Source organism: Poecilia mexicana, unplaced genomic scaffold (genome assembly GCF_051168715.1).
Source record: "Poecilia mexicana isolate PSO_F unplaced genomic scaffold, ASM5116871v1 scaffold_16, whole genome shotgun sequence".
Lineage (NCBI taxonomy): Eukaryota > Metazoa > Chordata > Actinopteri > Cyprinodontiformes > Poeciliidae > Poecilia > Poecilia mexicana.
In genome coordinates this window covers 21,783,098-21,927,276 of record NW_028263385.1, presented here as the reverse complement: position 1 = coordinate 21,927,276, position 144,179 = coordinate 21,783,098, and the positions used below count along the sequence as shown (strand labels likewise).

At 38.0% G+C, this 144,179-nt stretch overlaps 2 long non-coding RNA genes across 5 annotated transcripts; one reads left to right on the top strand and one right to left on the bottom strand.

Annotated features, from left to right (window-relative positions):
- Nucleotides 1-23,479: 23,479 nt before the first annotated feature.
- Nucleotides 23,480-143,816, bottom strand: LOC106925896 (uncharacterized). Of its 4 annotated transcripts, none has more exons than XR_015765565.1 (7): nt 143,657-143,816; nt 141,420-141,799; nt 82,011-82,147; nt 57,558-57,659; nt 51,105-51,167; nt 36,285-36,331; nt 23,480-26,115 (listed from the first exon to the last, which is right to left on the bottom strand). It is a non-coding gene; the product is annotated as an uncharacterized LOC106925896 (long non-coding RNA). The 4 variants fall into 4 exon arrangements; XR_015765566.1 differs by lacking the exon at nt 143,657-143,816 and adding an exon at nt 143,330-143,624; XR_015765564.1 differs by lacking the exons at nt 141,420-141,799; nt 143,657-143,816 and adding an exon at nt 123,253-123,632.
- LOC148155080 (uncharacterized) lies at nt 83,006-84,144 on the top strand. The gene is made up of 2 exons (XR_015765680.1): nt 83,006-83,375; nt 83,613-84,144. It is a non-coding gene; the product is annotated as an uncharacterized LOC148155080 (long non-coding RNA).
- Nucleotides 143,817-144,179: the final 363 nt, after the last annotated feature.

Genomic DNA, 144,179 nt, shown 5'->3' with positions numbered 1-144,179 from the left:
ACCACACCCTTGAGACAATTATGACGCAAAGCCACCCATTGTAGGGTGTGGAGAAGACTCACAAGCTGGAATGGGGTTGGACAGCATCCTTTAAGAACCTTGACTCATAAATGTTTCCAGGACATGGAGTACAACTGTGTTTTTTATTTGTGTGTTTGTTGTTTTTTTGTTGTTTATTGTTTGTTTCTTTGTTTGTTTGTTTCTTTGTTTGTTTGTTTGTTTGTTTTTTTGCATTAATCATCCCCTAAACCAGTGAGAATGTGAGAGTTGCCTGGAGAACAAGTCTGGTGTGGAGAGGCTCATAATCCAAGGAAAATTGTTCTTAATTACTCAGAAGCAAAAAAAAAAAAATCTCTATTTAACTAGCCTATATAGAATTTAGTTTGAACTCAACCTGTTGCTCTAACTTTTCAAACAGATCTGTCTTCTGGCACTCAAAAAAAAGTTGTTTCCAGAAAGAAATCTGGGTACTGCTTTCATGGCACTGCATAAAACAAACAAACAAAAAAAAATCATTATGTTATGAGGTGACGTACAGACATGAAGCAACACAGAGAAGAAAGGAAATGTGTTAGTCAGCCTGGACATTTGGTGAGATCTAAAGAGCTGCATGAGTTATAACACCCAACTTATAGTTTAAGATTCTGCAAAGTCTTGTTCAGACTCGCAAGCTTGGACTTGAATCATACAGCTCTGATGCAGCTTTTAACTTTCTTTTTTTTTTAACTAAAGGCTTTGATATACTGTAGATAAAAGCTTAAGCGTCTCTTTAAAATTTCTGACACCTCAAGTGCAGTTTTGTGAGCTTTATTCTGCCTTTCAATCAAGAAGTAAACTGAGTGATTTAGTGAAAACAGAAGGCAGAAGGTGGGAAAATGTCTTGAAAGGAAGAGGGAAAAAATGCCTAGAGTATTGTTTTAACCTTTCTGCAGCTGAGGTCGTACCTGATGAAGCCCACTAATTCTTGACTACTCTTTCACCTTCCACTTTCAATAAAAAAGAGACTAAACTATGCATTTGAGACATCCACATGTTTAATCATATTACCTAAGATATGCTCTTTAATCATAAACAGAAAAAAACTTTTGAAAATAATATTCTGTGGCGATTCAAACTATTTGCAATTAGTGAAGCACTCAGATTCAGCAATGTAGAAAAAAGTCAAAATGAAAGGAATAGTTGGCATTAAAGAAAAACTCTCTTCAAATTGTGAAAAGTATTTAATCAAAAACATGTTTTAATTATAAAATACTATAAATTGTTCAAGCATTTATATATTTTTGCTTCATTTTTATGCCGTGAGAAGTAAGTAGAGGTTAAGCACAAAGTTACTTCTTCTGGGTATGAATTGCACTATGGATTTGAGACTCAATTTGAGGCTGTCTAGAGAAATTCAAATGTAACACAACATTTCAAGGCTGACATCCCATAAATTCTTCTTCGTGACTGAGTGTTGCTTGATCAAAACAGTTATGCACTGTTTTGTGTCGAGTGTAGATCTACAGACCGCATACGCAGACAGTCGTAGAGGAAAATGCTTGTGAAATCACATCGCAAATGTATATGTCCAGCATGCACATCTGTGGTGCTTGTTTTCCATGTAAAAACCTATTTAATCAGCAGGTACCAAACTGCTGCAAATGCATCGACACCTAAGCTCCAGCGTGGGTCAGAGTCCACACACAGCAGAAACTCATTTTGCTGTCTGTCAGCACAGGAATTTATAAGCCAACAAGCAAATGTGAGATTACTGCCATCACCACATATTAGAAAGCTGAACTATGGCTGCATTATACAGCGAGGGAATCTATCACAAGTCTCGCAGTCATCTGTCAACAGGTGGTGCTGTTGCACACGAGATGAACCTCAGACAGTCAGGGAGCAGGACCCGCTGCGTGGTGCTGGCAGGAGTTTGAGATTTGACTTCCAGTTGGACTTATCTTGTATGAGAGGTGATATCACTGTAAGCATTGCAGTCCATGTTTTCATTCATTTTGCTTACAGTAGCAGCTGAAAAGCAACATTTTTGAGATCGAAGTGTCCAAAGCAGTTTCTTTTTTTTTTTTTTTTTCATGCACATATGATCAGGTGTGACTATTTGCTTTCTGAAAAAAACTGACAAGTTTGGAGGACAAGCCTGTGGCGGGGAAAGTTTGTCAGGATGAACTCCTGACGAAATTATTCTCATTTCAGGTGGACAAACAGAATTCATTTTAAAATAAGAAAGGGGCAAAAAAGGGATTTGGGTGACTTTGAACATGACTGGTGTCAGAATGGGTGGTCTAAGTATGTCTAAAGCCGTTGGACTACTTGAATTTTCATGTGCAACCATCTCCCGGGTTTACTGAAGAGAGCCTGAAAAACAGAAAATATCCAGTGAGTGGCAGTTCTATGGGTGAATATATGCCTTATTTATGTCAGAGGTCAGGGGAGAATAGGCAGACTACTTCTGGGTGACTGAAAAGTAAGAGTTTTTCAGTCAAGAGTCTTACGGAAAGTAAAACAAGTTATGCAGAAGACACAGCAAGTTAAATCTTAAAGCAGATGGGCGGCAGCAGAAGATCACATGTTCCTGACACTCGTGTCAGCTGAAAACAGGAAAGTGAGGCTACAATTTATACTGTCTCACCGAAATTTGACAACGACAGCTTAGAAAATCATTGTGGATGAGTTTCTTTCTGAGCTGCTAAATTCAGAGCACAGGGTGATAACTTGATGTAAACAACCTAAAAACATGTATCCATTGTATCCCCTGTTCAGACACAACGTAGTGGTGGAAAATAGTTCATGTTTAGTGTACCACTGCTTCAATGGCTACTATATACACTATCTGCAGAAATGCGCTGTTCCCAGTTAAAAACAACCAATCAGAGCCAGGAGGGAGGTCTTGGTGCTCTCAATCATGCTTGTGTATGCACTACCGAATGTGCTAATGGTTGATAAACAACTCACCTTTACAGGGAAACTGATTTTTTGCTGACATCTGTGGCCGTGCTTACTAGCCTGAGCACTCATAGCTTGCTCTGCTGAGAAGAAGAAGCTGTAGCTTAGCAGCGCATGCACAGGGGTGATTGACAGCGCTCTAGACCCTTCTCCTGGTTCTGATTTGTTGTTTCTGACCGATTGGTGTGTTTCTGTTGATGACAGTAGAACCGCTGAGAAAAGGCAGAAGATCTTGAGTTTTTCACAGATTGTCTGTCTTATATTATAATGTCATAACATTGTGACAGTTTTTAACAAACATGTAAAAAAAAAAACATATATATCTTTTTTCAATAAAAGTTACCAACTGCAGCTTTAACACATTCTAATTTATTCAACATGACTCACACCCAAAATAAGATGTGTGTGTGTGTGTGTGTGTGTGTGTGTCTATGCCTGCAAAACCTTGGAATCAGTGTATCCTCCCTCAAGTCTATGAATAATGTCTTCTCTTCTCCTTGTCTGTCAGTAAACACTTTTTTTAAGCAAAATTCTTTGAAGGACATTGCCTGTAGTTACATCTTGTTTCCAAGATTCCTCCTCTCCTCTGCTTGTGTGTACCTCTATCGTTTTAATGCTAAAATTGCCAGTGTATTGCTGAAGAATACAGCTTCATAGTTCGCATGATTTAAGTCCAATTCTCACTGGGATATTGTGTGTGCGTTTGTGTATTCAAGCTTCTACGCTGGCCACAACAAGCTTGAGTTTAAACCAAAAATCCTACAAAGAAGTTTGAAATCTTGCTTGGCTCCCCCTGTTCAGCTGTGGCTGCTGCTATCTCACACGCCTAAGAGTTGGTGGTGGGAATGCTATCAAAGAGAGAAATGCCTGGAAGGCACAGCAGCCCCAAGTCCAAAATTGATTTACACATTGAAAGAGAGAGAAAAAAAAAGAAGCAGAAGGGGAGAAAAAACAGAACATGTTAGATTTCTGGTGCAGGAAACAGAGAGATACTGAGATGGAGCAGATGTACCACAGGATAAAGGCCACTTTGCCTAGCCAAACTGAAAGCTTGTTAAAATAATATGGCCCTTGTTAAATCATATTTTTTCCTTCTTGAGGGTTTTAAGGATTTAAGGATTAACAAGTCTTGCTGCTTCATCCCTTTGATGCTTCAGTTGTGCTAATTTCAACCTTGAATTCCAAAAACTTAATTCCACAGCAGGGCAGTGGTGCTTACAACGTTATCAGCTCATATCTGTATTGATCCAAGGTAAGTCAGTTCAGGAACGGCATACAGATTAGAAAGTTGGAAACTTGCAGCTGAATGCTTAGTTCCGGATTTGGATCCTAACTTTTTTTTTTCTCCTTTTTTTGATATTTTGGAAGTGCAGGTGTTGAGCTCCCACATGAGACAAATACCTCAGACCTAAGTTTCAGGGTGAGGGAACACAGTCTCTGCCTGACTCCGTGTACGGCAAAGGGCTCATCATGAAGTGAAGAGGCTCATCCAGTCTTAATTAAAATGTTTTTTTTTTGTAAGTCATCAATTATTTCCTACCAAAACTAAGCAACTAGCTAAACTCCTTCAAATTTCTTTATTTATTTTTTTCTAATACAACAAGTTAGGTGGTTGTATTATTAAAACAACCACACTCAAAAAGGCTCGATTCTTGGTGTCCTTCAGAGCTATCTAAAAAACATTCTTTTAATTTTTATTTAATTAGGAGGGAACATGAATTAGTGAACTCTTCCTCAAGTGAAGACCCAAACAATGTTAGTCCTCCATCCATCCATCAAAAATAAGGATACACCTTACTTTTTCCATCCATCCATCTATCCATCCATCCATCCATCCATCCATCCATCCATCCATCCATCCATCCATCCATCCATCCATCCATCCATCCATCCATCCATCCATCCATCCATCCATCCATCCATCCATCTTCTTCTGCTTATCTCGTAGGGGTAGCAGCCTAAGTAGGGAGGCCCAGACTTCCCTCTCCCCAGCTACTTCTTCCAGCTCCTCTGGGGGAATCCCAAGGAGTTCCTAGGCCAGCCAAGAAACATCGGCCCTCCAGCTTGTCCTGGATCTTTCCGGGGACCTCCTCCCAGTGGGACATGTCTGGAAGACCTCACCAAGGTGGCATCCTGGAGGCATCCTCAACTAGCTCAAGAGGAGCCATTTGAGGTGGCTTGAGAGTGAAGGAGCAGCGGCTCTCCTCTGAGTCCCTCCCAGATGACCGAGCTTCTCACCCTATCTCTAAGGGAGAGCCCTGACACCCAGAAAACTCATTTTGTCCGCTTGTCTCCGTTATCTAGTTGTTTGAGTCATGACCCAAAGCTCATGACCATAGATGAGGGTAGGAACGTAGATCTACCAGTGAATCAAGAGCCTCGCTTTTTGACTCAGCTCTCTCTTCACCACGACAGACCGGGACAGTTCCCGCTTCTCTGCAAATGCTGCAAAATGACAGTGTCATGTCAGTCTTATGCACACCCCGTCAAATAAAGTGTTACCAAAACTTTTTTTTTTTTTTTTTGTGAAATGAAAGTTATTTTGAATTTGGTCATTTTCATCAACTTTTTTTCAATGCAAATCTTCAAAATGCACATAAGAAAGAAAACATTGATGAAAACACAGCTCAGGTAAATCCATACAAAAAGTGAGAGTACGAGGAAACTCATGTTGGAGGGCTCTTTTAGTGAAATATTCACAAAAAGTGGCCTTACGTTTTACATTCAGGAGATGTGGTAAGAATATTGTTGGTGTGTTTAAATTTAGAAACTAGAGAATCTGTCTGTAGAAGCAATGATAGAAGTTTTCCAGATTAAGAAAAAGTTAAGTCTTGACTGTCTCTCAGCATTAGTTACTCAGGTACCCATTGGCTGAGTGGACTGTGGGCTTTGTGATCGCAGAAAGACAAACTGTGGTATTGGTCCAAAACCACTAAAATTATTCATTTGACATAAAAAATGCCCTTAAGCTCTCAAGTACTTATAAAGAGATACACTCCAGGTTATATGCTCAAATCTACAGGCAATATAGAAGCACTTGTTAAACCAACGTACCTATTCTGAAAGAAACAAGTCCAACACAAAAATTAACACTGGCAAAATAGAGAGTAGAACTCAAACTGCACATGAATGTCTTGACTCATCAGTAGGCAACAACATGCATAGGCTTTTATTGCCCTCTCAAAAGGTTAATTACTCATCATCCTTTCTATTTTTATAGAATTTCTTTTCTTCATGTTTTTGGAGATTCATATATATATATATATATATATATATATTTTTTTTTTTTTTTCATCCTACAGTGAGATTCTAGCACTGGAGTAAATAAATGAGGTCTCCCTAAATGCTATGAGTAAAATGATGTTGCCTCAATTAGATGTTCCTAAAAATTTATGAGCTTCCACAGAGAAGCCCAAACACACACACACACACACACACCCCCACACACCCCCACACACACACACACACACAAAAAAAACAATAGTTTCTTTTAAGTTCCTTCATTTATATTAGAGAAAAAAAATACCCCAGAAATAATAATAATAATAATAATAATAATAATAATAATAATAATAATAATAATAATAATAATAATAATAATAATAAAGGAGACATTTTGAAAAATAAGTTTTGATTTCATGTAAAGGGTCTTTTTCATGGTTTTTCAGCTTTCCGTTCCATATTGTGTGTAGTGCTCTTGAAAAAAAAAATCTAGCTTTAAAGTGCTTCTAAAACAGCCTGATGTGTCGGGCTAATGACATCAAAATGCAGATTGGAAGCTCTGGCACAAAAACACCTCTCGTTTTGGAGACAACCTCACGCTGTATATAACACACACAGACTCACATGGGGTAAGCCCACATATTCAGACACACAAGCACAACTCTAGAGGCAGCCACTCCTCTACTCACACAGTTTGCACAGTTAAATCAAACTGATTTGCTACCATTGTGGGAGAAAATTAGCATAACAAGGATGGGATCAAATGAGGTAGTTACAGCTTGAATCATAAATTGCAGACTGAGCAAACGTGCGGCTGCAGATGAATTGTAGTTCACATCAGTATTCATGAAAAGAGAGAAAAGTATGCTTGAGAATGGGTTGTTTTTTTTTTTTTTTTTTTTTTTTTTTACAATCAGTCAGTTAGATTTGGAAATAATGTATTTCACTTTTTTTGCCGTATATTTAAATGACTGGTGCCAACTTCTAATTAAGTTTTGTAACAATGAGAAAATGAGCAGAATAATTCAGCAGCTTTTTGAAATGTTTAAATTTTAATACATTAGAGTTCACTAATTCTATCAACAAGCACACAAAGTTCCACACTGCATTGTTACAGATGCTAGAAGAGACATCAGTAGTTCTATCTGTGTAATTGACCCTAATGTGGATGTTACAAGGACGTACAGATGGTCACAAAGAGAAAAGGTTATACTGTGAAGACGTTTTTCTTTGGCAGAGTTCATTTATTAATACACAAACTCATTGGTAATAAAAACTGTTTACGAACCAGTCATCCGTATTCAGAAATGGTGCATGGTAAAAATAATTACACATATTCACACAGACAGGAATTTATCAATCAATCTGCATTAGGTGCCTTTTGTATTGGGGGTTATCGTTAAATTTGTGTTGTCCTACAAATGTATTCATACCCATTCAAGTTTTCAAATTACAGCAAATGTTAATGTATTTTAATTGGTTTCCTTTCAATTCAAAAATAAACACAAAGTAGAGGGAGGATCATTGTGAAGTGGAAGGATATTTTTCAAAAGAAACTCAAAAAGTGTGCCACGCATTTGTATTCATCCCTTTTTATTTTGATGTCTCTTTATAGGAAATATAATGCAGCTAATAGTCTTACGAAAACCAGTTCTTAATTATCTAACAGTGTGCCTTAACCCCATGTATTGTCTGTAAATCAGTGTTTAGTATAAACCAAATCAGTAAAATATTACTGATGATGATGAGCATGATTGATGCTCCATGGCATTGATCATGCAATTTTTTAATATTGATTGAGAAACTGACAAGTGACAGGAAAACATGTTTTCTCTTTTAAATAATTGCCATTAAATCTTTACAATATACATCCCGAAGGAGACATTTTAATAACAAAGTAAGTATCTCTTGGGGGGGAGGGAGTGAGTGTAATACTGTAACTACCAGCAAAACATGTACAGTTCAAGGTTCACACAAGAACCAAGAAGCACATTGTGTGTTAAAATACTCAATCTAGGATGTGTTTTGTCTTCAATGAGGTGAGAACACACTGGAGGTTGACAGCGGTTTCAGCTCTAAGTAGAGAGTTTCAAGTGGGCCTCAAAAAGACACCTCAGCTAAATTAAGTATGGGAAAGAAGAGATGTGATGCTTCCTAATCACACAAAATGTCAATGAGCAATTGAGTGTAAAGCTTTCTAGCACTTTTAGAAAAACATTATTACATTATGTGAAGTGAAACCACCTAGTAGTAACTTTGTCTTTATAAGGTAAAAAGGGCCCTAGCGAAGCCCATTTGTTTACCTACACGCAGTGCTACATAGTCCTAAACGCATACACACATAGGATGCTGGGGGCAAAAAAAGTTAATGTTGGCAACGTGCATAATATGTGAATCAATGTCAAAAAACTGTATGGAATATTTCCGTGTGACATTTTACTCAATAAATATTCACCGTCCCAGATTTGGGGAGCTTAACCTTCCATATGAATACGAGTTATTGAAAAATACCTTACAGCCTCCATCCATGACTTGTTCCGCAAGGAATCCAGATATTAACTAATAAAAACTGCAACCTAAAACAGAAACTTTGGTCTTAATCAGAAAAGCCTTGGTTACTTATTCTGCTCCATGGCTGGTAGTGACGTTTCCCTGAAAGTAATTAAACTTGAGCCTGTAAGGATAAAATGTAAGCTTGTTAATAAGTTCTGAGTGCAGTGGAAGGGAAAAAATACATTAAATAATGACAAAGAATAAAACACACACAAGTACTGAATCCCATTTATTGCTCTGGAAATTATATTGGATCTAATAACCCTGAGCTGTGAGACTACATTGCAGAATATCATTACTGGAGAAAAAAAAATAGAAAAAAAAAAAAAAAACACCTGGCAGGAGATGAAGAGAGGAGGAAAACAGACAGGGGTGAAGAGTAGGACAGAGAGGGATAGAGAGGTGGAGCAGAAAGACAAGGTGAGTGGAGTAGTAGAGTAGAAAAACAGGCAGTGCCAGTTTTTGATATGGTGGTGATGTGGTTTTTGGCCCGGGGTAGCAAAACCTAGAGAGGCCAAAAATAACGATAAAAAAACCTAACTATTTGAGAGAGTTGTGACACAAGTGTCTATGCAACATTAATAGATGCCTTTGTGTTGATATGTCATCTTTAGGAACCTGGGATCCGTTATAAAAGACAGATCTCTAATGAGATTGAGTCATGTTAATTCTCTCTACAGTACTGAACGTACTAATTGGGTTGAATAAACTGAATTTGGACCAATTTGGACTGGATGTAACTGGATATTAGTTGGAACAGTATGTCTTGTAACACGCCTTGAGATGACATTTGTCAAAATTTGGTGTGCAACAAAAAATGTTTGGCCTTCTTCGCAAGATTTAAAAGAGTAGAAATGGTATAAATCAATGTGTCAGAGTAGGCATCTAACTGATATATATATATATATATATATATATATATATATATATATATATATATATATATATATATATATATATAAATTTTATCATTACTTTATTTTTTAATCACAGCTGTATGAGCGAGGTCCACAAGGATAAACTTGACCTACTAATTATAAAATCAAGGCAGTTATTCTGTTTTCTTAGAAATGACCCTTCAAAAGTCTGAGTTCATTCAGTTCTTTCAAATGATAAGTCTGACTTCAATCAAACAACCCAAATCTTTTGGCAGACAACACTTAAATCCATTCATATATTCAGCTTCACCCAGTCTCATAACTTTCATAATTATAAGACAGATGCATACAATCACATTACCACCCAGAAGCATGCAACGGTACGCAGAAATACCTCTATAAATCTCCATATCAGTGATAGATGAAGTCAGATCTCACCACACAACCATCTATGCTGCTTAGCAAACATCCACAAGCACATAAACTTGCACTATACAGCTCTTTTGCAAACATATGTTTCAACAACAACAACACAAACCAGTGTGTGTGTGTAAGGGAATCTTCGGCAACCCAGAGTCTTTCAGTAAGTCAAAGTGAAGTCGGCTATAGAGACGTGGAATAGCCTACTGAGCATGGATCAAGGTAATTGCCTCTATGTCTGATACCGGGTTGAAAGGAAGAAAAAGAAAAATTACACATGAGCATGTGAGTTTGTGGGTGTTGCCCAGATCACCTCCAGGCTGAACTGATGAGCTCATTATTTTTGCTCCCAGAACCCCCTCCGGTGTCGGCAAACAGCAACACGCAAGCAGAGTTCCCCGAGAGGGTGTGTGTCTCTGTGAGTGTGTAGGCTTATGGCCTTTTCCTTGGAGCTGTGAACTATTTGTAAAAGTGAACGGGATAAAGAGCGACTGGAGACTCAGAGGCAACAACAGCGCGGAAGCAAGGAAGTGTAAAAGAGAGAAGTGAGGAGAATCAGATGTCCAATTAGAGTGCACTCTGATCCCGTGTTTGGCTGTGAGGGAGTTAACTGAGTGGACATTCAAGACTGAGGAAATGATAAAACATTAACACATATTCAACACTGTAATCGATGATGTAGGCAAGGTGAGTTTATTTGTGTAGATAATCTCATGCATACACAATGAGATAGTGAAACATCTGTTCTTCAGTTCTAATGTTATTTTCCCACCAATATTCAGACCATTTGCTATGATAGTAAAAATAATCTTCTGAATTTCAGATATTCACTGATCATACTTGAAATGCCTCAGGAACTTGATCAGAGTCCAACTCCGTTAAACTCGGTTATAGTTTTGACTCGTCAGCAGAATTAAACTTCCTGAAAACCACTAGGGTCTTCAGTACATGAACCAAAATTGTCATGCCTAATGAAACCGATATAGAACTTTTTCTAGATGGCTGTGGCAGCTTCATGCTCTGGGAAATGGTTTTCACTGGCTAGCACTGGGTAACTAGTCTCCAGAGAGTTTAAAATTAGAAGAGCCAAATTTAGAAAGAAGTTTTGAGGGACATCTTGTGGCAAAAATGCACCCTGCTAAGTAAGATGGTACCAAAAATTGTATACAGCTGTTTTTGGAGTTAGGGATCTGCCAAGTCTAAGGAAACAAAATAACAGTCTTTCTTGTATTTTCTATTTCAGTTCTAAGCTGGTACATGAGATCTGCCTATACATGTTTGTGTGAGTCTGTGGAATGTAGAGAGGACGGAACAAGGATGGAGAAAAAGAAAAGACACACATGCCGGAAACAATTTTCTCTCGCTCAGCTGTAAAACACAGAATTATACACTTATTTTAGTAAACAGTGCAGCCAAGTAACAATCACAAGTTTCAAAGCGTATTCCAGATAAAGGCCTTACAGAACGTTGAGCTGTGACAAGTACCCTGCAGGAGGATATCAAGCAAACTCATGTATGGAATCATATCCAAATGATGACAGCCGTTGTATAATTAGCATTTCTGCCTTCTTACTAAGCAAGATTAAGGAGGCACGCACACACAAATACACACAGGGGAGAAGATCCCTATCATTTTCATAATTAATGCCAATGTAATAAGAGGCAGGATCCTGAAATTTAAGACTCTGGTCAGGACAGACATCTCATGGCAAACTTAAGCTCGGCGATCCAAAACAGACACACACGCCCAGCCGTTCTCTCATGTGGTTGAGTTTGAAATCGATGCAGTTGGTGTTTGCGCGAGTGTTCGGTAAATTATGTCGTAAATAAACATAAATATTCAGAAATGTTTTACGTTTGGCTATGTAGCTTTTTTGTCTCGTATTACTTAAATCTTTCTTCATGTCGACTTCAATTTAAGAAGCTCATATTAGCCCATCTGCAGGCTTTGAATCGGAATCCATCTTTCAAACGTCTAAATGTGCGACTGTTCCCTAAACTTCTACATAACTAAAAGTCTGAGAATCCCGACTATGTAATTAACACCACAGTCACGTCTCTCAAACTTGGCTCTGTGGTGATTGTTTCGGTTTACAATTCGTTATGATTGTAAGTGAGAATCTACTTCTTGCATTAAGGGTGTCAGTTTTCCATGAAAAAAAGTATTTAGTGTTCGAGCCTTTGATTTATTTTATATGCCATCACCTCCTTCCTTTGATCTCTTGTAAAACCTCATAGAAGTGGGTTAAATACATTTTGAACACATCACATTTTTTCATAGCAAACATATTTCTAAAGGTGCTATTGACTACTGATTTTTCACCAGTAATCCATACATAAGTTCAGGAATTAAGTTATGAGTAATGATGCAAAATAACAGAGGTAAAAAATATTGAACACACTGATATTTATTTCAAACTTTGTACAAAAGCCTTTGCTGGTAATGACAAGGTTGAAAAGCCTCATGTATGGAGGAGTTACACGCCTGAATTGCTCAGGTGTGATTCTGGCCTATTCTTCCACAAACTCTTTAAATCTGGAAGGTTCTGTGGGCCTCTTGTATGAACTCTGATTTTTAGTTCTTTCCACCGATCCCACAGGTCAGGTGATAAGATGAGCCACACTCGCAGCTGTATTTTCTTTTTCTGAAGCCACTTGAGATTTTCCTTGACTCTGTGTTAGGGATCATTGCCTTGCTGAAATGTCCACCCTTGTTTTATTGTCATCATTCTGTCAAATGGTAGCTAACTTTTCTCACGGATGTCTTGGAACATTTTTCTATTCATCCTCTCTTCAGTTATGTAAAGTTTGCTAGCACAATATGCAAAAAAAAAAAAAAAAAAAAAAAACAGCCCCATACCACAATGTTCCCACCTCAAAACTTCACTGGCGGTGTGGTGTTTTAGGGGTGATTTGCAGTGCAAATATAGTGTGTGTTAGGACATCCAAAGAGTTCAGCTTTGCTCCCATCAGACCAGATTATCTTCATCCAGTATTTCCCAGCCTTGTCCAAATGTTTAAATGATCTTCAACATGAGTTTCTGTACCAAAAACTCAATTCATTTGATGGAAGAATAACAGACATTACAGCTACAACAGGTCTTTGCAGCGTTGTTGCTGCTCAAACCTAACTAAGAAAACCAAAGCAAATTTATAAATCAATGATTCATTAATACCAGTTTTAATGAAACATGCTTTAAAGCTAAATTAGTCATATATTGTCAGCTTCATGCAGGGAAACTGAGTTGAAAGGCAGTGACTGTTAATCTGTGGGTTGCATGAGGCAAATAATTGAGTTGAATTATTCAGCATTTGAAATAATTATGTGTCCAACTGTCCAGGCTTTGCTTTCCTCTGGCTGCGGCACCAGACTTTGGTACGTGTCTGACCTCGTCAGCAGCTGGAGTTACAGGCCTCATTTACCAGATTCACATCAGTTATGTTGCACCACAGTTTAGCTGCTGTGAGGTACAGGAAAATAAAGACAGATAGCATCTGAACTAAAAACAAACCCTTAAGAATTTCCTCCGAGCATGGCCATTATAATGTTGTATAAGGCTTGGAAAAAAAAGCCAAAGGTAGGGAAGAATTAAGCATTGTTGCCAGGTCAAAAGTTGCTTATAAGGCAATTTTCAGAGATTACTGAGAGCTTTTTTATTTCAGTCCCATATGAAGTAAGAGCAGATAGGAAGGAGATGAGGTAACGTATGGAAGAAGATAAGAACAGACTTCAGGGACTCTATCAGGGCAGAAAATGATACATTAGCAGCATTTAAGCAAATCCAGATGGGTGAAACTCTTTTCTGCTTAAAAAAATAAAGAAAAGACGTGGAAAATGAACAGCTGTGAAACTGATTATATATATGAAATTAAAAAAAAGTTTTTATATTATGCAACATAATTTTAACCAAGGTCCTCTAACTGGACAAGGGAAAGGGAAAGAGACGGCATCCAGTTCCTAGGTCTGCTGCAGCTGCATTGTGAGAAAGTTGAGGTAAGCTGGCTGTGGGTCCAGCCGTTCCTAAACTGACATGCATGGGGGCTGTAAATAAAGATCTGCTTCCCATGACATAGAAGATTGGCTCTTCTCCTCTCAAGCAGCTTGTAAAGCTGTAAAGCAGCTTTACAAGCCAAAACAGCCGGATTGTGCCATTCAGAGTTTCTACTTTTACAATTTATAGCACTTTACAGCACAATAACCACTAAATATAAACTAATAAATAGACACAAAAATAACAACTGTACTTTAAAAATAACTAGTAGCATTCATGACTCTCATTTCTGCATTATGAAGTTACAAATTGTTTATTAAAAACTTTTTTTCAGCTTTTTCAGTAACATTGTTCTAACTAAAATGCAATTTACATTTATTGGCACTCATGAAAATGAACCCTAGAACAGTAGGTATTTTAAAATTCATGATCAAAATATGCAATAATTATTTTGTCAGTTTAATTATTTGATTATATTTTTAATTACTGTATAAAACTTTTTTTGTTCAGTGTTATTCATTGCTGATTAATCTACATACAGGAGGGATGCTCAGTGGGGCAGAAGCTTGGTTGGGGAGTGCAGCGCCAAGCAGAAGCTTCGTAGAAATATGAGCAAGCGTACTGTATGAGAGATTCCAGGATTTCTCAGACACTCCAGGTATGTTTTGTTTTTGTTATGTCTTTATAGCATGATATAACACCTTAAAAAAACTTGATTTTACACAATACCATCTATTTAAACAGAGGTACATAACCAGCCGAGTCTAAAGTACTTCCTGCATGTAGTGAGACTACCCTGCATAAAGCCAGGTTTCCACTTTTTATGATGTATTCATTAAATCTCATCTAATGTTCGGTTGTTAAGATAGCGGGTGCATTTCCTACAAGTAGTTTACTAATCCTTTACATAAGTCAGTGCAATGAGGTCAGAGTTTCCTATCGATGCAATTTCCAACTCAGTTCAGGTTTTAAAATGAATGTAGCTTTGTTTCAAAGGAGCAAGGTGAGTAGGTCAGCTGGGACAGGAGGCAGTATCGAGCTGCAGTATGTAAGAATGTTTTTCCATTCTTGCATATTGCAGCTTTTTTTTTAAGATTCAGTGTTTTTTGAGTGCAACTTTTCTTTTACTTCATTACTAGTAGTATTTTTTATTTTTATTTTTTTCACTTTTTTGAATCAGTGTCAGGTCTTAATCTAAATACAACAAATCAGCAGTCATTGAGTGTATCAGAGATAGTCAAACTGACAGAGATCTGGTTTGCCCCTTTGGGGCATGGTGTGGAAACAATTATTTTATCTTGCATGTGAACAAAACAAACGAGATAGAGATAGAGTTGATTTTACAACAGGAGGAAGCTTAGGTCATTCATTGTTTACAGCAAGATGCTGCATATCTTCTATAAATCTGGTGTAGCGAGTGCAATTTCTTCCACCGTCATCTGCCATGGTAGCAGCATCAGAGCCAGTGATTTCAAATAGCCAAACAAGCTGATAAAGAAGCCTGGTTCTGTTCTGGGGACTGCTGTAAAACTTCTGGAGACTATTGTGCAAGCAAGGACTCTTCATAAAATGAAGATCATAAAAGACAACGTCAAGTATTTTCTTCATGCGACTGTTTTATCTTCAGTCAGAGGCTTGTTCAGAATTACTGAAATACAGGAGAGCCTTCCTGCCCACAGCCATCAGCATCTACAACAACTCTTGCAAGAATGTTGAACAACATGACTTTCCACAATATTTAATTTCCCTTTACGAACAATAAAGCATTTTAGAATTAAATTCAGGCTGGAAGAAAACTGTACTGCCTCAGGATCTCATCCGAGTGACTGGAAACCTTCAAAAGAGAAATACTTTGAACAGAAGCCTGAACCACTTCAGATGACTCCTTTCGATGCATAGAAGCAGTAACTCTACTCCGACCTCAGCAGGGATTAGAAAGCTTTGGCTTTGAGCTACTAGGATTTGGGATCTTGTTTTTTTTTTTTTTTTTTCAGTTCTGATATTTTTATTTACATAGACAGATCAGTAAACTGAAAGCTATAACTATTTTCTACCTTTCTCTCTTCCCTTGACCTCATTCTCACTACATCCAGACAACATGTATTAATTCATTAATTAACTAATTAATTAATTAATTAATTACTCAAAGACTGAAATGTTTCAAGTCATTGTTTCCTCAGTAGCTGGATGTTTTAAATGTTGTGGCACTGTCACACGGTTGTGCAGTATTTACTTGCTCTGAAATGGCAGGCTTATAGGAACTGGATTGAAAGGATGCTTTAGCTAAATGTTGCTAGATTATTGCAATCAAATTAAATAATTTATTTTATTAAGCTGATAATGTGTTCATGTTTTTTCTCCCCATTTAATATGAATAAGTGTTGCATTATTTTTCATTTGTAGCAGTAGTTTTGCCCCAAGTCTTGTTTTTACAATTTCAATTAATTTGTGTTGCAGCCATCTGTCATACAGTACATCTCAGAAACTTTTTCCTTTAAATGAACTAGCTCATACTTCATTGGGTAGTGAAGATAAAAGTCAACAATTTTGTTTTTGTTTGCTTTATGCAGTTGTTTAAGAAGTCTAAACTTAATTGAACACTTCCAGTTCAAAATCTAAAATACCCTCAATAATTAATACTAAACTGGATAACAACACAGTGAACAGACTTTTTTTTTTAAATAAACAACTTCAGATTCATAAAATATTTTTCTGTGAGAAAATATGTTTTAACTGGCATCATGAGCACCTTAGCATTTTCCAGGCATAAAGAAATTAAAGATGTTGACAAGTAAACACATTTTACACAGATTACCAATTTATTAATATACATGTGTGGTGATCATTTCCTCACATACCCCCTACTAAATGCACAACTGCTCTGAGTATCTTTCCTAATGTGGTTTGCGTAAAATGGAATCAACATTTAGCGACCACAGGGGAACATTTTATTACGTGGTGAATAAAGAATTTGCAACAGCATATGAAGAAGAAAAACAAACAAACAAACAAAAAAACCTGGAAAATGATAAAAGAAAAAAAAAAATCTAATCTTCTGAAAAACAATGGCTTGGTTAGCCTGAAAATCAAATGACACAAATGAAAAAGAGAGAGACTTAGTCCCCTGAAACACAAACAATATCTTATACATTACTTTATTAACAGTTTTATTCTTCAAACATTTTACCCTGGTAAGTAATTCCACACCATATGCTTCCTGCATTCACTTGCATCTTCAAATGCAAGCAGAGCAGTTACTATAATTTAGCAATTATTCGTTCCTGCTGCTTCATATTGCTGCATCTTATTGCTAACCATATGGCCAAGCCGCATGGTATTCAGTTTACATTCAGAATGGTTCTTTCTTCAACATCTCCATCAGATAACATCCTGTGCAATCACACTCGATATTGAACTGGCTATTCTCCATGCAATGTTTTTTTTTCTTTCTTTTTTTTTTTTTTCTGTTTCCCATAAGAAGCGATATGAGGCACCCCAATTCACTTGCAAATGTTGCATGTATAAAATCGCATTATGCTTTTATTGGCGGGTGAAAACATTTCCAATATAAGAAAAGATACAGAAGGGAGTAAAAAGAAGGCACCGTGCTGGGTGCAGCCTTTAATAATGCAATTTTATGTTCTCGAGCAACACAAGGCTTCCTCCTTGAAATTCTAATATATATATATATATATATATATATATATATATATATATATATATATATATATATATATATATATATATATATTATAAAACAGGCTTCTATTATGAGAAACAGACAAGGGAGAAAGAGAGCAGGAAGCCACCGTTTCTTCAGCAAAAATATGTGCGATGGTGTCATATTTCACTTCTTGTTTTGCTAGATTGCAAACATATGCAAATATGAAGTCAGAGTAAAAAGGTACTTTTGGCTTCATATTTGCCTCCGTCACCTTTACACAGACTGTAAATAGTTGGAGTCAACAGCAGTGATATTGTAAGCTGAAAGTTAAAACCTGTCACCCAGACTTTGCTCATAAAAATCTGATGCTGAGCAAGTTAACTGTCAATTTCACATTTATTTTATTATTTTTTTACATTTCTCTCTGACAATAACAGTGCTATAACTGCATTGCATTTTGTTTAAATGTTCAGTTAATATTAATTTATATGCGCAAGTCATTGGCTTTCAACTAAGGAAAAGAAAATGAACTGCATACATCTCAAACCTCTTGACCAAATCACCACAAAGAGGAACTGCTGAAATAGTTTGAGAGTTCCGCATCTATTGCGTGGTTTACATCAAGCTGAGTGAAAGTTCAACCAATCCCAGAGAAATGGTTTTACAGAAAGGTAAGACAGCTTTGAACAACAGAAGATAACACCAAAGAGCACAAACAGAAAGCAGTACAAACCTCCGCTCCTTTGCGGTGTTGACACAGGCATCCTTCTCCTTAGATACACTATGCGAGTCATTATAGGGGATACGGAGGTGTTGCGAGGACAGCAGGGGTATGTATTCTTTTAAGTGGGGTCTGGGTCCTACCTGGTGTCTGCTCCCAGTGGGTCATATCCACTAAGCCCTCAACAAACAGTGCCCAGGAAGCATCCTGATCAGATACTTATACCACTTTATCTGTGCATATTTTGAGACCAATTCAAGTTCATCTATCACATCATCACGCTTAAATAGTAATGTCTAGCCTCTGTGACCAAACATTTTCCTACTACATAGGTGAGCGACGGATTGCTTAGAATTCATTTTACAACATTCACGAACCAGTAAAGTATTTAAAGTGGAACTTTGTGCTTTCTTAAGTTGTCCATCTCTTCCTCCATCCACCAACAAGAAACCAAGTTATAAAAACCTCCTTCACTAGGCTCCTAATCTAGTCACCCAAAACCAAATTGTGCTGCCATCTGGCTTGCACAGCGACCGACGACGATGTTCTTCCATGCAGGCGGCAGGCCTACATGGAAAAGTTTCGCTAATACTTTTTTGGGGCCAAACCTAACCGAGAGCCTGAAGCCAAGGCTCAACCACCATGTGCCCGCTTGCAAACTTTCCTCCAAGGCACCAGATCCGAGTCACTCTAGCCTGGGTGAAGTTTGAATGTAATGGTGGTCTGCCATTTATTCAGATTGTAGAGTTGCTCTTAGACCCCCTCCTTAATGACAATTTGACATGGGGGTTCTTTTTAAGAAGCAGAAGCCCCACACCATGTAGCTGTTAGCTCTTAAGGGCACTCAAGCATCTATTGCATCCTGAACACACAACTGAATTAGAACATGTTAGAATGCCAGTGAACTGCAGCCAAAAAAACAAAAAAATCCAGATGATGAGAGCTGTTTTATTAGTTTTCCAACTCATTTAAATTCTCCGCAGTCTCGGGGAAACTACAAGGCAATTTAGCACCAATCATCTCTCACACCAATACTGCAAATCTTTACACAAAAGAACAATCATCCATCACCAGTCAGGCTTTTACACTTTCAATTGTGACAATTGTGCCACTGCAGGGCCACTATGCCTACTGCACGGGTGGATTATGGACTTGAGTTTGAATCACATGGCAAAGTGGAATGATTTTTTTTTCGGGTTTTTAACTCCCATAGCAAAGAGAGTTAGCATGATGACAGAAACAAGCCATGGATACCTGGCACTAAACAAAAAGTAGTGATGAAAAGTGCCTTTAGGCTGAGCTGCTGTTGGGAGAAATGAACAGAGGAGGCATCTATTATCTGCGTCAGTGACAGGTGCACACACACACACGCACACACCCCCCCACACACACACACACACACACACACACACACACATCTTCAGTACACATAATACCCACAAACACACACGCACACACACGAGCATGCACATACTCACAGCTCAATAGGTGGTCTGACAGAAGTGGTTCATTGTCCATGAATGCACCTAAAATTTCAGAGTGTTGCATCAGCCAGTCGACTGTTTTTGCTAAATTAGTTTGTCCTTGTTTCCTGGAGCCAATGAAACGGCAGAGCATGTGGGACAAATGGCACTTTGGCTGCTCCTATAAAGTGATTTTACATGACATTGCTTTTAAAGATTTGCTCATTGTGTATTTGTCTTTAAAATGAATTAACAGTTGCATATATCTCTCCTGTAAACACACGTTGATAAAGTGCATCACAAAAGGGGGGAAAGAAGTGAATAATGAATAGCAATGTGGTTGCATCTGTTGAAGAACACTTTCTGCAAAGGTGAGATTATGCAAATATGGTAATGATCTCTTTTTGGCATTGTTAATGCTCGACACTTGCTTGGTTTGTTTAACTAATTAAATAATTAATCAGTACATTACTTATTCATTTATTTGTTCATTTCATCAGTTATTCACTGAATCACGTAATATGATATAAAGGCTTGAATATCATCATGCATTAATTATAGTTTGAGGGGAGCTCAAAAGTCATTTCATGTCACTCAGTGCGTCGTGTTATCTTAACACTCAACACTTTGCTCATTTTAAGAAAGATATTGTCTTCTCCCTGTGTGTTCTCTTATCTTTATTTTAAAAAAATAGTCACATCTGCACATTTGGATTAATGTTCTGTCAATCTTTTATCTGCAAATACCCTAAAGCTTGTAAAGCCTTCTCTCAATTTAAGTAAACAAGGGAAAGCCATGCATGCACACCTGCTTTATATCTTTAAAAAAATGTAATAGCATATCAAACGATGCACAGCTACAAACACAAAAGTGTCACCAAGTTGTTTAGCAACCTGATCATTCAGCCGTTAAAGTGAACAAGCAAGCAAGGTTGGTGGGGTGCAAATAGATAGCAATCTGAGTAAATGTGACATGTACCATTTTTTGAGCAGCATCATTGTTATTTGGCACAGGTCCATCATTTGCTTTAGATTTGATCTTTAAAATGTTTTTGTTTTTTTTGTTTTGTTTTTTTGTTTTTTTCAGTAACTGAAATTAAAAAGGGAAATTGGCTGTTCAGACTGCTGTGTCCAAGCTAATGAAAATCTAAGTAGAACTAAAAACTGTGGTCAAAGAGATGCTCAAGCAACAGGGACAATGTAAACATCTTCCCTGACTTACTGGCTTATCCATCGTGCTCAGAAGCTGCTTGTCGTTTGGAATCAAGGTTCCAGGGTTTATTGCTGCAGCATCCAAGTTGTTTCAGGTCTACTTTGAAGTTTCCATTGAAAACCTGTTGGTGTTGGTCCACTGTGTTTTATCAAGTCTAATGTTACTGCAGCCACCTACCAGAAAACGTCTTCTTGACTTCCTCTTCTGAGTAGCTTCATTGAGACGCTGGATTTCATTTTCCAGCAGGACCTGGTAATTGCCAAAAGTACTAAAAGCTTGTTTAACGACAGTTTTGTTATTGTGCTTGATTGGCCAACAAACAGCCCCGATCTAAACTCCACAGAGAGTCTATGGAGTATTGCCAGGAGGAAGATGACAAGTGACAACGCTGAAAAGCCCGAGGCCACTCTTAGAGCAGCCTGGCCTCCACTGTTCAGCAGAGTTATGGGCTGATTGCAGCAAAACATGCAGCATCTCATCCAAGAGGTGCCACAACTAATTATTGAATGCATTCAGAGCCCTTACATGTTTATCAAGTCGAGTTTATTTACATGGCACATTTCAGTAAAGGGTCAGTCAAAGTGCTTTACATGATGAAGACAAAAAAGAAATGTTACAGAATAAAAGAAAGTGATGAGAGGTTGAAATACAGAGTATTAACAATTAAAGATGTTACTATTGTTATAAATCAAATGCAACTCTGAGCAGATTAATTTATAACCTTGATTTAAATGAACTCATTTTTTCAACATTTTCACAGTTTTCTGGAAGCTTGATCCAGATTAAAGCAGCATAAAAAACTGAATCCTGCTTCTGCACTTTTTGTTCTGATTCTGCAGAGCAGACTTCAACCCGAAGACCTCGACGCTCTGGATAGTTGATAAAACAATATCAAATCCTTAATGTAATTTGGTGCTAAGCCATTCAGGATTAATAAATCACCAAAATTATTTTTATCTCATTCTCAGGGTTTTCAAGACGATTGGTGAAAGGACTTTGGAGCCGGGGTGATGTGCTCCATGGGTGAGCCGGGGGAGAAGGTAATAAGCAATTATCAGTGATTGCTTTTAAACACTGCCAATTAAACTCGGACCCCTATGCCAGGTTTCATCAAATTTGGATTGAAACTAGTGGTGGTGATGTTCTTTACAGGTCGTCAAATAATAGTAAACTGGCAGATATTGATGTACACACACAGTTTCCCAAGTCCTGACAGATTTCAGATGTTTTCTTGGCTTTTTATGTCTTCGCAGATAAGTTTGTTCATGTGTTCCGTGTTAATCCCCTGTACCTTTTTGCTTCATTGCTTATAACTTAACTCCAGAAAAATTTGCTTTGACTTTTCTTTTTGTTGTTTTTAAGGATTACTTTGATTGTAATTGACAGTCAGTGTAAATTTTATGTCATTAGCAATACAATTTGTTTTTCTTTCTGAGAAATGCGTTGATGTATTTAAAACACTTTTGCACTTTACATGCTTCAGAACTCAGCAGCTTTACATACGTTCATGTCCTCGAAGGACTGGCAGAATGTATTGATGAAACTACGCAATAACGAACTAAAAAACTAATGAAGAGCTGTCTACATTTGATGAGAAAGCCTTAAGATTAAATATTGAACATATTTTGGTGCGATACAAATAAAAACAGATTTGATTTTGTTTCATAAAAAATGTTAAAAGACAGAGCAGATATTTTGAAGGTTTGATATCTGTGGCCCACTAAATTGTAGAGGAGAGGGCCACACAGAAATCATGATGGGCCGGATTTGGCCCCCGGTCCTCGAGTTTGAGATGTGCGGTTTACACCAACAGAAAAATGCCCATCCAAAAGCACATAAGTTTTCTGAAACTGCAGTTGTGAGCCATTTCTAAAAAAAAAAAAAAAACGAATATGATGTCAACATAGTCCTTGTTCTTATATGCACATGGAAGCAGATACTGTAAATGTTTCATCATCCTGCTTTTCTTTTTTCTTCTTTTTACTGCAGAGAAATGAAAAAGTCGCTCGTTCTGTGTCTGAGCATTGCAGAGATCCACATAGCCGTGGAAGCACACGTCCACGTGTCGCCGTCAGGCCTGTGATACTCAGCGAAACCTACCAGCTGTGCTTTTCATCAGAGTAAAGGGGATTCAGGGTGTGTTAGTTTACGACGTGCAAGGACACAAACATTGGCTGCCTGTTTGTTCGTGGTGTTCTGAAAGGCTCAGATCTTAAGTGTTGGCGATGCTGTTCCTGTGTCTTCTTCCTCTCACAGCACAGTTTTGTTCTCCCCTTTGCTAAAAAAGGTTTATGTTCCATTTTATTTGATCCCACTTCCGGCAACAATCTCCCATCCACAACTGGTACATTTAAATCCAAACTGAATCTACAGGATGACAGACATATATTTTTTTTCTTACTTCTCTCTCCTGTTTTGTTTGCTCTATTTCAAGCTGTCCTCTTCATTGTCTTTGTCTCATGTTTGTGTTTCCCATTCCATCCCCGCTTTCCTGTCACATGCTCATCGCTTTCATTCTTAAAGGGGGGCTATTGTGCTCTGCTCTGTACTGCTCTGACCTTCCTGTTATTTTGCTGCATTTTTAGTACCTAGTATCAGGTGCAGTGAGTGACAGTTATTGGTCTGGTGTCAGTGGTTCAGGCTCAGGCGTTACCTCTCTTTAAGGCTGATCTCATTTCCTGCACACTTCCTCTGGGGGGTTAACGGCTCGTGTACTTACACATATCCTGGCTAAGGTACATTGTGGGGCGGGGAGAACAAAATAGACTACGCAATAGCCTAGCCAGCAAACAAGTGGAAAATTATGTGTATTGCAATCCAAAGTTAGCTTTTTCTGAAATTGAAACTGTTTGTGATTTTTGTTTTTCTTATAATCTGTTATTTTCTGTTTCTCTTCCATGTTTTTTGGGTTCAGTTAGTTGGAAGAATTGTGTGGAACAATATTCTTAATGTCTTTTTCAAATATATATATATTTTTTTAACTCAGGGAGCAAATGGAAGACAAAAACAAATGCAATGAAAAATAAATATTTTTTTTAAAATAAATTTGTTTTTTCTGCTTAATTTTCTTTACACTGTACCAGAATGCAAAAACACAAGACAAATATTCGGTGTAACGTCCGAACAAATCAACCATCGCTAACAAAGTGAAAGCTGAAAATGACTTGCCTGTTCGATTCACAAGCGATTTAAACCAACATGTAAAATAAGAATTTTCTTATGAAAACTTGAATGTCGCAGTATGTTCTTGACATCCTTAATATATATATTTTTTTTCTCTTTAAACATTGCAATGTATAAATCATACTTACAATATACAATTTGCACTATATAGTTTCTGCCCCCAACCCTTTGATTTTCCTCTCTGGCAGACTTGCTGAGGGTAGCGAGCAGAGTGAGAGGAAGTGTGATAAACTGAGCATGGAACATACAGAAGGGGCCCCGTCTGGCTACAGTAGCCAGGGTTAGTAACCACAGACATAGATGGAGAGAGGCAGATAGCAGGGGCCTAAAACTGCTTGCTACATTTGTGTGACAAGACCAACCCCAGCATGATGTTTTTGATACCCTACCCTGCTAAAAATGTTTTCCTGTGTGAAGATAACATATTTTTTTCTAGGGACTTTCTACCATTACGTGCTGCGGCTATTTAAAGTGCTTAACCAGGGGTAATTATTATTTACAATTAAAAAAAAAAAAGAAAAAGATTTCCTTAAAGTTTGACACAAATTTGCTTAGAAGTAAAGACTGTTGGGTTAATACTGCACAGCCTGCATATTGAAAACTTTTAGTGTTGCAATGACCCAAGAGCACTAATGCATGTGTAGGTACCATGGCCGTATTTGTTACACTGAAAAACTTTGCCCCAGTATTTCAGTATGCGATATCAGAACATCCTTTGCTTTTGTAAAATGTATGACACTATACAGTTGAAAACAGAAGTTTAAGTACACTGAATAAAAAGACACACTTTTTTTGTTTGTCATTCAGACCTAAGACAAAATAAGTTGGATCTAATTTGACTTCACACAGTGAAAGAAAAATGTGTATTCGTCTTTTGATTCATGTACATTAACTTCTGGCTGTAACTGAATATCCATTCAAATAGTAAACTTCATGATATTCCTGTTATAAAATAATCCTCTTTTTTTTTTTGCTTTGTTCTGTTTATTACATTGATTTGTGATGGCCAGAAATCAAAACTGACATACAAACTTGAATAATTGTCCATCTATTTACGAAACGTCCATGTCAAGAACTCTGAGCGATGCTTTTCCTCTCTTCATATAGCATCCAGAATTTCCCCTCCTCTGTCCTCATGTGACATTTGCAGTTGCTATCATGAGCTATGTTTTCACAAGTCCTCTGAGCAGGAAAGAAATCTCTTTGTACACCTTTATATTACATAGATTTTTCACAGAGCAATACAAAGTTCATTAATAATCCATGCTGCAATGATAAAAGTTAAATTCTTCACATTTTTATTGTTACAAGAGCCTGAGTTTAGGCATATTTCTCCTCTGAGCCATGCATATTGCATGAGTGCATGTCCTTAATGCTGTTTTTGCTCCCCAGCGACCGACGTTAGACAACCACCATTATAATAGATGCAATCCAAGCTTATGATGTTATGCTCTGACCTTAGCTTCTTGAATTTGTGGAATCTTAAGTAAATGGCTTGTCTTGTATAAACAGAGACAGAGCCTTTATATTGAGTTTCATCGGTTAGATTATACAGAAAAAAGAAGAAAAAAAAAGAATTAATTTTCTTAATTTTACAAGCTTACAAATGCAAAGCCGTGCTTTACTATACAGAACATGCAAAACCATGTGAGACCCATTTAACCACTTCTGCACAGCTGTACAATTTAACATTGACACCACAGGATGATGCTAAATCTTCAAACATACAGACAGACAAAAAAATGTCCTTTCATCTTTTCTTCTGTTTTTCTTTCCGTATCAAGACATTCTCCTCTCTATCGGCATCTTCTCTCTCCCTTTTTATGCAGGTTTGTTTTTTAGATCTTCGCTCCTCCGGAACAGGCTGCAGAAAGACATACACAAAGAGAGAGTTATGAATGCAGGTACTAACAGATGTAGTGATGTACTTTGTCTATCCATATGCTGAAAGAATTATTTTTTTTTTCTTTTTTGAGAAACATCAAAGGATTTAAGTATAGCAGCAAATCCCATTACTCCCAATTCCAAGTTCAAAGACCGGCAGGATTTGCTAGGGTATATGCTAAGTTATCAGCACCAACTAGAATAAGAGGTGTGTGAAAAGTACAAATAAACTTTCCACATACATGTTTGCAAATTTGTGTACGGTGCAACCATATTGAATTTTTAGTTCAGGGTTAGAGAAAAGTCTTTAGTTTTCCCACCTGGAATTTTAACTTCAGGGAAATCATGTTATTTTTTTAGCTTTTAACTTAAAAATTTGAACTTCTGTGTAAAAGCAGAGTCCATTATTAAACTGCTTACTTCAACCAGACATGCAGTATTAGTGGAAAATGTCTTCTTTGTTTTAAATACTTGGTACAGCACAATGCATATTGAGAAAGTGAAGCAGTTGTACTACTGCTCTAAAGTGCTTGTCATTATGGTTGTACCGTTTCTTGAGGTGGGACTTCTGTGAAGCCCTGCATAAGACAAGTTATATGGAGGTGGATTGTTAGCTTCAGTGTGGTTAAAAATTTGCTAGCTTTGTTCTGACATTCAGAGTAGAGTCATTGTTGTTTTGGAATAAAACTCTTTGATAAATTGTTTTGTAAGTAGGAGGAAAAAAAAAGAAAAAGAAAAACTATTTCCATCTTTAGCACATTTCATTGGAATAATGAGAGCCATCAACTACAAAATCAGCTTTGATTCTGGTGTGTTTTTTTTTCCCCCTCAGGGTTTCTGTCTCTGTACTGGACACATGATAAGTACCTCATATTTTTCCTACTCTGCATTTTTTTGCAAAAACAAAAACAAAAAAAAAAAAAAAAAAAAAGCTTAACCATTATCTATTGCCCTGAACTCTGTGAAAAGATAATGGCATTAGAAATTCTTGGAAGCTCACTCTGGGAACATTGCTCAACTGGAAAGTGTAAGCTCAGCTCCGAAACAAGCCCGAATGTCTCTGTGAAATGAAAAGAGCCCCGTAAATCACCACTCTTTAATACTATGTCATTAAAAAAAAAAAGAACTGACGCATAAATCACAAGTAGTCTGCATTATTCCCAGAGGGTATGTGTGCTGTGCTCCGTCATATTACATTTCTTCCAACGTGTCTGTATGGCAGGCTTCACATCTGGATCAGCATTATTATGACAGTGTGAATATTGAGCAGAGTATGCTGCATCAGACACCATTATACAGTGCATTTCGAATACCTAAGGCGTACCTTTTGCCACGTACGGCACCAAACTAAGCTTACATAAATACAAAAAACAAAACAAAAAAATGGAGTTATTTACACAAAATTTTGCGTAGATTTAATTTATTTTACAATCACAAGTTAAAGACAACATCCTCAAGTATAGACACAAAAGCTCGGAAGTCTCAATGCATACTATACGTCTTCATAACCGGGTCTCGGGTCAGCTCAGACTGACGACAGCAGATAAAGTCACACTCTCGAAAGAAGTAGAATAGCACTTGGCAAGAGGGTGATTTAAGTGGACAAGAAATAGCATGGCATCAAATCGTTGATTTTGCTGCTTTTTTTTTTATGTGTAAAATGGAGCAGGTAATTGGGGGCATTAACTGGCATAAGCTTCAGTAGTCTGATGAGAAAAACTGTACCACCACAGCTTCCCCTATAAAGACGTCATGACCAAACGAGCCTGTAAAACTGAATATATTGTGGAAGTCATCAAACTTAAATAAAGCCAGATATTCATGATTTATGCTTAGAACAGCAATTAGACAAAATTACCCACCAGACTGCTTTGCTCATGTTTCAGACAGTGAGACAGTTCAGCTGTATCAGGGTGTGTCATCGAACTGCGAGCGCTCCAGCAGTGACTCACCGTGACAAATCTGAACGCTCGAATACAAGAACAAAGACGGTTCAAACATTGTATTGTCTTTAAATTTCAGAAATTTAAAAGGACGTAGACTTTTTAAAATCCGATCCACCGTATGTGTCTTTTGTGACTCTACAAAAATAATAGAAGCAATATTCAGGACACTTGGCACGGGTGTCATCTGAATGAAGTCGTCCACTTTATTGTCATTCAACACTCTAAACTCTCAGTGCAGTTTCTGAGTTGCACAGAATAACGTAGACAAAGATATGAGATCAATGAAAACAAGGAAAACGGCAAAACAACTCCGGTTGCAGCCTTGTTCTGCCCGTTTCCCTTCACTGTCTTTCTTGCCTTGCTGTTTTCACTCCCTTGTCCTGCTATTCCATTTTCAACTCATTTTTGCTGCCTCACTTTCTCTCCACCGCCCCCTTCATTCTTTCTGTCAGCCTCTGTCTCTCTCTCTTCTCCCTCATGAGCAGACAGGCAGAGACAGAGAGACTGTTGTTGTGCTTGCAGTCTGACACTATCAGCTCATAAATCCCTGTCAACAGCTTGTATGCCTCCTCTCCTCTCTCCCCCTCCCCTTCTCCATTCCTACCTCCCCTCAGTGGTGAAGGAGTGGAGGAACCCGGTGACCCGCTGGTGGAGGCTCGTCTGGCACAGACAGACAGATCAACCTGCTCTTTCTCTTTTGTACATTTTTTTTTTTTTTTTTTTTGCTGGCTATAAATAGTTTCAGTTAATTGGGGAATTTTTTTTCTGCCAAAGGGTCTGAACTGTGAGATTCCAAATGTATCTTCAGGTCTATGTTTTTATTACATTTCAATGACTCAGACTGAGTCACTGAGAGGACCGCAGCCTCCAGCTTCCGTCTCTTGAGATAGTTCAGTATGGATTTTCATGCGTATTGATGAGTCCCGTCTTCTCTATGTGGGGTCTTATCCCATACATGGGCTGCTCATTTCTCTAAAATGTACATATTATGCCTTTAAAAAAAAATTATTTGCTGACACGCAAGCCTAAAGCTAGACACTTTACCTTCAAACAGCTAGAGAGCCAACCAATCATATTTTTGGGTCTTTGACATCAATCTTTGTTCTTCTTTAAAATTAGGCATTTTCTTACGTTGAATAAAATCCAATAATTCACTTAAAGTTGACAAAAGAGAAGAAATGTGTGTGCTTAAAAAATTAAATTGATGAACAGTAAAACATTTCAAAAGTAATTCACTCACCAATATCATTCCAGACACCACAGTCTCATTTTTTAAAGACAGGAACAGCTAGCATAATGTTCTGACAGCCTATCAGATGAGACTTAAATTGTCATTTCATTCTAGACATATATGCAGACCCAACACAGCTACAGTCTTAAATAAACCAAGTCTTGCTCCTCCTGACGATGTTTTTAACCCAAGTATTTATTTATTTATTTATTTTAATCTAATAACTTCCTGTGATTCATTTTGTAATATATCTAAGTGTTGTCAAGGAAAGAGTACAAGTTGTTCTCCTGCTTGAACCTAGCACTGTTTTGAGCATAAATAACCACTGATGTCTGGGCTGTGCTCTGTGACACTCTTGTACATTGTGAACTTTCTGTGTATATCTGGGTACACAGCCATCACTGCCTTCCTAAGGACATAAGCCATTGGCTGTACACATATAAAGGGAAAGCTGTAATGCTCCACTTGCGAAAGTAAGTCTGTAGGTCCTTTCCTTGCCACTCAAAAAACAATTCTGAATGTTACACTAGAGGACTGGACTTATTGAAATTAATTAACTGATAAAGAAAATGAACCACTAGGTGTCACAAAAGTCATTTTTGTCAAAAAGGTGTTCACTGCAAAATAATGTATACATATACATGGAATGGATGCTGAAGGAGAAAAGACTAATATGGGAGACTGAAAACATGAGTGAGATCACTCTAAATTAGGTTAAAACTACAAATAAACTTATTTTTAATTGTGTTTTTTTATGTTGCATTTCCATCCCTCCTTTATCCAGGCACGGGCGGTGCAGACATGGCTTAAAACTGACAATAAAGTTAATAAAATGTATGTTTTTAGTTCTGATGTGGGATTTATTTATATGGATGACAGAGGTTAACAACAAGTCATAGAAGCACATTAAGATTTCCAACCATAGATTACTTTATACATTATAGTTTATGACACAAAAACACAAACCGAGGACAATGTGAGTACTTGACTGAAACTGTGTGAAGCAAAGCCAGTTTATTTTCATACATTAAAATTTTACAGAAAGAAAATTTTATGCACACAAATTATTCATTTCATCAAGGGGTTGGGGTGGCATCTACTCTGTCTGCAGCTATTAGGGACTGCTGTGTGAGGACTGGGCTGCCTGTGAGTGCTTTGACTAGCATCACTCCCTTCATATTGAGAGGTATGAAGAGGAGTCTGAATAATCACTAAAGTTGCCATTTTAGACTTAAACTAAAGTATGTTGAATCGTCACACATCAAATTTAGTTCAAATCTAAATTTACAAATGTCCACTGCTGCATTTCTAATCAGAGGTGCAAAAAAATTTATTTTTTTTGAGAATCCGAATTTTTTTTTTTGTAAAAGTAATAAAAACACAGTAGAATACACAATCCCGAAGACGTTGCTGAATCTCACTGAATGTTTGTAACATGCTTTCTAAATATCCTTAATTGTTGCTTGCTTTCTTGGCGAGAAAGTAACATTGTCATTTGCTCAGAATAACTGTTTTTTTAATGTCCAATTAGAAACACCTAAAACAGTCATTTCTCCCCAATTATAAATGATATATTCCTACACACCCAGATCAGAAGGATTTCACACAGGTGTGGGCCAACATCAAAAACTTCTAAGACCGTAGACAAAAAGACGGATGTTGTGTCTTTCCATTATTCCTCCACCTCTGTGTCTCCCTTTCTCCCTGCCTCGTCTCTCTTTCCCTCAGGCAATGTTTGCCGGCAGAGAGTCACTGACATTGGTTTCCTGTTGTTAGGGGTAAACACCTGGTTAATGAGGTCACGCAACACACCAACAAGAAAGAAGAAAATGCCACCGAGTCAAAATTCACAGCCCTCGCCCAGTGCATGAGGATATATACGACAGACTCATAATCAGGTCGTGCAGCCACATACAGGAGGCACAGATACACGGTCGCAAACAGAGAGGCAGATCTTGCAAAGCAAGCGTCGACATGAATGCATACAAACACACACAAAGCTGCTCATGCATATGCTTGGCACAGACTGCTAAACAAGCATTGAGCCAACCAGTCTGTGTGAATCGCCACACACAGGCTTGTTAAATTATAAAAACACACAGCACAGCGCTGAGGTGGAAGAGAAAGAGGGAAAGTCATGACATGTTCTATTCTTTTTAATCACCCCTAAAATGTTTATTACCTACATATATAGAAACCAACTCCAACGTCATGGTCTGCCGATATGCTGCGTTTGAGAAATCTTGAAAAATGAACAGCGGAAGTTCACTCTGTGATGAAACGTAAAGCACAGAGCCATCTGCGAGTGCAAAGGCCTCTCCGTCTCTGTGGGGGAACATTTCAAGCTGTACCTGCTCTTGTACTTGCTGTCCAAACAGCTGCCTCTGTTGCTAATGTTCTCAGAGTGTCAGGACAAGAATGTCGTCACAATTTCAGTTTCAGGCAAAACAGAGGGGCCGAAGGGGTGGGAGGGCATGCACGTGGCCGTCAGTAACAAAGACATGTCAACTCTGAATGATTGGCAGTGGAAACACGGAGTGAAGTGCCGTGCTTTTATGTGCGATAAGAAGACAGAGAGTTCATGTTATTTTTTGCTTGCTCAACAACTGTTTGATAAATGACTTGTACTTTTACTCTGACAGGTTTTGTTCGAGAACATAAGGTCAAAGCAGAGTTTCTGTTTACCGAGGATCACTGACCAACCTCCAAGCATGATGTACATCACCCATGTGCATGTCTTGATAAAGCCTGTGTGGAAAACAACAACCCAAAAGGCCACGTCAAAGAGGATCCTTACATGACGACCGACTACATACAAGTTAATGAGTAAAGCTCAGCTGCTCCCTATCAAGGTTATTTACCCTGACATGGTAGGGGTGTAGTGGTATGCAAAAATCATTGCCCAGAACTTCTACCAGCGTTGAAGTCTCAGATTGGTCTTATTTGGGTATGCTTCAATCAAAAAAATCAAAAAAATGTTTTGATTTCTAGATTTTATTTGGTTTTATGATGTTCTAAAACTTAAAGCACAAACCTTAGTTTTTTTTGTTGTTGTTTTTTGTTTTTTTTTCAGTGAATAAAGTGGCATAAAGCTGGCAAAGCCAATCTCTATCTGTTAATTAAAGTATTTCCACCGTTTGGGTTTAACTGTAGCAGCATGTGAAACCTTTTCGTTCGCAAACAGATCTTAGTGATAGATAAGAGTCCTGGCAGTTTCATTTTGTGGTCACTATTTTAAGGTTGTGCTACAGAATATTGCATAGGTACCAGTATAAAACATGCTGCATGTATTCGGCATCGAGTTTAATTTCACTGGCTACAGTCTCTTAAAAACAAGAAATCCATTACGTAGAACCGGCTTGGGAACAGAAAGTTTCAAAAAAGTAACACATTGTTCCCGAGTTTAAAATACATTTTTTGAAGAGATAAGAATAACTCTGACATGTGTCAGTCAGGAGAGGAATTCAAAGACATTGCTAAAACATACACACAAACACATGCGAAATCTGTAAGGAATTACATTTTTTCTGCTTTTTATAAATACCAGAGTAATAGATAGAGGTAGTGAGGTGTCTTTGTATTTTGAATATGATATGAGAATCACATTACTTTAGTAAGAAGTACTTCTAATTTCACATCTTATGAAGTAACAACCATGTTCTGTGTCAGCCGTCAAACATGGCTGACACAGAACATGACAGATCAGCTGCTTTACTCTTTCACCAGAAATATCACTTCAATGCATAAGTTTATAGATGCTTATTGTAGCAATCTGTTTTAAAGTTAAGAGAATTACTATATTTATAAAGGAGGCTTTTTTTTTTCCATGCACAAATTTAAAAAAAAAAGCAATAATGAAATAGTTTAGCCTCTAACTTGTAAGAGATTCTAGTGCTCGAGCTCAAGCTGTCGTTTTACATGAACCTGAACTGAGAACCCTTCATTCATTGACTGTGTCATGAGTCATGATTTGTGTCATTTTTGGCAAAGTGGAAAACTGTCAGTCATATTGTGAAAGTAGGCGTATTGTGTAATTTGAGAAAAATACAAGTCCTGTCCACTCCAACATGGATATTGCCTAATATTAAACTTAAATGGAAAATTTTCTGAGCCATTTGGATCTTCTATCCAACAAGTAAAGGTTTGGCGACATAAACTCAGAATCTTGTTTTTAATTTAGTTTCAGCTCGGTTAGAAAAACAAATAGACAGTGACTGACCCTTAATTTCTGTGCTAGAAGCTGGTTACTTTTTCAACGTCAGTCTAGAGTTGAGTCAGTCTGAGTCTGTTTCAATTAAACTTCAAATGTCAAAGAAAACATAAACCATAAAAAAACAACTAACAAATTGATATGAATACATTCTATACTGTATAGAAAGTGTCCGACAGTGCAGATTTCAAAAATTAATTGGAGAATTAATGTCAAAGGACACAAAGCTGAAAAATCCTTACAAAAGTTTTTAAAAAAATGAATAAAAAAAAAAAAAACACCCCAATAAATCTAATTGTGTTATGGTCTCTACAGTGAGTGTTTAGGAAAATATTCAATTTTAACCTTTTTTTTTTTTTGCTAATATACTTAGAAGTAATGTAACCTACTTTTTGTCTGTTTAACGTAACTCTATACAGCTGATAAAACACATTTTCAGTGCAAAACAAATTAAATAAGCCAGACAGACAATGAACACCAACACCTAACCATGTCGGTGTTTTTGTTAACCTAACAAATCATGTTCAGTCAGCTTAGTCACAGTCGATAGTGATCTGTGTGGTAATTTTACTTTATCATAAACATAATTTCTCGTCCACAATATCATGAATTAAAAATCATAAGAGGAATTTGAATATGACCACAAAGTAGATAATTCCCTACTTAATTAGTTGTATTGTAAATAAAATGACTATTTAAACACAGTTGTAAATGTGTCTATTCATGAGGCTTTAAGATAAGACATTGTTTTCTTAGTTCAGACCGACAGTTCAACCCCACACCTTTATATCTCAAAGACCGATGACTTAATAATGAAATCTTTCTGGTCTTCTCTGTCAAAACATTGTCTCAGAGGCACCAGAACCCAGGTGATTCACCGAAGAAGGTAATTTCACAAGTTATTCCTGGACAACAAGAAGCAGCCTGTATGGCATGTGTCATACAAGTGACAAGGAAGCCGGTGATGAATCATCAGCCCTGTTAGTTAGACAAACGGTCTTTCAGGCAGTTTCAGTCAGTTTGATTGTCAGAAGGACAATCTTTTCTAATTGTTCTTAACAAAAACACTGTGGTCGTGTCTTTGTCTGAGTGTGGTCCATGCATTTATTTGCTTTTGCAAAGGAAGTGGCTGACAGTGAAAAATGAGACCAATTTCAATTTTAATTGCCAGTGAACAAATGGCCCAAAGTATTTATGAGTTTTGACCAGAGGGACAGAGGAGAAAGCTTTAAGCATGAGAGCGTTTTCCTTATCTCAGTTTTGGAAAAAAGTGCCATAACATGACTGGAACCCCTTTGAAGTTAGATTTGTAGTATTGGAGATCAACCAAAGCTTTGAACAATGAAAGCAGAATAGGCAAAATGAAATTAGTTAACAGAGCCAAAGGTATACTTTTTTTCTCTCTCTCCTTTTACTATGAAAATAGCCTTGCACAATGTTTTGATATATTTTTTATGTGACCCAAGTTTTTTTTTTTTTTTTTTTTCTAGCTTTCAACATGTAATTGGTATACATGAGAAAATGCAAGCATAAAACATGATGGAAGGTACAAAAGAATGAAAACTAATTGAATTCCATTTCTTTTTTTTTTTTTTTTTTTTAGGATTTTAAGCCTGTATTGTCAGACAAAAAAAAAAAAAAAAACTGAAACCGCTGTGAAGTAAAGCTTTATATTTTTTTCCTGTGGATAGTTGAAATCTGTCCATAGAAAACATATTTTCTTGCAGTGAAAATATGGAAATGTTGGGTTTGCGTTTTACGTTAGTGTGACAAAATCTCCCACACTGATCTAAATGTGAAGGAATATCATTTAACATTTATGAAAAACGCATTATGATGAGCTGAATTTTTTGTATTGCACATTCGTATTTTTGTTTGAGTTTACATAATGATCAGCAGAGCATATGCTAATCATACTGTATACACTGTCTCACTACACCGTCTATGAGTGGCCTCAAGAGATCATTAACTAAATTAATAATAATAATAAAAAAATCAAGCACTTGACTTGTTGAGGTGAGGGATTTTCTTTCATCAATGCAGACAGAGTGTTTGCATGTATTAGCATATAAATAATTACCTCTGAAATTCGGTCAATGTGTAGACATTTGAGTATAATGCATACATTCAGAAGCAGTCGATATGCTTTTTTTCCAGCCTAATTGTTAGCAATAGAAAGATGAAGAAATATCAATCATTAACCATTTTATTTTAAAAATGCAGGACAATATGACAAACACACGCACAACTAACATGCAAACACACAGGTTCATTAATACGTACAAAATAAATAAGGCAAAATTTCCCACATTGCAAAACACAAAAAGGGCATTCAGTTAGTCTTTACTTAGTGACATACAAACCCATGGGAAGGTACAGAGTTGGAGCTGAGAACAGTGTAATTAGAGAGAAAGGAGGAGACAGACAGATAGAAAGAGCTTAACCCGAGGCACAGCAACAGGAAGAGAGACGGGGGGGAAGGAGAGGTGACAAGGTTGAGAAATATCTTCCCAACCTGAGAGAGAAAGGGAGCAGAGAACAAGAGAAGCAAGAGGCAAGTTGAGGATTAACGTGATGCACATTATTTATGCAATTATCTGAGAGCGTGCAGAAGCAATGAGTGATAAGGACATAGGCTAAAAGAAAACATAGCCAGAAAGGGGATGAAGTGAAATGAAAAAGAAAGAAAAGAACAAAGCAGCTGGATGTGTTACGTGAATACATTTCTGAAAATAAGAAAATAAAGCGGCATCATAACTTGCCATCAACTCCTGTGTAGACGTTGCCGCTGAATCTCAGTCTGCCACACCTGAAAGAAAGAGAAGCGTGTTTACATTCTCAGATTACATGCACCGGTTTGTGTTTCTGCTCTCAGGTTCAAAACGAAAGCTCAACCTGTGCCACAGGAAATGTTTATTTCTCCTTTGAACAATATGCATGTGACAAAACGCCAAAACTTTATTAAAGTCAAGTCCAGTGATAAATGCTGTGCCTCTGAGATGAATAAGGGTCACCGTACCTTTCCAGTACTCTGTATGTTTTATTTATGTGAAGTCCCCTGGAACAATAATGCTCCTTTTAGGTCAACCAAATGTTATGTGCACAAGTGTTTCCCTTGGTAGGTATGTGCTTGTGTGGTGGAGGGTCTGTGTGCGTGCATGTGTGTGTGTATGCGTGTACGTGTGCAGGCCGAGTGATGACACTGACCTCAAAAACTCCACCTGTTATTGCTGAAATGCACCGAATTTGTGGCCAAGATACGTTTCAATTTGACAGCTTTGCAGTAGCAGAGTATCTGTAGCATACCCAGACGGAACATATGCTTCAAATTTTGATTGTAGCTTCCAATATTTGAGTTATATGGCCGGCAGCAATGTACTTGTCAGTAGCAACGTATGTGTGAATAAAACTGAAGCTGAACTTAGGATGATGAAATGTGCACAGCGCCTTACAAAAGTATCTGCGCGCTTTACACTTTTTTGGATGTTATCTTATAATCACTGTGTTTTAACTATATTTTAAATTTTGGATCAAATAAAATTAGTGTGTAATTGTGACATGGATAGACAGTTATTGTTCACAGTTGTAAGAATTGAAAATCATAGTGTGCATTTGTATTCAGCTTTCCTGAGTCAATCACATTTTTCTGCAAATACAACTTTAGGTCTTTGGAGTGTAAAACCTCTGCTTGCTTTACACACTTAGATACTGATTTTATTTTCTTGCTGTTTGCAAAATAACAGCAAAAACAATTTCCAGTATTATATATTTTTCAGCAACCACCATTTCTATCACTTTCTTTAAGGGTATCAATATAAAGGGTGCTAAATACACTTGCCCATCATACTTTTCACATTTTTTATCTGTAAAAAAAATCTTAAGACTATCATTGCCCCTCTATAGACCTCTGTATTGGTCTGACATGTAGATTATATAAAGTTATAAAGTTTGTGGTTGTAGCATGACAAAATATGCATAAAATGTGAACATTAAATTTGGTCTTCAGCTTATTCACTCTGCTCTCTTAAATTATATCACTTTTTTTTTTTTTTTTTTACATTTTACCATCAAACTCAAAAAAAAATCTAGAGGAGATGTAACATCAGAAAATATTTAACATAAAGTCACTGCAGCCAAGTTCACTTTCTTCCTGTGCTCTATTTAGCTCCCCAACGCCCAAGAGCCTTTTGAGAAGATGCTGATACACAAATTCCCATGGGCTCGTTGGAGTGGACCGGAGCCAGCAAAAACTGCAAGCAAACATTGAGGCTGCTGCATCTGATGTGAACACAAACAACCTAAAAGCCCACATTCACACATCTATGTGTACAATTGCGAATGTGTTTGGGGTTAAGTGAAGAAAAGTGAGAAAAAGTGGAGGGGTTGGAATTAGAAGGAGAGCATATGCCTGCGTGTGTGTGTGTGTGTGTGTGTGCGTGTGCGCGTGTGTGTGTGTGTGTGCATGTTCGGTTGCAACCGACTGGAGGGCGTCTCAAAAGTGTTACAGCATTAGATTTATGAGGGCATTCACAGAAACACTGGCAATAAAACAAAGATCTTGGTTCCTGTCAAAAGTTCATATTAGGTCCTATTGTGGCAAGAGGGAAAGGAGGCAGAATACAAGCTTTGTGTGAGAGAACTGGGTGTAAAAGAAGGAGGTGAGACAAGAGGTCAAGAGAAAAGACAAAGAGCTGGAAAAAAAATCCCAGAGAGCAGAGGAAACAAACAGAAAACATTTTCAAAGAAGGGGGGAGAGAAAACATCTCATGACAAGGAAAATGAGGAAAGGAGCCATGGAGAAAAATTCTGAGCTACCAAGAGAAACAGTCAGCAGCTCTGCTCCCCCCCCCCCTTCAGTTTCTCCACCCCTTGGTTTTTAGTTGCCAAGTCAACACCACATTATGGGTCCCTGGGTTTTTTATAATGGCTGGGTGTGTTCTGATCCTGCAGTAAAGCCATCAACAGTCAAATTCCAGTCTTAATTAGTGGTGGGAACATGAGTGAAAAAAAAGCAAATCAGCTGAGGAACAATTAAGCATTGCTGAGGGGAAAAAAAAACAAAAAAACCCTTTATTTTCAGGCAATATTTGAAATTATGGGATGGGATTGTGATGCATCAGGCTCACAACATTGATGCTTTTAAGGAATGCCACTTTTCAGCTCTCTATCGTTTCAGTTAAAGCTGGGAAATAAAACTACAACTTAACAGTGGTTTCAATCTGTACTTGGTGGATGTCAGCGGTCAAATCAGCGAAAGGCACTGGTTTTAAGTGGTTTCACAATAAAATGACTTAAAATCCTGCACAAAAAGAGTCATTTTGAGATTAAACCAAACAGGGAAGGGGAAGTTAGTGTGTTTATGGACTGTGGAAACTTTTTCAATAAAATAATCCATACACATATTCCTACTGATCTATGCTTTGAAGGGATAAAACTATTAATGTATAGTAGGTTACTTAGGAAGGTCAGCCTAGAATGTGAAAGGTTTTATTTTACACATTTTACAGTGTTATGAGTTATTAGCAAACTTTACTAAGTAAAGTTTTTGTTGACACTTTAGCTGAAGCACATACACGGAGGTGGTGACACATCTGATATAAAAGTATAATGTTATGTTAAAAAAATAAAATGTTGAATTGTGGTCGTGTCAAAATAAAACAGGCCTAAACAAAATGTGCGAGTTTTGAGGGGGATTCGACATTGATCAAAAGGTTGAACAGAAAATGTATCCTTATAAATGTCAGTACAGATGGAATCACTATCTTCACATTGTTGACAAGCTTTGTTTTGTTTTCTTGACTTTTCACAAACCCCACAAAAACCTCAAAATTGAAGAATGATAGACCTGTACCAGACATTATAAAAAGCCATTATTATGGAAAGAAAACATCACCTTTAGCAGCTTTTTAACAGTTTTTACCAAGGTTGCACTGTATTTGGCCTCTTTCTTTTTTCCTGTCCGACCTCCTCAGGAAAGAGAAGCATGTCATAATATTGCCGCCACCACCACGTCAAGAAAAAATGTTACAAAAAGCCAGCAATGATTTAATTCCTCAATAAAATATTATCTATCTAAATGTCCAGCCACCACGAGGGAAGATAGAAAATCCATGACATGTTGACAAGTATAGGAAGACATTTTTGGTCTGCGGATGAGGTGTTTTGAGTCACCGCACAACACCATGAAGCAAAAAGGAAGAAGAAAACAATTCCAATACAAGATGCAAAAGCTGATTTTGATATTTCTTTCCTTGTTATGGAGCAGCTGTTTGGCATTTCGTTTTATTTCACTGTGTGTTTTCTCTGTCGATGGGTAAAAGGTTCTGTGCCAGAAGCAGAAAGCTGCACACGCTGTAAATCACACAAGACGTATCATAGCTTTTGAGTTTGTAGAGCTGTCAGTTCAAAGGCAGACTCTTACATGTGGCAAAGTGATCTGGCAGTATAGAGTATCATATACAGCCTGGAACACAAAACCAGGGTTTGCCTCTCTCTGAATCTTGACATCAGCTGCAAGCACCAGTTTTATATTTTTAACATTCATCCCAGTGCTTGGAAAGATTGAACTGAGATCGTCTCTGGAAACATCATTTATATTTACTTTGCACTCATCCGCCAGAGCCCTCTACCTTGTAATTTCCAGGAATCGACTTTTACTGTAAAGCAGCTCCCTATGTTATGGTAGAAGTCAGATGTGCTGACCAGCTGCATCACCATGATGTCAAAGTAGAGGAACTCAACTCTGTCCCTTGAGGAGAGAAAGGGTAAATGTATATTTGATTGACAAGTGGTGAGTGAGTTTTCTGAATGCAGAATGCATGCTGACACCAAGGAATAAAGCAGGCAGAGGGCTAATTGTGATGGATTGGCTTTACCTACTGAGCAATTACAGTGAGATTAATTGCTTACTTGTCACTTCACTGGACTGTTATTAGCCAAGAAAGCCGACTCTGGAAAGCATTTTAATGTGAGCTAATTGACATAATTGTTCTGCAGATGACAGAAATCCTGTGGTATTACAGAACATTCACTTTTCCCTCAACGGGTAAATAATAAACTTAACAGTAATTGACAAAATGTTGCAACTCAAAGAAAGGATGCATCAGCAAGAGATGACAGCCAGCAGGCAAAATAATTTAAAAAAAGGCAAAAAAAAAAGGGGGAGAAAAAAAAAGAAAAAGTGTGTGTCTCTATGCAATGTGTGTGGCTCTGTATGTCTGAACAGCATGAAGTTGAGGTCATGGAAACTTAACTGTCTGTGTTACGGCCGGGGGATTAGCCTGGCCATGCCCTCACATTGGCTGGAATGCCTTTGCATCCCACAAACACACATGATGTGCACACTCATGCAAACACAAGGTCAGGCGGGGTAAGTCGAGCTGGGTCTGAATGACCTTGCAGCACTGCTTCTTTTAAGCATGGAAGATCTACAGTACCCTCAACAACTACAGATCCCCGGGTAAAAATACTGCATCTAAAAGCACTAAAAGAAACAAATCTTTTATTTCATCTGTACATTCTCAAAAAGAAAAAAAAAGAAAATCAAACTAATATTTGGAGATTTGTGCAGTTTCATTAAAAACCTCAATTTTAGAAAATAATTGTTTTGAGGCACATCACCGGTGCCTACAGTGGCAGTCCTAAAATGAATGTAAATAAAACATGTTTTCAATTTGAAATGTTAAAGTGAGCATAGTGTCAAGGGAACCATCACATAGTAAACGGTAAGTTCATGTTTCTCTGAGGTAAAAAATCTAATGTGACACAGAGGCCAATTTGTCCTTGAAGGTCCGCAAAATGGGAAAGACAAGCGTGCTGGCAATCAACACAAAGTGTTTTGATTTTTATAGGTCAGGAATTTGGCAGCTGACCTAATCTTAACCCATTTTTACAGAATCTTGAAAAAAGTATTGCCACCATTTTGAAACTTTTGACATTTTCTTATGTCACAATCACAGATCTTGAACTATTTGAACTTGAATTTTGCATGATAGACCAACACAAAGTACCATTTAGTTGTAAAGTAGAAAAATTGTCCAAGCATTCAAATCAACTTTGCACATCTAAAGATGGAAATTAAGCACAAGCACAGACAAATTAGATGGAGCGTCTGTGGAAAACAGGTCTCAAGTCTCTTCAGTTGGATTTAGATATGAGCTTTGACTGGGCCATTCCACTGTAACTCTGGCTGCAATTTAAGAGCTTAAAACTAGATAAAAAATTAATTTTGATCCCATTTACTTGTGTCACCTTCTGCTTCAGACTGATTTTAAATGACATTTTATTTAGTTCCAGCATGCCTTAGGCACAGTTTAATGTATAGTTAATAAAAGCATGTGCATAGTAGATTCTGCATTAGTGAGCATGTATCCCGTTGAGCACTACACAAACTCCAACAAGATAAAATCCACCCACCATCTGGAAAAAATTACAGTGTGTTACAGTTAGGCATATCTTTCCCTCAGTGAGCAGGAAATGGCTTATTTCTCCCGAGCACAGCCAGTCCCAGCTGGGGAAGTGGCTAACCACATGAAACTAGTGCGATCCTGTCTGTTTACACACAGTAATTTGCACAGGTGAGAGAGCTAAGGCTTCTGGGATGAATGCAGTGGCCTTGTTTAGGCCCTACCCGGAACCAAGAAACTGACGGGATTTTTTTGTGGAAGTCATGAATTCATTTCTTTCATCAAATCCAGAGATGGATTTGTTTAGGTTCTAAATTAAATTTTCAAAATGAATATTTGATTCAAACGGAGTTATTTCCAGCTGAAAGGTGTTTGCTATTAACTGGGAAATATGTGGACTTTTTAACCTGATTTTTGCTCACCTGAATATATGAAGGACACCCACACACAGCAGTTTATTAAAATACTTTTCAAACTACAGATAAAAGTGACTTTTTCTTTCGACATGTGAATAACCAGAGGCAGAGCAGTGGATCAATAGTGTATCCATTCAAACTGAAAATGTAATTGGTTTGATCCTGATGCAGGGGTTGTTGGAGGCTCTTTTTTCATACATAATTTAGAGTTTTGAGCACAGCGTTTCATTCAGCTCACAGTCTGTTTACTAAAAAAAAGAAGTCTGTTAGGCTCCACAGTTATTCAGCTTGTTGTGAAACATACTTAGGCTTCCTTGTTTAGCAATCCATCTACAAATTCCCACTTTACACATTGAAATAACCAATAAATTCAGCAAGCTTATGGATTATGGATGGAAATGGAAGCATAAAAAAACAACAGAAAAAAAAAAAAGTCAGAAAATGGAAAACATGCCAGCACCACACAAAGTAGAATAAGGTTACACTTCATACTTGGAAAAATGATTGACAAACTAAAGCGTCATACAAGCGCTTGCTGGGAACTATCAAAATAATTTTTAGGAAAACGACAAATACAGAATGTTTTACTTATTTTCTTCTTATAAATCAAAAATAATTTAAACCAGCCTTTATTTTATATTAAGCCTTGAGATTTTATTGCACCGCTAAAAAAATTACAAATAGCATATGGCAATTACCATTAATATACAGATGCAATTAAACCTTATTTAATTTTTTAGCACTCATGACAAACTCGATGTTAAATAGTTACTTCAGAAAAATCTACAAAAACAGTCTGCAATAATTGTTTGTGCCCACCAAGCCCAACCAAGAAGACCTGGAGTCGTTCCTTTACTGCTCTTTGGGCGACTTCCTTTTTTTTAAATTTCCTGTTTCGATTTTTATTGGAGGGTAAAATATTGATCAATTTAGATTTTCTTTCATCATGTTACCTATCATTTCTACCGGCTGCATAGTTTCCTCTGATGTGAAGTTACTGCATTTTGTGCCAACCTTTCCCAGGCTCTCCTGTCCTCCAATCTTCTCTCATCATCTGTCACAGATGCAGCCATCCCTGAAATTTCCTGTCCCTCTTTAGATGTGATTGTTAACGTCCACTTGCCATACCACAACGACTGGCCTTGATGTTCCGGACTACTCTCCTTCAACGTTTTACCATGTCCCATCTTCTAAAGGTTCTTTATCCCATTTGTGTCCATCTAGGTCCTCCGCAGCAGGAATATTCCATAGGCTTGGTGAACAAGTTGTTAAATACGGTCAAATCTAAATCAAACTATGTGCTCTTACAATACAACCTGTGCACAACACAAGTTAGTAGCAGAAAACTAGATTTTTTTTCTTATTTTAAACAGCACACTTGTAATCTCTTTCCAAATTGCCAGCCTGTCAGTGACTTAAAACTCATTACAAAAACAGCACTAATATTTCAACCATAAACTGCTGTCTCATTGTTTCCTATCATGCCATGTATGTTTTGGCATAAAAATATACATTTCTAGAAAATCTATATATTATTTTACATATTTGTTAAACTGCCACTATGTTGTGACAGTATGGAATAGATAATCTGTGCGAAAAGAAAAGAAAAAAAGAATAAAGTCAAGCTCCTCTGCTTTCTCCCTCTGGTCCTACAGCCATCTGCACAACAATCGGAGAGAGGAGGAGGGACTTAGTACTGTCAATCATGCTTCTGTATGTGCTGGTTGCCTTCCTCCCCCTGCTCTCTGTTGTGCTGCAGCTCCTTCTGTGATTTTAAATGCAAAAGAATGCATTGCAGACTGGCACGTCTGGTGTTTGCTACGGTGTAAACGTGGAGGAAAATAATGCTGGATTCTTATTCACGCAAGTCAGTGTTTCTTCCTACGCCATTAAAACCTGTGATAGACACTTAATAGTTACTCAGGAAAGTTGTGTCATTTACACATGGAGTGTCTATGCATAATAAACAGTTTAACAATGCGGTCTCCCTTTGTTTCTGTTTGAAGAAGAAAACAGCTTAAAGTACACAGATGTGTCACTGCAAGTAACCAGGCAAATGTGATCACACACGATGCAACTTTGTATGTGAAGGGCAGTGTATTCAGTGAAGGTATACAACAAGATGCACATACACACGCACGCACACACACTCGGTAACACACCCTGTCAAACATCCATCTCCCACTTTAGTATTTTTTTTTTTCTGGCTTATTTATGCAGCCATCCTTTCAAATCTAGCTACCATCCGCTCGTCTCAGCGAGCAGCTGGCCTTTCTTTTCAAACCGTAAGATTTCATAGACCTTGAGTAAAACCGGAAGAATAGGCAAGAGGGAAAGAGGGGGGAAAGAAAAAAAAAACACAGCTAAGGTAATAACCTGATTTTGCCTCAGTTGGTTTTGATTTGGGAAAGGAAGAGTGTGTCAGAAAAACAGCAGGCTCTCTCCTGTCTCAGTTCCATGCCAGATTTTGAGAGGGAGAAGCGAGGAAGGGATGGTGACGCAGAGCGAGAGGAGGAACAAAACGAACAAAAATGGAGAAGGACGACGGATCGCACCCACGTGCCAATAAAATGAACTGACACAAAGAAGGCACATATTATTGCAAATATGAAAGTTCTATTGAGGGAGACTCGAACAGGAAGATAGAAGAGGAAGGTGGGAGGGTATTACTGATGAATGAATTTTTAATAGCTCAGAGATCATCTGTACCCAGGAGCTCAAACAAATATAAATCCTGGCTTCCTATTTGAAACTTCTTTTTTTTTTCAATGTGGCAACATTACATTTTTTTTTTTTTTTTTTTTTTTTTCATACCAGGGTGAATTTTAATCATCCTGTAGACATGACACTCAAAAGATTGGAGAGACACTGAAAGTAAGAGAGGCAAGGACAGAGAGGGTTATGGGTAAATGGAAACCACCATCGACACAGACACACTTGAATCCCCCCTCTCACATCCCCCAAATACTCCAGGTGTCTGTATTCACACACGAGGAGCATTTGAATTTTAAACTCCTCCAAAAACATGTGTCAGCCCTCACCAATCTGTCATCCCGCAACGCCCTCACAATAGCAAGCTCACAATTAACTTAAGCAGGAAAAATGTGCCAATTTAGCCCCAATTTCCTCCTTACAGCATCAGATTTTGTTTCAAATGTGTATTTTTTAGCATAATCTCGAGACGTGCCATTTTCCCTGCCAAAAGCATCTCCATATCAACAAGGATGCCCCAATTTGCTGATTTTTGAAGTACATCCCAATTCAGTGCTTAAAACATTTCATTTCAGTGACTATATTTGGTTCCAGTCTGACTACGTTCTGGCATGAAAAACTGTTTTGGCGAAGAAGCGAAGCTTTGCCATTTAAGGCACATTACAGTTGCTATCAATCATGCATTTTAAATAAATCACAGCTTTTAAAAACAAACTAGTATCAAAATAAAAAAAAAGAAGATTTTGTTTAGTAATGATAGTAAATGTAGAAAAGGAAAGGCTGTTTCTTTTAAAATATTGCAATAATAGATCTATTTCTGCTTACAACACTGATTAATTACAATTAATGCAGCGGAAGTCTTGTGATGAACAGGCAGCCTTGTGAGGAATATGTACTCTGCAACTATGTGCAGCAACACAGATCTATAGAGCAAACATGCATCCAGAATGATCTGGTGATGGTCTGTATTGAATGATGGACGATCACACTGAGAGCGTATTCCAGGTCCACAAGCTCAGGCGACAAACAGGTCTGGGAAAAAAATATATATATATTCAAAGACCTGAAGCAGTCAAAAAGCAAAACCAACCTGGGCCAGAATAACAGACTTATTTTGTACTCTGGGGTGATATTTTCTTTCTCTAACGACTTGACAAAAACAAAAAAATAAATTATGTGACTAGCAGCAGCAAAGCCGGTGATTAATTTAAAATAATGAAAGAGCAGCGTGTGGGAATACATTGAAAAAAAAAATAATAGATGAAAAGCAGAAATCTCTTTTAATACGGATTGTCAGAACCATTTAGTTTAGGTAGTTTTAATTATAAATCAGAAACTAGGAGTTGGATTGTTTATCTTAGATACAGTCATTCTCTAGCCATCTATCTAGACTCCACAAAAATCATCAAATAGAAAGAGAGCGATAGAGACTGAAGTGTCTGATTTTAACAAAGATGTTTAGAATAAGGGGATGACGTGAAGGTAATAACTCTGTTTGAGGACAGTCCAATCAGATCAATTTGTGGCCTTTTAATGCGTTACGACAGACTGCAGTGAGACTGCTAAATGAACACGTCCTGGACCATGTCCGAAAGTTTTCTGTGAGGAGCCGCCATCTAAACCTTCTAATGAGCTCACACCTGTATTTAGCGCAGTCATGGCCTACTCGGTTTACCGAGAATAGATGTTGATGACATATGAGAGTGGGGTCAAAGAGCCAAGTTGGTGAGAAGGTATGGAGTGGGTGGTCGAGCACAAACTGCACTGCATCACAACTAGTCGTGATGTTTTCTATTTTTAGGCAAACAACATATTTAGGCTGTTGTTGTAAAAATAGACTTAAGTGTATAAATTTATCTAGCTCATTGTTAAAAAAAAGAAAAGAAACATAATGTAGAAAGACTCATTTTGACAAGACACCAGGGTAAATTGTATAAGTATACAAGTGATTGTACTCCACTGAGAAAAGAACCTGCCTCTTGTATTTGTCACATTTCTGAACTCCGATTTTGGTAACTCAAAAACATATTTCTAAAGTGGTTTACATCTCTGAATGTACTCATAATTGTACTGTCACTGAAGTGTTGCGCTTTCTAATTACAGACTGTAAATAGGGTTCTACACTGGGAACAATTATGTCAGATTTCAGGATGCATACTTTGAATCAGCATTAAAATGGACTTTCAACAAACATAAGTTCAAACAGGGGCTCTTAAATGGTAAAGATCCACTAAATAAAATCTTTGGCTAAACACTTTGCATTCCCTGAGTGCACCTTTCTTTGGTTTACCTTCCCAGCCTTTAGCCTTTTATTTCTGGGAGATCTCAATGTCTAGTGTTGTCCAAGCTCAAAGGTTTTGGGTTATTTAGTGAAGTATTAAAAGATATTCCACCTCTCCACATTGAAATTTGTTTGCCACAGAAATGGATTTAGCATTACCGAGACACCGGACAATGAAATGTCTGAGCTGTGACTTCACGTAGTTCTCCTCTATACATGCCCCTAATGTCTATCATGCTGCCTTTGTCTGCATTGTAATCGCCAATTTGCAACAGGGAAGTGGCCTGGTTCATTTACAGTTCATGTTTTCGAAACATTTGTTGATAATTTTGAAGTACTCTGATTTTTATTTGAGAGGCTTGTTGGGGATTTAGCTTTTTTTGTGAATCTTGTGAGCTCATTGTTATGAAGACCTCTCCTGCTGACAAGGCTGCTTTTTAAGCCCCTTTCAAAGATGCACAGCTTTGTATGAACCTGACGACTCACTGAGAGCGTTGAAGCTTTTCAGAGTTTTTGCAAGGGTAAAACTGGTGCCGCTGTGAATTCCTGAATTCACTTCAATGGACATGCATGCACAGCAGTGGTTTGTAAACATGACCTCTAATCACTCCCCCAGAGAAAGTAACAAATTGTGTAGCTAACAACGCCATGCAAACGATAAACATTTTTATTGGATTACCATCATAGTATAGCTACAATAGTTTATGCTTTTCTGAATGTCTGAGAAAATCGTCAAAGGGAAATGAGGATCGCATTAAACAGGAATGACTCAGAGAGAGGTAACTCTCCAGAAGCATGTTGGAAAAAATAAAAATAAAAATAAAAAAATACAGAAGGAAGCCAACACATGGCTTCTGTAAAAATAAACGGCTTGGATAAAACACAAGACAAATCAAATCAAAGAGCAACTGAAAACTTGGAACTATATTTATATACCCAAAGTTAGCATGCTTAAACCATATGAGCAAGACCTAGCAAAATATTAACAATACATACTACAAAAACAAGGACAGCAAATAAGAGCCAGTCATGAATGCTCAAGCTACTTAGAATGGCCACCAATGATGGCAGATCATTAACAGCTTTCTTGGAACGGTAAGTTGACGTGAGGATGACTGATAGCACTAAGACCTTCTCCCTGGCTCTTATTGGTTGTTTTTGTTGTGCATTTTTGCATAGAATTTTTCCAAATATTCTTTAAATTTGTGGAAATCTGTCACATATATTCACAAACCAACATGCCATTGTACCAGATGCATTAAAAGGTGATGCCGGAATGTCGTGCATTTTACCCACATGCTTCAAACTTTGAAATCAAGGCTTTTAGGCAATATTGTGTCTGGGATACAAAAGTGAATAGACAATGCTGAGCAAGAGTCAAAAAGTTGAACTAAAAAGTAAAAATGTGTAAAGGACATGGAAAATTCAGATTCAGCCTCACTGTGAAGCAAAACAATAAATAAGTATCAGACGAGCATTCATCGTATGATCCAATGCTCACTGCAACTTTCTGCTGGGTGATATTAATGGAAAGCCTTTTCAGACAGAATGGTCTTTAAAAAAATACAAAGTGCGACAATTTTGCCTTTATCTCTAAATTAATTTTGAACTCAATTTGAACTGTTAGGGTAAACCAGGCCACAACTGAAGTTAAAAGAACAAAACCGTTTAATTTTCTAAATAAATGCAGTCTGGACTATGTGGAACTCAGCAGTGACTCTCAGTGTGAGACCGGTAAAACAGCAGTCTATCCAGAAGCTGATTGTACCAGTGTTTTCATTTAATCTTAATAATGAAATTCATTTGTTCCACAAGCTTTAAATGAGAAAAGGAGGAAAGAAATGGATGATTGTGCATTTCATATTCTCGCGTTTGATACATATGTTGAATTTTGTGTTTCATTTAAGGGACAAATTAAAATGACAAACAGCAGATTAAGAAAGCCATTTAGTTCTGCTTTGGGAACCAAATGGGAGGGGGAAAAAAAAAAAAGAATGGTCAGTTTTATGTTTGATTGGTCATTCTCCTTATGAGGAAGATAAAATTAGAGTATTCTTTATCCAACTGGAGTTATGGTTCTGTTCCGTTTTAGGGGACATAATGCATCTATGCCTGTGGTGTATATGCATTATTTAGCCATTTTGTTGCAGGTTTCTGCCATGTACTATCCTAAAGAGCATCAGTTAAAATAAAAATGAAATATTTAAATGAATCTGTAAACTAACACTCAGATGGAAATGATCAGGAGACGCTATACAACAGTTGAAGGACATTTTGTATCACTTCTTTATCCGTTTTCAGTGGTGTGGAGGGATTTACCAAAAGGCATTTATGTTTACCATCATGACCCAAATTGAGAAAATTGTATGAAAAAAAAAGAAGGAGAAAAATGCAGCAGGCTGCTGAGAATGAAACCACAGCTTAACAAAGAGTGGTGATTTCACACTGGAGAAGCCAAACTTAGACACAACGTCCATGCACCCAAGACAAAATGAACGATAGCAAAGCTTCCAGCTAAAATTTGAATTCATAAAGTGATAAATATTTGTGCTCCATTTCTAACCAGCAGAACTCAGATTTGAACATGCATGTATTGGCATGTTCCTTTCACCAGAATAGATTGTCTTATATTAACAAGTCATGCAGTGGTTTTGCTAGTCGCTTCTGATTTGCTTCAGTCTGGAGACGTCTTTCAGTGTTTTGCATTGACATAAGAAACATAAAATATAAAACCGCTTTAAGCATTTTCTTAACTTGATTCTTCTAAGCAACCTCTGTGCTCTGGCTGTGTCGTGAGCCGTCTTGTTTCCTCATCTTTTGAGTTTCGGGTTGACTCTTCTTTTAGATTTTATATTATAACTGTTTTAATCATCCTGGTCAAAACATGTTTTCAACACTCAAATTCCATTTGTAAAGACACCTTTTGACCTTTTCACCCGTTTCCTTCAAAAGTTCAAGAAAGTCTCTAGCTTATAAGATCTTTGTGGGAAAAATGCTTACAATATCCATTTCTGTGTTGTCAATAAGTGGCCACGCATTCCCACTGAATGTTTATTTTCAACAATAAACCATCTGATACTGATAATCCAAATTATTTGTATTTGTACAGAATTCACTATTTTTTTATGGTAAACATTGATTTTAAAATAACCAACTTCCTTTGAAAAACATTGAGAACTCCATGTTCTTTTCAATTAATAGGTTTTAAAAGCTATAGCTTTTTTTGTGTATATTATATGAACAACTATTGCCTTCCAACGTCTTGCCAAATTTTACGTGTATAGTAAAATCAGATACACGTCTCATAGTTGAATTTTTATTAGTATTAGACAAAACAAAAGAAAGTTTCTGATCTTACAAAGTGAACTTTTTTTTCTGGTTTATTTCTAAAATAAAAGATGAAAGTTGAAGGCATTTCACATTTAATTTCATTCAGAAAGTACTGGTATTATTTCCCCACCTATTCTTACAGCCAAGAGTTCCAACAATGACTCAAATTAAAACTCCCATTAATCCGACAATGTAATCCCTCGACTGCATGAGGCGGCCTTTTCAGACACAGTGTGGATTAGGGAACACTGAGACCCTGTGTTGGTGGTCACCGATGTATAACACCTCATGAAGATAATATGCTATGCGTGTGTGCGCGTTTCTGTGTTTCCTGCCTCGGTGGTGGTCAGCGCTGTGTAGTGCCGAGGGCTTACGTGTGTGGGCGGATGAGGGCACTGTACATGTGGATAATGTGTTTCTTTTCCTCTTTGTGGTTACCTGGTGAAGAGGAAAATCCCTGTGAGGTGGTCTTCTGCCAACGTGGGCCACAATGACAGGGGCCTGTAACAGAGGAACCGGTTAATTATTAAAAAGTGGCCAGTTTGTGATTTGAAGTTTGCAAGAGTACACTTTGTCACAAGTTGTTTCACTTTTGTTTTTATTTGTTCTCCATTCCTTCACCTTACCGTGTCGATCAATTCGTACACATTGTTTTTTTCATGTGGCATCCAAAGAAATGAGAAGATAGCTCAACTTTCTTTTTTTTAACCAAATCTCTTTCTTTGAAGTAATAAAAAAGGAAAAGTTGAATGTCTGCTCGATTACATGGTAGACAGTGATAAACTGAAAAATACCTCTGCTGTTTATAATTCAAAAATCTATGTAGCCACAGATGATCATAAAAATGAATCTGCTTTTCAGTAATAGATTATACTTGCTAGAAATGTTAATATTGCATGTAATCTGGATTCCTTTATACAATTAGTCAGTTCTGTTAATATAAACACAAATTTGGTCCACAAAATCTTAGTCAATGACAGTACTGGTTGATTTCTGCTTTTAAGCAATTTGCAAAGCTTTTTTTGTTTGTTTGTTTGTTTGCTTTCTTTAGTTTTGGTGGTCAACAAACAGCTGACAGGGAGGTTTACAAAGGGATGAGATAACTTTTTGGAGGACTTTTGATTTCTGAGTCTGTAAAAACACAATTCTATCTAAGACATTAAAGTCCTATGTTTTTAAATTACCACAATTAGCAAACATTTAAATATCTTGCACATGTGCATGGTTACTGAATGACACCAAGTTTAAAATTAGCTACAGTTGGCAACTCTTTACTGCTGTACAGAAGATGACAGGTGGAACGAGCTGGTCCTATTGCTCCTTGACCAATTCCATATGTTCAATAGATTTATCACTTTGAAGCTGATTAAACTATATGGTCCTGGACATTTTGTATCTGCTTTGAATTATATTGTACTTAAAGGGGAACAAAACCATAAAGGGGCAACCAGCTGGTTTGATAATATTTAAACAGATAAAATCAAGTTACGAAAGTTATTTTCAGTGGTCGGTTACTATGCAAAATGTATTACCTAACAACTATTGCTATGGCAATTGCATTTTCAAATGGCTCCGCCTCTGGAATCGATAAGCATCTAGTCGTAAGCATTTGTGAGAAGTTTTATGCTTGTATCTCCTTAGATACAAACCATAGAAAATCTGAAATCTAAGATGTATTTGCATTGAGAGTGATTTGTGCAAACAGGGAGGAAGAGGTATAAAAGTTAATGTTCTACTGGATCAGGGATGAAATGAAAGGACAGGTCAATGCCCTATAAACAATATTGGCTTTTATGAGTTTTTTCTTTTTTTTTTTTTTTTTTTTTTTTCTTGTCAAATTCAAATGATTTGTTTTTCCATGTCTGTTAACTAGTAATGTGACTCCCATTTACAGAGAGTTGATGCTGGAGCATTACATACCACCAGTGTATCTTCTGACGTGACAGGAAACAAGCAAAAATGTAACCATTTCATGGAAGTGAATCAGAGCTGGAAGGCAACTTAAAAGTGAATTACTTCTACAACTCCCAGCTGCATTTCACATCTCGTGCAAACCTGCCTGTACAAACAGTTTATCTTGTTTAGGTTAACTACTTATGAATTTTATGGTAGATCATCAATATCTTTGTGCTCACACTACACCTCTTGCAACCATTTCTCCTTAAGAAAATCTGGTGTTAATGTTTCCCACATGCTCGCGAAACTGAAGAAAATCTTGTTCCATCAGGACAGGATAAGTTTACCAAAAAAATATGGATAGGCACGCATAGAGCATCAGGTACATTGCTGAGCAAAAATATCCCAATCTCCTAAATCTATGCGATTCATTACTTTTTTTTTTCCCATGGCAGCCATTACAAATGCATTCTTTCCCTGCTCATGTCTGGACTGCCAGCTTTCATCCTGATGTGGTTATTTCATTTCATCTCTTATCACATCGCATCAGCTGTTTAATCACTGCTATTCCAAATTGGATTTTTAAGTTTGTGCAAGAGAAATAACCAACGTTGTTGTGCGTCTTTATCCATTTAAGAAAACTCTAAATATAAAAAAGACATCACCAGAATAATGTTAAACTTGAGCGATAAGTTGTTAATTGGCAGATTTGAAAAAAAAAAAAAAAACATTAATCATTGGTCAAAAGGCAAATGCTCCTTTCAGTCTTAAACAATTACTCCCATCCTTATTGAAACTGTTCAGAAGAAACGTAATTATATCTTAGTGTGTCCAGCACTGCAACACGAACATAGAAAGTTTATATAAATCTGATACTGATACTTCAGCAGACTTTTCCAGAGAAGTCCTAAAGTGTAAAATAAAACTGAGTGCCAAAAAAAAAAAAAACACATATCATTGTTAAATTAATTAGGTTGATTAATAAGTCAAGTCCCTCATTAATCCATACATTTTAAAAACTGATCTATTAATTCTTTGGCCCAATTTCCCTCTTCAAACCATCCCTCTCTATAGCACCTTTCCATATTTTCTTTTCCCTTGCCATTTCTCTCGTCATCTCACATCCCAATTTCAGCTAATGAGCCCATGCACAACAAAAAAAAAAAAAAAAGAAAAAGAAAAATCTATACCAAATCACAAACAGCACGAGAGGAAGAAATAGGTGCAGCGCTTAGTCTGTTTGTTAAAGGATTCATCATGTGAGCTGTTTTCAATAAATAATAAATGCAAACGGCAACTTTTGTCTGCAGACGAGACTTTCAGACATGAATTATGCATTGTTATTCTTGGATAGGGCAATACAGGGACAGGATGGCGGTGTATGTATGCTTGTGTGTGTGTAGGTGTGTGTGTGTGTGTGTGTGTGTGTGTGTGTTTGAAAATGTGTGGCGCACATATCCTTGAAACAAACTGTGAACACTGCTACTGAGGCTTACAGTCAAGGCATTTATGAGGATACAAAGTTACTGTGATTACTCTGCTAAAGATCCTATTTTGTTGCACTGACATGTGTGGTCTGTGTGCTCAGTTTAGCTCAGTTTGCACTTAACTAAAAATGAATGTCTTTGGTAAACTGTTATTAGTAGCATATTGCCTTTCAATTAAGTATCTTTAGTAGTTAGTTAATCAAGAACAGGATGTGTTTGTGTTCATCCAACTTGTCCTTTGTGTAGGAGGAGTGTGAGCACATTTTGTGTGTGTTTTTTTTTCTGCTTTTGCCAACTCTGTAATCATTGTGACAACAATGGAAGCCGCGTTCCCTGTAGACGGGGGAAGATTCCACCAGAAATGCTAAAATATATGTGTAACTTTTGTTCTCCCTCCCTGTACCTCATCTGTAGTCTGCATGAAAAAAGTTGATTGAAAATCAGCAAAAAAGGAGAACAATTACAAAGAGCGGCACCCGTGACGGCAATCATCACTGATCTCCGCTGTCATTTTTTCTCTATGGTAAATAATTCATCAAAAGAAACAAAAGGGAAACAAATATGCAAATAACCCCCCCCCCCCAAAAAAAAAAAAAAAAGAAAAAAAAGGGGGGGCCAGCAACCAGCAACATTGGCCTGCCACCACAAGGGAGGAATGAGAGTGGCTGATTATTATGGCAGGTTATGACTGTGATGAATTTGAATTTCTCTTGTTTCATCTACCTTGACAGAACTGAAGTCACACAGACACAGAGGGGAAAAAGGAGGAAAAAAACTGGAGGGATTTGAGGGTTTGATTGAGGAGGGGAAGGAGAGAAGGATAGAGGGATTAAAGACAAGGGGAATGGAAGATTGTGGGGGCGGGGGACAGTGAAAAGGGGTAGTAGACATCGGAGGGAAGAAGAAAGAGATTTGGGAGGGGATGGGAGGAAAGGAGGGAGGGATGCTCACAGGGTGTATTCGACAGCGCTGTGAAAGGTAGCCATCAAGGGCTTTGATGAAAAGTGCAGGCCTTCTAAGGCATAGGAGTGACAGCATATGATTTGGTCAAAGCATGAAGCCTTTCAAAGGCAGACATTCTCACTCCTATTCATTCCTCTCAGGTTGGATATAACTTTTGGGGCTTAGCTCTGGAAAAATTTCCAAATTGGTTTGACAGATTGGCCGTATGTGGTATTGTCCCTGTGACTTAACAGACAGTAGACTGACTAGAGATGTAGACATCTCGAAATGAAGAGAGGATTATGGGCTGTGCAGTGTCTCAAAAAAAAAAAAAAAAAAACTGTCCCGGATCAGTTGGTATAGCCGGTGACTATTTTGCTGAAGGAGGTTGCATAAAATATAGACTGGTGGATTTTGATTCGGCGAACAAATCTGCACCAACAGTATAAATGGATAAGAAGGCGTACATTTAAACTGCAATTTCACAAAATAAATAAATCAATCAATCAAAAATTAAGTTTCCGAAATCGCACAGACAAAAAACTTAATCTGGTTTTAGTGAATTTCGTCTGATGACAGAACAGTGACAAGAACCGAGTTTATCACATTTAAACTCGAGGGCAGATAAGTGAATTTTGCCACACAAGCAATGGTGGATGCTGCCTTGGATGCTGAAGCTAAAGCAAATGATACAAATACTGACTATATTCAGTGGTTTACCAGAACAAATCTGCTTATTTTACTTCCAGTTCAGAAAACATTTCCAAAGACATCCTGAAATGAAAAAGCCACTGTAACTATGTGTTTGTTTTTTTTAGATCAAAATTTTAACCCTGTACCAGTTTGCAAGCTTTCTGTTGCAAAAGGGACAGATTTTACAACTTTAGTCATCACTGACTGACATTTACATTTACAGGTCAGTCATAACAGGAAGGATCAGCAAGCCAGCCTGATGATGACTGTGTCATTTTGCTGCACACACATAAGTACATTATATTTGAAATAGCCTCCAATTTCATACACCTACACAGATAAATGGACATGCATAATTACAATACTGCTCTCACATGTGAAAGCATGTATGTGCACAAAACTGAAAACACATGCCTGCGGCACTCTTGTCTGATAGCGCCGTCTATCTCGCTCTCACTTTCTCTCTCCCTTTCTCTCACACACACCCACACAGAGAGATAATAGTATCTAATTTAGGCTCTGTAGGGTTCTCCAGAGGACTACACTTCATCAGGAATATACTGGTGACCTACATACTACAGTAGGGACAGAGGCGCACACCAGCATAATAATTGCATACGTTTCCAACCTCAAACACAAATCTACAGCACATGGATCTGCATACACACACACACAACATTGGGTCTGTACAGCTTAAATGTTACTGTGACAGCAGGAGACACTTAACTCAAACAGGACAGTATGTATCTGAACGCTATTTTGTTCATATGTTTCTTTTAGCAACAAACATCTAGAATAAATCTAGAATAATTGCTTTGGACAGATGTGACCAATAAACCCCCAGTATTTGGGGGCTTAGTGATCCCGGCTGATTGTGAATATTTGAGATCAAAATCTCCTTTAAAAAAATCTGCTAATGCCTGAACTGTACTTGAGCTAAGTTCAGGTCAATACAAAAAAATAAAAATAAATTATTTATATGTTTATACGTATATGTATTTCAGAAGATACAAAAGACTTAAAACCAGTTTTGCCAAAGGCTCTGACCAGCAGGTCATGGCTTCAATGACCAATTAACTACTAATGAAAGTACTACAAGGACTTTGAGAAAGTAGAAGCCTAGTTTATCAGATCAAATCAAATACTGGAAAGAAGACTTCCCATTTCATGGTAATATTACCTCTTAGCTTCTGAAGCTACAAAATAACCCTTTAATCTTAAACACGGTTTTGATTTTTTTGTTACAGCCAACACGTTTTTAATGACAATGTCTAGATATTTGTAAGTCCTGGTTACAGATCATTATCCACTGACTTGATTCACTGGGAAGAGAAATAGGCCCGGAGCTAAAAGCTAAATTTGGGTCTTGATTCAACCTGGTAAGTTAAAAATATTGATCTGTGATACCATGATGTCACCTTTATATCCCAGGGAGACAATTTAAAATCCCCTCGACAAATGTAAATGGCAAAAAACATTCACATTTATTTTGTAGAAACAGTTTGGTGTGCCAATAAATTGGGCAATTGTGCTTTATATTAAAACAATTGCTGGGGGTTTTACCCACTAAAATACTCTAACATTGTATTTTTTTTTTTTTACATTCTGAAATTATGCCACGATAACCAAATCTTAAATGTTGTGCTGAAAAAACTACTTAAATTAAGTCTCATATATATATATTTTTTTTATTTTGTAACATAAAAGAAGCTACGGAAGTGCTTCCGTAAGAAGCAAAAAAAAAAAAAAAAAACAGATAATATGCATCCCCATCTTTTTGTGAGCAATTATGTGGTTGTAGGTTGTAGCTTTTCTAAGCTTCTCTTCAGACAGTATGAGCAGTAAGTTTCTGGGTGCGGAAAACTGGAATTACCGTATCATTGCCTTATAATGCATTCAACTGGCACCAAGAAGACATCATCCATCATTCATGGGCATCATCTGTCAGCTTTCTGGTCCACTAAATGTCCAAGACCTGAGGCAGAATTGCAAAGAAAAAAAAAAATCCAGTTAGCACACCAGAAGGCCTGTCTCATGCACAATTATCAAATGCTAAGAAAAAGATTCAATTCAAGTTGATGGCAAAGTGTTTTACTGAAACCGGAACCATTATATAACACTGAACTTATAAACTGCAGGTTAATGAGGCATCTGTATATAAAATATCTGAGAGCAGCGATTTATTGGGACCCGTCTCAATAGCAGATTTATAAATGGCTAAAAGATTGTGACTCATACACAGTGTTGGTTTGAAGGAGAACGAACTGAGGTCAGGACCACAACTGATACAGAAATAGACATTTGTACCAGCATGGATACACATGAACTATTTTCATGTTTATGGGTGGTTAGAGAAACTTGGCTTAATGATAAAGGACCTCACTCATACATAATAGTGCCTTTATTTAGCGTCAAGGCTAAAGTAAATAAGCAGCTGCTGGATGATCTCCCAAAACAAAACTCAAGCCAGACTTTTTGTCTAGATGATAAACTAACAATAAAAACAAATTCAAATGCTAACGTTTAGTCACAAGTAAACAGCAACGAAAGCAGATGAATGTCTGTTTGGCGTCTTATTACATAGATAACATGTGATCAATATTTTAAAAATACTGCCGATTCATTATTTAAAAGAAAGTTAATAAAATCATAGACAAAATCTTTTTTTTTTTGGTTTCTCTCCCTCTAATGTATGAAACAGATCCCAATACACTGACTTGTAGCTCCACTGTTTTTAAAGGCTCCAGGGCTTCGTTTGAAATTAAGACTTACTTCAAATAAATTGCTTAAAATATCTGAAGCACAAACTTGGTCACCACTTCAAAGGTGTCAAACTCATTTCCTCTCGTCTAGATCATGAATGTCCTCAAAAGGCCGGTCGGACCAACGTGTATTGATTAAACCCATTAACAAGCATGTCAAATATTAATAAATAGCTGCCTATGTGTTCGATGAGTACTGTCTACAATTAAAAACATTGAACCTGCTTTCACATTGATGAAATTTGGCAGAATGCAGATTTTTTTTTTTTTAACAAATAAATAATGGTTTTATTCATAATTCTTCAGCAAAGAACAAGTGAAGCTGGTTTTAAATAGTGTTTCTAGAATGTGAATTAATCTCTACATTACAAAAACAAATCTTGCTTAAAATTCACTAGTGACTCAAAGCTGAGAGAGTTGTGGCGACAGACTTTTCCAGCCGCATGTCAGCTTTTAAAAATCAACATCTGAGTTTAATCATCATGACGGCTGCTTACGCCACAGTGCTGATTATCAACAGAGAAAGAAAATTCAATTCCACACGTTTGTTTCAGGGTTTCACTGCTAAACTGTATAAAACTCCAAGCTCTGAGAAGTAAATAATACTTCTTTGCAGGTTATTGCGGACATTTTCACATTGAATCTTCTCAGAAACTGATGACTAATAGATTTAACGTCTTAAAACCGTTTAATTGCAGTGTATGTGCTGAGTGTTTCCACATTTCCACATATCCATCACTTTGTTCTTGAGAACTAAAACTTTCCCAAGTGTGGATCATACAAAAGATAAAAATTAGATGGGGCATCATAAAGTTAATAGCATTCTCTTGCATTGTGGGTATAAGCTATAAGAACCCCACAGCTGTTGGTAAATGTGTTAAACTTTAAAGAGCTGGCAGACTGAAAAAGAAATAATCACTATTAAGAATTTTGGTAAAGAAAAAACAAATCTGATTCAAAATTTTGGTAAGTTTTTCATTTGACGTTTTCCAAAAAGAGTGTTTTTTTTATGAACAGGAATAAAAGGTCTATAAAGTTCACTTTAAACATAAATGCCACTTTGCTGATTATTTTTCGCCACTATTCACAAGTCTGTTTTTACCAAATATTTATACTTAATTCAAGCACATTTGATGACTTTTGCTTGCATTTTGTTGCTGTATAAGGATTTTATTACTTCCATAAATAGCTTAAGTACACATCTTTTTTTTTTTTCTTTTCTGTTTACCTCTGTGGACTTTTTTACACAACGCAAATGTGCAACAGCATATTAAGAGAGTAGAAGTATAAAAGGCACCGAGAAAAGTGCATGGGATCAGAATTGGACGATGCTCAGCTTGATCTGCCACAACGAGCAACCGGCCAGTTGGAAGCTAAAAGAATTCAATCTTTTATTGATCAGCAAACGCACTGAGTCTAAGTGCTTCCAGGTCGCAGCTACAACAAAACTCTTTAATGTGGAAGATCTTAATGCAGGGAGGAGACTCAGTTAGTTCTTTCTTTTTCACCAACAGAGGTTTTAGAAAATGAAGTTAAAGAAACCACAGCGATGTAAGAGGCTGTTTCAAAAGAAACCATTTTTTATGACTTCACAAGATGTTTGTAATTTATTCAGGCTGTCTCAAAAGAGAGAGCAAGACGAAAGGCAGGTAACAGGAAGGCTGTGGAGTTGTGGAGTAGAACAAAATTGATTTGTGTAATCATTTTGATCTCTCAGCTTTATTTCTTATGGACGATCCACAACTTAAACAGTAAACTCTGTTATTGTGTTTATAAACAGTAAATCGGGTTTTACAGCAGCTGTTCTCTCAAACATGCAGTTTTAAGACACCTCTGTTGCCAATATATAAAATAATTCAGTCAAACTCATAGCAGAAAAAAAAAACTATTCATGTCTCATGTTGTTCTGAAAGAAAAACCCTGGAATTGGCAAAAATCAGTATTAGCAGGTCAAAATCTTCATAAAATCCAAAACTCATTTACTAGCCACAAAACCCATCACATCTTGGCTAAAAGGTGTTATTGGAAATTTAAGAGGACTAAATGTGAAACTCTGACAGATGGCACAGAGTCAGAGGAGGGTAAGTTGAACAAACATTTTGCCACTGTAGAGCTGAGGCACTGTTACGTAAACTAAAATTAAACATTCATCGTCCTAAACTAAATCCAATTCGCGGATGACCCATATCTTGGATCGGACAAACCCATCTTTACTTCCTTAGACGGAGGACTTTAGTAAGCCTGTATGAAGCCCAAAGAGAACACATATACAGACTGTGAGGAGACGGGGAAAAGGACGACCTTTATTCTCATGAACTTAAAACTAATGCTGTCAAAGCAACTGCGGCTGTAGTTGAAGTCTAAGTAGAAATATGAAGTGGGATTGTTGGGGTTGAAGGGAGAAAATGAAGGACAAAGAAGGAAGTACATAGGGAGGAAGAGAGAGGAATGAGAGAAGAAACGGGGATTAGGCAATAAAAAGACAGATGAGATCAAGAGACAGTTCTGACACGCTCAGGCAGCAAACGCTCTCTGTGAGTCTGGGAGCAGCTGAGCGGAGAGCTTACACACCCACACAAACACACACGCTCTCATGAACAGTTGTGATGTGGTTTGCTGTAACTTTGTGCCTGACTGGATGTATATATGAGATGTTTGGAAAGGGGCTGCACTGTAGGAAGTTAAGCCAAATCCCCAACACCACACCCCACCAACATGAGGAGAAGGGGGCTTTTAAGGACTTTGAGCTTCTGTTGTGGTTTCTTTAATTCTCTTCCTCTGCTTTTCTTTCTTTTTTTCCATCCAACTCTCACTCCATCTCTCTCCTTGCTGTCTGTTTCTCACTCTACTTCTCACAGGCTGTTTTTCAGCATTTTCCTCTCTCAAACCCATCCCCATCTCTCTCTCTCTCTCTCTCTCTCTCTCTCTCTCTCTCTCTCTCCTGGCTTTTGTTTGAGGCAATACAGTCATGAATAACATTTGCAGTGATCTAAACATGTGATCATGATTATATGGTGGATTTAAAGAAGCATGTGAAAATGCCCTTAGATTCATAAAGTAATTTCAGTCGAGATAAAGGGAGTACAATAGAAGGTTTGAGGCCTTTGCCAAATAAATGAGCCACTAAATACCTAATGAAGAAAATGATCAGCTCAGCTTTACAAACAAGTTAAGAACCTGATCTTTAAGGGATGTTAGAGCTCATATACTTTAACACGATCACATGAGGAGTTCATATAATGCCCGTAATAAGTATAAGAACCTCCTGTAAGACAAACCACATTACTCTGTGATGATGAGGTGGTGGGCTTCATGGAGGTTTGGGGCTTCTGTTGTGGTCGCTTTGTTCTTTATTGCTGTTTTACTTTTTTCTCTTTTTTCAGCAGATGATCACAGGATTCATCATTACTCAGTGTCTTTTACTTGGCTCCCCCCAAATCCCTTCATCTTTGCGCAGAGTCAGATTTCATCGCACTTCAATCACTTAAGTGCGTGCATTCGGTAGAGCTTCATGTTGGACTTATTTTCTGTGATTACACATCATGCCAGTGGGATATTCCTAGAGTTGTAATGATTATGTTACCTCAGGAGATGATACACAATACTGAGTTCATGAGTGCAATGTCAGATTTTGTTTTTAAAAATCATGACTTGTTCTTTGTAAACGCTGTAATCAATGTAGAATACTCTAGTCAAGTGTATTCAAGGGCAGTCTATTATGGTTTTCAAGCTTGTCTCAGTCCAAGGCCATGTTCACACAGCAGCCTTTTATGCTAAATTGTGATTTGAAAGTGGTGAAAACTTCACCAGTCCCAGCATACTGTAAGTGTTGAAAGCCAGCCCAACCAGAAGACTTTCGTTTGTCAACGATGCAAACACAAGAGGGGAACTTAAGATATCCTCTTACTGACAAAACTCTCCAGCATCCATGTGGGCATTCATCTTTAAGAAGTTGCATGCTGAGATACAAACTACATAATGCTTCCTAAGATAGATTTTACTTTCCGACAAGAAATACTGTGATGTTTCAAAATCGCTAAATCTTCTCAGACGTGTTATTCCTCAATCCCTTTTAATGATAACACTTGTACAGAACTCAGCCAAACTGTTTTTGACTTTATCACCAACCATGAAGGCCAAAAATTTCGATTCACCACTTGCTCTCCCAAGTTTATTTTATCATGCTCAGCGGTATTCACACATAAACATACTTCCGTGACTGCATTTATACACACATGGAGTCCAACAATTAGATTTCTTGTCTGTTTATACACACACAATCAGCCGTCCTGTGAAGCTTCCCCACACCCCACGCTTCTTCTGTTTTTCAAACCTCAAACGCCCACATTCTGCCTCTTGATTCAATTAAAAGACAGGAAAGTCTGGATTGTGGCATGCACCGACTGTAGAAAAGTGTCCCACATGGGTTGTGTGTGTGTGTGTGGGGGTGTGTGTGTGTGTGTGTGTGTGTGTGTGTGTGTGTGCGTGTGTGTGTGTGTGTGTGTGCACGTGTGTGAAACAACCCTTTCCAGCCCATTTGGGAGACCCCAACTCCGAGCAGTGCCCATATAAATGCCAATGAGGCTTAAATTCACCTGTTCGTTTCCCGTTCCATCCGTCCGTTTACTGCGAAGAAAAGGCTGGCATGCTTTAACTTCTCTGCTTGAAGAAGAGACCGATTTCCGACCTGAAGGTAGATCTCTACCTTTCTACAATTGAGAACTATGGCCTAGAACTTACAGGCTTTCTACCAAAACGTTTCCATGGCTTAACTTCTGGAAATGAAAAGGTTTGATTTTCAGCTGCCTGAAAGCCAAAGCAGTTAATGGTTGATCCACCTCATCCTCCTGTATTTTTCTATGCTCGCGAAGGATCACATTGCCTGAAGACAGTTTAATTCAACAAACAACGTTATTATCCCTGCAAACAGATGCCTTGATATCACCACTTTAATTTATTAATGCCGTTTGAAACGAGGAGCAGTGCTTGTGAACGCTTGTTGTAATTGCAGTCCTAATCAGCTGATCTCTCTTCAGCAAAAGCTGTGAATGTTAAAAAATTGACGGTGTGAAAGAACAGTTGGAAATGTCATTCATGGATTCGGTGAGAGGCAGTCGGCTCTGATTGCATTGACAGACTTAACCTCTCTCTGATTGCTAAAAAAAAAAAAAAAAAAAAGACTACAAATAGTCAGTATCCGGATGGTGACAATCTGCAACAATTAACAACAAAACTACTACTACTCCTAAAAGATGTTGTTTTTGTTTTTTTTTACCTCAAAATGTAACTGAGTAAATGTAATTAGTTACTACCGACTTCTATATTTGACTAACGTGGTTCTTTCCTCTCATTCAGCAGAAAACTGGTGTCAACTAAGCACATGTTTTTGTTTTTTTTGTTTTTTTCTTTTTTTGGGGGGTGGGAGGGAGGGAGTTGGTGCAGAGTTTGTACCAGTGGAAAAACATACTTGCTAGCGCCTAGAGGCTCCTTAGAGGAGCTGATCTGAAAGACAGTCTAATGTTCCCCAGATAGTTCAACAACTGGTCAGACTTCTAGTACAGTGATGTATTTGGGAAGGCCTTTAAGAAAGCAGAGCCATGTCTTTACTTGGCTCAGATCAAGGCAAATATCCGGTTACTGAAAATAACCCAATTGATGCATCAAAATGTCATAGAAATTAGTTATTCCTGTGTGGGATTAAAGTAATTTTCCCTAATTCACTGACACTGAACTAATTTAAGGTTGTATAAAATTTCTAATAATTGGCTTCCCTAACTCGATGTTCAATTAAAGGAAGTAATCTAGTATGTTAAACTGTATTTGAAGTTACGACAGCGTCTGACTCACACAGAGCACATGACGACGCTTAGTCTGTCTTTTTCTGTCATTAGGACAACAAATGCAAGCAAACTACCAAGTGCAGAAGTCACAACGTTGCAATATGCTTAAATGTGTGTAGGTGGCAAAGGGTCAGAAAGCACAGGTCAGAGTTATCTTTAAGGGCACCAAATTAGCACTCCTAACGATAACAACCGTAATAATAAAGAAGCTGCCGTTGTCACGGTTCAAAAGGGCAAACTGACTAGCTTATAATGATCAAACCAGCTGATTTTCTTAGCCACCACGAACGCAGATGGGCTTTTGCTTCGAATGGAATGAGAGAACATTTGGAACATGAACATATTTTGGGGAGTATGTGCCTCAGTCTCTGTGTACCATCAATATGACAAGGTGCTTGTGAATCTTCAGTGATTAGTCAACTCACTGAACATGTGCGTTTCAAAGCGTTTGCTACACTCAAAAGTTTAAATTACTGATTGAGTGATCTGAGGCTGTAGTTTTTGACCAGGGTCAGAGCTCGGTCACATCAGCAGCTAGGGTGATGGTATTGGTTGGGGTCTGAGGAATGCATCATGTCAATAAAGGGTCCCTAAAGAAGAAAAATGAAGAAAAATGAAGCAAAAGGGTTTGTGGATCCGAATGCGACTCAGAAAACTTTGTGACCTTCTCTGCCATGCCCCCTGCCTGCACATTGGGATAATGGATGGGTGATCTTTGACCCTTAAATACATTCTCGCTACCCTCACTCTGCTGCTCCCTGTCTTTCTCCTCGTCCTCCGTTTTTTGTTCCTCCACTGCCTTCCTGCCCGTCTGTCTGTCTCTCTGTCTGTCTCTCTTTTCTAATGAGACAGGGACTTTTCTCCCTGTGGGGAAAGAGGTCAGTGCTCCTGACACACACACACACACACACACACACACACAGATAAACATCCAGACATAGATGGCACACATGCATACAAATTCAGACAGGATGCAAGCAAACTTGTACACATCCATGCAGATAAAAGGGCAAACGCACACTGAGGCTGCCATTGCCCCGCCATGCACATGTATCACACACTCACGCACACACACACTGACCCAAAAATCTCTCCTCTATTATGCAGAATATCAGTTGGCTGATGGTAGAGCTGATTATGCAGCTACCCTCTGCTTGCCCACAACTCCCTGGTGAATATCTGCCTTTAAAATCCACCAATCCCAAATGTCTTTTTAGCATATCAATGGAAAATTTTATATTCCTAAACAGTGGGACTTGCAAACGTACTGTTTTTTCACAAATTCTCCATCTCATTATGTCAGGGTAAGCCCATAAAAAAATTTTAGAAAAAAAAAGAAAAAAAAAAAACATAAAAAGCAGCTAAAATAAATAGTTAGCTTCCGCAGTGATACAGATCTTCCACGTGTGTAATGGTGAATTTTCCACCTATTAGATTACATCCACATATTATGCATGCAGGTTTTTCTCAAAGCTGAAAAAATCCATTGAAAGCAAGAAAAGTCATATTAATTAAAAGTAACGAGCTCTCACTAAACAACCTTAATGATAATACACAGATGTTGTTTGTTATAGATATATTTTGAGCACTTGTAGTTCCATTGTTTTACCAAAGGCCACCAATGACCAGACACACGTCAGGACAACACAGAGCCACACAGGACAAATAACATTTAAACACAACACCAATTAATATTACACACATATATTTTGACTTTGGGAAAATTTGGGACTACTCTGAGAGAACACGCTGTCAAAAGAAATTTAAATTGGCCTCGATTCAAACTCAAGAATCGTGTTGCTGCAAGGCAACAGTGCCAGCAATTGCAGCAATGTGTAGCCCTGTATCAGCACCTGGGATAAAATATTAAATCTACCATATTTTACAGAAAGCTTTCTGGTCAAGAAAATGTTTAAGGGCATTTTTCCCCATTTCTGGTGCACTTGGAAGCGTCAGGCAGAAAAGGCTCAGTGTGATTTCACAGAAGAAAAGAATAATTCCACTCCTTCCTCTATCCACTTTTCCTCCTTCCTTGGGAAAATTTCCTACAATGGGGCTTTCCCAATTTTTAATATTACTTAAAATAGCAAGCGCAGTAGAATTATACTACACCTGAGGGGAGGGACGGGTAGGAGGGGGTGTGGGGGAAACAGGCCGATATCTCGAGAATGAGTTCATAGCTCCACAGCTGCAAACCTGAGAGTCAATCTTCTTTACCTGCATATGGCATTTATCTCAAATTTGAAATCCGCCATACGATGTAAACGACTCAGCAGCTCCACGGTAACTAAATTCAGATGACTCTCCCAAATACATTCACTCGGCTGTGTCCCAGAAGTCTGAATTTATAGATTGTTCCTGTGTGGAAGTGAGGAATAGTGACCTGAAGAAAGATTGCTTGCTAAGCAGGAAGCAAAGTAATCTGGCCCTCTAGGTACACATACATGTGTGCACAAGCCATATGCTCGGATATTTATCTGTGTATTGCACTCTTGCGTGTGTGTGTGTGTGTGTGTGTGTGTGTGTGCGCGCGTATTTGTCAGTGTATGTTGCTCATGACGAGATGTGAATGCGGTCCCTCTTGCAAGATCAATGATTATACTATGCATCGCCTTTCTGCATGTTTCTTGCCTGCTAATTGAAAGGCCATCTGTGGAGTACTGGGGAGGTTTAGTATGGGGTAAACTGCCAGGCTCATTATTTGAGGAGAAAGTAGCCCTCAGAGGGCAAAATAAATTAGTCTGTGTCCAGTTTAACCTTCAGAGGACTCAGCTGCTGTAGTTAAGGTGCACGAATGTACCGTACTGATGGATGCTCCTGAGCAGGCTTGCACACCTGTTCTAAAAACCATGTGGTGCTGGAATGGAAAAGAAAGAACAGAACAAGGTACCAATGTTCTGTGAATGTACGCAAAAGGCAGATAACGGATCCCATGTTAAAGTGCTTTTTGCGTGCGACTGTACCTGCTTTTGCTGCAGTGGGTCTGGAAGGACCATAAACATGGAAGCAGACTTGACCCGTGTGTCTCAGCAGTTTCCTGTGTAAGCTGAGCTCAATGTGCGTGTGTGTGTGTGTGTGTGCGTGTGTGTGTATGCGTGTTTGTGGGGAAGTGGCCCCGTGGAACTTCTTGTCACTCCTCAAGTCTGTAGAAAACAACCTCTCTACTCCATTAGCTTTGCTCCATGTCTGCGAACTGGCACATGTGTGCGCCTGCCTTTATGTGCAAGGGACATTCCATCTGTCTCCTGTCACCAGCAATCCTCTCTGTATAATGAGGGCCTGTTAAGATCTAGGGTCATTTCTCCAGAGGTCAGGGTTCACTCTTTCTAAAGGTGAAAAGCCGCTCGGGTCGGGTTAGGTGTTATGTGACACTGAACACGCACACAGCTGCATGCAGAGTCTGGTATGTTCAGACAAGGTGAAGTTTTTGGGCTATGTTTGTGCTGGTTTATGCAGCAAAAACATTTGCAGCACAGTTGACTGACACTGAGTTTACTTGATTTTTGTAAGTGTGGGTGGCAGGCTTCTGATGACTTCTGGAAACATATATCGATATCTTTAAAATGATAGCGGTATAAACAAAAATATTTGCTGCACAAACATTTGACACCAATAGTGCATAATTTGAAGTTGAGGGAGCCAAATTCACCCAGGTTGTTATTCTGCCTCCTTGGATTCCACTTTCCTCCACATACCATCTCTCACATGGCTTGCAGGAAAGTGCAAATGTTTTTGGTTTTGGTTCCCAAAACTTTATTTTTACTAGTTTTTCCATAAAGGATAGTTTTGTAGAGTGCCCTGTCAATTTTTCCACCCAAAATATAGATCATTGCAGATCCTCGTGAGTTCCTACTCTGATGCTTTCCTTGCCTTGCTTGTCCATTTCCCTGCATAACTATGTCTTGGCAGCTTTGCAGTTAGGCCATACTCTTTCCTTCTTCAGATGGCAGATTGAAAAATTATTAGTGAGACGCTTAAAATTTGGGAAATTGTTTTTAAGACAACCATGCTTGGTTGATTGCATAGTTTTATTTAATTTCAGTGATTTTGGAGTAAAGAGAGTGAAATACCAACACAAATGTAAATTTGAATTTGCATTTGGAAAAAATAATCAAGTTTTTCTTCTGATAATTATGAAAAAAAAAAAATCTTGCTTTTCTTGGCAGCCTTAAATTTTAGGTTTCACATCCTTGTACAGCCTGCGTTTCTTCAGACTTCAACACAGATGAGACAAAGCAGACTAAAAAAGAAACCCAACAATCTTAGTCAGGAAAGAAGAAGAAGAAGAAATCCATGACGCATGATTTATTTAACTATATCTGCTACCCTAAACTTGAATATAGGGAAAATCTAAGTTCACCCTCTAAGTGAGCATAGGGGCTTATTTGGCTTATATACACAGACATCGGTTAACGTCCACATAAGCTCATCGTGTTCTTGCACCAGTTCCAGTCCTGCCAAAACAAATATCACACACAAGCACCTAGTCACCCTGGCCAAGCAGTTAAAAGCAAAGTTTCCACCCTCTGGCTAAACCCAAAGCTGTCCATAACTCAGCTTGTGCTTTCAAGTGATTTCACCGAGTTCCACTTCACTGTTTGTATTGTTTTTATTTCATTTTCTGTACTGCTGCATTGGGGTTTTGCTGAGTGAGCTTTATTGCTGTACATCGTGGGTAGACTGGTAAAACAAAGTCCACTGTGCCTGATTTTTTATTTCTTGTGTATTTTATTTTGATCTTTCATTTCAACAATAGTTAACATGGGAATGATAACATAAGACCAATAATCTTAATACAGTTTAAGAGAATCACCCATAGATGAGGTGTTACAAATAACAAAATATATAACCCTTTTCACAAAAACATATTTTATATCTAACAAGTGCATAGGATAGGCTAAATTCAATACCATACTGCACCTGCAAAACTATATCTTCTTATTTCCGACTTTGTATTTTATTGTGATGTCATGTGATGGATCAACACAAAGTAGGACATTGTCATGAAAGTGACAAAAAGACACAGTTTTACAATCCTTGTGTGGATTGTTTGTTGTGTGCATTTTTGTTCAGCTCCTGCACTCGGATTCTCCTGCATAGAAATTAGAGCAGCCAAATCCATTCAGAAGTCGTTTCATTATTAAACGGTGTTACACGCTATTAAATTTGATTTTAGTGCAATTACAACTGTTCTGTGAAAGTCCTACATATTGTGAGAGAACATGAATTAAAAAAAAAAAAAATTGTAGAGACCTGGAATCATGCCTAGTAGATCAGAAAAAAATGTTATGGAGAAGTTCAAAGCAGCGGTAGGTCACAAAACCCTTGCTGAACTCTTCTGAAATCAATCATCTGAAAACCTGCAGGCCTAAGAAGAGATGGCTTTCTATCTGAACAAACAGTCTTTGCCTTGGGATGGCATTAATCAGAAAAGCCCTGAAGAGCACCACTTCCGGAGGACATGCAGATGTTTCACTCAGGTGGCAAAATGTGTTGTTCTCATGCAAGAACAACCAATTACATTAAATTAAGAAAGTAGCGAATATTTTTGTTGTCAGTAGTTATCAAGACCAGTACAGTCATGCATATTTGACATTCTTTGTATTTACATGCTTTTTTTTCACCTCCTCTCTGTCTTAACAGCTGTCAAATATAGAAGTAGGTCAGGTACGTGGGGAGTATGTATTGGAATATAGGCTGTAATAAATCTGAATGTTTGCCTCTCACACTGAACTGGTGTTCTAGCTGAAATATTTTTGATCATGTCTAAAAACATTCCTTGAAAGTCTGCTCATGTTTTTCCTCCTCTGAACTGCTAAAGTTAAAGAAACTCACAAAAACTCACAGCCCCAGACCCCCTGGGGGTCTCTGTGTGTGTGTGTAGGTGTGCAGGCATGCGTGTGCGCGCGTGCGTGTGTGTGTGTGTGTGTGCGTGTGTGTGCGTGTGTGTGTGTGTGTGTGTGTGTGTGTACGGGGGCGTAGGGAGCCTATGTGGATGTGCATATGTATGAATGCATGTCTATCTCTTCAGTTCAGCAGGATACAGGAGGTTAGAGGAGAAGGTTAAAGGTCAAAGCCTGACTAAATAATTAGCAGATAGACTTCCCAGCGACACAGTCATGCATACTTATAAGTACAGCTATATGCGTTGTTATTTTTGAAAAGTCTGGACAGTGTTGTCCTTTATGGCCTCCTTTTCCAAAAACACACTCAAACACGTTTCCCTTCCCTGCCTTCCTCAGTGGCACTCAGACATCGACCCCTCGGTGTGTACAAATAAAGTGTGAGTGCTCTTCCTGCTGACAGGCTATCGGTCAGGGAACGGTGGCGAAAAAATAGGGAGACGAGAGCAAGAGAGACGCATGGCCAATAGATCTACCCTGCAGTCATCAAAAGGCCAAAGGTTGCAATAAAAGCCCGATGACATATTATACACACACACACACACACATATATATATATATGTGCATGCACGTTTTTTGGAACCACTTACCTTACACACACATATAGAAACATAAATAAACACACAATGGTGTTCATCAAAAGAAGGTCAAACTTGGAGGGCAGACAGCTGGCTTGGTTGTCTAAGAAGAGAGAGCAGACAGCTGGGGAGCAAGAGAGTCTGGAGGAAAGTTTAGAGAGAGCACACAATTGATTTTTTACAACAAGGCTGAGAGGTGTAAGATCTTATTTCGGTTGTTCTGGGTGAACTTTATCTTGATGTCATATTTAAGGGGTTTGTGACCACTTTGTCAGGATGAAGTGATAAGAAATGGAGGCAGTGGAAGATGAGTTGTTACAAAGAAATCATAAATCTTACAACAACAAAAAAATGAAGATGGTAAAACAAAAACAAAACAAAAAGATCCAGTAACAAAGCTAGTTATTTCATAGTGCCACTGTAAAAACAAAGATAACACCAGTAAATACAAAATTATTTTTCAACTGAATATGACTAAGAAACAAAGTTGTCTAATCCAACTTGTTTTTATCTAACAAATAATAATGATGATGATAATAGTAGACCTCTAAATCTAATAATTGCTTGTACCACCCTTGAGCATGAGCAAGGCAAGTTTATTTATATGGCACCAATCCTACTAAAGTCAATTCATAGGACATGTTTAAGATGATCTCCACCGGATTTATCCCTGAAGTCTTACTAGGCAGCTTCAACATTTATTTGCTGCATAATCCAAGTGTGGTTGAGCTTAAAGTCGTGAACTGACATGTGGACGTTCTTTTTCAGCAATTCTGATGGAGAGCAGATTTAACGTTCTTTTGTGATCTTCTTGAAAAGGTTATCCACTGTTCGATATTTTCCTCATTTTGTCGATAATGACTGACACTGTGTTTTGCCTATGAAATGACATTAAAGCCTTTTTCAGACTTGTGAATGTCAGTCTCTTGGTTTCTCATATATATATATATATATATATATATATATATATATATATATATATATATATATATATATATATATATATGTGTGTGTGTGTGTGTGTGTGTTTTGATGGGTTTCTTATCAAGACTTATTAGAAAATTCCATGTTGTTTGCTTACTAGGGACAGTTCAAGGTGTAATGTTTAAACCTATTCATATTTTTATAAGAACTAAGATGTCATGACACCACAGCCTTTAATGTGAGTCCAGATTCAGTCAATCTGTCTCAACTCTACACAATCACAAACAATTATGACATGCCTTCAGTCAAATAAAGGTATTTAAAGACTCTTGTACTTCCTCTTAGTTCTAAAGAATATTATGAAATATAGGAGTTTTCGAGAGCTATTAGTTTAAATAAATCCAGGCCACCGTTCCAAATCAGTCATTTTGGCTCCATGTGTGTCATCTGAAATTCACCAAAGTTTTTTCTCTTCAGTTATTTTCCCTCCACTTATATCTGACCTTAAAATAATAATTTTATTTGCGTTATTTTTGCAAAAAAATAAGAGTCAAAGAATCAGTAAAAATAATAATTTTGCAGATTAAACATTACTACTTGTCCGATTGCATTGGTTTCCCATGTGTTCAGCTGTAAGTTCTTCCTGTAGAAATTACGCTTAGTTGTGCAAAAAAAAAAAAATCAGTCATGCAGGGGTTGTTTACATCTATTTGAGTATTTAAAGGGGGTGTGTCAAATAAGATGTCTCGCATTTACAGTGTATGATGATGATTCGGGATGTACATTTTTAATGTACACCTATGGATTTATTTGTATGTACACAGATTTGTTGACTCCTATTTACCAAGAGCACCTGGCCCTGAAAGTCCATTAAAGATGCTTATCTCCAGATTAATATAGCAGTTAAAATATTTCAAGTTAAGTTGTTTTTATACAATATTTTCTTGCCATAAAACCTAAGTCTCTGTTGCAGGAGCTCTAATATATTCCCAAAAAACCAAGTCTGGAAAAGCATAAATAAACTGACCATTCACCACAAAATGAGATGGCAGGCCAGACAGACAGGACAACATGCCTTGTCAAGGTAGAGCAGCCATGTGGGGTAAAGAGGAGCACTTGAGGAAAAGACCCAGAGAAAGGATGGAATCGAGCATGTGGTCCTCACAGCAGGAAGCCCAGTGGTCATTTCACCCATGGACACACACATACAAAAAAAAAAAAAAAAAAAATCATACTTTCTGATGAAATGAAGGATGCATGTTCAGTCAAACTTTGAGACAAAAAAAGAGGCCTGAAGCTAAATAAAAGGATATGGATGAATGAAAAACCCCAAATACACAAAGAAATGCATGCAAGCTAGTCAATGAAGACAGACAAGCGTGTCCTTTGCCTGCATTGATGATGAAGGGTAAACTGGAATATACAGTGCTTTGTCTCACTAATGTGTTGCTGTCTAGGTAACAACGTTTCATACTTTTACTCATTAAAGGGAAATGATTTTTTTTTTTTTTCCCCAAGTTTATATTAATATCTATTATCTCAATTTACCAGTGTTCTGATCTTAAGCAGATGTCAAGAAATCATGAAAAATAAGTCAATTTTATGTGTTTAAAAATTTAACAAAACACCATAAGACAGTCAGTATAATTAATGGGAGACGGGTACGGCACAGATAGAAGGTGAACGCTGAAAGCAAGACTGATATTACATTTGCAAGATCATTCATATTCTTTGATACGATGTGTCAGCTGCACTACAAAAAGCATCCATCTTAACAAGTAATTTCATTTCATGCTCAGGCTCTGAATGTGTGTGGGACGGTTTGCCCCTGCAAAACAGTTTCTAATAAAAAAAAAAAAAAAGAAAGAAAAAAAACAGCTTTATCCCACCGGACACACAATGTGCACATTGCACTTTTAGATTACCATAATCTGAAAAATATGCAAAACAGATGCTTAGTCTGGCCCTGATCAACCTTTTGGGGAATTGTTAAACATTATAAAGGTTTGTTTGTTCTTTTATTTTTTTTTGTAAATTAAAGTAATGAAAGCAGGATAAAGCCTCATGTGATTATTTGTAATTTTAGAGGAGAATAATGGACATATAATTAATAAAAAGCTAAATCTATCTGGTAATATACAGACAGACTGATGGAATGATGATGGATGGCTGGATTGGTGGATGGATGAATACAGCTTTAATAAATAACTTTAATTAAATCCAAAGTTTAATGGATACCACACTGCAGACAGCTCATTTTGATTAAGTCTATGGAAGTGAACTTTACCAAAAATAACAACACACAAAATATAAGATCATTGCACATTCATATCTACATGTTAAAATCAGCATCCAAAGAAATTGAGCACAAGCATGGTTATGTGCACTCCTAAAAATTGGGCCACCAACCTTTCATCCATCATGCCATCTGAGGCCAGTTGGGATGCTTTGCAAAAAAAAAAAAAAAGAAGAAGAAAAATGAAGGTAAATCCCAGCTCTCCTTGTCTACTCAGTCACAATGTTCCTAATTTGTTGGTGAAAAGATGGGACATTTGAAAATGTTGCGCAAATGTCACAATAATTCTTATCTCCCCATGTACAGTGAATCTAAATGTAATGATAATAAAAATCAAGTCATGCCTACAAAGAAGTGTATCGATTTAGATGTATATTGTTTTGAGTGGTAAGTATGCATTGGGATGAAGGGAGTAACACTCACACCTACATCTGAGGCCAGAAGTTTACATCCCCGTATACCTTTTTGTCCCACACCAACATGAAGTCAGAATAAACTTTTCCCATTTCAGATCAATTTGAACTACCATTTTGTCCCATTTGCTAAATGCCAGAATAATGACAGACTTTTATAAGGCAATTTTTGTTACTTTCTTCAAAGACAAAAGTTTAAAAACACCGTATTAGTATTTGGTTCCATTGCCCTTAAACTATATGACGGAGGTCAAATGTTTTTGATACCTTTCCACAAGCTTCTCACAATAATTGGAATTTTGTCCCAATTCCTCCTGACAGAACCGGTGTAAACTGAGTCATGTTTGTATCCTGCCTTGTTCATACAAGCCTTTCCAGATTTACCCATAAAATTTTCGATAGGATTGAGAGCAGAGCTTTTTTTGAAAATCAAAATGATAAGATGTCATTTTAGAACTTCTGGCTTTATTTGACATATTTTAATGTCAAATAAAGAAATCCTTTATAGAAATCCTCACATTGCTTCCACATTATCCTTTTTCAATGTAATATATTTTTGCATGCATGTTGTACAACTGCAACATTTTGTCATGGTTCTGTTCTGCACATAACTTACTTTTGCATAGAATGTATTCACAGAGTGGCCAAAAACAAGATTTTCTGAACATGGACTAAAAACAAAAAAGCCTTTAATGAACTTATCTAGAATCTGGAAACTTATTTTCTGATGCATTTGTGTTGTAGCAGGCTTATATTATTATGTAGCCATGTGACATTTCAATCAGATAGGAGCAAAGTCTCAGACTAACTACACAGCGCCTTGTCTTTTTCTAAATCAAGCGGGGGAAACTACGCATTACACAATGGCTCTGTTGTATTATTAGCCCCTCAGAGGAAGCTGCTAAATCGTTGGATCAGACTCCAAAAAAAAAAGGTCTGGGAAAATTTTGGCTTCCTGCCTCATAATTCAGTGTTTTCGCTTCAGTGTACCTTTGCCTCTCTGCTCCTCCAGCCCAACCTATAATCCTGTTATTTCTCTGACTGGAAGTTCACTTAGATCTAATTTATGAGAAATACAAAAAAAATTACAGTAATCTCACAGAATCAAAGACACAGACTGATCATACTTACAGCAAATTTGTGTCCCACTTAAATGTTACATTATACCAACATTCAATTACTGTCATTTATGCCCACATAGATCACTGTTTACAAGTTACATATAAGTAAATTGGAAATATTTCTATGTGCATGTGTAAAAACATAGGGAGTAAGGAAAGAAGAAAGACTAAGAAGTATAAGTGAAAAAAAACAATATTAGAAAATTGTTAGATATGATCCCTCCAAGTTACTGTGGTTGGCACCTCTGTATATCCTCAGCGCGGTAAACACTATCTGTCTGACCTCAGCTGAACTCAGCTCAAAGGCAACAGCAACCTCTGCTGCTGATGTGAAGCGAAAAGGCAAGACTATGGAGAGCTAAAACAACCAGCCAAGTAATCGTGGAAAGAAAAAATATATAAATCCAACTCCCTTTACTGTACATAATATTTGTTCAAATAAAATATCCCTCTTTTATGTACCATTTATAATTTCTGTATCTTGTTTTGTTTTTCATTTGCAGCCCTTTGTTTGGCAATTATCAAACGGCAATATAAAATAGCTACATGGCTGCACAGCTGGTAGCATTGCTGCCTTGCAGCAAGAAGGTCCTGGGTTCAAATCCCAGCCCAGGGTTTTTCTGCATGGAGTTTACATGTTCTCCCTGTGCATGCGTGGGTTCTCTCCAGGTACTAAGGCTACAAGCAGCATGCTGGTGTGTGTTAACACACTACCAAGATGAGAAAGATGAGAAATTACCTTAGTGAGGTAACTGATAATGGTCAACTACCCGCAAAGGGTTGTGAGGCCATTAAAGAAAGGCAGTCAATCTACTGTGAGATTATTATTCACAAGTGGAAAACATTTAGGACCGCTGCCGGTCCTTCTCAGATTGGGTTTTGTAGGGAACCTACCCCAACTTCAGACCCTGAAAAGTTTAAAGAAATTACAAAAAAATAAAAAAATAAAAAAACTTTATTATACGTATTAAAGATGGCAATCAATAAAATGAAAGATACAAATAAAAAAAAATGTTCAGATTTGATAGTTCTTTAGACTGAAATGTGAACAAGTGTAATAGATAGATGAGAAGAGGAAAAATAAGGAGGAGGAAGCATGAATGTGAGAGAGAAAACAGATGAGGGAAAGGTGAGTGTGTGGTGAACAGCCTAAGATGAAGTATACTTCATAGTGTTTGCACAAGAGAGCAATGGTAAAAGAAGAGAAGTGATGAATTCAGAGAATGGCTCAGCAAAGACCTTGGTTCCACTAAAATGCATTTTCTTGTGCTCCACAGGACAAAAAAAATGCTTTAGCATTCCCATTTTCACAGCAAAGAGCCTACCTTGGTTGTTTGAATGGGTACTTGGTTAGAGGAAAACTGTTTACTGTAGCCTCACATGAAATTTCCAAGGTTACAGCAACTAGCTGTGCTGCCTTATTTCCGACATGAAAGGGCATAAACCATTATAACGTGTGCTGTGATGCAAGCCAATATATTTTGTACTGCTCTGTACTTATTTTTGTTAAAATAGCAACAACAGAACTGTAAAACACACAGCAGAGTCTAGTTTGACGTATTCAGATGGACTGCATTTGGTATTACTTTGTTGTTCTTCCTTAACCAGCATAAAAAAAGCTTTGCATATTCCCATCTTCTGCAGGCTTAACTATTTACTTGATCATTTTGAGCTATATGTGTTTTACAAGCAAGGAGTCAGCAATGGTATATTTGATCAGCTTCCTATAGGAAGTTTTCAGTAAACTAATTTAATACCAGGGTGTGCAGCCGAGTTTAGCTGTTGACATTTTAGTATTGGCCGCAAACAAAGCGGAAATCAAAAAGTTGATTTGGACAAGAGGTGTTATTTTGTGCTACTAGCTGCTTTGTCACACCATCAAAACATATGGATCTGCATGGCATCTAACTCCATCTACATTTCCAACAGACACTGTATGCACTGTTATTTTACCCTCAGTCTTTTTTTTTCTGTTGCACGTACCAATTGAAGAAAAAGAAACCACAAGATATCACCACTAAATGAACAGCAAAGACCAAATCTACTATAAGGAACCCACTCTAATTTATTAGAGTTGTCAGTATCCTCAAATAAACATAAGAGTTAGAAGTGCATCATCAAAGTAAAGGTATACATTTAAACATACTGAGACTGCAAACTAATTTCTTTGCATCAGCACTATCAACTACAGATTTAATAATAAAAAAACACAAACTTTTTATATTGACATTTGCCCTATAAGCTTAAAAATAACAGTAACTACAATTTCCACTTGATTCACCTGAATTATCCCAAGAGATAAAATATTGATTAGAAATTGCACTGAGGTTTTGAGTATTTCATGAAAAAAAAAAAAAAATCTGAGAAATCTCTGTGGCAAGCTCTGTTTACAAGAATCAAGCGAGAAGCACTTACAAAGACAGACAGTTCACACATACCTGTAGTTCTCACAACTCTGTGCAAATTTCCTGCAAACACATCTACACATGCAGAGCTTTCTTTGCAAAACTTCAACAAACGACACGAGAAGCTTTTTCACAAACGGACGCATAAACGTTCCGAGAGACACTGACAAAAATCGGATCGCAATACTTTGCAGAACATGTCAGGTTGTTTTTATTTTTACAGACATGTGCAGAAATGCCAAAGGTCTCACATGCACACATGTGCAGCGTGACTGTTTGCCTCCCACTTGCAGTGTCTGTGACGCATAGGAAAAGTCATTAGGCCCACACTTCCTCTCCAAAACTGAGGAGAAGGAAGAGTGGCTGTCTTACATGAAACACACAGGAAATGTGTGGGTGAATGCCAGCATAATATGTAAGTGTGTATGCACGTCTCCTAGTCAAAGGTTCAAATCCCTGGGGGCAGGCGACCAAGGTCTTGTAATTGCTTGCCTTTGATTGTGTTCATGGAGTAGACTGCAGCCCACAATTACAGTCATTTCGAAAACTTAACTCATGGTTAGCCTGCTTCACAGACAAGACCTTGTGAGTTCAACACAAGTCCAAAGGTCTCCCTTCACATTTTCAGTTCAGATTGGAGTGAATGTCATTAAAACTGTGCACCATTTAAAGTCATTTAATAAAACATTAATATTTTGACGGTGTTATATTATTGATGTCTTTTGGCATTTTTCTAATAAAAAAGGCAACAAAATGTAAAGGATCTCAACATATAAAGCAGTAGTTTCACAAGTTTCATTTCTCCCCCCTTTAAACGTATGAACAGCTGGAACTTCTGCTTTTCAATGGAACTCATGGTTCTAATTGTGTAACTAATCACTTGACATCTAAGGATGTGTGTGTGTGTGTGTGTGTGTGTGTGCGTGCGTGCGTGCGTGCGTGCGTGCGTGTCTGTGTGTGTTTCTCATGGGTTTTTCTTTACAGGAGTTTATGATTTTGCATAACGTCCAAACCAGCACTTCCTTGTTTGTCTGCCTATGTGTGGGTTGTGTGTTTATCTGCATCCTCAGACAGCGTCAACAGCTTGTGGTGTGTATATGAATGCATTCATGATGTTGAGTAGGTGTATTCTGTATGCAAGTGTCAGCAGAGGAATTTATTTCACTTCAGCATGAGAAGGCAGGCAACAAGGTGGACAGAGACAGACTGGAGCAGCTCTGGAGCTCCAACAAAAAATAAAGACAGGATGGAAGGAAATGTTTGCCTACGTCTACCAATGCATTCCTTCATCCTTTAAATACTCAAACCTAACCCACAGTATAAAACAATGCCGGGTGATTGACAACTTGTCTGACTTTGGCATGTATGAACATGCTACCTACACACAAAAATACTCACACGAGTGATCTAATTTGAACACTGGGGCTGTGCTTGTTGCTGCTATGAACATCTGTCGCCCCAGCCAGATCCAGACAACCACAATATAAACAAAAACGTGATCATATGTGTGCAAATACACACTGTTACCCCATGCCAGTTCCTCCATATTATACACATGAGCCACGTTGAGAGATGTTTTGAGTGACTTTCAAAAGCAACACTTGATACAGAAGTCTAAAGTTATTATGTGTTTTAATGACTTACTTTAAAATAAATAAATAAATCTCCTTTCATTTTGAGAACAGATGTATTTTTCATAGCTGTATTTTTATGCTGTCATTCTTTTCACATGGTGTCTGCCTTTGTGGACAGTAACTAATTTATTTAAGCAAACTTTTGTTAATAAATGCCTTCAGCATATATTAGTAGTTAATCATAGCCTAACCAAACCTATTTTTGGACAACACATGCAAACACTCTGGGATGGAGGGGCTGGGCTCGAAGGGCTCAGTTCCTATGCTAGTTAACTGTTAGCTAGGGTTACGGGAATCTCTGACAGCAGCATTTGAGAGGTAGCAGGGGGCAGCAACCTTTTGTGTGGATGCTCGTCCAAAGTAGTGGGCTCCCAACATCATGGGGCTCAGGGGCCGCAAAGGACTCTGGTGGACGCTGATCCATCTGGACCCCCTGGGGCTAGTTGACCAGGAAGGGTGGTTATGCATCCTCCTTGCCAAGTTCCAGTGGTGAGCTGGTGCCTGCACACCACGTTGCAGGCTCTATGGGGATCGCCACTGTTGGACTGTTTTGCCGCCGGCGGTTGGTGAGGGTCCCGGGTTTGACATGGAGATGGGAGTGCGGCAGGGTCAGCGCCCACCAACTCACCCTGTGCCTCTTTTGGCCTGCGAGCTGCTGCTTCTTTGCTTGGCTGACAGCCTACCCCTGTGCAGCACACATGATTGCCTTGGGCTGTTGCAGCTTTTTGGTTTTGAGTCCACCTTTCCTTTGCTGCTCTTGGGTTGTGAGTCTTCCACCATTCTTGCCACTATGACACCCATGCACCCCCACGTAAACAAACTTAACATACACCTCCTCAACACAATTATTTCTACGCATATGCTCACACACATGCACACATAAAATCCACACCGGTTATAGGTCTTAGAAATGTAATGTATCTTTAGTACATCAATCTGGGGTGCATACTTTAATTTTGGATGCAGTCTGGATCTCATCAAGTCAACTACACAATTAGCATACTATCCTAAAATGTAGTTTAAGTGAAGCAAATATGCCCTTGCACATGTAGGCAACCATTTTCTTCACATAGTATTAGTAATATACCAAAGATAGGGCATGGGTAAAAAGAAAAATAAAAGACAAATTAAACATTTATTGCAAGTCACAATATATAGAAAGTGTTTCATAAAACTGAGTAGGGCATATACTTTATATGCAACTTCTTTCTTATCCATATTCCAACTTCACAAAGGGACATAATAGGTTTATTCTGCCTTGATTTTAGCATTTTTTTAACAGCATGCTCAGCAGATCAAAATACCACAATTAATATGTATTTTATTGGGCTTCGCGTTTCCCTTTAACACAATTCAAACCAAATCATAATCTTGTATACTTTGACATTTTTATACACAAGTATTGTTCATTTTACAAGTCTGTTGTCTTTCAAACCCACTGTCAAGTTATCAAACATAAGGAACAAAACTATTTGCTCTCATTGATGACAAACAGCCGTCTCAAAAGGAAGCTAGGACAGCTGTCTTGAAAGATCCCCAGGGGTACAGCATGCTATACTGCTGAATTACCAACAGCAAATAGACCGTCAGGTGTTGTTTACCAGCATGAGAACCTCTGAGGCAGCTCATGTATGATAAGTTCCCTTCTGAATCTTCCAACCAAAGTAGGAAATCCCCTATACACAACAGACTCTAAAAACATGCAGATGTTTAAAAAAAAAAAAAAAAAACATTTTTTTTTTTTTACTTTTTGGCACAAAGTTTTTTGTTGTGTTTTTTCCCTTCTTTTTTTTAAATTGAACTGTCAGGAATTTTTATTGCAAAAAATAATTAAAGTTTATAAAGTCTATCGTCAGTGATGTTCATACAGCTCCATAACAGTTGGGTGGGTGGGGGACGGAAACAAGTATTAATTTTGGCTTTATGTATCTGCAAAGCTTCTCCATCTCTGCAAACATGTTTTATTCCCTCCCTTTTAACTGTGAGAAGCAGGTTCATAACATTAGTAGGTCACTATTTCCAGTCTCAAAGTGCAAACTACCCACACAATGTGGCTGGTACCATTTCAAAACTGTTAAAGTTAGAACAGTTTGCAAAGGGCACCTAGCAACAGTTAGCGATCCTGTCTCTTGTCAGTGTGATTAAATGAAGAGTGTTATCACTTCTAGTGTTAATCAGAGCTCATCATCTTGAAATATTTCACTGTCGTCAGTTCTCATCCATAAAAACATGTTCTCATTAAAGGCCATCAAGGTTTATTATCAGCCCTTACCTTAATAAATGCTGCTAAATAATAGGCAACATATTAAAAAACATTTTGATGTTTTTTTTTCATACTTCACTTTAACAACTAATTACCACATGAGACCGGGAAACACAGTTGCTTTAACCTACGGAGGTAATTAGCATATATTGCTACTGAAAATGCACATTAGAGAGCAATGCCTTACCTGTGTGGTGTAATTCCTGAGTAAATTCCTTTTGCAGAGGTCTGGAGTTGGAGAGGATTCCTACAGTGTTAATTAAACCGTCTGTCTTGGAAAGAATTAGGGTCGTGATCTCCCAGACCTCGGTACTCCCACGCTCCCTGAGAAGAAAGGAGAGAAGAAAGGAGACTTAATGAAGGAGTAAAAAGATAAAATGGCTTAATGAACCACCTAACGAGGCCTGTGGCCATTTAATAATCGCTTATTACAGCTTAATTAGAGCAATAATCCAGTTTGTTTGGAGTCATTCATTGTTGACTGGTGGCTGATTGTGTTTTTATGGCAACTGGGTAAACAAGGAAGGGTCGACGTTCCACAGGGCACAAGACAGGTTTATCGGCGGCATGTCTGTGTAAATCCGTTGTAGTGGATGCTAGACTGTGATTAGACTCTTTCAAGCATTGAAAAGATGCTACAGAGACAGAAAAATAAATTGTCTTGCTCATCTAGCTTAATTTGTGTTTGTTAGAACAGATGTTCAGATGTTCTATGATCTCAAACTAAGAACAACTCTATAGCAGTGATTCTCAACCCTGGTCCCCAGGGTCCATTGTCATATTTTTGTGTTTCTCCGTTTCAAGTGAATCAGAAAAAGGTTATTCTTTAATTATTGCAAAACCTCCTCAGCAGAAGCCTGTTTATCACCCATTTGCATAAGTCAGGTGAGTGGTAGCTTGGAAACTTAGAACATGCAGGGTGTCGGGCGTTGAGAACTGTTGTACTATAGCATCTATAAAAATTACTTTTTTTCCCTCAGCGGGACAACTGTATCCAATTTGGTCATATTTTTCACCAAGTGAATTACTTGGTGCTAGTCTCCCAGAGCCATGCAAGTTCTCCCATGTGGTCAATGTGTGGCCAATCCAAGTCCCTCAAGTTGTGGGCTTGGCAGCAGGACAAAAAAAATTGCTTTCAATAAACCCCAAATATTAGGACTACTAGGTAGTATAGAGCTTTGGAGCGTGACGTCACTGCTCTAGTCGGAGGGGTATCAGCGCCATCTTAGGGGTCCATAGACAACAGTCTCGCAGTATAAAAAAAACAGTCTCGCAGATTTTTTCAATCCAAGTTACTTAAAATAATTTAGCTATGGTACGAACTTGCTACGTTATTGTCTGTAATGTCCGATCACACGACTGAAACGGTAAAAGGATATAAGACGGACTTTGGTTTCACTATTATCCTGCTTGGAAACAACGTGAGGAGGCTAAGCTATCGGTGCTAACGAAAAGAAGACGAATGTCCTGGTATCAGCGGTGACACGTCTTGATATCACGTTCTCCAAAATCCCCAGATACCTACAAGTTTCCTCCAGACATTTCCTTTCTGGTGAGTGTCTAAATTTGCTTTGTTGGTTTTGTGTCACAATGTTGTTCTATGATTTTGTCCGAGTGTTCTTACGTTCAGTTTCTGTTGTTTAGCTCGGGCTAATATTGTTTATGTAGCATAGTCCGAGTTTTGTCAGTGGACATCGAGGTTATTACATTATTGTGAAGTAAACTATTTTACTAGTGTTATCAAATGTACAGCTTTAATAGCGATGTGTTCTGATATGTCCTCTTAAAGGCAAACCGACGTATGAAATGGATGAGCTCAATCCTGACTGGGGTCCAGTGCTGAATGTGGGTCACTGAGGTAAACGCCACAACATCGGACCGACATGGGCGTCAATTACAGAGGCGATACAGCAAAACCATCAACAGGTTACTGAGACTGATTTCATTATTTACCCCAGAAGAGGTAAATAATGAAAACACAGTAGCAGAGGCAACAGAAGAGGAGCAAGTTGGAGAGGCTGAGGAGGAAGGAACCCCAGGAGAGGAGCTCAGCAAGGCTGCAGACTCTGAAGAGGAACAGGAACCATTTGTGTTGAAATACAGTTGGAAGTGGCTGTTCTCTCATTTAATAATTTAATGTATTAAACATTCATGAATCGTTTGATTCAAGCACTTCAAGTTGCATGTAAACGTGAAGAAAAGAATCACATTTTAAGTAACAATTTGATATTTAAATATTCAGGTAATAAACATACATGTAATGAGATTATATTTTTAAATAAATATTTTATGTGATTAAAGTAAACAATTATATAATCAGACATCTGTCAAGACACTGGGTTTTTGGGTTTGTTTTGCTTTTCATTTTATTAACTTTGTGTTTCAATTCACTTAAGTGGTTCATGGTATTTAGTGTAGTTAGAATAATATTATTGCTTTTCCTTGTTTGTCTGAGTCCATGTCAAGCCTTCTTTAATGACTATTCTATTTTATCCTTCTAGTTATTTCTTATTTCAGCCTCCCTGCAGGGTTTCTAGTAATGTTTATTTCTTAATTTGATCACCATAGGTTCAGTTATTGTTCCATGTCTGAGTCTGTATCTTTCTGTGTCATTCTAGTTGGGTTATTTCTTTGTTTAGATCTTCTAGTTTCTCTTGCTCTGTGTTCCTTAGTTCTTATTGTTAGATCAGCCTTGTTTCTACATCCACATAAAGTAAGTCCACTGCCTGCTGCATTTGTGTCCACCGCCACATCATGACACAAACCAGATGAAAGAGCCCATCTTTAAACATTTAATGTGTAATTAAACAATAAAGGTGACAAATTTTATGAAATAGACCACACTTTAATAAATATTTGTTGTATTTAACATATTTCAGGTAAGTGAACATGTAATGACATAGATCCTGGCCTAGAATTTTATGCAATTGAACATTACGGGTAACAAGTGATGATCTTCTGAGGTAATACATTTTATGAATTTTCTTTTTTTTTAAATATAATTCTGGTTAAAAAGGGTCAAAATGGAATAAAAATATGCCTAATCTATAGTTTAATAGAATAATTGTACACAGATTTTGAGTTAATAGGTTACATGGCCTACAAGCTAAGAAAAATAAAAAATTTTGACTGCAGAAATAGCTAAAAAATATATAAAAGGTGTTCAAATGTAATAAAGGTGAGTGTGCCTCATCTATACAATCTAGTAGAACAATTTCAAGCAGATTGAGTTAATGGGACACAATTTGGAAGCTACTGAAGAAAACATTTAATATTAAAATTATTGAATATGACTTAAAATTTTAATAGAAGATAGTATGCCTCGTGTAATAGCATGAATGTCCACTTTTTGGTATCAGTTGGTCACAAGACAAAGCATTTATGCACAGGAGTGTTCGGAAATTGACAGCAGCAATGTGAAACTCCGAGCGCTTGTGGAGAGACTTAAGAACAGCTGGCCGAAATTAGCGTTCATAAATCGGATCAACCTTGAGCTGAACGTCTCTTACTCCGTGGAGCTCGGTTTATCCAGTATCCAACTTGAAAACAACTTTACTGCGGTTGGTAACACAATGAAAACACCGGTGTTCTGAATAGTTTGTTTTGGTCTGTGGACCCCAGACATGGCGCCGAGCGACGAAAACGTCATATCCTGTGACGTCAACTCCAAAGCTCTATAAATCATAGTTGGGCTCTGCACTTTTGTTTTCGCAGTGGAAGATGGTTGTTTACAATGCAGGCAATTTCCGGTAAGCTTCATAGCGTTGAACACTATGGTTGGATAAAATATAATAAAATCTCAACACAGTCCATGCCTCCAGGAAGCAATCGTTTCTCAGTAGCCGAGGGCCCAGACCCTCTGTACAAAGCAAAGTGTAGTACAAGGAGCTAGTTTTTTACCAGGCTAGTAAGTACCCACTGCAAATAATCTAGTGATTAATTTATATTTATTTTTGTCCAAGTAATGCTATCCCCTGAAGAATTATTCATAGTTTTCTTTCAATCTGTCTTAGAGTATGATTATGTGATGATTATAATGCAGAGGAGAGACAGATTTCCAGTTTGATGCCATCAGACCTTTTATCATTGCCTTTGCAGGAAACAGTGCAATAATGAATTAATTTAGAGTGAGCTCACACATCCCTCCAACTTGGTGTCTAAGTTTGTAAAAATAATGATGCACATGCTTTGTTTGCCTGATGATTCAGTTAGCACATTGATTCACCCACTATAGAAACAACAATGCAGGGTCTTTTTCATAGGCATTAGCATGACTCAGATGAATCACAGACCAAGCACTGTGCCAGGGGAGCCATCTAAAGAGTGCTGCATATAGGGAACACGTGAGGCATCAAATTTTCATTACTCATGCTGGGATCCCATCACTCTTTCAAGGGCTGACTCAGTCTCAGCATGGGCTGTATACTGCTGGTATTTGGCATCCAACGACTACTCTTATGTCTGTGGTTCCCTGCACTGATTCTGAATGATTCATGCTGTGTCAGATTTTCAGGCTGGTAAAATCCATACAAGAAGAGACTTCATGGACTTTCAAATAACTACTGATGCCATCGATGAGAGAAATTTAATTTTCTTTCTTCCACATTTTGATAAATATGAAAATGTGCTAATAAATTGATTTGCTTATTTATGTATTTTTTACCACTTTGTCAAGGTTTTATTACAGTGAATAGATGGCAGCTTTTAATAATCAGTAAAAAAAAAAATGCTTGCACACTCAGGTGTATTGAAACAGAGACGCACAGAAGTTTTGGTCACCAGCCCTGCTGGATATGAAGTCCCCTGCTCTAGTCTGATTAGCCAAACGCCGTCATGTAAGATGGCCCAAAAATAGTCAGAATCGTAGAGAACGTGTCCAAATAACTTTGAACTTTGAAAAGAGGCTCTCAGTTTAACTATGTCTCTCACAGTATGAGTTGTTTGATGGCTTAAAAAGAATCCAAAAGCTGTCCATGACCCCACTAATTCCTGGAAAGAATCAGATGCATGTCAAGCACACTGTGCAACATTGAACAAACATAACTCATGGGATGTGACAGAAATGAACAGCCAGTTGCAGTGAGTCAGGTGAGGACACCACAACCTGTGTGAACAGACGCATACAAGCGGAAGCCATCTTGCTCAGTTATCTGTAAAATCCTCACCACTTTGCCATGTTCCGTGTGCGCATTAATATGTCATTGGCTTTTGAAGGATGCTCTCCATAGTAGAATGATGTCTAAATAAACAAATACACACATAACTAATGTCTGTAGAAAACCTCAGACATCTAACAGATGCACATTTTTTTAACACAGTGATCATGATTTCCCACCACACCGTCATTTTCAACATGCCAGTTCAAATGTTCTATACCCATCTATATGTGATAGTATTAACTCATTCATTTGGAGTCTTGCTTGCATGGCTTTAAGATTACAAAGCGGGAAAACACCTTTTAAGTTCTAAATCTTAAGAATTTCTAAAGGGTATTGCCTATTTGAACATTTCCACTGCGACAGGGTAAAAATGATGTCATTTCCCCTACAGGGTGAAAGAAGTGTTGCTCCAGGAACATATTAAGTGATTTGCTCTCAGAACATCACACAGAGATCTGTGACAGTATTTCATGAAGAACGTTTGAACCCTTAGCGTCGCAGCTCACAGACCATGTCTCCCATGTCTCTGACACTCTGCTAAAATAAAATCCCTCTCTTGTTCATTTCCAGACCGCCAAACAGCTGATGACTCCCGTTGACGAGCCAACGATTTCCATCCCTGTCAAATGCTTTCTCCCGTCTAGACGCATGTCAATTTTACGTCTGCGGTTTTGGCATGACAGTCATTGTTCTGCAGTGTGTGAATGATGTCAACAGATTTTTAACTTGGGGAAAGCTGCTAAAAATTATTCGAACGATGCCACCAGATCACGCCATTTACACTTTTCTGCTCCCCACTTCTGTCAGTTGCATGAAAAGAAAAGAAAGAATAATCTCATCTCTGCAGGTGTGTAAATCTTTGACATTTCAATCTGCTCTAATGAGCTCAGGGAGACAATGATGATGTCAGTGGTAGTCATGGCAGTTCCAGTCAGGGCATTGGTCATAGTGTTGACTACAGTGATGATATTCTTCCATAAAGATTTTTTTTTCTTTTCCTGTTTAATATCATTAGCCGCTTGTTATGCGTCTCCGAATAGATTTGAATTGACTTAGAGAAAATGAAATCAAATTTGCTCATAGTTGGCATAATCATGCACCGTATGTTAGAGTCTGGAATAAGTGTTGTGTCATCCAGTCTGGACTTATCGAGCAAAGAAAGCTCAATTTCAGTTTCCTCCTTTGACAGGTCTATGCGCCCCTTGGTAAGACACTTAAGCCCAAGTTGACTACCAATTGGTATGCGAGTGTGACTCTACTGTAAAGAGCTATGATTGGTCAGTTGGACTAGAAAAGTGCTATACAATTCAGTCCAAGAACTATTTAGCTATGATGTCAATTAGCGGCTAATGGTTAACACAGCTAACAAATTGTTTGTGTCCCTCCGTCACCATTTGCTTTTGTACAAAGTACCCAAGAGAACATCTTTGCTACTTTCGTGAGTGTTCCCCTACAATTACACGACATTGCAAAAAAAAAAAAAGAAAAAAAAAAGAAAAAAAGACCTACTTTTATTCTAGTTCAGATCACATGTCTCAAAAGAAACATCATGGGGCAATATAGCACTTTGCTTTGGTGTTCTAACATTGCAAGAAACATTTTCAGTTGTGACATTTTCTATATCAGATTCTCCTAATTATTCACTTATCTCTGGTATTCCTTGTATCTAGAAGGTAGTGCTCATAGAGAGCAGTAGAATAAGGATATTAAAGTCACAAGAACGTATCCTCTGTCTTTCAAACTATCACAGAAATGGTCCATCAAGTAACTCTTGGGACACAGCGTGTGTCCTTGTTAGCTGTATTTCCTACCAAGTCTAGCAAAGGTCTCTGACACAATCTTGACAGGTTAACAGTTAACAAAAAGCCGAGTCTATAAAGTGGTTGGACATCATTTTTACGCTGCCCAGCTTGGAGCCTTTTGTTTGACAACCTTGAGCGGGCCTAGAGGTCTGTTGTGGTTCCATTATTATGTACATACTTTGTTTTCAGCCTGTTACACTTAGATAAAAAAAAAACTATTTTTTTTTATTTTTTTTTTGTACAGAGTGAAAATTCAGAATTTACCAATCTAACCACATTTTAAACAAAGAACTTCTTCTTTCTGCAGTTCCTCTCAGGGTTACAGTGGTTAAAACGAAGGCCACAGTCACATATCAGCGGTTGAGCGTGCTCTGCCCAAGTCTTTTAAATGACTATGGATGAGGCAATAGGTATCCAAATAGTTAAGCCCAACATTATAAAACCTCCAACAGTATGTTTCTTCTCACTGGAAATAATGATGTTTTGAAGTGGCCCAGTCTGTCCAGATAATCTGTGGAAAGAGCTAAAGATGTGATTGATTTTTACAAGGCCTTCAGACCTGAATGGCTTGGATCTCTTCATCATTGACAAACCACCACAATATCAATGGAAGCATACAAAAAGCTCAGGTATGGAAATGTCAAGAAAATCGCAGAACTTTATTCAGACTTCCATTCATTCAAGAAGTTTGCAGTGAGACAATATCAGCCACAAGCAGCTATTATTTTGTATGACTTTTGGAGCTTTGAATATCCCCATCTGATAATACTTATTTTAAAAGGCTTCCTGCCTTATTTTCATTTAATAAATTGCTGAGATTGCAATTTAATTCCCTAATTATGGCAGATGAAAGCCAGAGAACAGAGTAACAAAATGAAGGGAGTGTCCTTATTTTTGTTTGTCTTCACTAGTTTCTGTTGTTTTCAGCAATTTCTCCCGTTTCCTACCACCCTCCCAGTTACACCCTCAGTGTTTTAAAACATCCAGTTTTAAACAGGGCATGATGTCATTCTGCCTGCGGGGCTTTCCCACATTCATGGCTCAGCTGATAACACATGTGGTGGAAAACTGTTAAAACACTTGGGTGTAGCAGTTCCAAACTCCTATCCCGTATCAACCTTTCATGAGAATGGCTGCAAGGAGGGGACTGCTTTACCTCTGCCAGCAGCTTTAAACCTCATCATGCATCTGATTGCACTGAATAAATGGAATTGTTGCAGGGAAGTTAAAAGGGAGGTATTACGCAAAACTGACTGAGCTCATTTCATGTTATAATGTCATTCCCTCATCAAACATACCTGGAGTGTTGCTTTGATTCTTTCATGCTTCTTTGAGAAATCCTTGAATCTCCCGTGGCAGGCCTTTTAACACCTGCTCATACATTGCGCCACCTATTTAAAGCACCGATTTGGAGCTCTAGTCTCCAGCTGAGCTTCCACCTCATAGGCCACCCCTCCCCACGTCTTCTCCACACAAATACACCAAACTAGCGGCAGCAGCGATTAACAAGCACCTAGTGGAACTGAGAGTCTGCCGAGTTTATTGTGCAAACTACAACTCTTCTTAGAACGGTTGTTGTGATGACGTGCTGAAGGGGCATTGTCGAAAAGAGTAGGAGGTGCCTAAAGGGACAGAGGCCAGTTTCAAGGTGTCAGATGCAGCTATGATGCAAAGTCAAATTTCTTGGTTTTTGATATATACTGCATATTTATAATAATTGAAGGTTTTCATAGTTACTTGTTTGTGGGGTAAAATGCCAGTATGTGCCTGGAAAAAACTTAATATACCTCCACTTTTAAAACCTTACAGAAGCTTTTAAGAGTGTTTGCTCAATCTTCTTGAATTTTACATACTTCGAGGATAATGACTCTACAACCCCACCTTTGGGAGCAATGGTTGCTCAAAAGAAAAAACGTCCAAAAAGTGAGTTCATGTTGCTTAGTCTGAGCCTTTAAAACAGGATAATCAAGCAAATCTTGTGAAAATGTGTCTGGCTAAACCTGTCCGTATGGTTTAGCTGTACACCATCAGCCTGTTGTCGTGTCTCATCACATACCAAAAAGAAGTGAATCTAGTCTCTAGAAACTGTGGGGGAAAAAAAAAAAACAATAGCAACTAAAACAGTGTGTGGGAGGATGGGAGGAAAATGAAACAAATTCAGCAAATTCCCACGGGTGTGCTCACATGGGAAAAGCTGAAGATTTGGGCCTTGAAGAGGAAGCTGGACTTGTTTATGAAGGAAATGACATCATGGGGCTTAGCTCAGACACTGACTTTCATGCTGACAACTATTAGCTGCTGGGGGTTGTGTGTGTGGAGATAAAAGGTGAGCAAGTGCAGTAGGTGTAATTTAAACCTTGAACAGCTGTCAACTTTAACGCAATGCAGTGATTTTTATGTCAACTGTTTTGTTAATAGGTTGTTTAAGAAGATAAACATTTCATTCAAATATGTGCACCAAAAATAAGAGAAATGTTTTGCCTCAGAAATGAGAAGTGGTACCCAAGAAACATCTGGTACCGAAACAATACGAGTTTTGAAGAGCTGACCCAAGAAATTACATTTTATTAATTCACCATGTTTTGTTACTACATTAAAAAATGAACTTTGAAGTCTAACTTTACAGTTAAATGATAAATGATTTGGTGCTTGGTTCAAATGAAAAACATTCCCCTTTTTATAGTCTGTTTTGTTTATCCGTTTATCTGCACCAAATCTGTCACATGTACTACAAAACTAATTTTGAGAGATTGAAATTTTAGAATTTAAAATAAATTAATCAATCATTTTTAATGAAGCAAATTAATTTACATAACATAAGAGCTGTCATAAAATGAGTTGTTAGAATGCTACATCATAATCATATATTTTTTTTATTGTCTAATCTCCAACATTATCTTGTACCTAAAAGTAATGCTTTTAGTTATCTGTTCAAATGTTTCCATTAAAGTTTTACGAAACACTAATTGCCCTGTTTAAAGTGAAAAAGAAGCCTCCTTCTAGCTGTAGATGGGAACAAAAGAGTTTACAAGAAAATTAAAAGAAACAATTGGTAATCTTTGAATTATTGCTACATAAAATTTTAAATTGGTGATAAAAAAATGTAAATCTATACTGACAAGGTCCCTCAAGGTTAAGGAGTCAAGTTATTTTGCTAGTTTGACTTTATCCGTCACCAAATCTGCTAATACTGGACTTGTATTGTTGCACTAACGAACCTCTCAGCCGCTTGTTTCATGACAGCTTTTGTGTTTTGCCAAGATTTTGCTAATACATGTATAATTTTGCCCATCTTTATCCTTCTTACTTGATTAAACTCCCAATATATATTTATTTGGGAACTCCTTAAAGTAATTGATGCACTTCAATGGTTACAAACAGGCTAAAGTCAATCTGCTTAATTTCCTGCCTTGTTAAAACAACTTCAATTGGACATTTTGTTTTGCATTACTTTACAAATCGGTATACATGACTATACAATTTAGGTAGTATCTGTAGATGATTGATACTAAGGGCCATGTTTGTTGCTTTATGCACTCACTTCGTTACACTTTACACTTTATGTATTCTAGTTTTTGTTTTACATGGAATAACCTTGTTTATTAATGACAGTGATCAACAATTACTTTGGAACAATGACATGGTGATAGACTTCATGATGAAGAACACCTCATATCTTGAACAACCTTATTTTTTCTCTTTTAAAGTTGAGTTAGACACAAAATGTCCTGTAAACGCATTTCAACTTAAGCAGTCTACTTTCTCATTAAATGTTTTTTTCTTTTCTTTTAACATTTCTGCTCCAAATCTACCCACTCACATAAGAAGCAATAAGTTTCTGAAGCCACATTTTGATGTTCTGTACTTTGAACTGCTGTGTTACAACCTCTAATTGTCTCTGGGATTGAGACAATTAGACTTAAAACCAAAACAAGAAAAAAAAAATGGTAAAAATCCTCTCACACAAGAAAACAAGACAAGAAGGGTTTGGAAAAGCTTTTAGACCTCCCAAGAGCAGACCTGGATTGAGGCCCAAAAACAAAGCTTGCTGCTGGGTTCAGAATCTGAGAATATGCACTGGATTACAGAGCCAGAGAGTTGGAACATGCCTGGGGACAGTGGTGGAAAACCAATTCTGAGTTTGGCTAAAGATTAATGTTGGACTCAGAAAGTAGTTTGTTTTGCGTTTCGGTAGTTTCAGTATTTTCCATGTGAAATTCATGTATTTTATTGATTGGCTAATATTAGTTTTCTGTCACTCTGTGGTTGGTAATGGTTAGAATAGTTTGCATTATGCAAAATTATCTTTATGTAATTGAATAGCATTAAGAAAAGTTGATGAGAAGGCAGTATCCCAAAAAAGACTCAATTGTAAAATATATACTCACTTTTACAAGGAATAAAAACAGATAATTTTATCTTTTTGGCTCTCGTGGCCTTTATTTGAAAGTGCTCAGACAGGAAAGTCTGAGAGCAATGAGAGAGAGGAAAGACATGCAGTGCAGGTCACCACGCCGGGATTTGAACCTGCGACAGCTGCGTCGAGGACTAAGACCTCCTTATGCGGTAACCCCGTGCCACCACAGCACCCCAATACAAATGATTAATAATGTTTTTCTCAATAACTGTGGAAAGAAGCTTACTGTTCAAAATGCTTATTTCAGGTTTTTATATTATTGTATTTTATATTTAACAAACTTTCCATTAGTACAAAATGTAACCTATGGTTAGACTCTATTGACCAAAGTAGAGATTAAAATGTACTGGTTATGGTAGTTATGGCACAAAATACACTGCTTTTAGCAGGTCATAAGATAGAACAGAGGGCTTGGTGTATTAATTATGGTAAATGCAGGTCCAGGAAAAAACCCAGACATCCCACTCTCCTGAGACACGTTCCAGCTCATGCTGTGGGATGCAAAGTCATTCCAAGGCCACCTACATAGCACGTCCGGTAGATCCGGGGGTCTTCCTCATAGTGGGACATTTGTTGAAAACATCCTAAGGGAAATGTCCAGAAGGCATCATGATCAGCTGTGGTGACTGAAGCTTCTTGGCAACTTTCTAAGGCTCTGCTTTTCCACGCTGTGGAGGAAACTCATTTCAACAACCTATAACCAGAAACGTTTTCTTTTGGTCAAGATTCATAGCATGGATGACGCTCTGAAGGGAGACTGACCACTAAATCAAGACCTTCAATTTCTGGCTCAGCTCTTTCTTCATCACGACAGACCAGAGCAGCACTGCCATTATAGCAGATGAAGCCCCAATTAGTCTATCCATCTCCACCTCTATTCTACAATCCCTCATTAACATGAGCTGCTTGAACTCCCCTGCAGGACAGACTGAGCCTGAGGTTGAAGTAAGCTGTTCAGCTTTTTGGGAACCGCAGTCTCAGACCCAAAGGAGCTGTTCTCATTCTGCATTTGCAGACATTTCTGAAACAAAGGACAACACAAAGTGAAACGCTACCATCCGGACAGCCATCATTGCATTGAAATCTTTACTACAAAGAGTGCTTAAAACTATAGCTTGTCCAAAGTCCTAAAGCAGGCATGACTTGCTGAATTAAAAAAAAAAAAAATTATACATATATATATATATATATATATATATATATACATATATATATATATGTATATATATATATATATATATATATATATATATATATATATATATATATATATATATACACACCTTTAATTTTACATTTCTTCAAAAAGCCACACACTTTAAACTCAGTTTTTTTTATATGTATTTCATACAAGAAAGGGTGTTTTCTTTTTTCCCAAATCAAAATGTTTTCAAAAGCCTGTCAAAGATTTCCTTTGCAGGTCTAATGACAAAGAAGTAGAGGGAGTTAATTTACACAAACGGAATGGTCCCATCTGGCCTTATTAGCATACTATGCTGCTAATGCTAAGTTTTAATGGTGTGATCATCTCACACACTCATTTTCACTGAATTTGTAATTCAAAATTAGCATATTAGAACAACATATTGTCTCTCTCTCGCCCAGAGGCTCGATGCGCGGCGGTGTCGGATTCCATTTCCATCTCAAACTGCAGTTTGAACAGTGAATGGCAGCATTTACTCAATACACAAATGAAATTATGCTTTTGTAAAACACCCAGTGACATATACCATGAAATATCTTCAGAAATCATAAAGCGTGTTGACTGTTTATCCATCAACACACACACGCACACAAATCTGTTTTCCTAAATCTGGCACATTATTTCTTTGAGCAGGTGCAAACATAAAATAAATCTACCAACTCTTGGAAAAGCCTTTTAATATTGCTCTAAATCACTAAGAACATCTAAAAATGTCTCTCAGCTTTGGAGAAACAACTGTTTTAGACAAATGCATGGACAGACTGACGGATGGACAGGCATTGATAAATAGAGCAAATTAAAAACGCTAGAGAGGTAGAGACTTGAGTGTTTAGGTGGGCCCCGACTCACACATTCAGGGGTCTCAGACCACCAGTGGAGCTGATAATAACTCTGGTTATCAAAGTAGAAACAAGCTTTCTTTTCAGAGGAAGAGAGAAAGCAGAGGACAGGTGGGGAGAAGAAGAACGAGGAGGAGGGAGGCCTACATATTTCACCTCCATTCACCTGCTGACATGGCCCCTCAAAGAAACCTTTCATTAGACTCTCTGAGCAGTCAGCTAAGTCTGCCCAATACTGTCAATTTAGCTGTCATATTACACTGGCTCACTTTCTGCCCTTTCATCTGGGGGATTTTTTCATCTAATGATTTTCATTCGGGTGGACCGGCCAAAGAAGTCCAGCGCTCGGAACACCTTAGAAGTTGAACCATCTAATACATCACTTAAGTGATTTAAGGGTTTGCATGGTTAACCTGAACACATCTGAGTCCTCCCTGGAAGAAAAACATGCTGGGGAGAGCCTTAAAAGAAAATATTTAAGCAGCTCATTGCCATTAACTGGGGACCTAATGCATTCAGCTCACAAGACATGGTTAGGATCAAGAGAATGAGAGGAGGTGAGACTTTAACAATATCTTTAAGAAAACTGAGAATCCATTTGTTTGTTTTTACAAATGGGGTGAGGGGGGATGATCCAAAAGATCCAAAGGAGGCAAAGTGTTCATTAAAGACTCTAATCAGAGTTTAATTAACTCCAGGTTTTCATTGCATTCTTTTTGGTTTATATCACTCACAGGACAAGACTGAACACTGAACATGGGGAAACATACTTCAATCACTTGAAAGATGCAAAATCCAAAACACAAAAAAACAAAGAAATGCTCCAAATAATAAAAAAAATAAAAAATAAAATGCTGCAATCACAGAAAAAAGAAGCAATAGCTGCAATCAGCAAAATAAATGCAAAAAATTAAAATAAAATGCAGCAACTGCACAGGAAATAGAAGCAGGAGGGAAAACGCCGCACAAAGCAAAACAGCCAACACTGCAAACTCAGTCCACAAAATGGAAGTGCTCCAGACCACTAGGAGGAGTCGACCACCAAACCCTGTGGGATCCGACCCTCAGTAAAGATAGGATGTCACAATTTAATGGGGTGTCCATAAAGAGGTTGGAAGAAGAAAGAAAAGCTGCATTATGCTTCATTCAAACACAGTTTTTTAAAATATTATGGAACAGCAATACAATTACTTAGTCAATATCACCTACTCCAGACTTCCCATAGAGGCCTGGAGAACATCCGTTTTATGAAACAAGTTTACAGTATTTCATATTAGTGTTTTCTGTTTTGTTGCTTTTGTTTCTATTTTCGGTGGAAACAGTGGATTTAGTTTGGATTTGTTTTGTTGACTGTTGGTTTTTGCATTTGTTTTTTTCCTGTTTGTGTGTTTTAAACTTTGCATCATTTTCGTTTTTTCGGTGCGTTTTGCCATTTGCGGCTGTTGACCATCATAGAAATGACCCCATTTTCTGTACAGAGAATAAATGTTTTACACATTTCAAACTGTGTTTTATAAAAAAAAAATAAAAAAGAAACAGATAACTGTTCAGGACATAATATTCAGAGTGATATTTGACTAGTCTAAATATTTTAGCTCTGAAATGAAGGCAGTTAACAGCCATTCAGATTACATAAAAACAGGGAAGTATGCCTCTAGGATACTGCTATGAAGTAGATGATTATTAACACCAATTATAGGGGTTACACAATGATGATATTGTTTCAGTAGTTGTATCCCGTTTGTCAATCACGTTATTTTTGATGAGGCATCACCAGATTGTGATCTCCAACAATCTGATGATGTCTTTAGTGTCTAACTCCATCTAAAACCACACAGCTCAAGAACTACATCCTTTCTGAAATAAAAACAGGATTCTCAAATTTTGACAACTTTTTTTGAACATCATTTTGTCTTTTAGAAATCAGTTTACTTTGATCTAAGCTTAGTAGCACAGGTTAGCTCGATCCTTTGCGTCCCCCAATATTTTCTTTTCTGGTGCTAAATTGTCAATAGGGCCATTCAGAAGGCAATAATTTAGGCTGCCAACACCCTTTCTAAATCATTAACAGGAGGGAAAGTTAGCCAGCTTAGCTTTTTTTCTCTCTCTTTGTACAGAGAGGGGAATGCTGGTAGGTCACACACACAAAGGAGGCAGCAAGTAAAACATACACAGAGAGGACAGGGCTCTTAAAGCCTTCACCTTAAAATAGAGCACATCAATAACATTCACATATTGATGCAAAACCGGGAAGGATTACATGGACCAACTTTCCTCAAAACAAACTCAAACTACCCTCTCGCTTCTCGCAAAGCGCTTCAGGCCACCCAAACATCATAGAGACCCTCTATGTACTTTAGAAGTGTCAGCAAGTTCTCATATAGTCCTGCTCTGTTAGTGGAGAGTATATGTTACTATAAGCTCAACTAAAAGAAACCTCCCCATTTCTCATGCCTTTAATGTTCCATACAGGCTTCAGGAGTCTTTTTTTTCTAGTGGCTGCACACCTGTGCCCAATCTGAACCAAGAATACGAAGGGGAAAGATAGCAAAGACACAGAGAAAATTAGGAGAAAAAGAGTAAGGGTGATTAGTAAAACCATCAAGTTTGCCCACACACACACACACACACACGCACACACATTGCAACACTGTTTTCACTCAGACTTAGAGAACCTGGCAACCTCAACATCATCAGGTTGCCAGCTGCATTGCTTCATTGAGCGGTTCTTCAGCTAAATATCAAAGCATCTAACTTAACAACTCCAGAGCACTGTAAACATAATTTGATAGCAATGTGCGTCAAACCAATTCAGCTGCTTCACAACTGCAAGCAGAAAATGTTTTATGGCAATTCTTGCTCTTATTTTGTTTTATTGGTTTCATCCATCAGCAGAACTACCAAGGTTTATTTCTACTTTAGGACATAGGCTCTTATTCTCCATATGGCAAACTGAGAACATTTCTATAGATGTAGTTACACTGTGAGCAATCATGAGGAAGAGAAAATTGAGCAAAAACAATAACTGAAAAAACACAAGACTCGTAGCTTCAAATCAAACAGAAGGTGAATGCCAAGCACAACTTCGGAAATAGCTGTAAGGGAATTATATATGTTTTATTGGAAGCACTAACTACAAACAAAAAGAATAAAGAAACAGGTTAGATAAGTTATTGCAGGCCATTAGTGTTAGATTTTAAAGCCAAGTTGGTACTATTTTGGTGGTTTCCATGTGGGAAAAATTCATGTGGGAGTGTCTGCAGTTACTGTAATGAAAGGTGATGATTTGATTTAAAACTTTGTGATGCACAAAGTTAAAGCAGCCTCATTTTTTTTCCTCCATCCTGAATGTTTTTTTTTTTTTTTTTTTTTTTTTTTTGCATACATTTGTCTTTGAACAAATACTTGTTTGCACATAACTTAAGCAAAGTCCAAGGTTGGATCCTGGCTTGAAGTTTGAAAGTCAGTGTTTGTACTACTGAAAAGTGTTACAAACATGCATAATTATTTTCAAGGTCAGAATAGATTTTCCCATGTACCCACTTTGCCCCACAAAAACATGGCCTGTGTATCGCGTTTTGTTGGTATGGATCTGTTCACATTTAGCCATGTACCAAAGTAAAAACAATGTGAAATGGCTACGCACCGAAAACAGTGAGTTGCAGGCAAAGTTCTGCTTGCAGGGTTAGAGGTTCTCATGTAAAGCTTTTCAAAAAACAGACAGTTGGTAGCCTATTGTTGCTTCTGTTTAGCTTATTTCACTGTAAACATGATCATAGGGCACTGCGTGGTCAGCTGAATGAACAGACAAGGGTGCAAACCAAACTTGTAAGTTTATCGTATACCTTTTGATAACAGCTGTCAACTGGGAGGAATAGCAGCAGTGCATTTGTATTTAACACTTTTTTATACTTTAATTAGTAAGTAACATTAGTTAGATGCAATCAGATTTTAAATTATGGAGAAAATACATATCTAGTGGAGAAAATGTCTCATCATGTAGCGTGGGAAGCCTCTTTAGTAAGCTTTTATGTTTTCTGTAAGGGGAAACACCGTTTAAGACACAGTGGTATAAACCGTGTGGCACGAATCCACAAAATCGGTTCTTTGATCCAATCAGCAAACACTTCAGGTGGGAGGGTCAGTTTCCAAGCAAGATGTTTCCATTTCTTCTGAATACTACAGTCTCTGAACCCTGCTACTTCCACAGACAAATTATCTTGATTTGAACCACTAGACGCCATGCCTGTCTATATTGGCCAAAAGAACTTGGGAAAACAATTCAAGTCAAAGTTTATTTCTATAGGACATTTACAAAAACCTCAAATGCTTCGCAACATCACAGGTAGATAATTTTATTTTCTGTTTTATCACTTAAGTTTGGCAGAAAATACCAAAAACTAATATGAATAAAAACCAAAACGATGCTTAATTTCAGCTGCAGTGATTTTCCTCTCCCCTTTATGTTCCCCGTTTAATTGCAGTTGCTACGTTTAACACTCCCGCCCCTCACTTCTAAAGTCTGTCATTGGCACCTCAACTTAAGTGACAAAGTTGTAAAGGGTTCAAAAAAATAAAAAATAAAAAAAAAATATATATATATATATATATATAGTTTATTTATCTTAAATAAAGACTCTAATATACTTTTTATTTCCATTACAGTGCAAATGCACTATTTCAGGTTCTCTCTGCAACTTTAATGAATAGTATTCAGAAATATGTCAGTATTGGTTGAAAGGCTGGTGCACATGTCGGGTAAGAAAATGCAACCAATTCCAGTCTCTGTTCAGTGATCAAGGGCGTCATATTTGAGTCAAAGGCAGACCGCAATCCACAGATACATTAACATACAAACAAAACAAAAAAATGGAAGAAAAATAATACTCACATAGAGGCGAGCACCAACAATTTGGCCACCCAGGACGAAAAAGAGAGATGGAAATTTTAACTGTGTGTCTAACTTAAATGTGGATTATAGGGTAGAGTGGAAGAGAAAGGAGTAGAGGAGGTAGGGGAGTTTTTTTTTTTTTTTTTTTACTTTTTTTTCCTCAGTAGTTCAGCTGGAAATAATTAAAGTGCTACTCCCCCCTGCTCATTTTATACCCACACCCCTGCACACCCAGGCACACACCTATATACACAGTAAGCTCTATTATCTTTATTATAACTTCCCCCTCCTGATTTATATTAGTTGTCAGTTTTACACAGAACAAACACAACAGGTCTGGCTTGTTAAAGTGGAAGGTACGTATGTGTGTGTGTGTGTGTGGGGGGGGGGGGGGGGTTGTCCCTGAGCAAGGTCAGCTAGTACCGCGAGTCTGGTCATCACCAATGAAAACAAACCCACACTCTGTCTTCTCCAATAAGAGACCAAAGCATCATCCCATTTCGCAGAGGCAAGGAGAAGCGACTGACACGTTGACTCGGATCTGAGTTACTGTATCACACAAAATTGCGTTTGGCTGCAACAAAAGTCATTTTGAAAAAGTTTGAAACCACTGCACATAAAAGTCAGCTGTGAACCATTTACTTGGAGGCTTGAGACCAGCTGCCAAGTCTTTAACGGCATCTCTCATTGGCAAAGCTAGCACACAGCTGAAAGCCTTATAGATGAAAGACTTTACAGACTGTACAAGGCCTGAGGCTCAAAAGTATTTATAGTGTGAACAAGGCTGGGAAGATTACTTTTTTGGAATGTAATCTATTACTGATAACAGATCACCTGCTTTAAAGTGTAATCAGTGAGGAATCTCTTTTGAAGCACTTGCTTTTGGAAGGTAAACAGAGACCGGTTTTCTAAGCTATCTTTAAAAAAAAAAAATGTACTCATTTTGAGACTTGAATCTCAGCACGGCAAATGGTTACATATTACCGTTTTCATGGTCTGCCTTGGGAAGACATAAGTGATGCAGATGTAGTTCAATCATTAAACTTCAAAGAAAAAAATATATGTGATGTGTTTCTCAGAATGGTAACTGAATGGTCCATACGACATGGTTGTATCGGTTTCTTAATTTGATACATAGGAAATGATGTATCAAATTAAGTTGCACCAAATGCAAAACATAAAAGGGAGTTAGAATACATTTAAAATATTGATCCATTGTTTTATGTTTAAAATGTGTTCTGGCTAAACAAGTTGCTCTAGAGGGATTTTTTGTTTGTCCATTTCTTTGAGGCAGAAGTGAAATCAAACCACCTGAACAAATCCATCCCACACACTATGCAATTACACACACTCATGTGAGCACGCACACCGTAGCCGTTTCCTGCCAAGTGATGCAGGTTCGGCGCCAAGAACCTGCGCTGTGAGGAGTGAAAGGTTCAGATGAATGTCAGATGAGCAGGCTGACATGAAACATTAAAATATACTTTAAAGCCTTGAGCATTAGGTTGAGAAACCAGTTTCACATCTGACAGGACATGGCTTGACTCTTAACCTCCTGTCTGATTTATTGTCTACATTCCCCTTTAAAACCCGGTCCAATAATCCTCTTTTCCATCTACAAAGATTTCCTAAAAACATTAAAAACACTGCAGACATGTGCAAACAGAGTTCACAGCTGATGTGACGCCGCGAGACAGAGATTGGTTGAACTTGTCGAACCAGGCACATTTAGGGGTCATGGGGCCAAGTTAAAATGATTATTTCAATTAGTTTTAAGCATTATAAGGCAATTTACAAACCTGCATGCAACAGAAACAAATTTATAGAATAAGTCAATAGGTAAATGCCTATGTTACAGTCATATATAAATATAGTGTACATTACTGCAGAATACACACACATATATACACTTGACATATATGCAAACTGAAGTCTGATAGATATATGCACGGATACATTCAAGGTATACATGTATGCATGCATATACATGAGGTGTATACATGTATATAAGGAGACAGGTATCTCTCGAAATATACCAAACAATGTAAAAGGAGCATCGGATGGGAAAAAGTATCTATCTTTTTATTCATATTTTGATAAAAAAAAAAAAAACATTATCAAAAATTACTTTGAATATTTTGCTTAATGAAAAAAAATACTTATTGGCATTATTGAACTCAGACATTTTGGTATTTCTGAGAAGCATTTTGCATGTTTCCAACTGGTATTCTGGGAATTTATTTGATGGCCTCTAAACAAATTTTCTAATCAGACTCAACAACCTACTTCAGGTCCAGTACGTGACTCACATGTCAAACGTAGACGCAAAAAACAACTTGTATATGTACTGCAAACGTACAAAAGTATTAGCTAAACAATTGTGATGCAGTTATGCCCTGCATGAAAGTAATATATGTTGTGATGATTGATGTTAAGAAAATGTTTGTTTCAGCGCCTAACAGAACTTCTCAACGCCCCCATTCACTGTCCTGTAGTTTTTCAGTGCCAATACAGCACATGTGGCCAGACTGTGTTCTATGTTTTGTTTATAGGTTTTTTATTTCCAAGATCATGTTGCTGAAATTAAAATATTTATTTCATTTTTCATTGTGTTGACAGAGTCCTCCTTTCCTGGGGTCTATATTTGGAGAGAACACAAACATAAAGACACAAACTGTTTAGGCTAAAGTATTTACATAATTATTTATTACAAGTCTTATCATCATTGCAAGATTTAACAAAATAGACGAATATGACATGTTTTACTGATGCGTTGCTAAAAGACATGAATACATAACATGGGGAGAAATGTTAAAACATACACACACACACACGCGCATATAGCCTGTCCTTTCTTCTCAAGGGCTTTGAATTGAATTTTATTAATTTTCATTAAATTTTACAGCCTAACTCCAACCGTTACCCTACAGCTAACCATCACCAGTGCATGCCTAACTCAAAACTAGCACTTCCTCCTAAGTGAAAAATTGCCATTACAAAGTTAGAAATGCTAAAACACACATGAACACACTCTACAGCAAACTACTTCATGTCTATAACTTCAAGACTTTCTCATGCTCCAAATGGAGCAGCAGAAAACAACCAAACACCACTCAATATCAATGTTTGAGCAGAGGATCCATAAACCCCAGCTCCACGCAGAATCACTCCAACCCTCCATTGCCCAACGTCTTGTTCTTGGCTAGTGAGTGGAGATGTAGATAAATGGATTAATCACTTCAAAGCTCTTTTGGAGCTACCTGTAAACAATAACACGAGGTCCAGATGAAAAACAGCACAAGTTGAAAGAGCTTTGAAACATGGATAAACAGAGCAAAAAAAACAAAAAAAAAGAAAAAAAACCTCTTGGTTTTCCCTTCATGCATGAGTGGAAAATAAACTTCAGCCCCTAAAGTATAGAAAAGTTTGCAGAACTGGCTGGGAGTCTGATGAAACTCAAAGTATACAGTGGATAAAGTGGAGATATTTAGGGATTGGGGGTGCAGCAGACATCCAAAGTTGATTCATTTTTTAACCATAGAGGACAAACAGGGCTGGATGCTGATGTTTTGTGACTCGCAGTCAGCAGTAGAGTACAGTTTGAGAGAAAGAGCTGTGCAAAAGGTGTCGAGGAAGGTGACAGTAGGAAACGTGTGCTGTGGGGGGCACCTTGCAAAGCTTCATATTCATTACTTTGCAAGGAGGAGCTAGATAAAGAAAAATGGGAAGAGAGAGCATGACCCAGTGGCCAGGGTTGGCACAGACCACCCAACCGTGTCAAATGAATGACCTTCCTGAAACCTCTCAAATCAACCTGGCCAGATCTTTTTTTTTTTTTTTTTTCTGTTGCTGGCCAACTCACCACCTCTTTCAGGCTCCTGCTGTCTCATATCTCTCCCTCTCCCTTTTTTTTTCCTCTGCACATTTCTCCTTTATCTCCTTCCCAGCCTCCTTCAGCAACCCCATCCACATAACTATGTGGATGGGGTTGCTATCTTTGTGCCCTCCCCTCAGTTTAACCTTTGCAATGTCAGGCTCTTATTTTTTCATTTAGTTTACTCAAAAAACCCTCACACACACAGGCAAGAATGGTTACATTTTTCATAAATGCATTATAATTTTCTTGATTATGCAAGCCCTTGAATGTCTACAGGAAATGTGTTTCGTTTGAAACATTTATTTTCAATCTCGGTTGGTAGGTGTACAAGGAAACCACTTCTGTTGCTTTTGTGCACTCTGCTGACATAACAGGAGGAACAATTAGGCTGTAAAAACCAAAGGTTCAGCACTGAAGAAAACATTACTGTTCTGGAGATGAGTCATCTGAAAGCAAAGGCAAAAGATCGGCTGAAACAAGCTTTAGATTGTGCAGTAAGAAGTACAAGTGGGTGGATAATTTTCTTTGTCATACCTTGGTTATTCTAATCATCTAAAAACTGGAGAACTTTTCCAATGTCTTCTTGTCAGGGCTATGACAGCTATGAATTATTTTGCAAATCTCTATGCTAAACATCGAAGGTTTATTTCTATTGTATGTGCCCCATTTAATTGAAAAATCTCAATTTAATTTAGCACCAGCTCTACAGTTCAAAGGAATCGTTTTTTTTATTTGTAAAATTCGAACAATAATTCTGCCAAAAGCCATTAAGTAGATTAGGATTATGAACTATGAAAAGATTTTTTTGTTTGTATTGCACTTTTGTCAATCTGATTAATTGTAGGCTAAATAAAGCAGATACAAATAGACTTACTGTGGCACATGTCTCCTTGGATATGAAAGGACAAAATATAAAAAGTAAAAGAAAATCAGAAAGCCACCAAAGTTCCATCTTGAAGAAGTCTAAAATAAATATGCCAATAAGCCTCCATAGAAAACTGTTTCATCATCATCTTATTACATCTATTGTACTTCTTCTAACTTAACTGTAAGCAGATTCCTGATACTGAAAATTGTAGATGCTGAATCTCCCTCCCACAGTACTAACCACCATACTGAAAAATGTTGTTTTCCGTGTGACGTCATAACATTTACTAAATGTGTGGTGTACTCACTAATCAGAAAAAACAACAACATTATTTTACTTTATTTTTTCCAATCTGGGTGGTCACTGTTCAGGACTAGTTCTAGATATGAGTCAATCTCTTGGCATGGTATTTTTGCTCAACATTAAACTGAAAGGAGTTTCTGTCTGTGTTTTTTTCTCTCTCTCTTTTTTTTTTTTTTTTTGCTTGTAGCTAATAATTCGGAATAAGCAGCACAACTGCAACTCTACTGTTGCTTACGTGAACTGAATGGAACAAGTGTTTTAGGATACGCTGTCTTGTTAGGAGGTGTTCACGGTGAGAACAAAGTGAATTATTCCGACTGTCTGAGCTTCTCCTCACCATGTCTGGCCAAAACAAAGCCTCTTTCTGCAATCCCATTATCACTGTTATAGCTACCCTTATCTTACAAATGGGCCTCATACAGATACACAATCATCATATACATCAACGGGGTCCGGGTGGAAAAACACACACAGAGCACACATTTCACAAGCACTCATTGGGACTGGACTTGATCTTCTTACAGCTGTCCATTTGTGGTGAAAAATGCAACACTTAAAAGAAAGGGAGGGAGGGAGGACCCGATTTTGCTGATGAAATGAAAGCCTTGCGTTACACCAATCTGTCAAAGCCAACAGAGGTTCAACTGAGGGTCAGACTACCAGGATCCTTTTTTTTTGTTTCCTGCGTTCCCTCTCAAATTGCACACAAAAGAAAGATATATGTAAGCATAATAATGAGGTGATATGAGATTGTTGTATTTTCACATAAAGACATTGACAGCAAATTTGCTATTTATGAAACTGACATGCACCTCTTTTTAGAGTAATAACAAATAAATTAAGCACGAGACGTTAGAAAAATAATTGGTTCGAGTCCGTCTGATAAAAGACTGAAGTTCGGTGACAGAAAGGAGGCAGATAAGGGGCAGTGAAGAAAAAAAGAGAGGTAGCGGGTGGATGGAAGGTCAGGAGACCAGTATCGGTATCAAACAGATTCCTAGCTCTCTAATTCTCTCTTTTCCATCCCATCTTTCTCAATCTCAACATCTTTCTCTTCCCATTATCATGTTACTTTCCACTGCCTTGGATCCTTTTCTGCTCCTGTTTCAAGCGCACATGTGCTGCAGAGTCAGTTCAATCACCAACTAACAGCGACCCCAGGCACTGTCGAATAAAAGGAAAGAATTGCAAGAAGGGGGTAGAGAGAGGTGATGAGACAGAGAAAGAGAGGTAGGGGTGTGACAGACACAGAGGAGAGCCAATTAAAAACAAGGGAGAAAGACAAAGCGAGGGTCTCCGATGTCCAATGAAAGTTAGGGTGAAAAAGTCGAAGGCATCATAAGTGTCAGTAGCTGACTACAGAAGCTATTTTTCAGCTGTCTGTATTCACAAGGGTATAGTGTTAGACAGGAATATGGTTCATTCTAACACGACAAGAATACTGTCCTCATATGAGGCAAACAAAAGATAGAGACTGTTAACAGTGAAAGAAGAGCTACTAAAACTTCTGTTCAATTCTCATTGTTCAATTTAGCAAATACTCAACCAGTCTCCCAAGATCCAATACTGTAGCTGCAGAAAAACAAGCTGTCAGGATTTGATCATGATAGAGTTTTTGTTTTTTTGTTTTTTTCCTTTGAAAAGCTAAAAGCACACAACAAAAGGAGACGGTTTCTCCTGTACTCTCAACAGAGCAGTGGGAGAATTGGATAAATAAAAACACAACCCAGATAGGAAAAAAAAAACATGAAATAAGTTTAATAGTAGATCAGCAGTACACATCCAGCATAACATTATGATCATCTGGTTAATATTATCTTGTTTTGAGGCCGAAATAACTACAGACTCCATCTAAGCATGGACTCAAGAAGACATTTGAAAGTCTGCTGGGGTATTCAGAACCAAGATGGTAGCAGTAGATCCTCAAGGTAGGTGGTGTATGTCAGAATAGTGTATGTATGGCAGGATCCAAAGATTCCCAGCTGTATCACGCTACCTTCCCTGGCAACCTCAAAGAGATGACACACAAATTCACCTGGACCTTCAAGTGATGTAAAATATATTTTTTCCCCCAACCAGACCACCTTCTCCCATCGGGCCATGATCCAGCTTTGATGCTTGCATTGTTTCAGCAGTCAAAATGGATGCCTTGACTGGCCTTATGCTACAATCTGCATTGCACAGATGCCTGCCTACCAGACAGAGCATTAGCCTTCTAATCAGTCTGATCTAGTACAAGTCTTGCCTCCCCGCATGCATCAGTGAGCCTTCGTCCACCCATGACCCCTAAGGATGGTTCACCACCGTTCTCTCTTTGGACACAACACTGACCAGTCCAGACTTGGAACACCCTTGGAAATGTCAAACGGGTTGAGTTGCTCCAACAGACCCGAGCAGGGTCCACTTTCTACTCAATTCAGAAAATAATTATTCCGACACATAAGCCTAGACAGTACATCAGGCATATTTTCCAGATTAAGTTGGGCAAAAAATAAATAAATAACCAAACATGGTGACGCAAAAAGGCCTAGTAATCGACTCCTTCCTGACACAACAAAGTGCAATGAGTTTTACACAACGCAACACGTTTTCATTTCAATTAGCAGAGGAGCTACGCCAGGTGACGCTCAACATGTGTCGAGTAGCCAGAAGCTGTTGTCCTTGCACAGTTAGCTTTGGGAACGCTCGGCAATAGGATAATTATGATTCATTCTGCAATAAAATGGTTGTTTGTGTTCAGATGTGAACTCTAAGAAGACTTTCTGCGAAGCAATTGAAAACAAGTTAAAACAATAAAAGATGCGTTAGCACAGCTCTGAAACATCACCACAGGGAAAATACAGAGAGAGGAAACTGTATCCCATTTTACCTATTGCTTCTCACCATATAACATCTGACAGCGCTGAACAACCATAAAAAAATAATCCGGAGGGAAATAAAAGACGAGTGTGTCAAGCAGCATGAAAACGAATAAATTTCTCTCTGCTCTGTTACTTGGGGAAAAATAAGTCAAGGAGGGAAGTGGAATATTTAAGAGTTATAAACAACTCGCATCCAGATCACAGAGATTACACACACAAAACCAGCACAGCAGAGGGAAGAAATCACAGAGCACAGCTTGGAAAAGAAGTGAAGATAAGGAGAAAACAAGGGGGGCTCAACGAGATACGTTTTTTTGACATAGACAAGCGCACAGATGCAGAAAAACAAAACGAGCAACGATAAGAGGATAACAACGACACTGATGGCGTGAGATGCAAAGAACATACGAATGCAAAGAGAATCCAAATGAAGATGAGGAGAAGGAAAACAAAACAGAATCGAGAAGGAGGGCGATGTGTTCGTTTTTCACCGTTTATCTCTCAAATCTTCCACACACTATAGAAAGAGGTTAAAGAGGAAAAAGTTTTTGGGTGAGAAGGAGTAATCAAATTTGTAATTCAGAGTTAGCCATTTTATTAAACAAGTCTCATTTTGAATTCATTCCCAAAAGCACTCAGGCAGCTATGGAAGGATTATCTGACAACAGAACCTTCTTGAAATAATCAACCTAAATGCTCCCTAAATTGACAAATTGACAACAAAAGACAAAATTAGTGCAGAAATGAAGGACCCTCCACACTTAGACACACTTTTCCTGTGAAACAAAGGCAACTGAAGCATATTAAGTTTATGCTTTACTTTTTTCAAGGTAATCAGACTGCCAAGGAACTTTTGAATTCAAATTCCTGTCTCGCTGTTGCCCAGCGGGATGGTATTACTCGAAACCATTGGACTATTCCTTTTAGACACTCTTCAGTTCAAGTGTAGAAGATGTGTGCCGACCTTCAAAAGTCAGGAAATAACGCAACTGCTCGATCAAACTTGCAGATATCCGCAGTCGAAACAATAATCACGAAGATCTGAACTGCTGGAATTGCAGACGCAGAGCTGGAGGATGCAGGATATCGGGCCGCCAGGCCTAGGGTTGGATACCCATGCTCTGCAGTGCGGACTCCATTACTGATGGAGGAAAACTCAAAGTTAGCTGTTATCAGTATCAGCCAGTGTTAAAGGTTGAGCAGATACAGCACAGAGGTGGAAGAAGATATTTGAAAGAAAATTGTACCTTCTATGGCATGCCAAGACATGTCTGCAGTTCACTCCGGTGGTAAAAGACCAAACAGGAAAGCTAAGTGGAAAGGTTTTTTCTGTTTATTGCATTTAAATGTTTTGGGAAATTTCACAGTGGTAGTATGAATGTGCCTCATCTTGGGGTTATAGCGAGACTGGTGTATACAATTACTAATGCCAACCATGATAATCATGGTATTGGTTACATAAGGATGCCCAAAACGGTTTAAAATGTCAAATTCCAAGGATACCAGATTCAAAGAGAGCAGCAAAACAAGTTTTTAGTAAAGCAAACCATATCGCCAACGTTACCCTTAAAAACCCGTTTTATTTTTTCATATGCATAGCCTTGATGACATTTACTAACCTGTTTTTTTACTCACAAATCCTAAGCTCATAACTGAAAGGCATCCTTGTGTTCTTTCCACCAAGTTTCATAGCAACACAAGAAGGCACTTGTGCTCAACTCCACCCAACACAAATGTGTGGGGGCGTTCTCTTCATTAAAAGAAGGAACAAAATCACTTTCTTTGTCAAGTCTAATAAGTAAATTGTAAAAAGAAGTAGGAGAAAAAAAATAAGTAATATTCAGGAATAAAGAGAGGTGAGAGAGTCTGTCCCCTGTGAGATTTGCAGACTGTTATTTTCACTGAGATTTACTCTGTTGTATTTCTCCAATAGGCTGTTGAGGGCTGTAGCAGGGGGATAGTCACGCTAGAGCTGCTTTGTATGAATAACATTTCATGTGCAATAATCTGTGGCTTTCTTGTCACAAAATTACACACACCCACACACAAACACGTGCCCGCGCGCACACACACACACACACGCGCCCTCAGATGAGGAATGGCCTCCACCGTGGCCACAACAACAGATTCAGTGTTTGTAGAGAGACCAACAGACTGACAAGACAAAGATGGGGAAAATCCTCTTTGGTTTTCTACGGTCTTCTTGAATTCATTTTTTTTTCCCCCTCTCCTTTTGGTTTTTGCATGTATGATCGTTTTGCATGATCAAAAACTAGAGGTTTTAACTTTCACCATTTTATTAATAATAGAAAACGATCAACTTGAGATGAAAATGTAATTTTCAAACTTTTCTCAAGATGAGATTATGTCTCGACTTGTATGAGAAACCATCCCTTTTATTAACAAACAAAGGATACAGTTTGAATGATGCATTGTGAAATATTCTGGTGAATATTTACCGAAGAAATGCACTTTTGAAGTAAAAATAGAGGAAATATGAAGCCATTCAAGTCAGTCTTTATGATCCTTGTGGGAAAATATGTCACACACAAGTTATTGTTGTAAAGAATATTTTTTTATATAATTTTCTAACATTGCCTGGAGGGGATTTTTTTTTTTTTGTGAGAGAGAATCTGACATCCTAAGATAATTAAAGCTGAGTTATCATAACTTCTGTCAGCTGGTGTCCTTTTTTTTCCTTTTCCCCTGCCATCTGCCATCCTCACTTCAATTTATTGTCACTTTGTCAGCACTGTAAATGAGGAAACATTGGTACGTTCTGTCAGAATGATTATCAAAGTTCGAAATTGTCATTTCAATAAATTCTGAATAAAGCAACGGAATAGGAAGTATGATATAGTGATGACCTCAGGCAAAGAGAAAAAAAAATTGAAAACAGGAAGCCGTAATATGTTGTGGTTTCTTCAGGTAGCATGTTTTCAGCTCAACAAACAGAAAACCAGTTTTCTACAGCTCACCTCTAATTGCATGCATGGCTGCTTCTCCTGCTGTATCGACACGTTGAAAGTGCAAATGGAACCACATGATATTACTGTACGAGCTTTCTCTTCCTGTGTGGCTCTTAGCAAAACCTCCCTGAAGCTCAAACCGGGTGCATGACACCGTGCTTATTGCACATGACTGGTTTACGTGCAAGTCTCATACCTGTAGGCTGTGACAAATGACTCCCCACAATGTGCTACTGTATGGACAATGTGGAGATTTACAGATGCATAAAATGGGAAAAGCAATGGATAGATAGATCATCACCCCATAGGTACAAAATGGGGGAGGCAAATTGGTGACCCAAAGCATGCATCTCCATATATTTCAATTCTTAAATATATATATAACCCTCTGATTCCCAGAGGAATGCCTGGGTTAAAAGGTAACAGCTACACAAGTTGAGACAAGGAAACATTAGAAATGAGATGTGTGTATATATATAATACAACAGCAATAAGATAAGTTAAACCCATTTTTTTCATGATCAAATTAATCTTCCCTGTGAGTCTGAGTGAAAAGTAAAAGCTATACGTTATATTCAGTGCGCTGCACCTGAGATGAGAGCTTTTGAGAGCGTCACTTCCTTGTCTCTGGGACAGAAAGTGTTTCAGATGTATAGTGATCAGATCTACTGTGTCACTGTGGAGCCACAATTTGGTCACAACCACCTACTGCACGGGTTTTGTCCCCTTCTCTGTTGCGCAGTTTGAGTTTGCTCGTGTTAATCTGTGCTTCTGCATGTACGCACAAGCGATTTCACCCAACTCCAATTAACAGTCATAGCGGGGAAAGGTAATTACAAAGCTAAGTGGGAGACGAGAAGTCACGCTGGGACGTGCTGCGTAGACGCACGCGTTCAACCAAACAAGCACTTCCACCTGCCACCAACTCCAAAAGATGCGCCGACTCAAGGATCTATTAACCTACTTGTTATAAGTGTTTATTGAATTTTTTTTTTTTTTTTTCCTCAGATGGGAAGGTGCTGTAGAGCAATCAGACGCAGAGACAAGAATTTGGATTTTTCAGAGAGGAATGCCTGGGTTAAAAGGTAACAGCTACACAAGTTGAGACAAGGAAACATCAGAAATGATTTTGCTTTTCAGCCAGAGATGGCATTCATATCTTGGATCATCACTAAACACAATCAAACAGACACACCTTTGTGATGATAACATCTTTTCCTTGAAAGTGATTCACAACTTGATTAACACGTTCACTCGGCTTTTTCTCTTTAAGGTTCTGTTGGCTCTAGCAGCTTTTATTTGAAAGTAGTTCAACAGGAGAGAGGGTAATAAGAGCAGGGGAAGACATGCAGCAAATGTCGCCAGGCCGGGAATTGTACCTGCGGCTAATGCCACGTGGGTCACACTTTGCCCCTGCGCCACCACAGCACCCCTTTACTCAGCTTTTAAGAGACAGCAGGGTCTACAAATGTGCTTTGAGACGTACTTGTAACACCGGTTAGTCTTTTTTTTATTTATTTTTTTTTATTTCCCCCGCCTGGGGACACAAATCCTGATGAACTAGGTCTACAACTGTTTAAGTGTTTGTTCAAGTCCAGACATGTCTGAACATTTTTGTCAAGGAAGCCCACATCGCACAAATTCATACAAAGTCGTGTTGCCAAATACCTGAACCTTTCCTCCCTTTTCCTGCCATAGCGTTGCTCTATATATATAGATATATATATAAAATCAGGGTACTAATGAGTGATCAGGTGATGCAGTAAAGTTGTCCCACAATGCTTCTCGTGGGCCACATAAAGTTTTTCATCCACACGTGGAGAGCCATTTACATGAAGCAGGTGGCTGAGCAGTAAAGACTGAAGGGTCCCGCAGCCGAACACGCTCGCGCAATCACGCACCCAAGTGCGCGCGTGCACGCACGTTGTCTCGTTATCATGGCTCGCTGTTAATTTACAGTCCTAGATGGAACATTTGAAAATGATACACCTGACGCTCAACCACACACATCACGGGGTGGGGGGAGAGAAGTGAAGCCTGACTAGCAGCTGTCTTGTAATTTGCAGTTCTGTCATTACTGCAGATTATAGCAAACAGAGAGACACCCAGACCTGTTAGACAACAGCAATTCCATATATTGCTGCAGCGCAGAGCAGGTGCAGCCAGGAAAAAGAGACGGAAGACAGAGTTTTTCCCAGCTGTTGGTTTATGACTTATAATTAGTCTCATAACCGTAGATGTCATTCAACAGCATATTGTCTTGGTTATGAGAGTGAGCTCGTCACCTTGTACGAGTCGTTCTTGTTTGGCTGGATATTTTTTTTTTCCCTCTCAATCATCCGAAGAGTGATGTTTCCGTTTTCTGTTTTGTTTAAAAAAAAAAAAAAAATTAAAGGTCATTAGATGGCAAGTTAGACTGATGCACTGGTAAGTATATTATTCTGAAAGTATTTTGTTTTCTATTTCCCTTGTTTTCCTTCTCTCCCTTTCCTGCTTCCTTCTTTTCTTCATTGATCTTCTTTTGCACTGTTTTTTTCTAAACCTTTGTGTTTTTTACCTTTAATTGCTCTTTTTATACTCCCCCATTCTTTTATTCTTTATTCATTTTCTTGTTTCCTCTTTTTCTTTCTTACCTTCCTTTTATGTTATCTCATTGTTCCTTTTATACCTTTATTTTTTTTTTAATAATTAGCTATCTTGTTGATTTATTCCCTCTTTCTTCCATCTATTTTCTTCTTTACTACCTATTTTTTCCCTATTGATCTGATTTTTTTCCCCTATACTCTTATAATTTTAACTGTTCCCTCTTTGGGATTTTTCTTTCTCTCCTCATTTCCTCCCTTCTTTCCCCTTACAAATTTTACTTTCCTTCATTTCTTTGGTCTTTTATTCTTTATTTTCACTAAATTTTCTTTTCCATTTCCCTTCCTACTGTCTTTTCTTCTTTACTTCTAGTTTCTCCTTATTTTCTAGGCTCTGTATTTTCATTTCTTCTGTTTAGATTCCTTATTTCTCTTTTTTATCCTGTTTTCTTTCATATTCCCCTCTTTTTCCTCTAATTTCCTCACTTATTTTCAGTTTCCCTTTTTTCCTCATTTCCTCCCTTCTTTTCCCTGTGTCCCAATTTTACTACAGCACCTATAAAATCAATATAAATTGAACCAAATACTTAAAAAAACATGACACAAATGCAAATTCCATCATGTTATTTTCCTCTTATTCACGCCACTGTGAAGCTGCTGCTGCCACAGGAATGACAACCCTTGTTGGGATTCTGTCGCATCAAGCCAGCAGATTTGAATGCTAAACCCATTAGCCAAGCATCACTCACAGTCAGAGCTGGCGATGATAAATAACCCAACCAGAGAAATCTGATTAGGAGAGATGGAGGCAGAGGATCTGAAGGAATGAGTAACAGCAATGTCGCCGTTATCATGCCTCAGTCAGATTGGAAATCACACACCGAGGAAAAAACATGAAATGTTCATCCGCAGTGGCTTGTGTCGGCTGTTTTTCTTAAACATGGATTGGGACTCAAAATTGGGTCTTTGGTGAGCTGCAATTAAATGAAAGCTGAACTTTGTGTGCATGCTGCAGAGCCCCGACACTCCAGAGGCACGGATCTGCACAAGTAAAGAGGGCCATTTTAAAACCAGATGAAGTTTATGGGTCCCAGTGTTTGCTTGGAGGACAATCTTGGGTCAAGTGAATCATTTATGCACTTACCAAATGTAATGCATGTCATACTATCAAATGCATATACGTCCACTGAGAATGAATCACAAAGGGTCACACTTTTCTTTTTTTTTTAAAGCAGAAATATATGCAACCTCTGAGCAATATTTTATGATGCAGTCTTCTTACATGGTCTTACATTGTCTAGACGATTTGGACACTGATTTTCAAACAGAAAAAAATGTTAGAAGTCTTTAAAAAATATTTTTCAAAGTAACATCAATTTAATAAGGGAACTTAGGGATATTAAACCACAATGCTTAGAGTTACCAGGCACCAGGAGCAACTCAAAAACTCCAAAACTTTCCCATACAGCAGCAATGATAATAATAGACTCTGGGAAAGGAGACTTGAGGATTCAGCTTCCTGGATGGAACAATTATAACAATACATAGTTTTGTATCCTCAATACCTGAAAGTGAATTACAAGTCATCTTAAAAAATGAACAAGGAACCACATTAACTAAATGATATACTTATGCAAATGAAATGCCACTGGAAAGTCATTTTTCAGCTGGTGAAGTGTTAAAGGAAACATCGATAGACAGCCAGTCACAGCTCTCCCATTTAATCTGATTTAGGATCACAGAGATCCCTATGAGGGATCTTTTACACTTTAGGAGGGTAGGGAAATAAAACCACACTTTCACAGAAAAAAATAAGCTTAATGGCATAACACTAAATTTGATTGAATTCATTCAAATAGCATCAGTTCACAATAAGTGATATCTCGGGGTGCTGTGGAGAAATAATACGCAAAATCCAGTTAAAATCATATTAAAAGCACTGACATTTAACTCTGTTCTCATACACTTCAGCTAAATCAAATTACAAGCTAACCCAATTTAGGTTTAATACAGAAGTATTCATATAATGCATGTTAATAAAACGTTTCTAAGGCCCCGTGAATTGTATCAAGTCTTCATCTCCACCTTCCTGAGCAAACACAGGAAGACATCAAGAGTGAAGAGCAGAACTCCCTTCTAACAGGAAGGGACCTTCAGCAGAGGGGAACTCAGGAAGAGTGGTCCTCTCCCTCAACCGACGGGGGGCTGAGAGGACAGGAAAGATACAGACAGACAAAAGCGCCAGACCGGGGATACCTGCAGCGGGAAGCGGAAACAGAAGGCAAACACAGGGTTAAGCTGTGTTTGCCTACACTGGCTCATCACATGAACTGTGTCTATACTACCACAGAGAAAAGAGAGGTAGGAATATATCAGTAGATCACGGAATGTCCCCTAGAAACCCACATTACTGGCAGCAAAGGCAAAGCGTTGGCTCAGGGTCACACAGTGTTTAAGGCATGGTCCTAAAAGTCCTAAAATTAGCCCTGCTGGAGGCTGGTCAAACAAGAGAGGAGGCTGATAACACCAGGCTTTTCCTCTCATTTCTCCAACGACGTACTTTATGACCCACAGGTAAACCTGTCCTTAGAAGAAAGGGGACATGTGGGGGGGAAATATGGAGCTGTGAGGTTTTAAACATTTGATCCATCTTGAACATTAAGAGCTCCAGGTGTGGAGGGAGATTTCATTTGAATGTGGATCTTACTAAGAGGGAATAAAGACAAGTTAAAATGGGGAGAATACAAAATGAGCTTCCTGCTCTCTCAGAGACTCTAAAGAAAACTATATTTTAATACTTTTAATGTAGAATGACCAATTATCCAACATGTCCCTTTCTCTTCTGTCAGAGAAGAGCAGAAATGAACAAACCACAAAGACATAATAAAAATCTATTCATCAAAGATTAAAATGTCTCCCTTGCTTTGGCATTACAGCATTAGCCACCAATTCATAGCAAGAGGTTTTATGTGAGCAGCTACTTAATCTGCTGTATATTAGATCACATTTCTTGTAACCTATTGAGTGTATGAGATGCATTTACACAAAGAAAAATTAAAATTATTACTCCATCCATTTATAGTTCACCAATTATCTTTGCACAGCATGAGGATGAGCATGCACAGCATGAGCATGTAAAATTAGACTGAGTGCGCTCCGTTTTCCAGACACACCTTTTGACATGCTGCTGCACCAGAACCGTCGGACTGCGATTGAGTGGGTGTTTGACCCGGCTTCGGTCAGTCAGACCACACAGATTCACTACTATTAGGGTCTTATCAAAGGTCACATTGGGCTGAAATCAATAATTTATCCTCCTGCCCAAGATAATTTATCCTACACTAAATGGCACACTAAAAATAGAAACATATTTAACATTTTGATCCAACAGAGCAGAGGTATTTTAGTCTGCAGCAAGGACAAATATCAGGAGATTCACTAGATTAAACATGAAATCATCACTGATAAGATTTTTTTTTTTTTTTAGTTGAGCAATAGATGCACAAGCCCTCCAAAGCAATAAACCAGCCCTCTTTCCCCCCATTAATTATTAAGAGCAAATTCAATTTATGCTCACCACTTCACTTACAAGCCTGTATTGCCTCCTATGTCTACCCATGTTTAGGTTGCATAAGCATTCCACGAGACAAACAATTACACACGCACACACGCACACACACACACACACACACACGCGCGGGCGCGCGCTCGCACACACATTGATTGACCTTTACCACCGAGTGTTATTAATACATGCAGGTTGTATTAGGAAAGGTTAACGAGCAGTAAGGCCAACAGCGCTCATGTGGAATACAAACAACCATCAGTAGAAGCATAACCTGACACAGCTGACGGAGAAAGCTGTCTTTTAGTTGCATTAATAAGGGTGGAATCCCATTTTGCCATTGGTGTGAGATGAAAGCAGAGTTTATTAAGAATAAATCCTTAGATCGACACCTGCTTCAATATGCTGCACTCCTGCATCTGTCATGATTAATTTAGCAACGTGTACCTAAAAAAAAAAGGAACGAGAAACATATTTACAGACGTAAATTATATCATTCAAAAAAATTATTATTATTCGCGTGTTACTTAAGATGTGTCGTCTTCTTAATTATATAATTCAACAACTCTGGATTTTGTTTCTCTGCCTTTTTGCTGTTCTAAATGCATCAACGCTCCACTGAAACAAACACACATGTCAAAATGTAGAATAAGAAAATCAATCTTTAAAAAAAAAAGAATGAAACAATAAACCAAAGTCAGATAACATAAACATTTAGTCATGTTAACAATCTGACAAGAAAAAAAAGTGTAAGGATCAGTAATAAGGTAGGAATTAAATCAAAACAAGTGATAAATACAACAACTCTAATCTGTGTAAAAATGATATCAAAACTGAGTTTACCAACCAAACTTATAGTCCAATAAGGAACATAAGATATAAGTATATATTTGTTTCCACACATGCAACAGACTAAATATAAAACTGTACCAGTCTAAATGAAATATGATCTCACTGAACTATGTGAATCTAGCACACACCTTTTACTGAATATAATGAATTACTGAAACTAAGCTTTAAGGTAATAAATGCAGGAGGGGGCCACATTACAGCAAATAAAAGAAAAAAGTCCACCGTTGATACATTTCATAGGAGGAAAAATGTGCACTTTTACAATAGACTATAGCTATAGAATGAGAAGAATAAACAACAGAGGTCCTTTAAAAGTGATGAGCAAACAAGAAAAACAAAAAGATTTTCAAAATAAACCATGTTTTCTAAAACAGACTGCTCTGTAAAAAAATATTCCATTATAACAGTAGTCCATTTGTTTTTGAGAAAACTTAAGGGAATAAGATAGTTTTCAGTTAACATTAATGGTGGAATATGTCTCCAGCAGCAACCCAGTGAGTTGAATGTATGTTTAAATCAGAAACAAACCAACATAAATCCCTAAGGTCCACCAAAGTTCAAAGAAAATGTTGATTTTTATGGAAGTGGGGGAAGATGAACCAGTGAGCCGGGGTCTGGCGGCAGAGCCTCGAACGCAGATACAGGACTCCATATCGGAGGGATATATTATGGCCAACTGAATCCAGTGCATCTGCAGGATTAAGCAGGAGGGCAAATTGATTTAGTGGATTTCACATGAAACACCTAACAGATGTGACCTACTGGGACCTGAAAAGACGCATCTAAAAGAAGAGCAACTACCCCCCGGCCCCCCCAAAAAATGTAGGGACCATTTTAACCTACATGGTCCTGATTCTTGGTATTAATCAGGTCCATATGGTTAACACATTTTGCATTTTGACAGTTTGAAGGAGGTTTATCCTTTTAAAGACTGAACGTTTCGCTTGGTGAGCTTCTGACTGTTAAAGTGAGATTAACACGGTGAGACAAAAAGAAGTGTCTGAGGCCTTTAGACAGAAAATTGTTGGGTGAAGGTTTTAAAGAGGTCTCAAAAGAATTTGAAATCATCTATTCCACTGTGCTGAAAATAGTTTACAACTGGAAGACATTCAACACAACTATCAACAAACCCACGTCGGGCCATTAAAAGCAAGCTATAAAAGAAATCTCCACAACTGTAGAAAGTCATCATGAGACAAACAAGACTTTTCTATTGTTGTGAGGCTGCATATCTGCGTAAACAGATGCAAACTGCAACATTCTCATTTTCTTGAGAAGTTTAAAAAGAAGAAACGTTTCTTTTTTATTTTTTTATTTTTTTTTACGTGAAACCCAGACTAATGTTTTCCAAAGAGAACGAAGATAAATAGCACACCATCTGGAATAACGTTCTTTGGAAAGATGAGTCTAAAATTGAGTTATTTGAACATTTTAAGCATTAATTATAGGTTTATTCAAACTAAAAGATTCATGATTTCTGGGATATCCAGAATTTAAATACCAGCAGCCAGAGCTGAAACTAAGCTCACCATTTTTCCAAGTCTTTACCATGGATAGAATATTAAAGCTAGTGTATTAACTGTTGATTTACTATAGAAGACGAAGGCTGGAGGGATCCATGTGCTTTTCGCTAAGCCCCACATTTCTCTTTAATGGCATGCGGTATGATTCATATCTACATGTACAGAATCCCCTTTGATGACTGTAGCTCCTTAACCTTTATGTCTATTGTCAAACATTTTTCTTACCTGAGCTTAATCACAGTCAGTTCACTTTTTCTGCACTTTCATCACAATTTACTGAAAAGTAATTAACCTTTTTTTTTTACAACAAAAGCCCCACAAGAGGATTTTCCAAATGCTTGTTAAAGAGTATAAAAAGAAAAAAAAATCAGTTTACTGTAAAACTGAAAACGAAACTGTGTTTGAAAGGATGCAAATGAGTTTTAAGTAGGAAGATTGTGAAACACAAAAGATCCATGGAAACCAGAGAGCAATCTTATGTCAAAAGAGGAAACCGTAGCCTGGAGAAACAAGCGATGGTTTTAAAGAAAAGAAATAAAAACAATGTACATCAGAAGTGATCTGAAGCTGATCTCTTTTCTTTCTCACATGCCCAGAAAGTGTCCTGTAAGCGCATCGGAAATACTTTGAAATATGGCTCGTCTTTCCAGAACGCCCATGCGTGACGGCACGCCGTAACAGCGTTAGGAAACCGTTTGAACGCGTTAAGTCACAAAAAATAAATGGATGAAGCAAATGACTCGGAACATGTTTTCTCTGTCTGCCCGCTCCCTGCGCTCTCTTTTAACGGGGTCAGTGTGACGATGGTGTCAGTGTCTGGACTCAACAACGGCATATTTGCATCAGTCAGTCATCCCAACTAGACCGTGAAGAGAAGGATTTCCCTGCTCAGCTGTGCCAGTGAGTCAGTGAAATATATTCTCATAAAAGCTTGCTGGACTGCGAGGGGGCCTGAGCACAACTTGAAACAATTTAATGGGCTCAGCTCCAGGCTTTTTCCTATTGGCAGGAAACATCCCATGAGGCTAATCCTTCACATAAAAATACTTGAGGAACCCACCTGCAGACATGGCTCAGGCATTTTATAGGATAGTTTCTATAATACATCTAAGAATGAATGCAGAAGTTTAGTTTTAGCTGCATGTAAGTAGTTAAATTCATAGCATTTTTTTTTTTATTTTCTCAATTCTAATCATTTTCTGTACATAATGGTGCCCTACTTAAAAAGGAAAACATTGGCAAAAGTTTGAGCTGTGCCATTACCAGTGTCACGTTCTTCTTTTTAAAGCTTTTCTGTGCATCAGCATTTGAGATTGTGCTCCATTAATTCTGCTGAGACACCAAGACAGGCCTGTGGTCTGCTGTATGGTTGGATAAGAGCTCTGTGGTGCAGGCAGCGTCATGCAGCCAAGTTGAACCTCTAATTAGGCCTGCCCATCCAAATTTGGAGGACTGTGGTGAAGAGAAAAAAACATGTCCAATAGCCTTGGGACGTCCCTAAACTTGAAAATTTGGCTGCAATTGCAACTTTGGGGCTTAATTAACCGAGTACACTGGCTTCTTGGGTCATATCGAAATAGCATGGGATGCTGAGACAAAACTGTGATGAGAGTGAGTCATGATTAATGCAAATCACGCTGAGATTAAAGCATTTTGTTCAAGTTACTGGAATCCATCTTAGGCCTGTGTGTTAACTTTCTTCAGTGGGATCATATACAGAACTTTGCAAAGCCAATTAATACCCCTCATATTTTCTCACTTTACTGTTCATAACTTCTTTGTGAAAGGGCTATGTCAAGAAAGGTGTTTTGCCTTTGCAAAACACCTAAAGCTTTGGCAGATTGACTGGAAAGCGTCTGTGAAGAACAATTATCAGGTCTTGCCACATATTCTCAAAGTGACCTTGGCCAATGTTTTGACTCGGCTACTCCATGGCATTAAGATGCTTCAGTCAATACCATTGAGATGAAGCTGTGGATGTATGTTTACAGTCACTACTATAAAGGGTTGAAACCCCATCACAACCTCAAGTGTTTTACAACCTCCAACCAGCTTTTCTTTTCCAGACTTCCCCTGAAATTATCAGTTTACGTCTTACCATTGACTCTTAACTTTCTGGTTCACGATGAAGAAAAGCCTCCCACCAAACACTTTATCCATATTTTGCAAAGTTTAATTTTGGGATCATCTGACCAAAAACTATATGTTTACTATTTACGAAAAGGGAGAGAATAAATATACACTTAAAAAAAAAAAAAATATATATATATATATATATATATATATATATATATATTTATTTTTTTTTTTTAAATATATGCACCAATATATTTTAACAGCTAACACTCCTTTAATGCAGACATGCTAACTATCTCTTTCCTCAGACCTAACTTGGCATTCCTAGCAAACTGAACTGCTCAGCAGGAGTCACTGTGATTTTACTCACACAGAGAAAAAGACACACAAACACATCTGATCAGCAATGCCGCTAGCTGTTCAAAACGGACAGTTCCTCTGCCAACGCAACATGCTGTTGGCAAAGCGCTGTGAGAGGCTGCTAAACAGTCTTCTGTTCACTTCGCACTTCACACACAGTCTGCCGGACTCTGCGCCACTTACTCTCACCAAAAGCGCGTGCGAGCGATTTCTGTCACCGTCCACCAAACACAAAGTTTATAGGAAACCATCTGAAACTATAAATGAATACTTCACAAAGACTTTGGTATGTTTAAAACTGATTAAAGATCTTCGCTGCTCTCCAAAGTACTATTACTACTATTAGTAGTAGTGTCAGTATCCATGAGAAAGACATGAAAAACACACAACAATAAATTAATCTTTTGCTGCAGTATTATAAATGTACAGCTAAAGTTTAAGAAAAACCCTGCCTTTAATTTGACATTCATTCAGGGGTCACATTGGTTATGCTAAAACATAACTTTAGACACCTCAAATATTTTTCTAAAAGTAAATGAAAATGAAATATATGTACATTCTGAATCTAATTTATTCATTTTTAGGTTAATTTGATTCTTGCTGAACTTTTAGATGATAGCTGAGTGACAAATATAATGGGACATAAAGATCAATTTCTCTTTGTCACTTGTCAAGCTAGGACAGTTAAAGGAACATAGCATATAAGTGAAGGTGTGTATATTCACTTGTTCAGGAACTTGAACCAGAACTGTGGGCTTTGACTAAGACTCGGCTTTTCTCCAACAAACTCGCAGGATGGGTCTGGTTTAAATTGAAAGCTGAGTATTTCTGGAAAAGCACTTTGTGTTCACTCTTAAGTGAGGTTAAATATTGGTGATGCTTTAGGCCTGTTTCTCTTCCAAACTCCTAATAACCTCATTGGAGTCATTAGCCTCATGAACTGTAACAAACTGTGCAGGACAATGACCAAAGTCGAAATTGCCATCAAAGTTTGCTGAAATGAAATACTCCCATTATTTCATAATGCCATAAGTAGGAACTAAAACCTTTACGCATTATGTTTTCAATGAGCCAATAAGTAATAAAAAGTTTACTTTAAACATTTAGCAAAAGCAAACAAACACTCTGAGCAGTTTAAAATCCAGGAACGTATGGCTACTGATCAGGATTGTTTGGGCCACACCCTGTGAAACAATTAGCTCTGTGGCAGCACTAGCTGCAGCAACGTCTCAGAGGAAACAATACCCACAACAGTATAGTTTCAAAAGTTTGCTTCCTTACCAGCCACTTCTCTGGTACTTGCAAATGTTCCCCAGTTTTGCACAGATTCACAGATGTTTAGTTGCCACATGTTGGGCTCCACAAGTGCACAGTGTTGCGCATCATCTTTCTCTTTCCCCTGTCATCAAGTTATCACAGAATGGTTCCTACCCTCTTGCTCCCAAGCTTGACTTGATACTCGTAATAAAGATTGCTATGCAAGGTTATGTTAACTACTCTAAAATGCTTCACACATTTTTACCAAGAGTGCTAAAAATAGTGAGTTCAGATAACCTTCCTTTCCTGTCTCTCCTGTTCAGGGTTAAATCTGCTGACACAAACAGGCCTACACCTCTCACCTGCTCTCTCCCCCTCATGTAGCACACAAACATATTCCTTCCTCATGAAAGAAACACCTGATATTTGTCATCTGTTGGGTTTTCTGCCTGAAGTCGTGCAAGACGCAGGAAGTGTACACATCATATCTTAACAGAAAGAGATTCATCCTCACTCTTTCTTTGATGCGCACTCATGCGGGCAAACATGCATATGTAATTTCAAAGCTAACTCTAAAAGAGAGTCAACTCAGCTTGCCAAGGGCAAAAGCATGAGGCATCAGTTTCACAGAGACAAACCGATGCCTGATCTTACAATGCCAAAGTCAGGTTTATTGCTAGGTTCAGCAACATGTGTGCAATTTGTTTGTGATGCATTGATTTCTGTTTTATGTTGATGGCCAGCGCTTGCTAATATGTTCCTTTTTTTTTATGTCTGGAAATGCATAAAACACAATCTATTTCAGGGGTCCTCAAAGTCAAGCCTCGAGGTCCAGCAACCTTTGCATGTGTCCCTGGTCCAACACATATGAGTCAAATGGCTGCACTGCTTAACCCCTTAGCATGCATTTATGATTTCCAGAGTCCTGCTAATGACCTCGTTATTTGACTCAGGTATGTTGAAGCAGAGACACATCCGAAAGCTGCAGGAAACCGGTACTTCTGAATCTGAACGGTTCTGCATTGTGCTTTACCCTGATGGAAAAAGAGAGTAAAGGTATGAGGCATTCATACTTAAGAACACTTGCTGTCAGATTAATCACCGGTTTCATCTGAAATGATCATCTCTTCCACCATTGACTCATACTATCTAAAAAACAAATGATGAAAAATACCAAAAGAAACCCCAGAACAAAAAGATTCGACAACAAAGGATGAAATAGTCACATCTGATAAATATATATATTTTTTTATTATTCTCCATTAAATTACGTCAAAAGCCCAAAAAGACAGTTTCCGATCTATTTGTGACCCTCAACACAAAGTTGTTTACAGGGTGAGTACATATCAGGAAATAAACATAAATAACTGGCCAGTCTAACAGTTGTGATTAATGAAGCGAGAGTCACAGTTGACCTCTCTGATCTGAACCAAGGCCGTATAGGACTGGAGCTAAAGAGCCCTGAGGCTGTGGGAATGTTTGAGTGAGTTAATAGATGACTAGGTGACTAAGAGGAGGTGTGTGTGTGTGCGTTAGTGTGTATTTGTGTGTCTGAATATGCATTTTTTTTTTTTATGTGTGTGCATATGTGTGTCTGTGAGCACAACATGCCCTGAGGCAGTGACAGACGGACTCTAAAGCATGTTACCCACACACCCGACTGCCTCGCTTAATAGTGCATGAGATAAGAACATTTGGATTTCAGAATGTCCCCCCCCCCGACCCCTCCACACCACCTTTCTCCCTGGAAAATTGGGTTTTATGACTCCCCAATCTCAAACAATGGCTCCAGTTGTTAAGACCGTTAAGAAACATGTTCAGTTTCAAAAATAAAAATATAAAAAACCTGAGACAATTCCCATTGGGTCGAATGAAGAGGCAATGCAAATGCTGACTCGTGAAGAAATTCACTAACTCTGGATGGAGTCGCATGTTATGCACTGAGCACATGCTGTAAGGCACCAAGCAAACAAATGAGCAGACATGTAAACAAATAAATAAACATAAGCACAGATGTACCGGCAGACACACATGGGTGCAGAGAGACATAAACAATCTGATGCAGTCACAAGCATTACAAAATCCACTAGAAGCAGACATTGCACTATGTACTGAGTTGCCAATCACAATAAAGCATGTAATCAATTTATCAGATACAGCGTGTGTTTATCAGAAAATACAGCTTCATGATCACATTTTCCCACCACACCACCCTAAGTATGCCTGATTACAACTTTTGTATAATAAGAAAGGAATGCATCATCATGCTGTCTGAGGAAGTCAGTGGTAATCCAAGGAGGTGAACCTTCTGAAGCAGCAAACTCTCACAGAGATCAAATAACCCCACATCACTCTGGAAGTCAGCAAATGAGTCATATGGACGCAGACAACAAGCTCTCTTTGTCGTTAGCTACAGAGACAGAGAGAAACATGGTCTGACAAAGATCCAGTTCATTAGATTTAGTTAATTTATGACCAAATAACAATAATAGTAGTGTTGTGTGAGCATGGAGAGAAAAGTGGGTGAGTGAAAAGAACATAGAGTAGCAAAGAATCTGAATGTTACCATGTAGCTAATAGGATTTTATGTGATCTAGAGAACTACCGTGGTTCCTTAGAGAAGGCTCTTAAAGTGGAAATGAGCCTAAATAGTCCGGGTCAGTCATGGTCAGGACTGCAAAAGAAAATGAGCGAAAAAGTAGCGATGATTAAAGAAATATTTTTAAAAGACCTTGAGAACACCTGAAGAAGTACTTATCGAGACCACTATAAAAGATTTTTTTATGAGTTTGGCTCTTTAGAATCTGTAAATTATCTTAAAAGTGGTTCAATAGGTTACTCACTTCCACTCCATATTTACTGCATATTTATTTCAGGATTACAAATAGACTTAAACAGAAAACAAAGGTGGATTATTTCTTTGACGGGCAATATTTTTTTAATTGGCAAATAAAGTGCTTGAGAGTACCACTTTATTTGAGAGTAGTTATACAGTATGTATAATACTACACACATCCTATTATGCATATAGGCCAAAATGTTCAAATGTGGTACTTTTTGACCTTTTGTCTGCTTTCTGTTTCCTCTGCATGACTTGTGGCAATAAGCAAACAATGCCTTTCTGTTCTGCTCATCTTCCATATGAGCAAGATTTCTTTAGAGGCATCAGAGTAACGTGTGTAGAATACATCTGGACATCACACTTTTTAGATTTATTTTTGCAAACGTTGACCAATGCATTTTTTTTTTCTTCTGCTTTCTACTTTTACATTGAGGTTTCTGGTAGTACTGTGGCAAAATACAAAAAAAAAGAAAAGTTCTGCACAGAAAGAGATAAGGGGTATAGTCAACCAACTGGAAAGACAAGGGATCAAGAGAAAAAGAGAATAAGAAGGGGGAAAAAAGAAAGACAGGCATCCCGACTGTGACAGACGGGCAGCATTGGTGTGAGGAAACTTAGAATGCTAACTCTGAAAGACTGCGATCTGCTAAGAAAGAGACAAGCAGTGGGAGGCAAAAGAGAAGACAAAGTCAAAGTGTAACTGGAGGGGAGACAGAAAGAGGAAAAAGTAACAGGGAAGCAAGTGCAAGCAGGGTGTGTGAGTGAGAGCTTGAGATGATGAGAGAGGCGTACACCGAGACTGACGAAGACTGAATAACTCAGCATGGTTTCTCAGATTCTTGTCGAAGGGCACAGTCCAAAAGTAAAAAGACGTACTCCACATGACAAGGACAAGTTGTCTTTGCACTACATTCTCTTTAGCCTGCTCACTGAAACTGCAATAAACCAGCCTGTCAAAGTCAGCCACCAGCCTTCTGCTGTAAAAAAAAAAGAGACTGCACAGAGCCACCAACTTTGCTGGATTAATGCTTGTTACAAGGACACTACAAACGGAATGAATCTAACTGTCCCAGAACGTACAGTAGTTGGGTTTGATAAAACAGAGATGCCACTTTGTCGACAATTGAGATGAGTTTTTTTTTTTTTTTCCACAAGGTCTGCCGGAATATTTTTAGACTCCTTCGATGCTCCAGGGACAGATGAATCAGCACAAAGTGACAGCATATCATAAGTTGCAGACAAACCTACATCTAAAAGTCTGGAACTGCACTTTCAAGAGTATGCAAATTGGTTCTTCAAGTTGTAGAAACATTTGAGCCAGGCATTGTTGTCTCTGTCAAATTTGCATTTCTGTCCACCATCGTTTCTGTCAGCATGAGGCAAAGTGAACTGGCGGTGAACTGTAGAGGAGGTAGCATCTCATTGTGTGCTTGTGGCTGATAGAGAAAATCTGTCAGGGAAAAAAGTAAAGGGCAACGGGGAAAGAAGGCAGAATTAATTATCGGTGGTTTCAAAGAGATAGCATGCAGCACAGCAGAACAAGAAAAGGTTGTGAACACCCATTTACAAGTGTCCTTGTGGCTTGATGTTTTCAAGCCAAACATCTTTATGTCTGAGTGGCCAGAGTTTACTGTGTCAGCAGCTCTCATTACCACACACACTGCTGAGGACATGAGAGAGCTTAGCGCGTGACCGGCGAAGCCATCTCTGTTTATCTGCATGCAAACAACAACAACACCTCAGAGACCAACAGACGCACAACAAACATCAACGGCCGCAGAACGAGAGGCTCCCGGATGAACACCGAGACACTGATATGCATGAAACACTTGTGCACTCGGGCATCTGCATACTGTCGAGGCTGCAAGTGGGTTATCAACCAAGCCCGACTGAAAAGACGCCTAAATGGTCCCCGAGGATTAACGTAATGTGCAAGAAGATTTAAGGGATTCAGGATTTAATTTTTGGCTGGTAGGCAGGTCTGATAGGTTGCTTTGTGGCTACTTACAGTGCTTTACAAATGTATTCCTATGCCTTGAACCAGTTTTAGGTTTTCTCATGTTAGATCAACAACCTTTAAGATATTTCCTCAGGATTCTAAGTTATAGAACAAGACAGACTAACAACCACTGGCCTACTTGTTGTAAAATAGCCCAAGGTCAGTCAGATTAGGTAGGAAGTATCTGTGAAAATCAGTTGTCAAGTCTTGCAATAGATACTAAGATACAGTTTAATCTGGACTTTGACTAGGCCATTTGAACACATAAACAAAGGTTAAATTTTGATCTCATCTGACAAGAACACCTTCTTCCATATATTTGCTGTGTCCCCTAAATGGGATATGGCAAAGTTTCAGTAATGGCATTCTCTGGCCATTCTTCCATAAAGGCCAGATTACAACTGATAGCTGCCATATCAACAGAGTTATGGAACTGGTAACTTGTTGCTACCAAGTTTCCATGGGCCTCTTGGCTTCTTCTCTAAATAAGATAATTGATCATTAGTTTAGTGTTGGTTGATATCCAAGTATGAAGTTCAAGCCTGTAACAGATATCTGCAAGCTAACACTACTTGCCAGCCAAACTGTGTAGGATGACTGATTAATGTATTATTAAAAGCATGATTCATACTTACTCAGCTCATTTCTCAGCTAAAAATAAAGCCTCCACCGCAAAAGCTGAGAAGGAATCGGTTAGTGCATGTCACTTAGGTTTCCATGGTCGGTCCTTATAAGAGAATGTGGTTTTAAGGTGGGATGCTGGGAACACTGCCACAGGCTGTATTCAAAACACTCTAAGTGGTTGCAGAGAAAGTGTGTGTATATATGTGTGTGGCATCATTTTCATCCTTGCCAGTGTCTCTCTCGCACACACACACGCACACACACACTTGACTATGTTTGCCTCAGAATCTAATTTTACTAACCAAGGACACTTAAAAGTAGCTTGAGTTCGACCTTGGTTTCAGCACTGGCAACACAGCACAGCATAAAATACCTAAGAGATGATGCATATTGATAAGATGTATAATAATTAGAGCAGGGCAAAACATGGCCTTATTAAGCTACCCAACAGAGATGACCAAAACATATTTTCTGTACTATTATGTTGTCTTTACAAGCATTAACTTAAACCTGAAATGAGGATTTTCTTTTTTTTTTAACCTTACACAAATGGGACAATTTAGTATAAGTGACGGATGACGGCTGGCAGAAGCAACAAGCTAGCTGCTGTGTGCGGTGCTGTGTTTTACAGTAAATTGGCCATGTATCCACCTGAGTCCACACTCCAAGACGCATCCAACTTGGAAATGCATAACTACGTTATTAGGGCAACATATTCCACCTATTTCTGGTCACTCAGCTTATGCCTCACTATGGAGCGGAAAATCATGTCAAAGCAGATGTCCTCATGTCAAATTATAGAAGGCTATCCAAGGTGTTAACTGCCTGCAGGAAATCTAAAGTTTAACATTCATCATTTATATGGGTCACTGATACTTCCATACTTACTTTAATTCCTATACTTGATATTTCTACCTACAAATTGTATTTTTAACTAAGGAGTCACTGTTCCATTAGGCTCTTCATCATCATGCAGTATGTTATCTGCAAAATGATTATGATAGCAGATATAACTTACAAGTCAATTATATATGCTTAATGCTATGGGTGCACCAATTGCAATTTTCTGTCTGATTGCACATGACCTGCCGATTCCGATTGTGACTGATACCAATTTTTTTTTTTTTTTTTGTCTGAAATGTCACTAAATAATATAGCAAGAAAGTCGCTGAGTTGGTAACAGTAGGGTGATCATTGCCACATGTTGTTAAACATGCAGATGTGATCTGGTGGGTGGGACTATCAGTCAAGCCACTCTCACAAGAGAGCAGTGAGGTAGATAAGCCAGCCAACAGAGGAAGCTTATTCTATCCAACATCTCACAATCAGGATCAGGATCAATATTTTATGATCAAAGGTGAGAGTCAAGTTGGAGGTGAACCAGTAAACTTATAAAGAGTTATTTGTTTAACAAAACACTTCAGACAAAAATTCATTCTTGTTTATAGGTTGGTATTGTTATACAGGTGAACATCTAAAACTTTTTTATGAACATCACTTCAAGGAAACAGTGAAAAAACCAAGCACATAAATTCTTGCCCGTCTGACACACTGTAAGTCAGGTTGCTCTCGAACACCATCTGCATTTCAAACACTATCATCTCGAATGCAGCAAAAGTGTGCAAGATGGCACAGACATGTAAAAAAAAAAAACACTACCTGCACTTGATCCCTACTTCAGGTCCAGGTAGGGCTGCCTCTCAAGGATCAAATTGGGTCTCTTGGGATGGTTCAGGTGGTTCAGTCAGTTTATAGCCAGGTCTCTGCACAAACGGCAGAGACCTGTTTGATCCGCCTGGAGGTTTATGAGGCAGCCAGGCAGTGATGTTACTTTGCTGACAGGAAGTGAATGTGTGGATGGTACCAAGCTCTGGATCATGACAGAATAATCAAATTGCTGATGCAACAGAACAAACTGTCTAAATAAACCTGATGGGCTGGGCTAACTTTTGGCATTTGAGAGACAGCATAGACTCTTCCACAAACTTCAGGTGAAGTTTGCATAAAATAGATGGAATATGTGATGCTGACAAAAGAGAAACATTTAATACAGCCATAGTCGGGGAACTAGACAAGAACCAGAAATGGGACTGAAGAGTGTACTTTTTTTTTTTTTTGCCCTTCACTATCAAGGGCTCAATCCATCCAACCGGAGTTCATGGTACCAGTGAGGACTAATTCACGTGAACCCACAAGAATATTTATCTTTTAACGCGTTCAAAGATAAATATTCTAAGCCCCAATAATAACAACAAAATGTTACTTTAGTCATAATAACAACCAAGACTAATTATGGTTTCAACATTCATACCAACTGTGGAATCTGAATAAAAAGAAAAAAGCAGAATTCACATTTGAAGTTTAACAATCAATATTATTTGCATATACCGTTATACCGAGCATAATTTTCAATGAACTCTGTGTTTCTGAACCAGTATAAGCAGGTTATTGATCCTAGGAGATTGTCTGTTATGCAGATTCAATCTCAAATTGTGGTGTGTGAACTCGCTTCATAGATTTCAACATTACAATGTCAATTTTAAAATAAACTTAATTTAAGTTATTTGGGAAAGCAGTTCCTTTGTCTTACAATTATTTATTAAGTGAAGACAGCTGGGAAAAAAGGCACAATTAAAGCAAAGAATCCCAAGTGTAACTTTTAAGCCACTGGAATCAAAACTTGGGCTCTGTTCGCACAATCAATCATTGTTTTTGATTAAAACTTTAGTCATTCTTATCACCTCATGAAATAATTAATCGCTACATTTATTTGATGTTTTTTTTTTTATTTGATGTTTATTAATTATCAAAAATGCTGTCAGAGTATACTTAGAAAATTGAAGGAATACTGTTTTTTGGGGTTTTTTTACACATAACCAGATCTTCATTTGAAAAAAAAATGTAATATACTTTGCAGTCGTGGCTCTTTTGCTTTAGTTGCACTAGGCTGTGTTGTGACTGAGAGCTGAGACGGGTTAGAGAAACATTACTTTCCAGCTGTCTCAGGAATTTTCTCCCGGGGAACGAGGAAAGGTGACACAAATTTACAGAGGATTTTTTAAAGAAGGATAGAAAAAGGATAAAGCCTGCACCTATCTTGTCACTTCGCCTTCTCTCCCTGAATTATTCATAACGTGGAAGAATAAACAGCCCTACTTTGCAATGTAAGCATTTTTAAGAATAAAACCCGAAAGTTGTAAAGGTAACCTTTAACTCCGGCGCAGGCTTAAGTGACTTCACACACTCAAAACAAAGCAGCTGTCTTCACACTCCGGGAAGCTTGATGTGTCTGCGCACCGAAGCGATGTACGTTTTAGTTAGGAACGTAACTAAAGCATGCATGGAGAGAAGAGCACTGATGCAATCAGGTCTCATACTCTCCTACAACAGACTGGGATTTCAATATTTCAATCTGCGTGAGATTTTACATTTTCAAGACAAATTGCTCTCTTTAATTGATCATTACATAATAGTTATAATTCTAACCCTAAACAGCAGGTGAAGAAAAACTAACTAAGCTTCAAATAAGTGTACAATAAATTATGTTTTTCTAACATGGTGCTCAGTTTGCCATACATTTGGATCTTACATCACTGAAGCTGGCGTCTCACCATCTTTGTTACCAATATGCTTTTGTGTCTGGAATAATTTTGTGAACTATTATTTTCCCATAATCTACACAATAATTACAGCATCTCCCTAGTTGCATGAATCTTATACGGCTCTGGATATTAAGTTACTTGTGACATATGTAATTTCATTTGGGGCCAATAACACAGTGCTTGACTGAAGACTGTCTACTTCACCCAGACACATCATGAACCTTGTTTACTTTTCAGGAGAAGAAAATGTCATTAAAAAAGAATCGTGTCGCATATAAACGCTGCCAACACAATTATTTGCTTAATCTTAATGCCATTTTTACAACACCACTCATTACAGCATTAGGGTACAGCTTTAATGATATCACCTAACACTACTTGGACTTCAGAAAGTCAGCCAGTGTTCAGCTGTTAATAACACCCCTGCCTGTTTGTACCCCAAAATCACTGCCTAATAATCTCTTAACCGGCAGACAGCAACAGATTTGTCTGTGATAAAAATCCCCGTTCTTGCATGCGTGTCTGTGTCGCTAACAGGCGAGCTTGTTGTCCTGTGTCTGTGTGTCTTTTTTGCGTATCCATGCCGGTTTCCCTGATGTATGCCTTGTCTGCGTGTGTTTGTGTGTGTGAAGCAGATTTAGTTGTGATAAAACCTTGGTCTTTGGAGGGATTACGAGTCCATCCCCAGACAGCAGCATGCTGAGCATTTATGGCGGTAATAAGTTGATCTGTAAGGGACAGATAGGCAGCTGGCTAAAGCTGTTATTGGAAACTGTGTCCCTGCATCTATACCTGGGACAGGATGAAAGCTGAGTAAAAGGCAGTATCGTCAGAAGCATCTTAGACACGCTGCATCATGCGTCAGCTGAATGTCATCCCATGCATTTTGATCTGGCTCACACCTTTGTGCTTTTCCCTCCACTGATTTGTCATGCACTTATAAGCAATTTGGTTTTGCTCGCAATAGCTACCAAGTGGGCAACCGCAGGCGTTAGAATATGAGCATGTATTAAGCTGAACATAAAATAATTAAGCAGCCTCCAAACTCAGCTTCCGAGATCCGAAAGCTAAATTTTCTGTTCATTTTTTTGAGGATTTCTATTTTAAAGGTCATAAAAGTGTGTTTCACTTTGTGATCTTGTACACTCCTTTCTCGCACCCCCTGCCCGCTCCCTCCAGTGAAGGCACTGGGTATGTAAAACTAGGGCAGAAATTCTCCAAAAGGTCACATGTTTTCAGATTCAGCCTGGGCAGTTTTCATTTCAAAGCTGTAAAATACATCTGTACGGTTATTATTTTCCAATATTACCTCGTGGCATTCCTGAGCTCATAGCTTCAAATGTACCAATCTGAGAAAAGCCCTCCGGTTATCTGTCTTCTGTATGTCTCAAACTGGAAAATAAAATGACTTCTCCACTCGTGACTGCCTTTCTCACCACAGTCCTGGTGAGAGAATTCCTGTAAATGGAAGAGAGGTTGATATAAAGTGCGGCAGAAAGCCTAATATCTACCTGATTTGTTTTTCTTGTGACTCTCTCTGTCTTGCTACTTTTTTTTTTTTGCTCTCAATCTACATCTTTATATTTTCCTTTTCCTCTACGTCTCTCTTTTGTTAGCCCTCCATCCTTCCCTTTCCTCCTTCAAATTCTCAGACGTTTGAGACATAATAATGAAATAATTCATTCCCGTCCCTTAGCGCTGGTAAGTATTAGCATTCCAGCAGAGAGCGTTAACTTATCTCATGGCTACAGCCGTTGAATGGTAAAACTAAGCTTTGATAGTTTGTAACAGGATGACCACAAAACGCCTTCAGCTCAGAGAATTAGGACTGTCATCATGATTAGTAATGGTGGGCCTAATGTTTTACTGCACTGTAATTCACTGTACTGTAGCCACAGTGCAGTGTCCTGTATGACTCATTTTCGAGCACAAAAGGACGATCAACCTAAATTCAGCTGCAGGGAAAAATTAAATGAGATTATTACTGCTCCAGGTTTCAACAACTTGCTAATCTTAACTGTAGTCTTTCTTTCTTTCTTTTTTTTTTTTGTCTCCAAAGCTTCATTCTGCCTGACCAAATCTGTTTTGGGCAGGTGGTATGTTTTAAAGCTCCAACTCAAAATCCATTTGGCCATATGTCAGCACTTGCATCGGAGCATCAAACATTACCTACCAGACTGGAAGAAAAAAAAAGGAATAATTCAATCAGCATAATGTAACGCTAAGGAAATGCTGTATGTCTAAACACTGAGATAAACTGGACCTCAGCTACAATTTGTCATTTTATTGCTTTTTTAAACAGCAAACGACATCCACTCTGCACATAAACGCTTGAGCATTCCTGTGCGGTTGCATGCTGCAGCAGCCATAAGATGCACACAGTGAGTGGTAAAAATAAACCCGATAGCTTTCTGGAGGGTCGCCACAGGACGTCTGTGAGAATTAGGCTCAAAGTAGAGATTAGTTACTGCAGTTTTGATGTTGTATTTTCTCTTGTTCAATAAACTTTGCATATCATCAGTGTAGCAGGCAGACTTTTTGAGAATCAAACTAATGACTGCATAATAATGAACATTGCAATCCCATGCCATGATGTAGAGTTACCTTTATTTTGGTTATAGGCATAGAGGTCATGAGGTTCTGTGATGTTTGACACACAGTGTAGCTGGAGATGAGACATATTATCGACCAAAATGATACAAAGTTTTCAAAAACTACTTTGATTTGATGCTTCGTTTGAGTCGCATAGCAGCAAATTTGACAATCATTTCATAGCGGCGGTGTGAGAATGCAGTGCTACTCTGTTTATGTTAAATTCAATGGTGGGAGACATTATACATGTAAGGATGAAAAAAAAAGACCCAAAATGCCAGAAATCTGTGACTATAAGAATAGTTATGTAAAACGATATCATGCCACAATATTTCACGAATAATAGTGAAATAAATTTAAGCTAACATTACACTGGATATGATACTGAGTGCTTTGAGGCTGGCACTCTGCGTTTATGTTTGAGACTTTTTTTTTTTGTTGCCCTGTTGTTTTGACAGTCAGGCCGACAGACACTCAGTTGGAAAAGGCTCCACCTCGTTTGAAATGTTTGTGTGGCATCATTTAGATACTTGTAGAAAAGAGAAATGTAACAGAGTGACAAGATAAGAACTAGATGTTCTGTGAAAAGATTGTGACTTGCTATCCAATGAGCGCTAAAGAGGCTATCAAAAATTGGCATGTTTAGCTTTTCTTAAATGATTGCTAAGATTGTTTTCATTCTCATGAAGAAAGCATGGCTTTAGTAACAAATGCATTTTTGATTTCGGAAAGTGCATTAACCATGAACGTAATCAAACTAACAGAGCAACATGCAGATGCAGTGTCGCGAAACATTAGAAACAAACTAAAGTAGCCTACATCTGTAAGTTAGATCTGTATCTGATCTGGGTCTGTAATAATGCATACCACAGATGAAACTGCCTGGAGGCTATCAGAAATTTCAAGCATAGATTTATTTTTTTTTTACTACTCTTTGAGAATAAATTAGTTCCAAGTTTCATTTCTAATTTGCCGTTTATTTGAACAGAATAAACTTTGTTGAGAAAATAAATTCTCATTTTCAAGAAAGATTTGTTCCAGGGTCATGGAATAACAAATTGGGAAACATCTACATTTCTGCTTCAAATATCTATGAGGAGCTCACCTAACTTCAACATCAAATCAATTTTTAGATTTGAAAAGTTTAACTAGACGTTTAGTGTTAAAGACAGGCATGCTTAATAAGCTAGTAGTCATTACGTAGATAAAATTTTAATTTTAAAGACATTAATAAATAAATCTGATACTTTCTATTTCTCATTACTGTAACATTTAGCAAACAGAAAAAAGATGTGAACTGTAACTGACATAAAACAAGAGAAGCTTGATCAGATAGTGAGAAAGGTGTATGTAACTTCTGGTTTCGTAAGTAGGTCAGTATAGATAATGCACGATGCAGCTATTTGCATGTATAATGAAACTAGGCAAAGCTCTAACAGTTTATTTGAATGCAGTGCTTCACTGAAACTGATCCGACTTGTGAATGTACATTCCAGTTAATGAGAGGAATATTTCATAAATATATATGCATATATATATATATATATATATATATATATATATATATATATATATATATATATATATATATATATATATATATATATATATATATATAAATAAATAACAACCCTCCACAGATAGTTAGTACAGACGTTCCCTCCCCGATGCACTGATTCCAACATTGGGCCAGTGTGGTAATTAAGAACAACATACACTCTACATACCGGTACAACCAGTATCTACAAGTTTTAGTTTTATGCAAACCAAGAATGCAAACCCTATGAAGTGAAAAATTAGGTGTGGATGTGCAGCCTTCAATGGCATACACAAATGAGTTGATTTCAGCTCACATAAAGCAGATGGAGCATGACAAATGTTAGGAGAGCTGCAATTTATGTCATGAAAGCATTATTGATAAGCAGAGTAATTAGAATGCACACACAGGAAGTTGGCACACAGTTAGAGAAACTATGTTGTAGCAAGTTCATTACCGAGGCTTTAATCATAATCAGGTGTCCTAAAATGTTATTTTTTTCTTCTTTTATTTTTTGCTTTTTGGCTTTGTTCTTTGTTTTCTGCAGGAGGTTTATCATCTAAAATAAATGCAGATTTTAATTTGAGAGAAGACAGCTTCATCTGTGAAAAACTGGATTACTTGCAATGAGTCAAATCTAAAATAATTAACCTTAATTAAATAATTAGTTTAGATACACATACAATTATTCCTAAAAAAAAAAAAAAAAAGGAACATGTCAAATAAGCACAGGCAGTATTTTGTTCAGTTCCAGAAAGCTTCAACACTTCCCAAAATGTCAAATGCTTCTACGTGTGCTTTTGCTTTCAGTAACAAAAATCTTATTTATAGGTTTTGGCATAAAGTCCTCCCGACTGGCTGAAAATATTTTTGGAATGCAGAGTTGAACGTATGGCAGCTGAAGCTTAGTAGTTTACCAAACATTCCATCGATGCAATCCTTTGCGATTGCAATAATGCACACATTGGTGTTACAATGACAACTCCAATTCCTTACATTATAGCTCAAGGAAACATGGACCAACACTCAAAGACAAAAACAAGGACGTAGGGTTCTCAAAGACCCATCTAAAAACACCAGCGGTGATGAGTAAATTGTTGACCACAAGAGTCAACGTAGATGAAATAAAAAGTTCCTTTGGTTCAAGGTTTTATACTTATTCAGACCTGGGAAGAGCTGAGAGCACATTACATATACTTTCCACACTTTTCAAGAATGTCTCAGCGGAGTGAAAACATTTCAAATCACCTTCATGCCAAAAGACAAAAATCAAGCCAAATGACAGATGGAGACGTTACACTTCTCTGACTATGTGTGAGCTTGTGTTGTCATCTAATGAACATCATGACTCATGTGGAATCTCCCTCTTCCACTGACCTGAAACTGTCTCACCTGTGTGTCACAGAGTTGACTGACCTGGTTTTTCTCTAATTCAATCATTTCCAGGTTCTGTGGCTCAACAGCAGCGGGATGCAGGTAAATGTCGCACTGCAGGTCATAACACTTGCTGTTTAACAGAGGACATAATTAGATTTTAAAGCAACAATGGAAATGTATACGTATACATACATCAGTTAATAATTTTAAAATTGTAATCGAAGCCAAAAATATCCACATCCATCACGGGTGCCCAAAGTTGGTCCTCGAGGGCCGGCATCCTGCATGTTTTAGTCCTCTCCCTAGTGGTAGTAACAACCTCCTTAGCAAGTTAACGTTCTCCTTAGGCCTTATAACGAGTCATCATTTGATGCAGGTGTGCTAAACCCTGGGAGAGAACTAAAACATGCAGGATGCCGGCCCTCGAGGACCGACTTTGGACACCCCTGACATAAATGAAAATGTCATATGAAGACGTCTGTTCTGAAAAGGCCTTGAAGGTTTTGTTACAGAACATTTCTATACTTCAGGGAAGTATGACTCATCTGCAAACCTACCATGACATGAACTTACAGGTCAATCAACGAGAGCATTAAAAAGACAAGCAGCTAAGAGAGATTTGCTGGAACATTGGAGGAGCTGAAGAGATCCAACGTTCTGGGGGCAATTTTTGCCCAATGTGTGGGAGAAGGCGCTCCACCGAGAAAGACCCAACATGGAGTCTTTGGCCAACATGCAAAACTCTGTGATGTAGAAAACTAACACTGGACCTCAACCTGAACACATGGTAAAACATGATCATGCAGTGGGGATGCTTTTCTTGGTAACACTTTATTTGAAGGGTTGAATAAGACTGACATGATACTGTCATAAACATGACATAACACCTGTCATGAACATCAATAAGCCTTCATGAATATTTATGACTGTTGTCATAAAGTGTCATTCGGTAAATTATGACACTTTTAGTACAAAGTTGACATGATTCAAAATCTCTTTGTTATGACAACTTGACATTAACCAAGAAATCATTACTCATATAAATTTGTTATAAAAGTATTAATGATTGCACTTTAAAGATTAGGTAACTTTATGTTATAAAAGGTAAAGTTTAAACAGTAACAGTAAGCGTTGGCTTAAAACAAAATCCTGATGAAATACATTGAAGTGTGTGGTTCTAAGGTGAAATATTTGAAATGATTCAAGTGGTACGGATGTTTTCATGAGGCACTGTAATAATCCAACTCAGACTAAAACCCACTGTAAACCAACACTCTCCATGGATGCTATACACACGATGAACACAAAACCTCTGTGTTGTCTGGGTGACCGTTTGCTCATTCACATTCATCCGTGTGTGTAGTTTACTACTAATTAAATCCAGGTGAAAAGATGTCCTCCCTACTAACTCAGTCATTTCTGAACTATTTACATCCGAGTCCTTCGCTACAGGCCGTGCTCCAGTTGTATCTGTGCCTCGGCGCTGCAGAGAAATGCATGGTGAAAATGTGATGCTGCAGGACCATGTGGGTTGTCACGCAGGAGTAGCTGGTTTGAGGGGGCTGGGGGGCGGAGCTCGGATGATGACGAAAACGGTTGTAAGTTGTAATTGGCTCCCAATGACATCACTGATAAAGACCTCCACAGAGGGAGCGAGAGAAAGGGCTGAATCCCGCACTCACACTCAGATGAAGTCATGCATCTTTAGAGAGCTGCTTGGTTTCACACAACTGTGTTGCAGACATCTAACGCAAGGTTATGAAATTGGTCTCATGTTCCCCCTTATGAAACTGAACCACTGGATGTCACATGAAGTAGGCAAGGCCAGAATGAGATTTTCAATTTTGAGTAAAACTATCCTGGTTTCATTATGTTATTATAGGGATTAAAAACAAAAATGTCGAACATCAACAAATTTCTGCTTTCGAATGAGAAAAAGTAAGAAATATTCCAACTGCTGTTGAAATAGTATAACTTATTACACCTATGGTCATCTCATCTTTAACCATTTTTTATTTTGTAATTTTGCTTCTGCTACATAAAATTAAGAAAAAGTCAATAGTTGCTTCCAAGTGTTTATAGTGCATAATGTATCTTTCTAAAATGTGAAACTTTATAGTCACATACGCACAAGAAGCTGATATGAGTGAGGTTTGATACTCTGGTCGTTATCTTAATAAATGCGATGTCTCCGTGTCGGTGGTTTTCCCGACTGAAAATATTTTTGAAAGAGTCAAATTTTTCTTTCTTGTAAGCATTGTAAAAGTACAGATGGCTTCATTCTGGCAGCTGACCAGTAGGGCACAGCAACAGGTGGGAGAGGGGCAGTCCTGTGTTAATCTATGCCTCTAGGAGCTACAACAAAATGCAGCTCACTCCAGCGCTTTCTCTGACATCTTGTAAATAGAACTTTAAATCAATGGAAAAGGAAAATTTTCCCTCCAAATTCTTGCAGAGTTGATCCACTGCTAATACAGCACATTTGGAAATGTAACCAGTCAAAACATTGAACACAGAGTTCATCTGAGTTAGCTGAATTTAGACAACAAAATAAGAAACCATGACTTCTGGTTATTCTTTTTATTTTACTACAAATTTTAGAGAAGGTGTGGGTTGCTGGCAGCATTAAAGGTTGAAAACATTACATTTTCAGAATCACAAAAATGTTGTCACGTTGTCAATGCAACGGAAAAGTCTTTTTCATGAGAAAGTGGCCAGAGTTATCTCGGGTAGCATAATGGATAAAATGAAGGAGCCCTGCCCCTCCCCCATCTGTTTCTGAATACTGCTTGGCAGTTAGCCTAACATACAAAAAAGAACCAAATTTGGTGATGTTGGGTAATATTATTTCTGTTTGCTTAAAGCAGACAGTCTGAATTTGTTTGGCCCCTGGAACATAATTTCAGATGGTGAAACGTTTATGAATATGCAGTCATCGAGCTTCACGGAGGATGTCTGTTTAGCAGCTGACTGTGGATTGACTGCTGGAACAGACAGCCTGACTAACCAAATAATATAAGCTTATTATACCTATGCTAATGTATAAGAAATAAAATTTGCTTAAGCGGATATATAAAAACAATGAATACATGTAATATAAAGGGTCTATTTATTTATTTTACCTGTAGTAATGAATATATTATGGTATTTTGCAGCAGAATGAATATTTCTGGATTGAAATTTTTGTCAATACTGTAATATTGTAAAAACTTTTTGCTGAACCTTTTCATTCTATCAGAGCCTAATTCTGCTCCAGGCCTTCCTTAGTCTCCCATTTCGATGAAAATAAAGAAGAAAAAATAAGTCCTTGGTTTGTTTTGGCAGTTTGCCTTAATTGCTTCAGTGGTTCTTGTTTCTAGATAGAATAACTATGGTGGACAAGCTGTTGACAGGCTAATGGTACATTTGTAATCTGTAAATTACAGCATGTGAGATGACAATGTCTTTACCACGGCCTCATTCTTGAACAGTATCTGAATGGTAATTTTTATTTTTTATCCTCAGTAATACTAGGCAACTTTTCATTACCTGTCTTTTGTGTGTTTGCTTGGCTGACACGAGAGAGGAAACAAGCAGCTGGACAACTGCCAGAGCCCACTCAAAAGTAATATCACCTACCCGTGCCGAGGGCCGAGGAGGATCAGAAGCGCAATATCCTGCTATCCCAGAGACTCTGGCTCAAGATGTGTCTTGCGGAGAGATTTACCATGAATTCGGATAATCCTTAAAGTGTCTCCATGAGTTTGGGATTTTCACGTGTGCCCTAAAACGCAATCCAACTGGCACCGCTGTTGCAAAAGTTTAAATCCAACCTGAGATAAGTCTTTACCTTCTCCCCAAAAAGAACCTGCACAGTCTCTTAATCCTCCTCTCCATCTTAAAGCGTCGTCTGATAGGTGATCCTGTGGCATCTTCGTATTGTTTCAGTATATTGTTTTTGCCCATTTTCTTGACCTTCCACAGGAGACGCCTTGCTCGATAATCTGTTAAAATTCCACCTAAGGGCAAAGCAGAATCGAGAAACAGATTAAACATACTGTAGCAACTAAATCAAAGTTTTGCTCTGTAAACTGTAAAGTACTTTTTTGTAAAAGAGTAGCCCATTGTCAAGAATTATCCAATAACTATTACAGTTTGGTTTTTTTTTTTACACAAAATTTAATGTTAAACTGGTGAGAAATCAGTCCCATAAAACAGTAAGATGGCTTTGTTGTAAATTAAACAGTAACTTACAAATGTACTGTGTTTCATGTTGTATTTCTATTTTAAATTCCAGTTTTTACTTTTTTTTTCTAGCTCGTGGAAAAAAAATAAGACTGACAAACAAAAACAACAGTAGCCTATTTAATTTCAATATGGAGCACTGGCACTTTTTACCTCATTTAGATATGAACAGTGAAATTCAAAATTGTTTATCTTAGTTATTTTTGAGAATACATAACATGACATATAGTATGTAACTTCTGAGAATATTGTGTAAGGAAATCCCTAGCTTTAAAGTTATACAGTTTTTTTTTCAACAGCAAACAACTATCAAAACAACAGAAATGATTGATTAAAGTTAAAGAAGTTTTTTTAATCACATTAATAAAGCAGAACAAAGAACTTCAGTAAGTTTGGTCAAACTTATTCAAAGTCATCTGGTTAAATCAGTTTTTATTCTTCATTACAGATTAATAGTTAATATCAGACCGTTTAAAAGTACAACACTGATGAATGTACCACTTCAAATAGTTTGGACAAACTATATTTAAATACTGGGTTCCTGTTTGTTTGTTTGTTTGTTTGTTTGTTTGTTTGTTTGTTTGTTTGTTTGTTTGTTTGAGTGTGTGTTGTGTTGTGTGTACAAAGCCCCATTAAATGCTGCTGTGTTTTGGTCCTGACAAGTAAAACTCCAGTTGGTGAGTATCATTTTTAAGATGCAAAGTAATGTGTTTATTCTTAAATAACCTAAACTGAAATATCAATATTAACAAAAAAAATGTCCTATGAAGTGAAGGAAATCAAACGGGACATTTCCAAGTGGATTTGTGCTCTTTTCAGTCGCTCTTCTTTGTATGAGGCTGAGAACAAAGGAACCTTTACAGTAACAAAGACGCGCTGCAGCGACTTATACCTGTTGATCTGTTTTCAACGCACCGCAGCAACTTTCTTAAGGATTCTACGAACGCATTTATTTTTTCTTTTCGTCTGGCAACATCGTTCTTGCCCTTCAAATACAGAATTAGAAAAGTTTGATTGTGACTCACTGGCTTGTTTCTTGCAGACTTTACACCTGATTGCATTGTAGAGAATTTCCTCAGTGCAGCGCCAACTTCTCAAAAACAAAAACGCAACTATGAAAAAAATAATAATAAAAAATCTCTATACACGAGACTACATTCAACTATTTACATGAACTAATCCAGTCACTTTTTTGTTTTTCCTGCGTGCGTGCGTAAAGCGTCCTTCCCTTGCAAACTTCTGACAGGCTTTGTTTTGCGTGTCGCAACATCCCCGGGAGACAAAAACACGGCACCAGCACTTACTCCATCTCACATCCATTAAAATCCCAGACATAACACTTTGAGAAGCAGAACAAGTTTGCTATGAGTGAGCGTTATGAAGATGCGTCTTTGAGCATCCCCTCAAGTTCTCTCCTCAAAGACAAAGGAAAAGGGGACCGCTCCTCTCGCGCTCTCTCTCTCTTGCCTTGATTTCTCTATGTCTCTCGTCCTCTCCCTCCTGCTTTGTGCTCAAGTTTTGAGCGCTGACGCACCAAGTACAGCCGCAACTTTTCACTGGAAACACACTCAAACCAAGTCACTCCAGAGACGGGGCAAGCGATTGCAGCATCCCGGTCGGAGGCAACTCACCTGGGCTGGTTTGCTGTGCGCGCGTTCCCGTGCGTCCGTGGAAAAAAGTTTGAGAGGGGCACATCAAGCTCTGTGTTGTGGAGTCCCCCCTTTGTCTACACGTGTGATAGATGGATGGGTCTCCGCTTGGCCGCGCCTAGTTCACTTCGCTCTCCACAGAGTCCCGCCCTCTCAAAGTCAAACAACTATGCGTACAAACAATATCGGACAGAGGAATCTCGTGATTGTTTGAGAATATGATTTGGATGCATTTTTGGATGTGGTTATTTTTCTCTTTCACGTAAACAAATTTGGTGTGATTGGCTCCTGTTCTTTCATTTGACTGAAAAGCCGCACTAAGTTAACTCTAAGGCTGCTCATTTCTACTTGTCTACCTTGACTCCTCTGACCAGGTTTGAGAATAAAAGGCGCGGAGGGCTGGCTGACAAGAACTTCCCTGATTGCGCCAGCAGGAGACTGCCATTGTGTCTGGACAGCAGCAATGAAACAAAGAAAAAGACAAAAGGCTGCCGTTATCCTGTGC